The sequence below is a fragment of the Pholcus phalangioides genome, unplaced genomic scaffold (assembly GCF_987345545.1).
Source record: "Pholcus phalangioides strain wild (caught in Gottingen) unplaced genomic scaffold, Ppha-v1.0 ptg000031l_1, whole genome shotgun sequence".
In the NCBI taxonomy this organism is placed as follows: domain Eukaryota; kingdom Metazoa; phylum Arthropoda; class Arachnida; order Araneae; family Pholcidae; genus Pholcus; species Pholcus phalangioides.
The window spans coordinates 5,312,314-5,456,492 of record NW_028301621.1 but is presented as its reverse complement, the minus strand read 5'-3'; the positions used below and the strand labels follow the sequence as shown (position 1 = coordinate 5,456,492).

The 144,179-nt window shown below is 36.2% G+C and overlaps 2 protein-coding genes and 1 non-coding gene across 3 annotated transcripts in view; 2 read left to right on the top strand and 1 right to left on the bottom strand.

The window, feature by feature from the left end:
• Set1 (SET domain containing 1) overlaps positions 1 to 61,332 on the top strand; it is an 86,345-nt gene extending 25,013 nt beyond the window's left edge. Inside the window, exons 3-15 of the mRNA XM_089253032.1 lie at positions 7,740 to 7,844; positions 10,053 to 10,323; positions 14,118 to 16,087; positions 16,667 to 16,840; positions 24,214 to 24,283; positions 26,706 to 26,837; positions 31,626 to 31,842; positions 33,952 to 34,958; positions 41,375 to 41,532; positions 56,445 to 56,573; positions 57,948 to 58,205; positions 59,785 to 60,087; positions 61,079 to 61,332. Of these exons, the coding sequence (XP_089109158.1) occupies positions 7,740 to 7,844; positions 10,053 to 10,323; positions 14,118 to 16,087; positions 16,667 to 16,840; positions 24,214 to 24,283; positions 26,706 to 26,837; positions 31,626 to 31,842; positions 33,952 to 34,958; positions 41,375 to 41,532; positions 56,445 to 56,573; positions 57,948 to 58,205; positions 59,785 to 59,958 (4,665 nt within the window). The 3' untranslated portion in view covers positions 59,959 to 60,087; positions 61,079 to 61,332. The remainder of the gene's footprint in view (positions 1 to 7,739; positions 7,845 to 10,052; positions 10,324 to 14,117; positions 16,088 to 16,666; positions 16,841 to 24,213; positions 24,284 to 26,705; positions 26,838 to 31,625; positions 31,843 to 33,951; positions 34,959 to 41,374; positions 41,533 to 56,444; positions 56,574 to 57,947; positions 58,206 to 59,784; positions 60,088 to 61,078) is intronic.
• A 6,962-nt stretch (positions 61,333 to 68,294) lies between these two features.
• LOC149067029 (malonyl-CoA decarboxylase, mitochondrial-like) lies at positions 68,295 to 140,751 on the top strand. Its single transcript, XM_089252880.1, has 11 exons — positions 68,295 to 68,319; positions 77,488 to 77,600; positions 77,835 to 77,972; positions 82,709 to 82,846; positions 111,850 to 112,005; positions 119,843 to 120,007; positions 126,546 to 126,651; positions 127,972 to 128,115; positions 128,944 to 129,168; positions 129,905 to 130,010; positions 140,100 to 140,751. The coding sequence occupies exons 2-11, from the start codon at positions 77,547 to 77,549 to the stop codon at positions 140,206 to 140,208; spliced, it is 1,341 nt and encodes a 446-aa protein (XP_089109006.1). The 5' UTR covers positions 68,295 to 68,319; positions 77,488 to 77,546; the 3' UTR covers positions 140,209 to 140,751.
• TRNAT-GGU (transfer RNA threonine (anticodon GGU)) lies at positions 138,600 to 138,673 on the bottom strand. Its single transcript has one exon. It is a non-coding gene; the product is annotated as a tRNA-Thr (tRNA).
• Positions 140,752 to 144,179: the final 3,428 nt, after the last annotated feature.

Sequence of the window (144,179 nt, the reverse complement as noted above, 5' to 3'; positions counted from 1 at the left end):
AAGGCAAGTCATGGCAAGTCACCAGCAACCACCATCACCAGGCAAAAATCTCTCAAAGGTTAGAGGTGAAAATCCTCAGGAACTAGTAAAGCTGACGTCTTTGAACACAGGATAATGGGATGTCTAGATTGACGTAGATCGACACCTCCAGTATAATTCCTGCGGGGTTTCATCATCCAGAGCAGGCAGATAGTTACCAGATTGGTGCTGTAAATTCCGTGAAAGACTATTAGACTTTCGTTTACAGAATGTTTGTGATAAAATCATTTTCACAGAACCAGCCGGGAAATAGAGAACAAGAGTTATTCAAGTTATGACACGACTTTTTTTTAGTTTAGCGACCTCAACTGATCGTTTTGAGCTAACAAACAAGAAGTTATCAGAGTTAAAATGCGATTAGTGAAAATAAGAGAGGCATATTTATATAACTGAAACAGGTATTAATTTAGGTCCATTTGTCCACTGGCAACACTTTGTCTCTCGATAAAAATTCTAACATCACACAGAAAATAATTTACATACAAAAACAAGTTCAAAATTATTTCAAAATTCTAAATGGCAACACAACACGTAATCAGGTGAGCTGGCCAGGCTCTCCGATCACGCCTTTCAAATTTAACACATTAAACACAACAAAATAACTATTCTGGCGGAAGTCTGCAACCAACTGCCAAAATAGGTAATATATATTAACAATTCAATGAGATCATGTAACATCTTCCCTGGGAGAATCCCCACACAAAATAATAATTAATTGTATGTTACATGAGAAATAAATTTTGGTTGGACATCAGCCACCCAACCTTGGTTCCGTCCTCGTCAAACGGCCACAAGACCCCACCCTACGGCCGTAGGACTAAGCAGACTTCTGGCTCGTGATGGTGCGCCAGCAGAACTTCCAGATAGTTTGATAGTTAGATAGTTTTAGTCTCTGGAGCCTAAACCTCCAAAGCAGAATATGCCAAAATCTGCAATGTATATCGCAGAACAATCAGTGCTACTGCAGAAGAATTTTAGGAAAAGAGCTTTTTCTTTGTATGGAAAACGCTCTAAATGAATTTCTACCACAGAACAATTTCAGTCAGCTGAGGACTCGTTGCAGAACAATACAAAACATTCTGCTTTGGGACCTAAACATAATAATAAAATTGGTTCCATAGGTTTAAAAAATTATTTGGATTACGCAATGTAAAAATCATTGACGATCAAGCCTCTGCCAACCAAGAGGCAGTTAGAAAATTTCCAAAGACTGTAGAAAATTATTGAAGAGAAGGATTATGCACCTCAGCATGTGTTTAAACTGTACTATTTTGGAAGAAAATGCCACAAAGAACAGTTATCACCTAAGAAGAAAAACGAGCCCCTGGTTTTAAGGCAAGTAAAGATAGACTTACTATTGCTATTTGTTTTTATTGCTATTGTTGTTTTCTTCAGATGCATGTGGGTATATGATAAAGCCCATCGTCATTTTCAAATATGCGAATCTGTGAGCATTGGAGAGAAAGGATAAGTCAAAGCTCCCAGTATTTTATATGAACAATGAAAGGGCTTGAACTATGAGAAAACACTTTTCCTGAATTAGTTTAAATAGTTTTCCTTTCCGGAAGACAAGAGGTACCTTGAGAGTGAAGACATGCCATTCAAACTTCTTTTGATAGTGGATAATGCTCCTGGACACCCAGATGTCAATGAGTTCAAATCTCATAATGTGAAAGTCCTTTATATGCCCCCTAATATAACATCTGTCATTCAGTCCCTTAATCAGTCAACTGTCCAATTAATTTCTCTGAGCGTTACCCGCAGTACCCACTTTTTTTTGAAGATGCGTGTGCTTTTTTCCCTTTTTTTGGAAGTTTGAAATACACTGCTGGCCACCCAAATTGCAACACCAAGGAAGACAAGAGATATCGCAACAATATTTATTTTGTAGATAACATGTTGACCAAGCATCAAATGATTAAATTTATAGACTTCTGTGAAGTGTGGTTCCTGCCAAAATCAGTAGCCAGAGTAGCTGCCATTCTTGGAGATCACTGCTGCCACACGCCTCGGCATTGATTCAAAGAAACTTTGGATGTGTTCTTGGGGTACAGCAGACCAAGCAGCTTCCACGCGTTGCCAAAGTTGATCTGGCGTGGCAGCTGGGGATGTAATCTGGGTCAATCATTGAGCAACCATGGACCACATGTTTTCTATCGGCGAAAGATCCGGAGAGCGAGCTAGCCAGAGAAGCAATTCAATCTGGCGATTGACGAAGAACCTTTGGACAATGCGTGCCACGTGTGGTCGTGCATTATCCTGTTGAAATATGGCTGTGGGCAAGCCCTGAAGGTAAGGAAGGACAACTGGCTCCAACACCTCGGAGATGTAGCGCTGGCTTTTTAAAGTACTGGCAATGCGTACTAGAGGAGTGCGAGAGTGATATCCAATACCGCCCCATACCATAATACCCGGTGCAGGACCAGTGTGGCGGTGCATAACGCAGCTGTTCAGCATCCTCTCTCCACGGTGTCTCCAGACTCGAATCCGACCATCGTGGTGTTGCAGACAGAAGCGTGACTCGTCAGTAAAGACAATTTCATTCCATTGTGCCATCCACATCCTTCTTTCATCGCACCATTGGCGGCGGAGACGTCTGTGGTTCTGCGTCAAGGGTAGACAAAGCAATGGTCGTCTTGCGGACAGACCACTCTGCTGTAAACGGCGTCGAATGGTACGCGCAGACACTGGATGATGCGGTACAGACTGAATGTGCTGTGCTATGGTTCGTGATGTGGCTGAGCGATCCGTCACTGCCATATGCACAATACGCCTGTCATCACGTGAAGTGGTGCACTGAGGTGGATGCGATCGAACACGTCGGTCCGTCGTACCCTCCTGCATCCAACGATCACATATCCGCATTACAGTTGTTTGGTTTCGTCCAACATGACTACCGATTTCCCTGAAAGATAATCCACAATCTCGGTAGGCCACTATCCTTCCTCAGTCGAACTCGGATACTTGATCAAAAGATGATCGCTGTTTTCTGCGAGGCATAATTGATCGTTTTTTTGAAAAAAACCACAAGAAAAACATAATTGCCGTACTTCAAATCGTCGAAATGTCCAAGCCTTAAATAGCGCTTTGAAGTGGCGCCACAGGCGCGCGTGATGTGCGTCTGTGCTGAAATTCTAATCATGTGCATATCTCACCTCCGCTAATGCATGCTGTAAATTTCATATTATTTGCATGCTTCCTTCAGGGTGTTGCATTTACGGTGGCCAGCAGTGTATTAAAATATCTTTTTATAGCATGTTTTTTTAGAGCTCGAATGTGTCGAGATGTAATATGACACCCCAAAAACTGGGGGGGGGGGTGTCATAATGTCCTGTGACTAAAAGAAATGCTGTTGATGGATTTATGTAGAACCATAGTAGTTGAACCTTTGCTAAAAGATATATGAGTAATAAAACAAATGCATCTACACAAGGGCGGAAATCGAAAAAAAAAAGCAATGGGGATGCAGCTTTGCAAAACATGACAAAGATAATAGTAATAATAATCTCAGACGTTGAAATATAATTGTTCAACTCCATCTAGTGATGAGATAATGAAGTAGAAGGATGGCTGTACAGATGGCAGCACATGTATGACAAATTATTTCATCATATCTATGTGAAAAAGACCGAAATGTCTGTTCGTCTGCAAATGCCGTCGTAGGCACCACCATTACATATGGCAGCAACAGCAAATGCCGTCGTAACCACTTGACTGGTTAATCAGGGGATAATGTGAGCATTCAATGCTCGCTATACGTACCACTTAATGGAGATGATTGTGCATGCAATAGAAGATGCAAATGCATAAAATGTCTTGAAGTTATGGAAGAATTACACTAATGACATTACTGTCATCACTAGAGCTGTGGCAGCGTTTAAAAGAGAAACAGACAACTTGGGTTGGATTAACCTTTAGCCACAATGGTCCTCCGGAACACAACCATTTCTACAGAGCCAACTGAAGAGATTATAAAAGACACTGTCACGTTAACTAAACAGGTAGGTGGAGAAGAGTTCAATGATATGGATATAGAAAAAGTTGAGCAGATAGATTAATAGCAGTTCAAAGGCATTGACCGAGGAGTATTTAATGCAGCTGACTGCTCCTAAAATTGAAACGGTACCAGATGAATAAGATCAAGATAAAAAAGTGAAGAACAAGTTCACCATGAGTAACATGGCGGAAGGACGTCACAAGTTCAAATCAGCAATAGATAATTTAATGACATAGGTCCCTTTGTCAAATTAGAAAAATTGTTAGAGGAAGTGTTGATAACATACTTGATGATATGAAGAAGAAGAAACGGCAAACAGAAATTACAATGCTCTTTCAGGAAACAGTCAACAATCGTTGAATCCTCTTTTACATTCCCTTTTACCTCTGCGTCACCCTGCTCTTCTCATGGTGTTCAATAAACGAGATATAAAAAAAAAACCCCATGGTTTCTGTTATTCGTGGATTTCCCATGTTTGCTGCCACCCCAGAACGTAACCCCCACGAATACAGGGAGGAGGGTCCCCTGTATATATGTCAAATATGATGACTGCTTGTGTGTTTGATAAGTTTCATTATTCAACCATCATGTATCAAGTAGGGTCATCTTAACAGCAATACTTTTTATCCTGGGCCAAAAAAAATACATATGTAGTGACTGATCATAAACGATGCTCTGTGACATCACGATGTCACATTTTCCCGTTGTAGCGTTTTTCGCCTTGCAATGGATGGTAACCTAGCAACGGATCGCCAGAGAGTTTTCGAACAGTTTAGGAGTTGATTGTACTTCGTTGTAGAGTATGGATGTCACTTATAACTTGTCCGTGTGTGTAAATAAAATGTTCATGTTTTTAAAAATGAAATTTTTCACATCTTCTCATTGCCGTTGCCTTTACATAAATATTATGATTAATTATTAAATTATATATATATATAGTATACAGTAAACTCTTGGTAACTCGACACCCCAAAAGTATCAACAAACATGTCGACTTAAACAAATGTTGAGTTAGCAGGGTTTCGCTCTAAATTTTTGTTGGATTGTTTTTGTGTACGTAATTATATACATTCAAACAATTCCATTAAATAAAATGCTAATTCTCTCATTAATTTTTATTCAGGGTTGTTTCATAATAGAATCGAAACATGTAAAAAAATTTACTTCATGAAATATAACCAAGTATAACCAGAGAAAACAAAAATTCTTCTACACTGTTCAGTTTATCCAGCGATTGTTCAGCTTTTTCTTGAATGCATAGGAATCGACGTATCACATCTACAGCTTTTAATGCATCATAACGAGATGGTGCAGATACTTCTTCATCTGAACTTTCTGATTCTATTTCTTCGGAACATGAAACACTTCCTCTTTGATTCATTGATTCTAGAATATCGTCGTTTTCTAAAAGTTCTGAAGTTACAAGATCAAAGTCAGTGTACACAAATTCATCTTTGGTAAAAACACCTGTTCATGCTTTCTACCACACGTAATTTGTGAGGAATCTTCAGATAAATTGTTTTCCAAAGACTCGGAACAAGAACCAACATGATGAAAGCAGTTCTGAATCGTGGCACTCATAACTGACTTCCACACAGAATCAATCATTTCAACAGCATCTAAAACAGAAATTTTTACATCCATTCCAACATCTACAAATCCACAAATTTTTCTGGTCTGTAATTTTCTGTGAAACATTTTCATACTTAGGATAATTCATGAAATTGCTTTTGCATTAGGTGGTAAAATGCATAACTTTATTTCAGAAAAGTCTTATTTCATAATAGAATCAAAACGTATAAAAAAAAAATTTACCTTAATGAAAAATAACAAAGTATATTTGTTTTTCTTTCTGCAGAGAAAACAAAACTTCTTCTACACTGCTCAGTTTATCCCAAAATTGTGTCAACTTTGGTGTACTCTAGCCCAAAAAAATAGTTTCTATTTGGTTTTGCAGAAATATCAAAGGGACTTTGGTTTATCGCTCACTATTAAAACCAGTTTGTTTTAAGATCCTTTTTATAGAGTGTTTGGATATGCTTTGCAATGATCCTGAGTTGTATTGCGCTGCAGCTCTTCTGTTGCTGCACACAATGTGTGTCAGTCTGCTGGCACCTCGTTCTTTCACAACTGATTTTCGCCCACTATTCTGCTTTTTGCTTGAAGTTTTTTGGCTTAGCTGCCATTCTTTGAAGACTCGAGATACTGTTGTATTAGAAAAGCCAAGGTTAGCGGCTTTGGTGATAATGAAATTGCTTGTTTTGACACCCACAATCATGCTGTGTTCAAAGTCACTCATATCTTTTGTTTTCCCCATGAACACGCAAATTGCAACATTAACTGGTGCCTGAGCTGGAGAAAGCTTTTTATCAGCAAATCTTGTTTATTATGCTTGTGCATGTGCTGCTTAGTTGTGTCGAAGTTTGAGTGAGGGGTGTTCCTAATTTTTTGGCCACTGAGTGTGTATATATCTGTATGTTATTATATACATTATATATTAGGAACAAAAATTGTGGTTTTAAAAATCTAGGGATATGAAGATAGAGAATGAAGAAATAACTTTTAAAATAGCTTTTTAAATGACAAAAGCACTAGTACTGCTCACTTGTTCATTCAAAAAACATATATACACAAAAGGTAATTATTTGAAGAAAAAAATAAAAGATGGAATTTTTTTTTATGAGAGGGAAATTGAACCTATGCAGTGGGTCATATATATATATTATCAGGGGGAACCTCATGCATGGTTCAAAAAGAGCAATCATTTCTGAAGGGTGGCTATGCACTAAAAATGCTAACCCTTGCTCCCTGACGCCTGCCTTCTCAAAAATATGTGAGATGGAAAAAATAGAATAACAATGACAAAAATTATATTGGAGAAATACAATACTGGAAAAATATACAGAGCTTCAGATTATAAGCAAAATGAATCATTGGAAAAATATATACAAAGTTACAAGAATACAGAAATTACAGGGAATTTTTACAAAAATTACAAAAAATAAATTAAAAGTAAAAATGTAGTCAAAACAAATGAGTCAAGAATCACCCGACATACCTTAAGAAGGGGGATACAGTTGAATTGTTTTGAATTAAGAATTCAACTGTATCCCCTTCTTAAGGTATGTCCAGTGATTCTTGACTAATTTTTTGACTACATTTTTGAGAAGGCAGGTGTCGGGGGAACAAGGGTTGGCATTAATTTTTAGTGCAATCAGGCATAGCCACCCTTCAGAAACGCCTACTCTTTTTGAACCATGCATGGAGTTCCCCCGATGACAACCCACTACATAGGTTCTATTATTTCACCTTTATAAATTCAATTTTGTATTCTTTTTTCTTTAAATAATAACCTTTTGTGTATACAGTCGAATCCCGTTATAACAAATTCCAAGAGACCAGAGAAATCATTTCTTTATAAAGGATTTCCAGGTTTTTGCATTGTTCCTATGTAAACTTAACTGGAGGAATTAGAAAGCGTTCGTTAAAGCGATATTTTCGCTATAACTGTGTTCGTTAAAATGGGATTCGACTGTATATATATTATATTTTGTTTTTTTAATATTATATTTATATTATATTTATGGGTAATATATAGGGAAAGTGGTTTTGGTAAGTTTTTTTCCCCAGTAACCAGTTGCTGGAAAAAATAACTGTTTAAACTGTTTGAATTTACAAAATACTGTTTCTTTATTTGTTTAAGCATGAAACTCTGTATCCTCCTGTGCAAGTCAGAGATCCTCGCTCCAGGCTGGCAGTGCTGTGGTCAAGGAGTGAACCAGCAGACCTCGATATTCCCAGTTTTAAGGTAAGCCTTTTTTGCTCTGCGATAGCTTTTTAATTCCCACACATTTTTATTTATTATATTGATTATCTTGATTATCCCACCCTCGATTATCCAGAACTTTCTGTTAACTGACATCAATTTAATTGGTGGTAATTGTTTTCTTCATCTATCAATGAAAATGAAGGTGAAAGGAATTTGCAAGTGCAAACAAGCAGCAACAGAAAAAAGCTTTTTGAAAAGATGTGATTTTTCTAAAAGCTGTGCTTAGTTGAAGCAGCAACAACATTATGACTCATCAGAAATTATGTTGCTAAAAACCTTTGGGATACAGCTGGATACCCCTTTGGGATATAATATGTATTTTATCATGTTGAGTGAACATATATTCAATTATTATTAGTTTATTTTTTGTGATACTGAACCTTCAGATTGTTTCATATTCTCTTATCAGAAGTTTCTGTTTTCTTACTTAGGTTTGCTGCTATTACATTGGATAATTGAAAGTTTTACTGTACTTATCTTGTTTTAATCCATGTCTCATGTTATCATGGTTTTTTAAACATTTCTTAAGATGAAAGAAAATGTTAAAGTTGTTTATACAGTTCAACCCTGATTTAACAAATCGGAAGAAACTTTATTCAATTTTACAGGGGCATAGCTAGAAATTTCGTTCGGTTGGGGGACCGCTTTCATTTCTGGGGGGGGGGGGGGCAAAGTGATAGAAAAACAGATTTGGCCATTTTCTCACATTTCGGGGGGGGGGGGGGAAACCAGATGCCTAAGTTCCCCCCTCCTGCTACGCCCTTGCAATTTTCATTAATTCGAGGAAATTGTTAAATCAAGATAAAAATCGATCAGGAGCTTAAACACATTTGAAATGCCAAATTTTGCCAAAAAAAGTTGTTTACTTTGATACGATTGTTGATGTTACAATTTATTTCTGATAAAAATTGTGTGGAGAAAATAAATTCAGGATGCATGAAAAAAAATGCTTGATGTAATTTTATTTGGTACTTCTAACATTTTTAGCAAAGTCTGTCGAAATCGTCATTTTCTTTTTGCTTCTTTTCAGATCACCTCCATTCTTTTGTTTGCAAGACAGAGTAAAAACTTAGTAACTTTATTTCTTTACTGAAATCTAAACTTGCGGACAGCACAATGTTTTGTGGTATTGGTGTATAATGTACATGAATTGGCCACTGAACGCTACCCATGCAGGGTTTATACGGTGATTAAAAACTCCTTAACCCTAGAATACTAATTAAAGTAAAAACTGCATATTACCTATACTACTGACTACGTTTCCGAGAAGTTTGAAGTACACAAAATCAGAAAAGAAGAAGTAGCTTAAGCTTACAGAGGAATGTGACAGAAGAAGGCAAGTTAATAGGGAAAGGTTTAGTAAGAAAAGTAATTTTTTTTGAAGAAGAGAAAAAATGTGTTGGGAGATGGCTATAGTATGAAAACGAAAAGTATCAATTAAAGATTTATTTTATGGTTAAAATTATATTGAATTGCAAGATCATTTTGGATACATGTGTCTGGGCCTGTGAATGCGGATAGTTGCAGCTGGTTTGACGTCTAAAAATGAATCGTTCTGGTGATATTGGTTTTTATGAATAATATGCAACTGTCTCTGCACTTTTTGGTGTTGCCAAAAGTGCTTCAAAATTCACACAGCAAAGGGTGCCTAAGACATTTAATATTTTAATTATGTAAGACTTGATTATCCCTGTTTTCAGATGGTTTAAATTATGTTAGCATTTACAATGTTATTCTTTACATTGTATCTGGATGGTGTGAAACAATAAAACTTCTTAATTTTCAACTGTCTGATCATAATTAATGTGACAATATCAATATGAATTTATCAAGTAAAAACTCAAAATTCACCATACAAAGACTTTATGCATCTAAAAAATATTGCATAAATTTTTTTCTGTTATCACGATTAAAATTGAAGGAATTGCAATATTTCTAAATAAAATCTTCTAATATTTGTGTTTAAAAAATTAATTCAGATTTGATGACACACTGTATTGAGTAAAAATATTTTTTTATTCATTAATCAGTGTATTGTTTAGAGTATAGCTATTGTTATTTGTTGTTTATTGCTCAACTTCCTGAACTGAGACAAAAAAAATTAATACCGTGTAATTTACAGAGATGTTTCAATAATTTTTCTTTCGCATATTATGAAAACTGGAAACAATTTCCTTATCATTTCAGATTGACGAAAATTATGTGGGTGTTCCGCCTTCGGTGCAAGTCACTATTTGCAATCTCAATGACAATATTAACAACCAGTTCTTGGATGACATGCTCAAGAAATTCGGGTCTGTTGAGCAGTCACGAATATATTATCATCCGAAGACTAAAAAGCATCTTCGTCTAGCTCATGTTACATTTGCAAATTCACAATCAGCTAAAATGTGTGTTGATACATTGAATAGTACATCTGTGATGGGGGATGTTTTAAATGTATATTTTGATCCATTTGGTGAGTAGAGAATTTTTTTTTTTTTTTAATCATTCAAAAATTTTTCTTTTGTGTTTTTCTAGGAAGTTCTTGAGAAGGTTCTATACAACATATTCTTTGTATAGAAGACTCTATATGAAGCCTAGTTGAAAAAGATTGCAAATGAATTTATTTTCTGAAATGCAGATGATATACTGTAGCAATTGACAAAGCATATATGTTATGCGTTAATAAATGACATGTTTTGTTTTCAGAGCATGGTGGCTTGGGTGCTCTTGTCACACTGGGCTGGTTCTCCTTTTTTTGATGCCCCCAGAAGAATGAGAATCTTTCCCTTCAACATCCAGCAACAGAATGACAGCAACAACCAATCAAATAACTTTGCATAAGGCAATCAGATTCTTCCAACCTATAAAAAAATAATTTGCTGCTAGGCATAGTTTTAACCCAGTGTTTCCCAAAGTGGGTGATGTTTCCCCAGGGGGCGATGGGACTATTCATGGGGGCGATACCAGCTACAGACAAGATTGGGGTGTTATGAATAAGCATAAGGGGGCGATGGGAGGACGAGAGGAAAAAATATGTTTTAGAAAACTCTGACCTTTTTTTCTCAAGAAAGCCTCCGTAAATATCTGTGCCTATGGGTGAAAAAAAACCCAAGAATATTGCACACAGTAGTTGTACTTGTTTCATCTGTTAAGGAAACCGAGCTAAAGTGTTCCCCCCCCCCCTGAATATGCGCTGGTACATTTGAGATGTATTGTAACTGTAATTGATCGATAAAGCCTACTGTCGTAGATTTCAAATGACACGTCTAGCATCCCCCTGGGACTGGTTTTGCTAATGACTAGTCATTATTGGATCCATCGCCCCCCCCCCCACAAAAGTGTGGCTTGTATCAGTGTTTTGGTTTCAGGGCCCCTAGACAATTCTCATCATATTTTTTCACATTATAAATTCAATACAGCTGTGGCCCGCCAAAGAGCCTAGTTTCAGCACCCTGCAGCAGGATGCAGGTGGGGGCCATGATCTTAACATCACTGTTCATTAACCTATGGCTATGGTCTTTTTGTATGCTGTTTTTTATAAAAGAACCGCTTAGGAACAGATGCAAACATCAATGGTCAACAGCTTGTTGCAACACCCCTAGGAACCGCGACGCCCACTTTGAGGAACTGCCATAATGGAAAAATTTTGTAATGTATTCGCGTTCAAGTTAGTAAATTACTTAAACCCAAAGATAACATGTGTGTGAAAGTACCAAAATATGAATTACAGACGAGAGCAGTCTTGAATTTTCGTGCAAAAAAGTATTATCTAAAGGGTTTGATACATAACGGATGGACCTCCATTTCATGGCATATCAGTTTCAGCCACCTCGTTGGGCAATTTGCCTCTTGGGGCCTTTGTATTTGTAATTTCCATGTTGTCCGAAAAGAAATGAAACTGTCAAGATGTGGAAGAAAATGTTTATTAAATCTACACCATAAGTACAATAATGCATTTTTTTTCCATTAAAATTTTGATGTTTCTACATCCTCTTATATTGACCTATTTTCATGACTAAAGTATGGCACTTGGGCAGTACTATCCATCAGAGGCGCTGACATGAAAAAAATATTGGAGTCGGGGGTAAGGCTGAAAGTTGCTTGTCGTCCCGTATTCACAGGACTCAAGCGTGTACTCAGGGCAGAGAGAAGGTGCATTGCATTTTTTTTAGAAATTAATTGGGGGCTCAGTACTCCCTTAAAAATTTTTTGGGGGGAAGGGGCTCAAAGGGCCTCAGCTCCTAGGTTTTGGTGCCTATTCTATCTATTCATGCTTATCAAGAACACTATCCGTAACCACGTTGATTATGACAAAAAGGATAAAAGAGAAATGTTGGTACTTATATCTCTGAAAACAAGCATAGTTTCTCCTTCGAATATTGTGAAGAATATACGGATGGGGGAAACACTTTTTCGTAGAGCGTTTTTTTCTCCTAAGGGTTATATACTGAAAATAACGGTAAATTCGCCGCTACCAACCTGCATTCAAAGACAGCATATCTACGGCGTAAATTCGCTTCATCCCCACAAGATTGCTCACACGCCTTAGCGAAGAATCGAAAAGGGGATTGGTTTACTCGTTTAATTCACCGAAATTTTTCGGAGATCATTGGGAAAAAACGGGATCTGTAAAAAATCCAGCTAAAATACCTGTAGTTTTGCCATCTAGCCACTATGCGGTTGTGTGGTTGTCGTCAGCGGTTGCTGATTGTAATAATTTCACATCGCGAAAATCCGGATTTGGCAAAGAAAGCTGGCTCGAGGAAAAAAATCTGTACCTATGCAGAACCTATTTTTGGCGCTACTGACCACATTTTTTTTTTTTGGTAGACAAAGCTTTTTTCATCCTTTCAACTCCATTCGGCACCCCTCCTAGAGCGCCGCCCAATATTTGAATGCACGGTCCGCCCCTGTGTTGGTGGGGAAGGGGCATTCTTAACAATAGTCAAAGGAGGAACTTCTGTGAAATACCTGTTATATATAAATGTCCTACCTTTCCAAAACATGTTGGAGAGAATGAAATGTTTGCACCCTCTCTTGTTTTTGCTACATCAGGAGGAATAAGATTTTGGTGTTCAAGCAGCAGAAATTCTTGCTACCTAGGTTTTCAGCATGCATGGTGCTTAATTTGAAAAGAATCCAAAAATTTTTATTCAACATTTCAGTAATGCATGTTTTAGTAGTGACAGAGATACTTAAAATTAATCAATACTTCTAATAAGATACTTGAAAATTTGAATGGACTTTAATTTGTGAAGGAAAATTGAAATTATTTGTTCCAACCATTTTTTTTTTTAATTACACCTTATTACAGAAAAATTACACCTTATATTGCAGATACAGTTAGTTTTTAGTTATGCTCTATTTTCAAAATTTCTGCTCCAAAAATAAAAGTTTGCTGCTCCAAAATAGATGAGGGGCACTTGCACCCCTGTATGGAGTGTCTAGATTATCAGAAGAACAAAGAAATTCACCTTTTAAAATTTAATTTATTTAAATTATGCGATTGATTGATTGATTGATTTAAATTATGCGAATTAATAAACTTAATATTTCACACAACTGCATAATGATCTGTAACATCATGTTTATAAATGCCTGATAAAACATCCTTATGTTTTGGAGAATAACAAATAAATAAATGATCAATGCAACTGCATTATTTGCAGTTATTCTAGTTGGTTCACTATATAGAGAGATTGGTTATATAATCAATAATGTATTTTAGTTTATCCGATGAAATATCAATATTCAGGTCACCTGTTAGTATCAGATTATCAGCAGTAATGTGTTGGATCAAACTCATGAATTCATTATTGAAATACTCGATTGTGTAAGCATGCAAACAATAAACACTGCCAAAATAGAGATTGAACTGATTACTACGTAGCAATACGTATTCTGGAGTTTGCAATAAACGCATTTCGATCTTGTTAACATTTATCCATTTCCTAAAATAAACTAATACACCTTCTGATTCAGATTTATCTCTGCAACAATAATATTTATCAAAGTCTTCAATGTTACACATATCAATCTCATTATCAAATGTTTGTGAAGTAGTGTAAGCAAATAATCAAAATTCATTCTGATTCTTCTTTATATATCTATAATCATTAATACAAAAAATGCCAAAAGTTAAGCAAATGCATATGTCACAGGCTCTATTTAAGACAGAGTGTATGAATGATTAATTTAATAATTTTCACATCACTCTTTCTTTTTGAAAAAATGAATTCTTAAATTTACTTCTTTGTTTACATACAGGTAAAAGCTGTAACCGCATCTTTGAAGATACTATTTCGGGTAGATCACGCTCTTTTGCTCAGGATGACCAATCATCTTGTGCAGCGGAACAGAGATTCGACCCTAGACTGAGAGTCACTTCAGACAAAGAAAACTTCAGTGAGATTCATTCAAAACCATTGGAAAACTTCGGATCTCAGGGCTATGATCAAACAACTCCAAGTTCTGATTTGGGATATGGTTCTGAAGCACTTAGCAGTCGTCATTCTGATAAAAGTTTCAGTGTACAGTCTGAAGTCAGCTCATATTCAAGTTATTCTACTCCAACGGTGTATGATAGGTGCTGCTCAATCAAGCGAAATAATTCTAACAACAAGCAAAATACTCATGTAAACAAGTCCTTTTGTTGGGAGAGAAGACCATCCCATTTTGAAAATGCAACTTCACCAGGTTCAAGTTTGCACAGCTCGCCACCATCAACACCAAGTTTACCAAAGCAGAGTCCAGCAAGGGAAAGTTTGGACTCGAGAATAGCCTTACTGCTTAAACAGAGTGATGCAAAAAGTAATTTTTTGAATTTTCATTCTGTTTCAAACCAGTTAGACAGCATTACAACCAAAAAATGTTCAGATGACGAAAATGATCATCATAGTGGCAGATTACCATGGACTGGAGATGTACCACCACTTCCACCAGATTCATCCCCATTGCCACCTCTTCCAGATTCTGATGAACCTCCTCCTCCCCCTCCAGAAGATGACTGCAGTTTTTCATCTCCACCTTCTCCTTTTATTTCTTTGTCAGAATATCAGAAATGGTCTACCATCACAAAAGATATAGATAGTGGGAAATCAACATCAATTGCAAATTTTGAAGGTGAGGACGAAGAAGAAGAAGAGTCTTCTTTGACATTAAAAGGAATAAGACTTACTAATTTGTGTTTAAAGATAAGCAATGATTCTAATGAAAATCACTGTAGTTCTTCTCCGATTATAGCATCAAAAGGAGATTCAACACCTGTACGTGATGAGCCTGCTGACTGCAGTTATTATATTCCCAATAGAACTTCAAATGATGATGATGACAAAATGTCCCTTTCATCATTGAGCAGTGGTGATGATAAATTGGAAATAAACATTCCCCATGTACCTGCTCAAAATTCTTCTTTAGATTCCAAATCATTTCAATTACAGTCAGCTGGAAGGGATTTCAATAACTTGTATCCAGAATCATCTAACTTTCAAAGAAGTTCATTTCAATCATATTCTTCATCTGGCTCAGTATCATATTCTCAACAGTCATCAAATACTCATCTATTTACATCATCAAGTCAGTTTGCTTCTGAAAATTTAGCGCAAAAAACTCATCCTGTGCCTCCACAAATCAACACTATAGCTCCAATCCCATCAGTTGTATCACCAATCTCTAAACCGCCAATGATGGGATATCATCCGGATGCTTCCACTCAACCGCAAATACACCAGCACCCTAATACTGCTCATCCGATGTATCCCAGTGAACAAGTACAAATGATGGCACGGATGGGTATCTGGAGACCTGGAATGGGTTCCGCTGTTTCTTCATCAGTGCCGGCCAATGTGAATAACTTGACTAGTATGCCACCACCTCCTCATCCTGGTGGTGGTTATTACAATGGTAAAATACCTTCTGACTGTCTGAAGTCTCCTTCTTTTGCAAGTCATTCATTTCCAATGAACTCTTTCGGATCAATGTTTTCAAGACCACCTCCAGGTTATCCATATATGTGTACAGCAAAAAATGCACCCACACTCATCCCTTGCCCATTGTCTATTGATTCAAATATGTCTAGCAATGAAGCAGAATACATGAGTGTAATCAATGATGTTGTAGAGTGTGTGGTTAAGGAAATGAAGCAAGTTATGCGAAAGGATCTTTGCAAAAAAATGATTGAAGTTGTTGCCTTCAAGCATTATGAACAGTGGTGGGATGATCACCAGTATACAAAAGAGGTGAGTAATTTTCTTAATCAAAGAAGTACTGCGAATCTTGTGGTTTCAACAGGGAATTTTCATTGCATCATTGAACATTTAGATTTTAAAAAAAAAGCTAACCACCAATAACGAATAAAAAAAAGAAATGAAATAAACTGATGTAGTGAAACAAACTTATACAACGAAATAAATAAACTTATATAAATGAAATAACGCATAACATTTCCTAAAAAAATCATAGTGAAAAAATGTTGTAAGCAGGAAAGGTTAATGAGAATTAGAGTTCGGAACACAAAAATGAGTCATACTAAGTGGGAGCATTATAAGCAGGATCGACTGTTTTTGTAAAATTTGTTGATGATCATTTTAAATTGTGGATTTGTATAGAAACACACACACACAGAAAATCAATTTTACATATCTTGTCACAACAATTTTTTTATTTTTTCAAATGAAATTTGTTTTGAACATGTAAATATTTATGACCGCATGGATTATGTCCCCTTCCATTTAGTAGTGGGAAGTTGTATTTTAGCTCAGTATAAATATGTTTAACTAGACAATGTATAGCCTACTGTATTCATATTTTGTTTTCAGCAAAAACCATGCTGCAGTTCGAAGGGATCAGCTGATTTGAAAATGCCAATGTTCCAATCATTAACCTCACTGTTTGATCCAAGTGTTAAAACCTCACCTTTTGGCATGAATCCAGACACTATAGGAATAGGACTTGGTCTTAGAGCTACAATGCCGAGAATGCCCTCTTTCAGGGTAAGGTTTTCAGTGTTTTATACAGTTTTTATAGCTGGTCTTCATTAATATGCTCTGAATTAAAAACATCACTTGTATTGTATTCTTTGTTGTTGTTTTTTTCCTCCCCTTCCAAATCTAGAATTTTGGAATAGCGAGAAGGCTTAAAAGAATCTATTACTCCAGGTTTACTCTAAAACTAAAACTTATGTATACACCTGTGTAGGTCCCACTCCTACGTACAGGCTTTTGACAATAAATTTGGATTATCTGTATTTGAAGTATCAACGTTAAGTATCAAAAACTGGTTTCCTTGTTTGCATGTTAAAAATAAAAGGGGAAAAAGATGAGTGCATCAGATTTCCCTTTTGTAATTTTTTAGGAAAACAGGCCTCACACACAGAAAGAATAAATATTTACTGAGAGCTCCACAAAGAAATGATAAAAAGGGGAGGGGGGTAAGCTGAGGTGAACGTCGAAGGAAAAGGCAACTTCTGTTTAGAGGGTTACAATGAAGCTTTTTGATGATGAGAAGAGATGTAAAGAATACAGGAAGAACTGGAATGAACTTCTTCCATTTGTGTTTCACCAAGATATCTCGTCCTTGATCATCAAGAGGCTAGTAGTGTGTTATTCCACCTTTATCTTAAATAACCGCAGCTTTTTCAATGCATGTAGAGAGCCTTTTAGTTAGTTTCGAGCTGGAAATGAGCATTCTAGTTGATTACATAAGTGTTTGATTGGATTGAAATCAGGTAATCTAGGAGACCAATGAAGGGTTTCAAACTCATCAAAATATTCTCAGAGCCAATTGCTTGCTGTTTGGGAGCATTGGCTTGTTGGGAAACAGTGAAACTATTTCAAAGAAACGTCTTGATTAGGGCTGGTCTGACTAATTGAGTTGATTAATAGGTTAATTGTTAATCACAGTTGAAAATTTTAGATCAGTTAATCGACTCGATCAATTTGATTAAAATTCTATTGAACTCTGCTTAAATTCAGAAATTTAACTTTCTTTATTTAACGAAACTGATTGGATGTCTTAAATCATGTACATGCATATATTATTTTGCATAAGTAAACATATTTACAAATATTTGAACCAATATTTTGATCAAATTTTTTTGGCATGGGCAAATACAATACAATTCCATGAAAGTCGATGACTTCAGTTTCAAATTCAGTTCAAAGACTAAAATTTATATTGAAGAGAATGAACAACTGTGAACACAGTAGTAGTTTTTCCTATTTTCTTGGCACCATCAGCTCATCCCCTCACTTGTACCATTTGGGGGAGTTTCTATGCAGTAAAACGCAATAATTAAAGTAGTTTCAAAATCAGTGACTGATCTAATATAACTAATTAAAAAAAGAATGATCGAAGGGAAGAAACTCCAGAATTTGACAAAATATGTTGAGCATTTTAAATTGCTTCAAGAGGGCAGTTAATTAATTTCTTAAATTTTAAATTTCTTAATCGACATATTCCCACGTTTGTTTACATCTAGCAATGTGCATGAAATAAATAAAAACTATTTTTATACCATCAATTAATGTTATAAAGTTACAACAAAATATTTAATTAATCGATTAAAATATTTTTATTAGCCAGTTAAATATTTTAATTGATTCCCTGCCCTAGTTTTGAACCAGTAGAACCAGCAAGGATGTTGACATGGGCTTGAGCTATTCACATATTTAGGAGTATGAGGGATGCCAAGGATTCCTAAGCAGAGTTTCCCTCTTGAGACCCCAGAAGAACAAGGTTGAACCAGATCACACATTTTTGTACTGATTTAGACTTGCCTAAGAAATTTTTTATCACTAGAAGCATGAATTTTTGAAGCTGCAATCAATAATATTTTAATAAAATTTGTTGTAATGATAAATAAATTATTGAATTAATGAATTATACACACACACACACAGTATATGTAACCTTGTGGGTGACATTGACGAGATATCTCATCAATCTCTTTTGCTTGTTAGTTTAGCATTGACAAGCACAGACATTTTGTGATGTTGAAAATATTTCTAGTAATTTGTTTGGCTATTCCAAATCTAGAATAAATAAGTCACTTGAATTCAGTCTTATTCTTTTATTCCTTTGAATTAATTTATTAACTCTTTAAGTGGCATTAATGAAATTTTCCTCTTTGAAAGCCTTTTATTTCAACATTGACCCTCTCAGATATTTTGTAAAGGTGGTTTCTTAATATAATACTTTTTTCTGTACCTCTTAATTTGCAACTTCTGAAAATCAAAAAAAATGTCTACTTCATTAAAAGAGATATGGCATTTGTGGAAAGGGTTTTTTTTTATAGTGGTTTTTCTGCTGTGGTATTTAAAGGGATCTGTCCGCCACTGAAAGATTGCTACAAGTGCAAAACGTGAAACCTTTTTGCGACATGAATGAATGAATGCCAGGACTTTGCCACTGGACTTATTTCATTGCGAGATCTCTTCCAGCCCAGCTTCTTGGCAGAGTCTGGAACAACCTTTTTGCAACAGCAATGATCAGGGTGTCTACCAACTCGGGAAAGTCACGGAATGAGAAAAAGGTCACACATTTTTTGATTCTCCAGAGATCTTTTTCCCCCTTAAAATCTAGGCTTTGGAGAAGCTGTGACATTCAATATTTCTTTTCTTCTCTCTCAGGTTTTATTCATCCTTTTTTGCCCCGGAGGGATGGATGGATGAGTAGCAACAGAAAAGAACAATGCCAATATGTAGCCACCTTACATTGGGGCAGACATTATATGAGTGGGGCAAGAAAGCTATTTAGACTGGATGAACAAAAAAGAACTTTTCTTTCTACCTTTCAACATCTGTAATATTCCCCCTAAAGCAGTGTTCTCAGGATCACGTGATAATTCCGAGGGGGGGGGGGAGACTATAATAGACCATGGCAGTAGGGAGTCCTCTTGGGAACAATATTGGTTTTCCGTAGAAAGGACATGATCTTCCCCCCACATTGGGGATCAGGGCTGTTGGATCTTTGGCAGGTCCGCAAGACAGAGTTTTCACTGGGGGCCTCTACTTAATTTATAGCATGAAGAAACAATGATGGTGATTGTCCTGGGCCTTAGGCCGGTATTACACTATAAAAGTTTTCTAAAAGTCTTTTATAAAACTTGAAAAATTTATCCAATAAGATTATCGGTTGCATTCGTTCGAATGTAACATATGAGCTTTATTGGTTGGATTTTTTAAGTTTTATAAAAGGGATTTTATCAAACTTTTATAGTGTAATACCAGCCTTAGGGCTGCAACCTTGTCAGAAACAACCCAGAAAAAACCCCAATTTTTTCCCCTGCGAAATTTTTTTTTTTTGAAATTATCGTCCATTTTTTTTTTTTTAAATTTTGATCACGTCGATCTTTACCGACTAGCTATAGTGAATGCCACAATATACACATGCGACAGAACAAGAGAGTTCAAGAGAAGACCGACATCGGACTCGTTCGCCATTAATTGTATTGCGACATAACTTTTAGGCCAAATTTAAAGGAGTACCACAGTGCTTCCAAAAGTGTGCATCAGGGCTCTTAGGAGTGTTGGGGTGAGCTCAAAATATGGATTTGTGCTCGCAAAACCTATGCTTTAAAGTGATTCTTTTATATGGTGAAGAAACTGCCAAACTTCATGAGAAGCCGGCGATGAACCATGAATTATGCAAGGGAGGCAGCTGACAAAAGAGAACCATTAGCCCCCCACCTTATTAGGGAAACAACATGTATCCACTTATGCTTTTGCAGGGGGGAAGGCTTATGTGGCTTGAGCCTTTAGGGTCCAGTTTCTATGGGAAGTTGTATTTAAATAAAGTTTATATAAATTTAAAAGTTTTAAAAAATTTGAGACAAAATTCGTGTTTTTTTTGTTAATTTACTTGTGCTCCCCCTTTCAGTAAAGTAAGACTTCCCAAAGCAGAATGTTTTGCATTGTTCTGCAATGAGCCCTCAACTGACTGGAAATGTTCTGCAGTTCCCATAATAGTGTTTTCTACATTTTTCTTAAAATTCTTCCCGATTGGTCGGCATATTCGGCTTTCGGGGTAAGACCCTCTATTTTATTAACCCAAACCCCCTTAGGTGGTCGCTACTCACAGTTTGGGAACAACTGATGTAAAAAAACAGTCCAGCATGGCTCATTTTGTCGAATGCTCTCACTATTTCACTCATCTTATTTTTTCCTACTTTTTGATAAAATGTCCCACTTTGTCCTACTTCTCCTATTTTTTTTACCAAAATCCTATCAACAAAATTTGTGTAATTGATTTTAATTGAGAAGGGAGTCATGGGCATAATGCCAAATAATACAAATGTAGTAGATTGCAATTAGTCCGCCAAAACAGAAATTGTATTGTTTTAAGGTTATTTGTTGGGATAGGGTTTATGTGGACCATTTAATGGTTTAGTAATTTTTCATTTGCTTAGTTTGAGGGTTCTACAAGTAGAGTATTCATTAAAAACTTCTGCCTTGTTGAAAAAAAATAATAGTGTATTTACTATTTCCTATTCTTGGACATCATTGTCCAAGACCACGGAACATTCATCGTTCAAAATTATGGTGCACATTTTGTGTATAGGTGAAACAACCGTTTGCATAACAAATCAGTTGGGTACATAGACCTATTCTAGGTTATGATTGATTATGTTGTCTAAGGGGGGGTACCCTCTCCTGTCCTATTTTTTCTAATTTTTTGAGTGGGAGCCCTGCTAATGAGAAAAGGTCACAAAAAAGTCACAGAATTTTGCTTCTGGTATTTGGTACACACCCAGATGATCTTTGTTTCAAAACTAATTCAATGAATTTTTTTTGTTGAGAAATAAGAAGTATATAACTCAAATTATTTGTTGGATTGTTCTACAAGTGTTCAAATTATTCTGAAAGGGGAAAAAAACTTGATTTTTCTGTATTTTATTAAGTTTTTCTAAACGAATTTTTTTTATAATATTACATTATTTCCAATTATAGTGTAGAATAGTTTATGCTGCAATAATTTGCATAATTAATTAGAATACAGTGAAATCTCGATATAACAATATTCTGTGGGCCAAAAAAGATTTCATTGTAGAGGGATTATCATTATATGCTGTTGTAGGCTTCTTTTCTTAAATCTTAAGTATTCATTTGTTGCGAAAAACGAAATAATTAGTTGATTATTGAAATTCATTTAGATGCATTGCCCTGTAAAGAAGTTTACCGTTTTGCACTTTTGTGTCTTACAGAGAGAGTGGCGATACTAACAACTTTATCAATATCTTCAGTGATCATGTGGTGCAAAACATCCATGTTATTAGACCCTCTTAGAAGAATGAAAACAAGTGACAAAGTTAAAATTAAATTCAAAATTTTAGAGCAAAACAGAAAATATTGTTCTAGTAGTTTCTCTTTAAAAAATATCATTATAGAGAGATTTAATCATAGTAGAGGATATCATTGCATTGAAAGGTGTTTAACATTAGACTACAGGCGGCCTTCGACTTTCACACTTAATTGGTTCCTGAAATGTGTGTGAATGTTGAGTGTTCAAAAGTAAAGGGATGTAAAAACCATCAAAAATTGTACATTTATTTTCAAATATTTATTGCACAAATATACATAATTAAGTTCATTTCATTCATCACTTTTGGAAACAGTCTTTGAAGATATATTTCCATAATTTTGAGCATATTCCTTAATTTTCTTCTTGTTTTTCAAAATTGAACATATCATAGTCGTACGAATGGCCGATTGAAGCAAAAGATTCACTGTTTTCAGAACATCAAATTATTTCCATCTTTGTCTCGATCGTATGAAGTTTATTAGTCCTTAATTTCTTTTTGTTTGTATCTTCAGTTTTTCGTTTCTCACTCATGTTTATAAATTTATATGGGCGAAATATTTAAACATTATTGGCAAAACACACAATGCATCAACATATGCTCTAATGCAAGACTAAACATTCGGTACCGCTACTGCGGTTCTCAGAACTCTGTCACAACCATTCTGAGAAGACCACTACTGTAGGAAGCAATGTTTGAGTGAGTGTGAGCTACCGTGCTCTGTGCAAGTGACTACATGGAAGCGAACAATTTTTGCATTATCGACAAAAATCTTTAAGAGATTGAATTTTTTAAATGTGTGAAATAGCAAATTGTGCAAAAGTCGAGGCCTGCTTCTATAGGTAATTCCAAACAAAATTTGGGGAAATATCATTGTAGAGCGATTTATTTATTATATTGAGTATCATTGTAGCGAGGTTTCACTGTATTCTAGTCTCTAATAGTTTAATTTTAATAATTTATTAACCACACCTATTATGTATTAAATAGTATTTTAGACTTCAAGCACTTTTAGCAATTGCGTGATACATACACTCTCGCACTTGCTCAGGCAAATTGATCGGTTTTGGAGTCAAACCATTCAGTGAGAAGAGAACAAATTATTTTTAAAAATTAATATATTAGTTATTCAATTTTTTTTTTAATTATTAATTAAACTCAAATTCTTGATATACTAGTAAACTAAAAATATTAATCACTTTCTGATAACAATACTTTTCCTGCTGTTAAATGCCTCCAAATTTACTCAATTACTTATATGTTTACGATAACTGAATTCCTTGCTTGGGCTACTCTGATTCCTACTTTCCTGGGATTGAAAAAAAAACCCGGAAAATTTTAATCCCTATTCCTAAGGAAATACTCCCTAAATTTTCACACCTTTTCCTGCATAACTCCAGTGGGACAAGAGGAATGAATTTTTATGTGCTTTCATCACACTCTCACTCTGCCATTTGCATAACATAGTTGCTACATGATTTACAGTGCACTTGAGATGCAAAAAACCAGGCATCAGCTACTTTCAGTTCCAATTGGAACGATATAACAGATGCCTTTCATTAAATACTGAAGCAACACGTCTTAAAGATGCCGTTTTTTTTTGTTTTTTTTTAAACTAAGTGATGTAGCCTACACTCAACTGAGAATCTATAATCATATTTTTGTTTTTAACTTGCTTGAAGTGCTTGTGCTGATCTGCATATTCCTACCTGGGTGTGTACAATAACAACAAATATAGTGGATTCCGCTTTTAATGTACCCGCTTCACTAACATTCACTCGCTTAGTATGACTTACTTTTGTGGCACATCTATTATTGATACTCATCAAGATTTCTCTTTCAAAGCTTTTTCATGGTTTTTTGAAAACCACACCCACTGTTAGAAACGTTAAAATGTTATAAGCAGGATCCACTGTACCATTGTCTTCGTCTTTGTCGGTATATGTCCTTCTGTCTATCTTATTATCTTATATGTATCTTATGTAATATATCAACTGATAATCACACAGCTTAATTATATGCTACCTTGTTTCATTTACTAAATCATTCTTATTTTATTTATTGAAGAGAAAAATCAAGGTTCCTTCACCACCACCTCTTGATGATGATGAAGATAGTAAAATTGCTGCTGACTCGGGTAAATTGAAAACCATATGTATAATCAAATTGACCAAATTAATTAAATTATTGCATTAAGTTTTCTAAGAAAGGTTCATGAAAGTAGTTCATTCACTCTTTATGTATATTTTTTCCGTGGAATATTTATTTTCTTCAGATTCAGTTGTAAAATTGATTTTTGGTTCACAGCAGGTCAACACACATGTACTAAAACATTTTTGCACAGAATTTTGTGTTCTCAAAATGATTCAGACGAGTGAGGAAACAGTTGGAATTCCAAATTATCACTGCTGATTTCACTTTATGAACTTGTTAACATCTTTCCACTAATCAGAAAGTGTCATAAGAGCATGATTTGTTTAGCCATTCCTAAACGACTTACACTTTAAAGTTCCGGTCAAATAAGCCCTGGCAGTGAAAGAGAACCATGACAAATCAATCACCAAAAGTGGCAAAAGTCAGATGAAATCACATGTCCGGCATGTATATTTAGAAAAGTAAAAAACCCAAGTAAGTAGGGAGTAAAAAATATTTTTTTTATATGTCCATGTTTATGAGGAATATGTATGATGATAAATAGCAGTTAGCCGTCGTTAATTTTATTCTTAGAGAGAAAGAAAAACTGACAAAAATATTGTTGCATAATCTTCCTAATTTTGCAACTCTTTATAGATGCATATTTTTTGTATCTTCTACATTAGTCCTTTGACAACCACTACTTACAAATCACTCAGAATAATAAGATTCACTTTATAGGCTGTACTTTTAATCATATCTGCTTTTCACTGTATTCAAATAAAAAAATTTCACAGTTATAATTACCTATGAGTTTTGTTTTATTTAAACCATAATTGTGTTTAAAGAACAGTCTTTACTACCTTGAATTGCTTTGCTTTTCTATTTTTTATACCTAAAGTTAAGGTATAATCACTTGCTGGTGGGTAACTCCTCTAACTTGCTATCTAGCTTTTTTTACCTGTACAGATCTATTGTTTCTCTGGACACAGTATTTTGGGATCTTAGCAGAGTGACAAATGAACAGGCTATCATATACAACATAATTGAATTTCTTCCAAGCTGCAAAAGCTCTGTGTGAACGCATTTTCAGCCATGCACAGATTGGAAGAAATGCTGCTGGTGGGTGTTTGTGTTCTGTGTTCCCACATGTAAAACACTTTTATGATTGGATGAGGCTGAAAATTTTGAGCCTCATCCAATCATAAAAGTGTTTTACATGTGGGAACACAGAACACAAACACCCACCAGCAGCATTTCTTCCAATCTGTGCATGGCTGAAAATGCGTTCACACAGAGCTTTTGCAGCTTGGAAGAAATTCAAATATGTTGTATATGATAGCCTGTTCATTTGTCACTCTGCTATCAGAAGGTTTATAAGTCAGATTCACTGTAGCAGGGAAATACAGTGCAGAAAGAAAAGAAAATAATGGAAATTTTTTACATTTAACTCTTTTATTCTAAAATTATTGCAGTAAAATCCTTTTAGTTTCACAAAATAACATGAAAATGAACAATGAGAATTTTATTCATATGAATAGCGAAAAAAAATAAGGCATCGTTAAATGTGAACAGAATGACGGCTGACTGATTTACTGATTTTTCTTTTTCCCTGAGAGCTTGTATTTTTGTTAATGACTGCAGTGCTACAGTACTTTTTTTTCCAAAAATATATGCATATATACACATAGGGACAAAATTATATATGCATTATATAATGAGACGGTTCAGAGGACGACTTGCCCTGCCATGACTAGTCACAATAGGCTCGCTGTTTTGACTATCGCTGTTGCAATGTGTGCTGGTTTCACTCGTGCAATGTTCACACTTACGTTGCATCTGATGGTGATATCGTATTGTGTCTTGCGACCACTTCATAGGGCTATCTAATGGACTCTGCTGAGAATCCAATTGTTTGAACCATAGATGTGGTTGTTTGGCCAAAAATGGAAGGCTTTAACAGCGATCCAAAATATTTCCATTGGTTGCTCAGTTGAATCGCACATTGTTAGTTGCTGAGGTCACCAATTTTCATTTCACAAAATGACATGAAAATGAATAAGAATTTTATTCATACAACTAAAATTCTAAATTCTTAAATTATTTATTAAATAGCAAAAGAAGATAAAACATCGTTGAGTTCGGACAGAATTACAAATGACTGATTTTTCTTTTTTCTGAGAAGTGTTAGTTTTCGTTAACGACTGCAGCGCCACACATGGGCAGAGATACGCCAAAGGGGAGTCGACTGATGTAATGTATATGTGTATTGTATATATATGAATTGACATCATTATCATCATAGTGCCACCCCCAGACTTTCAAGTCTATCTCTGCCTATGGCGCCACATTCTTTTCTATCTCCTTAGCATTAGAATAACACATTTTTGTGAATCAAATGAATATATTTCTATTTTTAATTTTAGATGCAGAGAAAGAAGAGGGTTCTGATTCAAGTAGCAGTGAAAATTCATTTGCGGTAGAGCAGAAACATTTGCCTTCAACTGAAGAGGAATATGAGGAGCAAAGCACACAAAGTGAAAGTGACAATGAAACAGGTAATCATTGTCCATTTAATAATAGTGTTCATAATTTTCTTTCACAGTTATTAACATTTTTAATGAAGATGATAATTGTATTTTTTAATGACTCATGGTTTCAAAAGGTTATGATGCTTTAACAAATTTTTTTTACAAAAACAATTTCATAATTCTATACCACACCAAGTTAGAACTTCTAAGTTCGTAGATTTGTTAAAACACAAATCATATTCACGCAATGGCCAAGTGTGACAAACCCATCAGGTGCTTTATTACTTTATATTTGTCTTTAATTGTAATTTATTATCACAACATGGGAAAACATATAATTATCATTTTTTTATTTTATCAATTCGTATCAACATCTTAAGGTTTTTTTTTTGGGAGGGTGAGTGAGCATTTTGAAGCTGTTATAGGTGATAAACTAATAACTAAACTGATATGTGTTTAAATATTAAGTAAAAGTTATGTAATGATAACTGAGGGTTCATACATCCTTTCAAACTTTTTAGAAAGTCCTAACTTTTCATTTCCCTCTGGAAGGGCCCTTATAACTCCTTACTTTTTGCAGCCATTCCTGAAAAAGTCCTTATTTTTCTCTGAAGGGGTGATCTTTCTTAGACTAGGCATTCCCCATGGTGATAAGTAGCATTGCCTAGAAAAATAAGAGGAAGCTTCCCCCGAAAACAAAGAGGGAGAAAAGAGAAAAACTTTCCTTTGTAATAAGAAATATGAAAGCAGAGGATGGGATTGGAACATCCAATGATTGTGCATACCTGCCAACCATTACAATTTTGTCGTACTTAGTACGATTTTTGCAAATTAATACTATTATACGCTTTTGCTTCTAAAAATATGATTTTTTTTCCGAATCACTAATATTGATGTTTTCCTGCGCCGCAAACTGGTCAGTGTCAGAAATTGATGGTCCATTGAACGATATCACTCCATGGAACCAGTAGCTGAAAATGCCGCCATACCCAGTGGTGAGGAAAAACACCATTGGGAGTTTTTCACTGGTGCGCCGAAACAATGTCTCGAGCGACATATGTTACGCAGTATACTGAGTGGTGCCTTAATCCTTTAGCATCCGTGTGATGGATCAATATTTTTCTGAAATTTGCATGCCATCCTAACCCTTTATGCTTTCATGAATTATACTGCATTCTATTTATTTTTTAATCCGGCTGAATTTTCTAAATGAACTTGTGTCAAAAATTGAGTTCATAATTCACACATTTTTAATAGATTTACAATAATGGACAATTATTTTCCAATATTTGAGTATCATTAATTTTTTCATTCTGAAATTTATAAAATTACTTTTTGGATTACCTTGGATTTTCGTAAATTTTTGACAAAAAATTATATTGCTCTTGATGTAGTTCTATTAATATTGATCATTCAGGTGAGAATAATGTCTAATTTTGAGTTATGAATATCAGTTTATTTTCAATCCTTTAGCAACCATTTAATTTTGGAATTAGAATTTTTGTTTTCACGTAATCGGGGGCTGTGTCCCAGTGAGCAAAATCATATTTCATTTTAGGTAAAACAGTATGGTAGAACAAAAGATAGACACAAGCAAACAATTTTTTCATTTTATTTTTTAAAATTAAACTATACATTCTTTTCTCATGCAGCAATTACTTTTCTAATTGTAATTATATAACTTCCTAATCCATTTTTAGTATGGTGTTCCCCCCCCCCCCCAACCCACCTCTTTTTGTTGTTAATTTGAAAACAGACCGTGTTAAGTTTTTATGAATAGAGTAGGATTTTTTTTCTTCAGAGGTTGTCAAGTCTGGTTGTGTGTGTGGGAGGGTCATTAACAATCCAATCATTTTGGGGGGGGGGGGTGAATCTCATTGTTTTTTTTGTTATATAATATTGTAAAATTTGTAACAATGGAAGCCCAAGATAAATCCAGTCAGGTAAGCTCTGGAATTTATTTGTTGTGAAATTAATACAAGTGAAAAATTTTTGTGACCCTCACGGGGACAGGGGGGAGTTGATATGGCTCCAGGTCGGGGTCCCCAATAGGGAAGTTGATAGGTTTCATTTCGGGGCCCTGGATGAATCTCATTGTTTCCGTAGCTTTACCAGTAAAAGTTTTCTATAAATCCATGTATTGGGCCCATAAAAAAATGTGCATATTGGCTTCCCGCTCCTTGGTTGGGGCCCTTGGATTTTCGTCATTGGTAAAATGAATATGAATTAAAATTTTTTGTGGTCCTCATGGGGTGGAGGTATAACAGAGCTCCAGGCTGGGTACCCTCATGAGGGAAGTTGACTCATTTTGGAAGGGTGCTTGATGAATCTCATTGGTTTTCTTTTTGTTGCTTTAAGATTGTAAAATTCCCCAGTAAGCTGGTGCTTTCGCATGCTCCTTTTCATACGTGCACGGTATGCAAGAGGGCCTGGGTTCGAGTCCCGGCGGAGATAAGATGACTTTTCTTTCCGAGTTCACCTCAGCATAATATCCAGAAAATAAATGTTTCTTTGATATCTTGGGCTGAGAAAAAAGCCATCCATCTCTCTGAAGAATTGTTGTTCATACAAAAAGTAATGGTCAAAACAGTTTAGACTGCATCATATCATTTTTCTAAAACTAGTGTTAACAGAGATAGGAATGAAAATTTTTTTAAAGACATTGTTCGTTTTATAAGGCATATTTACAGTTTTTTAAGGGCGTAAATGCATTTTTTATAGAGCATTTTTTAGAAGTTTTTAGGGCATATAAATACTAGCCCTAGTTATCATTATCAGCCTGCAGCTTATGTAGGGGGTCACAAGGTAGTACGCAAACCTTTCCCCACTTATTTCTGCGACTTTTACCAACTTATTTGACAAACACAGATGAAGAAGAGCATACTGTATTCTGTTCATACTTTTTCATCAGGCTATAGTTACCTTTGTAATCTATTTATGTGTTGTTCTGTATTCGTAGTGGGCTTCCTGTGAAAAAACTACATTAGAATCATCCCAGATTGTCTGTATATTTGGGAAATACTTTGATATCTTCCTAAAGATGTGAGGTTGGCTGAATCTGGTCACATGTTGTAGAGAAGAAGTAGCAGCTTCACTTCTCTGCCTTAGTTTTTTCAATTGACTAGATTCATAGTTTGTTGGCAGGAAGACTTTCCAAAGGGTCTATGTTTTCACGATATCTTAAAGTGTCATAATTTACACTTTTAAACAGTTCTATCCTGGCTTCTTATCATTGCTTAATTTAAAATAAGACTTGAAAGCAAGCATTAATATTTTAGAACAGTTTAGTGAGTTATCAAAAATGAATGAGCAGAATGCAGCAGCATGTTGAAATATTTTGTAACCAGTATTGCTTAAAAAAACACATCTACCATGTGTGTGTTTAAAACAGTATGCATGTCATTTTCCTTTCATCAAGTTTTTTTTTTTTCAGATTCACTTATGAATTGTTATGTGCACAGTTAATTAGCGCTGTCTTAAATGCATCATGGGCCCATAAGGTGAAGTGATTCTTCTAAGTCCCCCATCTTGCTAAAAATGCCTTTTTATTAATTTGCATGTTTATTCTCAGAGCTTATCAGCAAATCTCATTTTCATGAGGCCCCTTACAGGCAAAAGATATAAATAGATAAAATATTAGTATAGATTCATTAGTACATGTTCATTTTGCATGGGAAAATTTGCCATATCTTAAATATTTTGGGGGCTCAATCATTTTATTATCCCCTCTCCACACAAGGGACTATATTTTCAAAGTATCATCTTCTAGCAACATAATAGCACAATACAGGGTACTCAATACAGGGGGTTCCTTACAACAAAGATGGTTTTCCAGCATGCTCTAATTTGAAAAAATTGGGACAGTGTGGTCAAGTTTTGATATGAATGTGTTCTTTGTGCCTTGAGCTGTGTGGTATATACTGACTTGATGAAATGGGTACCATTAGATTTATTTTTGAAGTGTATAACAGACAATACCATTGTCATCCATTTGCAATGTTAACTTCTTGTGATATAGCCTAAAAATTTTTGTTATGAATGCAGGACTACGGGTTTGGTGCCCAGTCCAGAAGAGGCATTAACATCTGTAGGTATCATTATGTTTGTCTTTGAAATGCCCAACAGACAACATTGTCATCTATATTCATTGTGAACCTTCTGAGATATAGCTAAAAAAAATTCATTAAGAATTCAGGCCATGCACCTAGTGTCCATACCAGGAAAGGTTCAAAACTAGGATGGTGTCATTTGATTTGTCTCAAGGAATATCTATCAGACAACACCATTGGCTTTTATGTGCATTGCAAACCTCTTGAGGTATAGCGTAAAAATATTCCATTACAAAAGTGGGCTGCAAGCCCCAGTATAATTTATATGGAATTGGTGATAAATGTAATTGGTAGATTGATATTATAATTTTTATTATGTGCTTCCAATTTCCCTGGTGTTATTTATTGAAACTAAATTTTCATTTCGTCATTTATACTTTGAGTAACAGTTGATAGAGGCAAATGCTAGGTTTTTACTGCTCATATTAACAAAGTTTGCTGCATATTATTTTTTTGTCCTCAAAAACAATAACATAAGTTGTATACCTTTGACAACAGGTGTCAAAATGTGTCGGGTGTTGTTTATTTTGTATTTGGCTTTAATAATTTTGTGTATATACAGTAAAACTTCTTTTTTGTGGACTGGTGGGACAAGAAAAAATCATTTGTAAAAGAGGGGATGACCCAATCAGGGGTGGTAATAGTTAAAGAGGGACTTTACTGTATTCAAATATTGATTGTATTTAACTATATTTTTTACACCCAGACAATGAAGAGTCATCTGATGAGAGTTCCGAAGCTAGTAGTCATATATCAGCTGAATCAGACTATGCATCTGATGAAAGTGAAGTTGAATCAGATATAGAAACAGCCGATGAAACTCCATCTGAAACGAAAGAAAAAGATTCAGTTTTACCACTGACAGATATCAATGAAGAACCAGAAAATGATTCTTGTCTAAAGGAAAAAAGTGAAAAAGACAGGTCATTACTTATTATATTTGAATTTATTTCCATGTAATCATTAGTTAATGATAATTATATTTATGATACATAATTATATTGTAATAATGATAATTATATGATCATATATTGAGAAATAATATTAGCTTTTAATTTGATCTGCCCTAATTTAACATCTTTATCCATTTTCTATGATCAAAATAGACATTTTTGATAAAAATGAAGTTTAATAAAATGAATTATCGATAGAAATTTGATTGATATGTATGAAACTAAAAAGTTAATAATGATGAACAAATACAAATTTTAATTACAGAAGAAAAAACAAATTATCCTGTGATGTTTCTCGAGGCGATTATGAATTACTTATTATCTCCTTTATTAAATAATAATAACTTTATTTGGTGAAATGACAAAATGTGTATCTGTTGTTTATTAGTTACAGTAATAAGGTTTTTAAAGAAAAATATCTATATATATATATATATAATTGATTTTCTGTCTGTCTGTGTGTATGTATGTTCTCTATACAAATCTACAATTTTAGATGGATCGTCGCCAAATTTTGCATATATACCAAATGGGACCCGACTTAAACGATAGGCTACTTTAAATTTTTGTCAGAGCAGGGTAAGTGCCCCAAATGGGCAAAAAACTGTAGGGCAACAATTGATTTCGGGCCTCAACAATCACTTTCCAAACGTTTACTTTGGTTACCGTGGTTCCCTAGCAATGCGCTTCAGACGTGTATATGCCTTTACAATGGTTTGCCAATACTTTCAATACTACACAATACTACTATTCAATACAATTACATTTCAATACTCTCAGTAATGAGGCTTTTTGAATAGACGCCATAATCATCATCCCCATCGCTTTGAGGGTCAGGAAAAGGGTGAGACTCATAGAAATCACTGTTAAAATTGCAGATTTTACTGTAGAAATGCTGAAATTTGGTGGGGTTTTCCCCCACATCAATAATTTTAAAAATTGTATAGAATTCCCGATTTCTGAAATATTGTGTTTGCTTAGAGATATACGAAGCCCAGGAGATTGAATATGAAGTAATTAGCCGGACCTAATTTTGAGTTGAATATCCAATGCAATAACATTGATTTCAACTTTTTATTTATCTCTTCTCAAGCATGAAAAATTAATGTCTCCGTATTATCTTTTGATATTCAACTGCATCAATTCATACAGTTTAGGTTGTTTTAAAATTAATTATGGGCCAATAAAAAGTACATCAAAAAAATTCCACGGCTTTAATTAAGCATTTTTGAAAGCTGAAACAGGCAGAAATAGATAACTTAAAGTTTGGGGGGGGGGGGGGAATAGAAATACATAGCACTCAGGAATACATTAAAAAAGGAAAGAAAAGTATATATTCATTTCTATGTTTCTTTAAATCTAGATTTGTTTATTTCATGAGTTGCACAGGAAGTCGCCATATTGGTTAACTTGGACACGGTTTGCATGTCCCTCAAAGAAAGAGGGAGATATCATGTGTTTGTAACAGCCTCATTGAAGAAAACCCGGGCAGCGCCGGGTATTATAGCTAGTAATTCATATTATTAAATGAAAAACAATTATGTATTTATTGGGGGTTGTTCAGTCATTATAATTATTTTTTCCATTTTAATTTCAGTAGTTTTTCCCCCTTCATCGACTTTGTTGAATGAAGCTTTTCAACTAGAATGAACTACCTTTTCCACATTTCTAGTTTAACCCTTTAACTGCTCAATCATCTATGAATGATCAGCAAAATATTGTAAGAATTGAATTTCCAATAAAATAAATGATGTGACTTCTTAAAAAATTATATACTCAATTTTCTGAGATGATGATCCCTCAATAAATATATTTTTAAATAGTTTTCCCTTAATTATATATATAAAAAAGTAATGAGACTCAAAAACAAAAAATTTTATGCTCAGTCAAAGGGTTAATTTGATTCTACAGTTCAACCTCACAAATGAAATAAAAAATTTTGATACATTTTATAGGATGTTCTCTTATTAGATAAGATACATAATATAAATTTTTGTTCTTTGAAATTGATTATATGGGTTTAAATAGTATTTTCTTTCTTTTTTATAATTTCTAAATCTATTGTATTTATTTGTGCAGGGAGCTGATAAATGATTCTATTGACACCACACCAGTTAGTAAGCCATGTTTAGATGAAGAGAGTACTGATGTCAATTTACAATCTGATAAGTCAAGTGAAAATAACAGTGATCAAAAATCATTGCCAGACATTGCTTCAGTTCATCATTTCAAGTCATTCAATGGCGACAACCTAAGTGCCTCTAAAATTGTATCCGAAAGTGTTCCTGTTAATCGATCACAGGAAGAAACATATAATGAAGATTCACGGACTATTGAAGCTTCTCATGCTTTAATGGCATTAGCATCATCCTGTTTGAGTTATAGAAGCAGCTCTGTTGATGAGAAACAATTTATGTATTCATCGTCAGAGAAAGAAATTGCTGAATATAAGCAGAATACAGATTCTATCATCGACAAACAAGTATCTTTTAATGAGCAAGTTTATAGTCCAGAAACTACATTATCTGCAGATGAAATATTGCAGTTTGAAGAAGGTTATATGAGTGATTTGTGTGATACAGAGTCAACGTTTAGTGTAAAGGATGATATGAGTATAACTGATCAGTTGATATCAGAGCATAGCTATTGTTTGCCTCGATTGAATGAGAACAAAGCTTTACTTCCTGCCAAGTTGTTTTCCCATAAAAATGAGACAGACTCTCTTAAAGATGATAGTCCTATTCAGGCAGTAATAGATCATGAATACACTAAGGGCCTCACTACTCCATCTATAAAACCAGTTTTTACAACATTTGAACCAGAGCATAAGACACGAAAACGTAAGCATAAAAAAGTGTCTCATGAGAAAGAAAAATACTTTTTCATTAAAAAAGATATCCCAAAAAGAGAGACAAAGGTATTTCCGAAACGGACATTAATAGAAGAAATGAATATATTGTATGGTTTCTTGAACAGTGGCATTGACAGTGAAGATGTGGAATATGCCCAGCGAAGTTACGATGCTCTTTTGCAAGATGATACACAGGGATACTGGCTTAATGACACACATTGGGTCGATCATCCTCATATCCTTTCTTTTTTTAGTAAAATTAGTAGAATAAAAAATCAATTCCAATCATTGTAGGTCAAAATTGTGCCAAGCAAAAATACTTCGGGGTTTTTTAAATTAAAAATAGACTTAATTCAATAAATTTTGAATTCAATATTACTTAAGCATTCATGGCATTTTTGAATTAACGTAATTTGAAATAACGTAATAATAAAAAATCATTGTTTTCAAATGATTTTTGTATATGATTTTTCTTTATTTGTTCATAATACAAGTCTTCAATATTTCTTCCCTTTTTCTTAAAATGCTGCATTTTCATGTTTTTGTTTTTATTATCTGCTGTCTTTTATTGAATTTTACTAAAAACTAGAGCTCTAAATTTTTCACATTAAATGTTTCTTTGCCCACAACTCCTACTTCTCACTCTTTCTTCTTCAGCTACTCTACCCTTTTCTAACTTGATATATTTTTCTTTCATTACTTCTTATTCAACAACTTCCACTGGACTCTTTCCGCTTCCACGATATAGATATTTTCCTCATTCAAAACATTTTTGCATTCTGAAGTTTTTGTCCAAGACAAGCAGGGACTTTCTAGATACTCTTTCTAGGCACTGTATAAAGATAATAAGATGATAATGTATAAAATGCATTTAATTCTTTTTGTAGTAGCAAAAATACCTGGCATTTGCCAGGAAAAATAGTGAATGCAGAAATCATGAACAGTGTTTTAGCATGTTTGCCATCTGGTGGCAGTGTGGTAATATAAGCTTTGGTCTGAGTTAAGTCTGGCCGTTCATCATGTGCAGTCCTGTTCAGCACACACAAGCTCTAAGGAGGGAGGATTCATTGCCTTTGTAGTCAAATGAGAGAACATGGGTTTAATTCCCCGCAAAGGCAGTTGAATTTATTTTTTGCATCAGCCAGCTGTCGAAACATTCACAGTTAAATAATAGTCACCCACTATTGGTCAGTTTAGTCTCTTTTTAGTGAGAAGAAAATGCCTTAGAAAATGTTTTTCATGTTGTTCTGGCATGAATGAGAAGCACTTTAACAATTTTTCGACTAATTTTGACATTTTCAAGGAGCCTATTTTGTTTAAGTTGTGGTCTGTTTGTAAAATTTCTGGAAGATTGGTTAAAACTATTGTAGTATGTTTGTATTGAGAACCTTTCTATTGGGAACTATTAACACTCGCAGCCTGAAAAATAGAACAGATTTTCTTGAATCATTTCTATTCATCCATAACTCCCATTTTCTGGGCATTACAGAATCATGGCTAAATAATACAATCTCTAATTCTGAAATTTTACCACCTGATTACAATTATTTTTCGAATAGACAAACTCTCCGGGGGGGGGGTTGAGCCGAATGGCTTCAACCCAACTGTTCCCCACTTGCCATCTTTTCTGTCTATTTCCCTCCCTCTCCAGACTTCCACCTTTTTGAACAACTGGAAATTATTCTTTAAAAGTTTTCCAATACTCATTGTACTATTATCTCGGGAGACTGGAATCTTCCTGGTATTGACTAGAAAAATATGGAATCCCTGTCTGGCAATCACAGAATTAATAACAAAGTTTTAGATATCTTCCTTAAATTCAACTTGATCCAATCCATTTTAGAGCCCAGAAAAACCACCTTTTACTCCAGCTCTACCTTAGATCTTATCGTTACCTCCAATCAAATTTCAATCCTTTCTACTTCCATCTTTGAGGGTTGCTCCGACCATAAAATCCCAGTCATTAACTTTTCTCTCCTCCACTCTATCCTATCCTACAAACTCGCCCCTAAACGTAATTTCAACAAGGCAAATTATCCACTTATGAAAAATATTCTTTGCTCTCACTTCAGTGATTTCCTATCCATATCCTCTTCTAACAATATCCACACCCTCTGGACCTCTTTTAAATGTATTATAGACAAATGCTTAGCTACAGTTCCAATTAAAAAAGTTTCTTCTAAGTATTTTTTTAATCCGTGGATCACCAGAGACATTATTCATCTAAAGAGGAAAATTTGCCGTATCCCTTTCAAATATAAAACCAACAAATCCAATTCACTCAAATCCTTAATTTCAGCCTCCATTCGAGACCTCAGAAACATCATTTTTGCCCAAAAGACCAGATACCTCTCTCATTCTCTACCCCATTTCTTAAAAACTAATCCAACAAAATTCTGGAGTTACCTTAGACCTGAATCTGTTGGTCCCACTTCCCTCAGAAGTTGATATAAATATATATTTGCCCCCCCCCCCCATATTCATGGTTTCCGTATTCGCAGTTTTTTTTTCCTGTATTGGAAATTTTTTTTTGACAGCACGCAGCAATCGTCATTCACGTGTTTTGTTTACAAAGTTTGAGTTATACTTGTTTAGGATGGCTCATCATTCTAGTGCTACTGATAATGCTTTAAAAAGACAAATAAAAGTGAAAACTTGACAAGAAAAATTGTGTATATTGACTGCTTGGTCAATACCTGCTGTGGTCCACCATTACGGAATCAACGAATCTATGGTGAGATATATCAAGAAAAAGGAATCTCTCTGAAATTCATTCAGCAGTGGTTGTAGCTGCACTCACGGCAGTCAAAACTTTGCAGCTCCTATGAGATCCACGTATTTCTCGTAAAGAAAATGCTTTTTTTTGTGGGTGCAAAACTGGTACAAAAAGGTATTCCAATTGATTGTAATATTATAATAGAAAAGGCATAAAATTTTACTCTTACATAAGGAAAAAGCTGGTGAAACGTCTTTCATTAGAATTTTTTTCAAGTAAAGGTTGTTTAATAGATTTAAAGGAAACTATTCAGATCACACAATGTAAAAATCACTGGCAATCAAGCCTCTGCCAACCAGGAGGCAGCTAGAAAAAATTTCCAAAGATGGTAGAAAATTATTGAAGAGAAGGGTTATGCACCTCAGCAGGTGTTTAACGCTAACGAAACTACACTATTTTGGAAGAAAATGCAGTGAAGAAGTTAAGCAAGATAAGAAAAGCGAGCTCCTGGGTTTTAAGGCAAGTAGAGATAGACTTACTATGTTGTTTTGCGTAAATGCATATGGGTACATGTTAAAGCCCACCATCATTTTCAAATCTGCAAATCCGTGAACATTAAAGGGAAGGATAAGCCAAAGCTCCCAGTATTTTGGGAAAACAATAAAAAGGCTTGGACTATGAAAACACTTTTCCTGGATTAGTTTAAACCAGTTTCCCAATCTTTTTCATCCCATCGCCCTATTCTTCACAAATTTTTTCTCCCATCACCGCCCAATGCAATCTAACCCATAGGATCCTATGCTACACCCGTAGCTTCTATTGCCCCCCTGGAACATTTTATCGCCCCGCAAGGGACATTAATGCCCACATTGGGAATCACTGGTTTAAACAGTGTTTCGTTCCAGAAGTCAGGAGGTACCTTGAGAGTGAATACATGCTATTCAAAGTTCTTTTGATAATGGACCGAGGAGGAATTAATGCAGCTGACTGGTCCTGAAACTGAATAGGTACCAGATAAAAAAAGATTAAGATAAAGAAGTAGAAGGCAAGTTCACCAAAAGTAACATAGCGGAAAGGCTTCCCAAGCTCAAATCAGCAATAGATTATTTTCATGACATAGACCCCTCCATTTTGCTTTTTTCACATGTAGAAAAATTGGTAGAGGAAGCCTTGTCAACATACTCCAACAGAAGAAACGGCAAACAGAAATCACAACATTCTGTCAGAAATATCGGCAACAGTCGCTGCACCCTCTTTTACATTCCCTTCTACCTCTGTGTCAACCTGCTCTTTCTCATGATATTCAATGAACGAGATGTACAGAAAAAACCGGTGATGGTTTCGGTTATTTGCAGATTTCAGTATTCGCTGCCACTCCCGGAACGTAAACCCCACGAATACGGTATTGTACATCTTCTCCTTCAGAGATGGCTGCCGAATTCAATTTAGCGTTCTTCTCGGTTTTCTCAATAGACCCCTCCCCAATACTCTTTTTTTGATTCTATCCACAACTCACCCCCAATATCATTCTCCAAACAGGGTATCCTAAAATTGTTGAAAAAACTGAAACCCTATTCTTTTAGCCCCGATGACATCCCAAATTTATTCTTAAATTCTGTGCTGATGAAGTCGCCGACCATCTTTTAATCCTGTTTAATGTTTGAATACTACTGTAAAATATTTGAACATATTGTAGCAAAAGAAATCTGTATCCACTTGGACTCCATAAACTTTTTTTCCCCCTAACCAATATGGTTTTAGACAATCTCTCCCTACTACCTCTCAATTGGCTCTCTCCATCCACGACCTCTCGGGAGGCATTGATAAAAACTTACCAACTGATATCGTTTTCCTAGATGTCTCTAAAGCCTTTGATAAAGTTCTCCATAATAAACTTCTACTTAAACTCTCATGCCTTGGCCTTAACGTACAATTACTTAATTGGGTGGAAGCTTTCCTAAAACATCGTAAACAGTTTGTCCATTTTAATTATCATAACTCCCCATCTGCCCCCATAAAGTCTGGGACCCCTCAAGGATCGGTCCTCTCCCCGTTACTTTTCTTAATTTACATCAATGACCTTCCAGATTCCCTCAACTGCACCACTACATTATTTGACTGTGTAATTTACCGTATCATTCACCATCAATCTGATCAAGAACTTCTGCAACATAACCTGGCTTCCATTGCGGACTGGTGTTCTTTACAACAAATGCCAATCAATATCTCAAAAAAAGTTCACATGAAAGTTACCCGTAAATTACTCCCTCTTGAATACTCTTACTCCATCAATAATTTAATGTTATCTCAAGTTTCTCAAATCAAATACCTCAGTGTCATAATCTCACCCAACCTACGTTCCAACAAACATGACTACATTTACCAGAAGTGTCTGAACTAACTTTTCTTTTTCTGCTGCAACCTTAAACACTCCACTAAGGATATCCGACTTCTCTGTCACCAAACTTATATCTACCCCGTTCTTTCCTATGCCGCTGAAATCTGGGACCCTCACCTCCAGCAATATAGATAAACTCAAATGAATCCAAAATAAATCCACCCGATTTGCTCACGACTGCTGGTCATCTTTCGTTTCCGTGTCCGAACTTAAAAACAAACTTCATCTTCTCCCTCTCTCTACTCTTCGTTTCATTTTTCGATCAACATTGTTTTATAAAATTTTTCTTGGTCAATTCAACATAGATACCTCTGGTACCTTAGCCAAACCATCCTACATCTCTAGAAGACTCTACCATTATCTTAAATTAAAACTTATTTTTGCTTCCACTGACTGCTTTAAATACAGCTTCTCTCCTCATACCATTGGTGAATGGAACAAACTCCCAAGCTCTATTGTTGAATCTCCCACTATCACTAGTTTTTTGTCTAATATCAAACAATATCTTTGTCATTTTCAATCGCATCCTCTTGTATAGGCCCCAGGGCCAACAATATTGTATAAATAAATAACACACATAGTAGCCTATTATAATCAGAATTAAGATGTATAGTACATTATTTTTTGCATTTGTCCATTGAAGTAAACAAATTATTTAATAGCAGTTTCATAAGAATAAAATTTGATAAAAGGATATATCCTTATTTTTATGCAACTTTATTGTTTTAGTATATTAAATAGATAATATTACCATATTTTGATATTCCCTATCTGTCATACTTTGTCAGGTTTTTTATCAATAATTTAGTTTAAAAAAATTATTTCATGATGCAGTTTGTGATGATACAACTAGGGATGGGACGAATATTTGGTATTCGACTGTTTTGCAGAATATTTTTTTTTACCAAATAAGGCTTAGGTATTCGGCCAAATATCAATGCAAATGTATTTACATCAAGCTAATGTTAAAAAATTATATTGATTGGAATTTTTCCCATAAATTAAAAATTTACTGATTATATTTTGTGTAATGTACATGAAAAAGTTTGTGTCAGGGTGAGAGAAAGAAAATCTAGAGAGGAAAAATAAGAAAATGTCCTAAATTTTATGATGCATTACTAGTTAAGAGTAAATGATGGTTAAAATTTTCTTAACTGTATGTAAAATTGGTAACAAGTGTTGAAAAAAAATTGATTCTGTAAGTAATATTGAAATACAATATACATATATTATCGTTAAATTTTATTGTCAGTACCATGGCAATAGAAATCCTTCAATTACCAGTTTTTTTAAATATTTATTTAAATAATTAATTGCATAATAAAATTCTATATCAATCATTTAAAATTACCCCAATATTTATTTTCAATTAAAAACATCAATTTTATTTGTGATTGTGATGAATTTTAAGAAAATTAATATTTGGTATTATTTAGGTTCTACTAATGTTTTAGCCGAATATTTGGTATTCAGCCAAATCACTATTCATCCCATCCCTAGATACAACACATCAAAGTTATTAGCTTAACTATAATACCTAGTCTACCATCACCATCAAAGAAAAAGAAAAAAGAGGAAAGTTCAAGAACACATTTATCTGGTTGTGCTAGATGTGAAGGTTATTATAAAATTGATGTAAAGGAGAAAGTTGTATATAATCATGGAGCAATGTCAAGTGTAGATTTGTATACAGAGGTAATAATTGTTTATTTTTTTTTTTTTTTATATTTAACTCCTTTCCCCCCCCCCTCCCCCTCCAAATTGGTAGAAACTTTCTCTCTAACATTGAGCCATCAGCTATGATCAATCTGATTTTTGTGTTTCTATCTGATTTTGTGTTTTTCTGGAACTGCATGCAATCTTTTATTTTATTTGCAAACCATTTTTAAAAAATTTATCATTTCACATAGTTTTCAATATTTTATTAGACCATGTAGTTTTATTTGAAACTAAGAATCAGAAACCAAAAATTGAATAATTTTTTAATGTTTTTGTTTCTTTAAACAATTATTCAACATATTTTTCATTTTTGGATATTTCCTACATTTTCATTGATTGCATTTGATGAGATATACTATCATGTCTATTTCTGTTAATTTTATGTAATGCATTTTTCGTATTGAGTACAGTGCCCTGATGTGGTGACGTGGGCTATTTGATAGTTGCTATTTGGCCTTCTTACTGTATGCACATTTGTATCTTTGTGATAATCCCGTTTTATTTCATTTTGTGTATGTTTCTATTACACTACATGTGTCTATGGATTTATTCCCTGGTGTTGATATGTTATGGGCTCCAGGCTTACGCCTTTAGTCTAAGCAAGGATTTTTTTTTGAGATAAGAAAGAATGTAGTGACAAAAGGTGATGACAGCCTTTACCCCTTACATTCGGGAAGATAGACGCATTGTGGAAAAGTAACTATGAGTCTTGGCATATACAGATGACAGCTTTACTAGTGAAAAATAATGAATGGAACATGCACTACTGGTAGGGTTGGCAGGTTTTTTGATGCATAGCAGTTTTTGACGGTTTAAACTGTCAACTCAAAAACCCTCTGCCGAAAACCTCAAATATTTCTTTTTAATATAAATATTCCCATTGGAAATGCATTAGTTGCATGTAATGCTTAAAGTGACTATGTTATACAAAAAATGAATACTTAATTATGATTGTAAAATAATTTTCTACTCTCTACAGAACTATTTTGCCAAATTATATATATATATACACACACACACAGAATTCCCAACTGCTTTGGGTTGTTTGTAGTTTCTGCAGACCACAGCAATGAATCACGGAAGTGGGATACACTCTTAATATACTACGGAAATTGATTTAAAAAGTCTGGTCTTTGATTTTCTTGTTGTTTTTTACTTGTTTTTATTATTATTTTTATAAAATTGTATCAATTTTTACCATAACAATGAATTAGCATGCTGCATTAGCATTACTATTTAATGAACTTTGAATTAAAATTTTTAAAAAATTAAATGAATTAATTAAATTAAAATTAAATTTTGAGTGGATTTTTGGCTTTCCATGGCAAAGCTGAACATCATCACTACTGACTAGCTTTAAGCCAATACTGGCATGTCTGTATATATATATATATATATATATATATATGTATTTCCCCCCCCCCTTGTAAATTATGCAATTTTAACAAAGCTAAAAAAAACTGATATTTTTCGATTCAAAATTATTCTTGACCTTCCAAAATTTCTTGAACTGCTTATATATGTGTATAGATATAAACATCTGCTGCATTCTTTTTATAACAGATAGGTGGATAGGTGTTTAAAAATTTCTTTTACACCCTATATGTAACGCTGATTTCAAACTACACTGCTGGCCATTCAAATTGCAACACCAAGAAAGACAAGAGATATCGCAACAATATTTATTTTGTAGATAACATGTTGACCAAGCATCAAATGATTAAATTTATAGACTTCTGTGAAGTGTGGTTCCTGCCAAAATCAGTAGCCAGAGTAGCCGCCATTGTTGGAGATCACCGCTGCCACACGCCTCGGCATTGATTCAAAGAGACTTTGGATGTGTTCTTGGGGTACAGCAGACCAAGCAGCTTCCACACGTTGCCAAAGTTGATCTGGTGTGGCAGCTGGGGATGTAATCTGGGTCAATCGTTGAGCAACCATGGACCACATGTTTTCTATCGGCGAAAGATCCAGAGAGCGAGCTGGCCAGGGAAGCAATTCAATCTGGCGATTGACGAAGAACCTTTGGACAATGTGTGCCACGTGTGGTCGCGCATTATCCTGTTGAAATATGGCTGTGGGCAAGCCCTGAAGGTAAGGAAGGACAACTGGCTCCAACACCTCGGAGATGTAGCGCTGACTTTTTAAAGTACCGGCAATGCGTACTAGAGGAGTGCGAGAGTGATATCCAATACCGCCCCATACCATAATACCCGGTGCAGGACCAGTGTGGCGGTGCATAATGCAGCTGTTCAGCATCCTCTCTCCACGGTGTCTCCAGACTCGAATCCGACCATCGTGGTGTTGCAGACAGAAGCGTGACTCGTCAGTAAAGACAATTTCATTCCATTGTGGCGTCCACATCCTTCTTTCATCGCACCATTCGCGGCGGAGACGTCTGTGGTTCTGCGTCAAGGGTAGACGAAGCAATGGACGTCTTGCGGACAGACCACTCTGCTGTAAACGGCGTCGAATGGTACGCGCAGACACTGGATGATGCGGTACAGACTGAATGTGCTGTGCTATGGTTCGTGATGTGGCTGAGCGATCCGTTACTGCCATACGCACAATACGCCTGTGATCATGTGAAGTGGTGCACTGAGGTGGATGCGATCGAACACGTCGGTCCGTCGTACCCTCGTGCATCCAACGATCACATATCCGCATTACAGTTGTTTGGTTTCGTCCAACATGACTACCGATTTCCCTGAAAGATAATCCACAATCTCGGTAGGCCACTATCCTTCCTCTGTCGAACTCGGATACTTGATCAAAAGATGATAGCTGTTTTCTCCGAGGCATAATTGATCGTTTTTTTTGAAAAAACCACAAGAAAAACACAATTGCCGTACTTCAAATCGTCGAAATCTCCAAGCCTTAAATAGCGCTTTGAAGTGGCGTCACAGGCGTGCGTGATGTGCGTCTGCGCTGAAATTCTAATCATTTGCATATCTCACCTCCGCTAATGCATGTTGTAAATTTCATATTATTTGCATGCTTCCTTCAGGGTGTTGCATTTACGGTGGCCAGCAGTGTATGTAGATCAGCGATTCTGAACCTTTTTTGACTGCGGAGTCCTTTACGGTAAAAAATTTCTATGGCGGAGCCCCGTAGGCCTATTTTTGATTAATTCATCAAAGTTACTGATTCATTTTTGTTATTTAAAAACATTTCTAAATATTATTTTTAAAATTTACTGGGTTCTTTTTTTTTGTTCTCCTAGAGCAGTCGTTGACTCGGTTGAAAACTGCTAATCTAGATAATCACTAATACTAAAACAATACCCTTAATGTGCATAACATTATTTATATCTAGCAATCAAAACACTAAATTGTTGGACTAAAATTTCCTTTAATTTGGCAGTTTGTAAATAATGCTTGAGAAACTCCTATAACTTATTCTTAGTACAAAAGTGAGAATAACCAAGTTTGACTATGATCTGAAATATTTACTACCATTTATAATGCAATGGTTTTTGAGTTGAAGCTGTATCTAAACATGCAAAACAATGCTTTAGGTATCAAGTCCTGCCAGCTCTGCTTTGATTGAAAACACTCTTTAAAACTTTATTTATGCAACCTGAGCTAAGAAATTTTTTTAATCAAAACAAATGAGTTTAATTAGTGTATTAAATGATGCTGCACAAGAATTCTTAATATGGAATACAATTTTTTTGCAGATCAGAAAATTTAAAAACTCAAAATAGGTATCTTATACTCAGTAGTTAAAATTCAAAATAGAAAACACTTTAACCTACATAAAAGTGTTTTGTTATTTATCGTATCTATCAGGTAACAAAAAACTACTTGACAACTGTGATAATAAGTTTTGGACTGTTTTAATACTGGGTTGGTTTCTGAGGTTGAGAACCCTAATGCTGATACCCTTATCACATATTTTGAATAAACAGTTCTATTTGCTTAGCAAATTGAACACAGATAATGAGTTCCAAGTTATTATATTAATAAATAATTAAAGTAAAATTATATCTTATATGTCCTAGTCTCTTTTTATGTTGAAAAATTCAAAATTTAAATTATAATTAATATTTTTGAAATTATTGTAATAAATTAATGTTAATAAATGAGCAAATTTTACATTGTAATATGCAAAAAATTAAGTTAAGTTTACATCATGTTATATACCTATTGTTTTCAAAAAATTATCCAAAAGCATTCATTTGGGTTTTTGATGGTTTAAACCAGTTTTTGAATCCATCTAACGGCAAGACAGCCTGCCAAAATCAGACATGCTGCGTATAAAAAAATTTCCTAAGAGTTCGTTGCTCATGATATTAGCAGTCAATGTCAAAGCGATGGTGCTTTTTTGATGCATGCACAGGAAGAAATCGTTTGTGAGCAGAAAGCAATTTCGATGTTTCTGGTGCAACAATGTAGGTCATAAAATTTCTCAGTGCTATTTATGTGCTATTAATAATTATAAAAAAGAAAGAGCTTCCAAAACTGACAGTTGGTGCAACTGAATTTGGTTTTCTGTGGTTTTCCAAATTCGAGAAGCGAAAACGAGCCAGTCTCCCATTTAAAATAGTCTCTCCGCCGAGAGTAGGCAGTCCTACAACACAATACTGACATAACATGAAAATTCAAGCTTTTACCATCTTTATTTCAAAATAGCACACAGATGGCAGCACTAACAAGTACATGAAACAAGCAAAAGTCGGACAACATGTATATACATACACTCACACAACCCGTTACGATGCACCAATTTTTTAGAAATTCCGCAGTGGAATGTCACAATGTATGTTTTTGACTGCTAATGAACACAAGAGTTACAAAACAAACTATTTATTACCGTAATTACAAACTAATAAATGCATTAATCGAGACATTAATCAAAAGAAAACCTTTCACAAACTGGAAATTTCAAACTCTACTTATCAGTCCCCATAAGACAATCAGGATTACTTCTTCCTTGATGAGACCCCAGTCGTTGTCCCGATCACCATCTTAAGTTGAAAAGGCACGGACAAATAAACTCAGCCAGGAAATGGACGTCAGAGAAAGTTCAACAATTGACTCCAGACATGAACGAGGAAATGGTAAATGCACAAATAGAAGATAGGCCGAAGGTGTTGAGAAGGAAATGGCATCCAACTGTGGCCATCAGTAGAGTCACACATACAATTCGGCGACCAGCCCAATGTACTCACGAGGAAGCAGCATCCAATTATGGCTGTTGATAAAGTCACACATTGAGTGAACACAATGTGTATGTACATACACGTTGAGTTCAGCGATCAGTTCAAGATGCTCAGGAAATAGCGTCATCCAATCATGGCTATCGGTAAAGTCACACATAGAGTTCAGCGATCATCCAAACAGGATCAAAATCGACAGGATTTGAGAAGGCAGTGAAGCGAAGAATGACAATCTAACGATTTATACTCACAAGCTTTAGGTAGCCTTGATGCATAGCAATGGAAGCTGCATAGTGAGAGTGTTGGACCAGCTGAGCTGCATGTTCAGTTTAGTAGTAGTAGTCATAGAGGCGTACACAGAATTTTCTTGAGGGGAGGGTTTCCGATTTTTTTCATTCTGTGGGGTCGGGCGTAACATTTTTTCCTGCAAAATAACACTATAATCTTGGCTCGGGGGGTTAGAACCCAAAAAACTCCCTTTGCATACACCAATGGTAGTAGTAGTAGTAGTGGACATGGTCGTATCCAGAGGGCATAGCTGCCAAGTCTCCCAAATTTTTCCGTGAATCTCCCAAATTTTAGCTTCATCCCTCAACCTCCCGAAAAGTTCTTAAATCTCCCGAATTTTTATGAAAATCACAAAAAATCCCTAATTGTCCATAAAAATTCCCTACTTCATTAAAAAAATCCCCTCTTATGAAAACCATCTCTGAAGAATTGTCCAGTCTTTTGCCTGTTTTTTTCCCTTTCGAAATGACGTCACATGTCGTAAATGGGGAAATTCCCTTTTTAAGGAAGTTTTACAAACCTTCTGATGGTAACAAGAAAGTTGTTTGTCTTATCGTGCTGGGAAATAGCTTAGCAGCCAATAGTCCTAGATAATAATTGAAGATTATAATGACGCACATGTGGTCAAAATTTCTTTTGATGAAGTTATGTACGTGCGATAACAAAACATGAATACTGATAAGCAAAAACATATTTAATCAATTTTAAAGATACTTATTCAACGATGAATTTCCTTCCATCAAACGTTCCAGAAAAGGGCAGACTTTTCCTTTTTGTACAAGTTATGTTACGGACATAAACATCGGTCATGGTGGAAAGACTGACATCACTCATGTGAAATGAAAAAAAAAAACATCAAGCACGTGTCACAAAAAGTCAGTGTTCTTTAAAAATTGACGCTTTTTTTCCCTTAATCTTCCAATGATTTTGGGTTCATTCGCACAGAATGTTTGTTCACAGCGTTTCTGATTGAACACAATATTTTTTTTTTTTTAGACCTCCAATTTCACACTTGTTTTTTGTGTAGGGATTTTATTACTAAAAGTTTAACTTCCATGTGTGTAAAATCCCTATTTTATTTGACTTCAATTTTTGAGTAGGGATTTTATTAACTATGCTTCAACTTTTATGTGTGGAAAATTCGTATTTTATTTGGAAAAATCCCTTTTGTATTGATTAGGGAGTGGTTATAGCATAAAATACAGCAAATATTTACCGATAGCATAAAACGTTCGCGTGAAAATCTGCAGAATTTTCATTTTCAAAAATGCTATGAAGCTATGGCAGCTATGAGAGGGGGCAGCTGCCGCTCCCCCCCCCCCCCCCAGAAGAGAAATGAAAGTGCAGTAATTGGCACACAGCACACACATATGAATTTAGTATCGGTGAGTTGCCCCCCCCCCCCCCTAGTTCAGATCCCGGGTACGCCCTTGGTAGTGGGTGAAACTAATACAGTGGTTGCAATTGAAACTGATCTCTGGTGTTTAGATAGTGGATGTGCAAAGATCAAAAGAAATTCAACAATTTGGAAACTTTGAGGATAAGCAATGTGAAGCTGTCATGCTCAAGTAAAAGGAAAAATCGATATCCAGACGAAAATAAACGATCAAAATGGCGAGGCTTTTATGGAAAAAGCATTTTATGTTCCCGACCTTCGTATGAATTTGCTGTCTGTGGCTAAAGTTTAGGACAAGAACCTTACTGTCACCTTCAGGAAGGAAAATGCCATCTTATGGAATGCTAGCTCAAAGACTTGTATCATCGCTGCCAGAATTGGAAACTTGTGTTTTCTGCAAAGTAGTGAAGTGGCAACTACAGCAAGTGAATCTTCTGACAGGGAAAATAGAAGGAAAGTGGATCCTGTGAGATGGCATGAAAGAATGAGCCATCTAAATGTTTGTGATATCGAGAAGGTTGTGAATCGACAGTCCATTAGTGATTTGGTCAGTGTGAGTTTTCCGGCTAATTTTGTGTGTAAAATTTGCTCTGAAAGAGAGTCCTTTCTTTTGGGAATTGTAATTGGGCAAGACCTTCATAGGTTTCTTCCTCATGGCACCTCCCGCAGACCAGGAGCTTGTCTTTCTTATTTTCATGGTCGTTCCTGGCATTTTTCAGGAGTTATTTCAGCTCTCTGATGTCCGCTGCAGCGTCCTCCGCAACAGCACTGTGGGCCACTCGTAGTTCTCTCCTAGAAGTTTGATAGGCTGCCTTGCCGCTGTGGTGGTCAAGTGGTCATAGTGACAGACTCGCATCGCAGGGATCCGGGTTCGAACCCCACCAGTGCCACAGTGGTGGTCTGCTGAATTTGGTTTTCTGTGGTTCCCAATTTCAAGGTGCGAATGCGAGCCGATCTCCCCGTTAAAAAGTCTCGCCACAGAGAGCAACAGGCCTACAACGTTACAAATATTCAATCATTACACTTCACTCACAATTTGAAGTATAGATGGCAGCACTGAAATGTCAGACACAACACTAGCTACACACTCAGACTGTTAGGTGCACTCACTTTGTTCCAGACTCTGCCACGAAGCTGGGCTGGAAGAGATCTCGGCAATGGGATAAGTCCGGTGGCAGAGACCCTGGCGTTCATTCATTCATGATAGGCTGCCTTGAACTTCATAGCGTAGACGAAAGCACTTTTCACGTCCTTGTACTCACCCAGATGCAATGCCTGCTGGATGTCAGGGTCCTTGACGGAGTTAACGAAGCTCTGTAGGGTTAGTCCATCCCTGATGTGCAGTGGGCAATCTGGATACGTCAACTGTGTGAGCCTTTCATTGTCAATGGCCAGCTCCTGCAGTGTTTCCCCGGTTATCTGCTGCCTGTTCTTCAGTTGCAGCTAGTGAAAGTCTTTCAGGTAGTTCTCTCCAAACCTCAGCTCGAGTGCATTCATCAGAGCTTCATAGCTGCATCGGTTCTCTGCAGCGAGCATCTGAAGCACTTTGGCAGCTTCCCCTCGGAGTGCTGCGGCTAGGTGGAAGGCCTTGAGAACACAGTCCCATCTATTCGTAGAGGCGATCATCTCAAACTGGGTCCTAAAAATTGACCACGATGTCCTTCCTTCATATGTCGAAGGCTTGATGTTCGGCCAACTAACATCAGCTATGGCTGGCAGGACCTGGCTAGCACCTGCGGAAAATGTAGGTTCTTGAATTTTCTTTTCTAGCTCTTATATCCTCTTCCAGAGCTTCTCGTTGACTGCATTCATTTCTTGGGAGAGTTCTTTCAACTATTCTGTCAACCCTGCTTTCAGCGACAGCGATATCTCCCTTCACTTCAACGATCTATGTGAAGATTTCCTCTTTGATGGCAGTGATAGACATATTGACAGTGGTGACATCTTTCACTGCAGGGATGAAGGTGGTGATGTCTTCTTTCACAGCAGCGATGGACATGGTGATGTCTTCTTTCATGGAAGTGATGGAGGTTATGACGTCTTCTTTCAAGACAGAGACATCTTCCTTTACTCCAGCAATAGATGTGTTCACGGAGGTGGCAGATTTGTTCATCTCTTCCATGATGCCTAATTTCATCTGGCCCATAACGGTCATCAACTGGTTTAGCTGTTCTCGCATCTCATCCATGTCCATTATTCTAATTTTCACCATTCAAATCCTTGAATTATCTGACTTACGACTTCTGATACCAAATTGTTCCAGATAACTTCTCACAAGTTCCTAAAATAAGCAGAAAATTAAACAATTTGCAGGAGGACGCAGGTTTATTCACAGGAAACAGCTATTTTACACGTATTTACAAGCAGACAGAAGGCGATCTACAAATAAGAATCTCGCACTGAGCTTAAAATCCAACAACACTGGCCGTTTTTTTAAATACAACAAAAATTCTAGAATTCTTCTATAGTTCTGGTTTAGTGGTGACACTGTCTGGATACATTCTAGACAAATCTAGTAGCTTCGAGCATATCTTGACATTTCTGGTTTGGCAACAGGCGATTATTGTCCCAAGGGGTTCTTCAGAAATTGTGCTACAATATTTTTAATGACAATATTTCCATTTGACAAGGGTTTGATATTTTCAGTTGAGAAGGGTTTGGTATTGTTATTTGAGAATGGTTTTTGATATTTTAATTTGACAAGGGTTTGAGATTTTCATTTGTCAAGAGTTTGCGATTTTCATTTGACAAAGGTTCAATATTTTCAGTTGTGAATGATTTGATATTTTCAGTTCAAATATCAAATCATTCTCAACTGTAAATATGAGACTAAATGTTCAATAAATGAACAGGAAATATTTAGAAATAATTAAATTATTTATATTTATATAATTGGCCGATATATATTGATGAACCCTGATAGAGATACAAGTGCATACATGTGTGTGTGTGGCGGTGACCAGCAGTTCAAAGAGGCATGGCGTATATAACCATGACTGATTAAAATTTTAAACCACTAAAAATTAAATGTGTCATGTATATATAAAATTAATGTGCATTAAATTGTGTTGTGGAGTAATGCTAAATATTATATATAATGCTAGCTATAATGCCTGGCACTGCCCAGGTTTTCTGGCAGTTACTGGGAGTATTGGAAAAGTGAGGAAACCATTATAAAGGCATATATAAACTATTATACGTATACTGAAAGGATTGAAGAAGTGTCAAACTATTGTAAAGGCATGTACATGTCGAAAACACACTGTTAGGGAACAACGGTAACCAAAGTAAAAATTCCAAAGGTGATTGTTGAGGCTCAGAAACCATTGTTGCCCATTTCAGACATTTGCCCAGCTCTGACGAACTTTCAAAGTAGCCCATCGTTCAAGTCAGGCCCTGTTTGGTATGTATGAAAAATTTGGCAAAGATCGATCTAAAATTGAAGATTTTTATAGAGAGCATATGCACGCGCACACACAGCAAATCAATTTTGTATATATGGATTTGTCCTGATTAGTAAAGGGCCATTCAAGTATTACGTCAGCAAATTTTTAGCTATTTTTGACCCCTTCCCCCCATCAGCAAAAGTAGTAAAACTCTGCCCCCCCCCCCCCGCCTTGTCAGCAAAATTTCATCAGCACTACCTCCTAACACATATTGGTGGAATCAGAAACGTGCACGGGAGGGGGCATAGGGGGATGGTGCATCCCCAGACGAAAACTTTCTTTAAATGTGAAAACATTTTTAAAAAATGAAATTTAAAAAAAAAAAAAACCTTTATATGTTATTATAATCAATTTCTGTTAAATTTAATGCTATTTGAAGGGTAAGAACTCAAAATTTCTCTTTAAGAAAATCATTGCGACCCACACTTCTATATGGTAAATGCTTGACCTCCGGACCAAATGTGGCCCTGAAGGTTATCTGATGTGGCTTGCCCCTTCAAACCTATGAAAAATGAACTAAGCAGCACATTTACAGATCGCTTAAATGATCTGTGGCACAATTCCAGAGCATTTAAGTCGCCTGTGGCGCATTTTCAGATCACTGAAGTAGGCCCGTGGTACATTCAAAGATCACTTAAGTAACTCACGACACAGTTCCAGAACACTCAAACGATCTGTGGCAAATTTAGAGATCCCTTGAGTGACATGTGGCACAATTTTAGAGTACTTAAGCGGGGGCCCCAGTGCGGTTCTACATCATTCAAGTTGCCTGAGTACTGCTCTGGGAACATTCCCAGATTACTTAAGTGATCTGTGGCATGATTACGGATCATTTGAGTTATACGTGGCACAGTTCCAGAGCACTTAAGCGGCCCGGACGCACTTCCAGAGCACTTGAAGGATTCGTGAAACATTTAGAGATCACTAAAGTGACTCTGTAGGGGACTTATCAATAGGGAGAATATTAGTTCAGGTGCCCAATAACTATCGAAAGGTTATTTCTGTTTTTGGTGCACCGAATAAGATGCCATTAAGAATATTTAATATTTTCTTAAAGGGGGTGGTTGATGACGTAAGCATCATCCAAACCCCCTCCCCCCTTGTCATCAACAGTCAGCAAATCGAAACCCCCCCCCGGCCCCATTGATGCTGATGTAATACTTGAATGACCCCTGAATAAAAAAATACTGGTATAAATCGTAAGTTTAATATGTATTTAGCCTTAATACTGTATGGCAACAAGATTTCACAATTTTTAATTTCCTATATGTGTTTTTTCCTATTGTTTTTCATTTTCAAATGAGAAAATCACCTGTCTTAGAGTAAGCCTACGGGAACTGATATGCAGTCTTTTAATTTTAAGAGCTAAAGAAATGATGAACCAATTATCAAATGGTAGCAAAGTAAATTGGTCGAAACGTTATATGGTTTCAACAGTCTGGGCGACGTTGATTCTTGAAACTTGATCATATTTTGAAACGTTTTTCGTTTTGATAATACTGTTACACACAGATCCTTGTGTATATTTTATGTCATGTCAAGGTAAATTAACTATTTTAACTGTATATGTATATGACATTATTTTCTCAAGATTGTGATACAATTTTTGAATTGAACGAGCATTTGAAAAAGGAATTATCTCTGAAATATATTGGATTAGTCAAACATTGTTTTTGTATGGAGTTCAACTGGGAGAATGGCGAAATTTTGATGAATTTATCTGATTATGTTGGAGTTCTTGTAGATTATTTTAACCAGAGTTGGCAGGTTTTTGACAGTTTATACCGCAGTTTAAACTGTCTTATCAACACCCCCCCCCCCCCATCAAAAACCTTTGTCAAAAACCTCAAATATTTCTTTCAATATAAAAATTCCCATTAGAAATACACACATTAATTGCATGTAACACTTAAAGTGACTATGTTTCTTTATGCAAAGAAATAAATCTAAAAAAGTATAAAGAATAATCTAAAATTATTCTTTATACAAATAAGAATAATTTTCCACAAGACTTCGAGGTTGCAAAATAAGCAGTTTGACAGACAAACACAGATTTATTTACAGAACAGCAATTTACACGTATTTACATGCTAATCAGAGAGCTAACAACTTTCTCGCAAAGTTTAAACACATCTGACTTTTCATCCAGTTGCCATCTTGTGAGCGCCACACTATTTATAACCCTGGTAGAAACTTCGAGAAAAAGAGCATTCCACAAATTTCTATTTCCTAGTACCAGGTTTGTGGTGCCACTGTCTGGGGGTACAGATCTCTCTGGAATTTCCTCTACACGCCCTCCACCAGTTCTCCACCAATCGCACATCCTTGCGCTTAACCGAAACCGGTATCAACTCTCGTTGCCAATGGAAGATTGTGATAAAGAATTGTGCCATATATCGTCTGTAGTTCGTAACATTGCCCCTCTCTTATCGTCCCGACAATTCAGTTCTCAATTCATTTCAGCGGGTTGCATTCACTGTGGTAAAAAGCCAGTCTGATGAAGCGGACCACCTTGTACTTCGAGGATGGCATTTTCTGGATCCAAGCTACAGTGTCGTTCAGTCTCTTCACGACTCTCTAGGGTCCTTCCCATGATGTCTGAAGTTTCGGGCACAGTCCTTTCCGGCGCTTCGGGTTCCAGAGCCAAATGAGGTCTCCTTTGAAGTCATGAGACGTGGCCTTTGCTTGAGTGATTCTTAATTTCTTTGGAGCCGATTTTGATTCTGTCTCTGGCGATTCGATGCATGTCCTCGAGGCGTTCCTGGAGTCCTTGGACGTATTCTTCCGGTGGAAGAGAAGCATCTAGCTGTCGCCAAAATAGCAGGTCAGCAGGCAGCCGAAGATCTCGTCCCATCAGCATCTGTGCTGGTGAAAATCTGGTGGTTCCGTGGACGGCAGTTTGGTAGGCCAGTAGGAAAAGCTGTAACTTTGCGTCCCAATCCTGTTGGTTCTTCGACACGAAGAGCAAGAGATCATTCAGGATGGTTCTGTTGAATCTCTCGACCATCCCATCAGATTCTGGGGGAAGCAGAGTTGTTTGCGTCTTCTCCATTACTAGAAGCTTGCACGTGCCACCAAAAACCCCTGAAGTGAAGTTCCTTTCCTGGTTTGGAATGGATCAGCATGGGGACTCCGAATCGAGACACCCAATTTTGCACCAGAACTTCAGCGTCACTGCTTCTTCATCAGGAATGGGATATGCTTCCAGCCACTTGGTAAAATAGTCCATGGTCACCAGTATGTACTTGTGACCATTGTGGGTTCTGGGTAACGGTCCGAGGATGTCCAGGGCGATTCTCTCGAACGGCGCTGTAATGTTGGAGGCGGGCTCGGGTGCGCTTCGGAGGTCCTTTGCGCATGGCACAGTCATTGCAGTTCTTGCACCATTTATCCATGTCGGTCCGGGACTTGTCCAAATAGAACCGTTCGCAGACCTTCTGGAGCGTCTTCATGATGCCGAAATGTCCTCCTGTCAGGCTTCTGTACAACTCATTCAAAACTTGTTTCACACGAGCTCTTGGTAGGATGAGTTGCCATCTGAACATTTTTGTGTCCTCCGACTCCCATTTGTGGTACAGCACGCCATCTCTCATCTCCAGAGAGTCCCATAGCACCCAGTATCTTTCAGCATCATGTTCTAGCACTATTTTTTGTGCATATTTGAATTTTGCATGCATAATCAAAGAATATAAACTTCCTTTTATTTTCTTTTTGCAATTCTGTAGTGGCGTCTCGGTTTGCAATCATAATTTGCTTTTGAAAGCAAAATCTTGAAATTTAATACATTTTTGAAGTAAAGCACTCATGTAACAAATCACATATCCATATAAGAAATAATGGAAACTCAAATTTATACTTCCATAATCATTCCCTCACAAAAGCCGCAATTTATTTTTTAAAGGTTAAGTACAGATTAATTTGTTTTATATTAAATGTAAACATGCATATTTTGTATATTATATTTTTACTTCATATTTCACTTTAATTATTTTCATATAAGTGAATGGTTCCAAAGAGTTAGATAGAAGGTGTTTTGCTACAATATTTGCTCTGTTTTCAACATTTGCACAATTTCTTTGTCATTTTGAAGGGAGGAAGGCATTTTCCTTCCCCTTTCTATTTTCTATTCTAATTTGGCGAGGCACTTTCCATAATCTGTTGCTTGCGATGCAGATTCGTCAATTTCTCAGTGATTCAGTTTTCCGTAGATCATGGATATATTTCTCTATCAGCTCTTGAATAGTATCCTCACTCATCTCTACTATGGTTTTTTCCAAAGACACAGTTTCTTTGACAACTGGTAGTTCCTATTTGTTAAAAACACTTCAAAGTCATATTCAAAAACTCAATCAGACCACAGTTTTCTCCAAGCTGAATTAAGGATTGACTGCTGTCCCCCTCCATTTCAGTTACTTGTAATTTCAAGATCCTACTGGAGCAAATCTTCCTACCCTATGGCCTTTATTTTAATAAATGGTTTTATAGTATTTAAAATAATGCCCATGCTTTTTTAGAAATAATTACTGCACTGCGTGTGTAAATAAATGACATGGTTCTTGTTATTAAACTAGTCTTTGATATCACTGAAATTTTCTAGGAACCCTCTAGTAAAGCCAAAGGGACATCACAAGCAAATAGGGAAGCTCGGTCCAATCAACGACGGTTGTTGACATCATTTGCTGAAGCAGACTTTTTGAGTGATCTATTAAAGTTCAATCAACTGAAGGTATGTTTTTTTTCTTCATATTCTTTGGCATTATATGTTTGTTGTCTTTCTATGTATAGTTTTTTTAAACTGTATTTTTAAAACTATAGTAAAATCTTGTTAAGTCATCACCCTGATAAGTCGTCACTCCGGTTAAGTCTGCATTTTTCTTCAGACCCTTCCAGCTCTCATAGACCACAATGTTATTAAACCCTCGTTCACTCGTCACTAATTTCGGTTAACTCGTCACTATGAAAAAGTTTGAGAAAGAGGAACAGACTATTTTTATGGCTCCCATTAGAAAAAGAGCTCGTTAACAACATTGACATATGCTTAAAAGTCACCATAAAATCCTATATACCCAAACGAAACAGTTTAAGTAACGAAAGTTACGCTGGGGAAGTTCATTTGCCGACTAAGGTTTTCAGAACGTCTGGGACTGTTCAAGCTAGATCTCATTTCTGCATGGGCCCCATTAGAGAAACTGGACAAACTGCGAGACACCGAAGCTCTATCGCAAGAAGCAACGTAAGCACTTCGCCCCCAGAGGGGCAGGGCATCTCCGTCAAAACGCAAATTTATTGATGTGTCAAAGATTACATATAGTGCAAGGAAATCAAAATTTATGTAAATTGAAGAATCAAATGAAACAAGTCAAAGTGCAACGCGGGCACGGATAATAAATAATCATAGAAAGCATAGACTCTACTAATTTAGGACTTGAAATTGAAGCAAAATATCTTTGTTGAAAAAAAATGAGACATTCTTTCCCAAGTTGAGGTATTCTGTTTACTTTTCCCTGCCCAGTGCCCCTCCACCAAGTCAAAAGTGTTCAAGATTACTTTGTAGTTGCATCATGAACTACTGATGAGGAATTCAAACACTGAAATTAAATTTGATATATATGTAAAATTAATGTGCAATAGAGAGTTCTGTTATGAAGAAAAGCTACTTATTCAAACAGTTGCTCTGTTAGTCTAAATATAAATCAAAGTGTACAGTACATTTTACCACAATAATTTAAGTAATAAGAGATAAAAAAGGTAAAAAAATTGCTATTATTTTTTCTTTCTCAATCTATAAATTTTATTAATATTGTTGTTTTGATTCATACTTCTATAAATGTCATATTACTTTAAATTTATACGATTTTCATAACATTTCACATTAAATCTGACGCAACTCTGCCTAAGTCGTCACTAACTTGAGGTGACGACTTATCGAAGTTTACTGTATATTTTTTTACTAAAAAATACTTGGAAAAGCAATTAAAAAGCCATGAGATTTTTTTTATTCTTTGGCTTTTTTTAATTCAACATTATATAGAAAAAGTACAATTTTCAATGTATTTGTATATTCTTCTAAAATTAATTTTGATTTCTTTTTCCCTCATAGTTCAGAAAGAAGCAACTCAAATTTGCAAGAAGTAGGATTCATGATTGGGGATTATTTGCATTAGAACCAATAGCTGCGGATGAAATGGTTATTGAATATGTAGGACAAATGGTCAGACCAATTGTTGCTGATATGAGAGAAACCAAATATACTTCTCTTGGTGTTGGAAGCTCATATTTATTTAAAGTAGATGTTGATGCGATAATTGATGCCACACGCTGTGGGAATTTGGCAAGGTTCATCAATCATAGTTGCAATGTAAGTGCTTTTAAATCTATTAAAATAAGATTTATGAATTTGTGCAATAAGAGACATATTCATGATATATTCAGGAAATATCCATTATAGTAAGAGTGTTTTAGTTGATTCAGTTCTCAAGCAGTTTAAGTGAAATTTCAGTTTTCAAAGAAGAAAACTTTTTCAAACACATTGAAACACTACTAATCCAAACAATTCAAGAAGTGTATATGAAAAAAACAGGGGAATCACCCAAAGTGCATCAATAAGGGTGTGAATCACAGGTGCCTCGTGACAACTCATTGACAAAACTAAGGGTGTGTTGTGGATACATTCATGTGGGAATTTATTTTAAAATAACACAAATTCTTTACAATTACTAAGCAATTATTAATTTGTTATTAAACAGTTGTTTAATTTAAAAAATTCAGTGTTCATTCACTCTGAGAGTCAAGTATAATCACACCCAAAACTAGTCAGTCTTGCATAAATGCCCCCCCCCCCCTTCCTTTTGCTGAAAATGAATCAACAAATTTATTCCATGGTTTGACCTTTCTCCCAATATTGGTTTAAAAAAAATTCTGATTCATTTTAATAAATTGAGTTCTTTTAGATCTAAATTGCAAACTGGATTAGTAAGAATTTTTGTCACAATTTTATTTCCCTGTTAACCTTACAAAAACCAAAACGCCTGAAGATGGTCAAGATAGGGAGTATGTTTTGTATTTGTGAAGGGGTGAGGAAAAAAATTAAACATCTTGTCAGAAGCGAAACCTGAATAACAATAAGTCTTGTAGAAGGGTGAAAAAAAAGAGTAAAAAAAGATAACAAAGATTAGTAAAAACTTGGGTGTGTCTATTTTGAGGGGAAAAAAACCCAACTGTAAAAGAATTAATGTTTGGAATTGCTAATCGTTTGCATGAATGGATGGAATACTTGAAATGAACAAGTTCCAATTGTAATCAAATAGTTTTGGATAAGGGAACGGTGATTGCAGGTGTTTCATTAACTCAGTAGTAAGACTGAAACATAAGGCATAAAACACAAAAATCGCAATGCATGCAAGAAGTCAGATCACTGATGCAAATTTTTGAATAACGTTAAATCGGTATGAAATATTCACAACTTTCAGCCAAGAAATTAGAGATATGTTAGATTTGAAGTCTCCCCCCCCCCTAAATTAATGAAGCTTATTGGCTCATTTGTATGTTTTAAGGTAAACCACATTATGATAAAAATTGTTTTTTCGGGTTCGAAGACCGTCGTCCGTTTGAGTTGGTTCTCAACGTTTCCCCAACACTAGTGGTTGGCATCATCAGAAGAATTGATAAACTGGATCAAAGTTTCATAAACTTGATCCAGTTTATCAATTCTCCTGATGATGCCAACCACTAGTGTTGGGGAAACGTTGAGAACCAACTCAAACGCACGACAGTCTTCGAACCCGAAAAAACAATTTTTATCAAATGATGGCCGCGAAAACCTTATCAACTATTTAAACCACATTATGTTGTGTGTATTCTGTGCTATACTATGAATGTGCTGGTCTATCAAGTTTATTGTATTTTTTAATGGTTTTTTCCCCCCTCTCTTTCCTCAGCCAAACTGTTATGCAAAAATTATTACAGTAGAAGGATTGAAAAAGATTGTTATATACTCGAAACAACCAATAAATGTGAATGAAGAAATCACGTATGACTATAAGTTCCCCATTGAAGAGGAGAAGATTTCATGTCTGTGTGGTGCACCTCAATGCAGAGGAACGTTGAATTAAAAGAGATTTTATGTATTTTACTTTCGAAGGAAAATGTATACAAATGTATATACTGTTATGTGTTTATATGGGAAGAGCAATGGAAGTTAAAATATTAGTTCAAAAATGTTGAATTTCTATCACTTAATGGTAAGTAACTTTGTTTCTCATTTTTATCATTGCAGGACAAACATGAAATCAACCAACTAAATAATAAGTTATATCAGTCAATATAATTAAATATCACATCCAATAATTTCAATTAGTCAAATTTTGTAGATCAGTTTTTGTTGCCAACATCAGATGAAAAGTCGTTTTTCTGGCTTGAAGACCATTGTTTGTTTTGGTTAGTTCTTAAACCATTTCCTGAATGGTTGTATTGGTTGGTAAGATGAATTTAGAAAATATCAGGAAATATTCCTGAATTGTAAAGAAATCGTAAAAAGCTCAGAGCTTTCTCCAACACTTGTTCCCCCCCCCTCTTTTTAACCTCCTTTTTTGTCACAGACATAATCCCATCTTTATTTATTTTAAAACTTATGATGCTTTTACAATTAAGAAAATATTAAAAGAACAGTTGGTTTTTTGTGGTAACTAAAACGTCAAGCGGAATTCGTTATTGGGTACCACTGATTTTTGGTAGATGTGGTTCATTTTGTTCAAAGTTGGGGTTTCTTGTTGATTGCCTTTTGTTTGCCAGTCATCGGTTGCCAGAACATCGGTCTTTGGCAGTTAGTTCCTAAACTGCCAGAGCATTAAAAACAGAAAATTGCTAACTTGCTTATTTATCTGTTAATTTTTGCTTTTTGTAAATTAAGTATGTTAATGAGTTATTGATATTTAATATAGTTGAAAAAAATTTCAATTTTTTGTGATTTTAAAAAATATTGTTTGTTAATTAAAAAAATGAATGCAATTTTTTAAATTTCAAATTAGTTTACAACCAACTGTGAGTTGATAATATAATATATTGATAAGGGGGCGCATGCATTTTTCTTTGCCTGGAACAAGGGTGAGGTGAGTTGAGTTGATGTGTGGTCAGGCAAAAAAAATTACTGTAAAAGAAGAATGTGTATTGGTTTACGAATGGATCAAATTTGTATTCATTATTATAAATATTTGTATGTATTTCTTTTTTCAGGGACTTCTACACAAATTTCATCTTGAAGTTGTGCAAATTTAAAGAAACTGTTACAAGTTCCATGTATATAAGTAAATATCTGTAAAATTTTCGAATTTGTTATGACAAAATTTTCACAAGTAATTTTTGTGCCTTTTATTTTTGCTTGTTATTGTAAATTTTGGGAAATATTCATCATTGTAAATATTCAGCATGTACAGATATCATAAAGTGGTGCCATTATTAAAAACTTCTGGTATTTTTGGTTTTTCTTTAAAAAAATAATTGTTTTTTACTTTAATACACAAAAATCATTCAGATAAGGAAAAATAGAATTGGAGATAGTGTTCTTGAAAAATGCCTAGTCACAAAGCAATAGAATGTTTTTTAATTAGCATGAGAATTCAAATGGATTGTATGGAATAAGTATACTGTCTGCGAAAACTTTACTGGATGCAACACTTAATTCTTAAGACTCTTCTAACGACTATCAAAGTGCGAGACATATTTATAAGAGACACTTAAATTTTAGTGAAATCACAAGGAGCAAAGTACAAAATAATGAAAATTCCAACCTTTTTTATGACGGTGCAAAATAACTTTATATCAATTATTGGGAATTTCAAAAAGTTTTTCCCGCATTATTTCATGGAAAAACATAAAATATAGTATAGACCAGTTGTTCTCAACCAGTGTTCCACAGAACCCAGGGGGCTCAGCGGCTGCTTGAGGAAAGTAAAATGAATCAGTAAATATATTGTAAATAAACAAAAAACATGATGTGCGGGGCTCTGCCGCAGAAATTATATATTAAAAATTGCTCCCAGAGTAAGTTCTCTGTAAAGCATGCCCCACAAGTTTTCCATGAGAGTGAGGTCACGGAAATGAGCTGGCTATGAAGGACATAGATGTTTTTTTTTTCTGCTTGAACCACTGTTTTGTGTACCCAACATATGAATTGATGCATTATCTTGTTCAAATATATAATCTTCGCCACAAAGAACTTCTTAAAAAAAAACAATTTGCTCCAGCAAAAGTTCTACATAGTTTTTTTGAATTCATCCTTGAGAGCCAAAAAACTATGTCTTTTCTTGGGCAGAAAATGCTCCCCAAACCATCTTTGAACCGCCACCCATTTGATGGATAATTAATTGCTACGTTGCAGACATCAAATCATGTCAATATGCATGGAAACCATTTAAACCATCAAGATTGAATTTCTTTTCATTGGAGAATGTAACAGAATACCACTGGTGAGTTTAAAGCATAATATGTTTTGCAAAAGTCAAGCGATCCCCTGTTTGCGTTTCAAAGTTAATGGTGGCATTTCTTTATTTTCATGAATTTTATATTACTCATAGAACTTAAAACTCTTTAAATTGCTCATTGTAAGCACTGCAGTTGTAAGGCAGATTTTATATTTCTGGGTGGCATTTTGCTCCTTACTCCTAGAGCATAAACATTGGGTGTGTCCAGATTGTTTTTTTACAAAGCCACATATTCCAGGGTTAAAAAATTTGTGATGGCACATTGAAAACGTCTAATTCTATAATTTTATCTAGACATAAAATAACGTGTCCTCACTGATTCATCATCGCCGAGCCAAAGCCGCTGAATCTATAGATATGAGACTTGGTCAGTAGTTTATTTTATAATGTTGATGCTCACTAAGATGGAATTTTTCAAAATTAAACACCTAAAGGGGTCTTAAGGAAGAATTTTCAGGTTATCAAATCTTAGCGATCAAAGCTGTGGGTAACAGTTAGTTTGCTATATACACTGAAGAGCCAAAAAAACTGGTACACCTACCTAATATCGTGTAGGGCCCCGCGAGCCCGCAGAAGTGCCGCAACATGACGTGGCATGGACTCGACTAATGTCTGAAGCAGTGCTGGAGGTAATTGACACCATGAATCCGTAGGAGTAAGAGGGGGGTGGAGATATCTTCTGAACAGCACGGTGCAAGGCATCCCAGATATGTTCAATAATGTTCATGTCTGGGGATTTAGGTGGCCAGCGGAAGTGTCTAAAGTCGGAAGAGTGTTCCTGGAGCCACTTTGTAGCTATTCTGGACGTGTGGGGTGTCGCATTGGCCTGCTGAAATTGTCCAAGTCCGTCGGAATGCACAATGGACATGAATGGGTGCAGGTGATCAGACGGGATGCTTACGTACCTGTCAGAGTCGTATCAGGGGTCCCATATCACGCCAACTGCACACGCCCCATACCATCACAGAGCCTCCACCAGCTTGAACAGTCCCCTGTTGACATGTAGGGTCCATGGATTCATGAGGTGGTCTGTCTCCATACACGTACACGTCCAAGTTCATGACGTCAAAAACCAGAAAAAGGAGATAAGGGCAGAAATCGGGATGTTGCAGAAACGTCTGTTTTACTGCCGTAACTGTGAAATTCGATTGCGCAGTATTTTTTTTTTTTTTTTTGAGACAATTTGACTTGAGGATGTCTCAACAACGTGATTTACCGGAATCCATGGCATGGCGTTTTATAGGCAGACTGGAATCCGGGCAAACACAACGCAGTGTCGCGGACGCTGTTGGAGTCGCCAGAAGTGTTGTTCCAAGGCTGTGGAATCGATTCCAAGAAACAGGAAATGTTAGACGTCGACCAGGGCAAGGTCGGCCACGCGCCACTACAGCAACTGATGACCGGTATATACGGTTAACAGCCCGTCGAAACAGAACAGAGAATGCTACGCAGCTGCAAAGACGGTTGCTCTTGGCAACAGGACGAAGGGTGTCCAACCAAACAGTACGTAATCGGCTTCATGAGGGAGGGCTCTATGCACGTAGGCCAATGGTCTGCATTCCGTTGACCCCACGCCACCGTGCGGCCCGAAGAAGATGGGCTGCTGAACATCGAGATTGGGAGCAACATGATTGGAGCCAAGTGCTGTTTACAGACGAGTCCCGATTCAGTCTGGAGTGTGACACCCGACGTGTTCTGGTATGGAGGGACAGGGGCACTCGAAATAACCCCGCATTCGTTCGTGAAAGGTCACAATACAGACGAGCTGGTTGGATGGTATGGGGTGGAATCAGCATAGGCGGACGTACGGATCTGCATATCATTCGGAATGGCACTTTGACGGCCCGAAGGTATGCAGACGAGATACTGCGACCTCATGTCATCCCTTACGATGGAGCTATTGGAGATTCCTTTGTTTTCCAGGATGATAATGCCCGACCGCATAGAGTTCGTCTGGTGGAGAACATGCTTGAAGCTGAAACAATACAGCGTATGGAATGGCCAGCGTGCTCTCCTGACCTGAATCCAATCTGGACGACGCATTGCTGTGCGACCAAGGCCGCCTGTTACTGTCCGAGACTTGCAGATCGCACTTCTTGAGGAGTGGAACAGTATTCCCAAAGTCTGATCGATAACCTCATCGCATCCATGGCAAACAGGTGTGCAGCAGTCTCGCACGTGGCTGTCTCGCACGGTTTTCTTCACTTTTTTGCTTGCTCCCCTAATTGTTTTGAGCAGTGTATATGTATAGCTGACCGACGGACGAATCCTGCGAACTACACGGCCGTAGAAGGCGTCAAATGAAAGGTACCGATTTTTTTCATCACCAAAACATCATACTTCGCTTACACTTGAAAAATGTCCAGAACCAGCTCTGCGGAACGATAACTGTCCCAAAAAATCATCAGTTGATTTTACACTCATTTTACTTTTTGGTATTCAATTAAATTGACCAGAGTCATCCTCAGGGGTGTACGACATATGCGGCCACACTGAGCACCGCGTTTGAAGGAGTCCCGCACATGTGGGAATATAAAAAAAAGTAATTTTGTTTTACAATAGGACAAGGTAGCTATGCTTCAACTATGGAAATGATAGTGATTATTCCAAATAATACATCAAATAAACGAGAATTATTCGCAACTCGAAGGAGCCCCACCGATAATTTTCTCTTCAGCCTACGCGTCTGGTAATGGTGGCCCTATAATTGACCCGAGGAAGCTCCATTGTAAATATGAACTGCGCAATGCAGGTATATGACAAAATGTTTCCAGAAGCTGACTGTTCGCTCTACACCAGATATTATTGTAAAACACCTTTAAACAAGTTGTTTATTTCTTTCGAGTTTCATTTTGTTTGAAATGACCTGCTGATTCATAGACTGGATGAGAGGAGAGAGAGAGAGCACTGCAAATTAAGAAATATAATTCTTAAACCAAATTCTCTCTGATCTTCAAAAAGATATGTAATCTTACACACACACACACAGATTTCTGAACAGGCCCATCGTTTGTCCATTATCAGATACGAATGACAAATATCGGAAAATAGTCTCTCTGACAACAAGAAGCACATCGAGTAACAAAGAAGAAACGAAGAGATGACCAATTATCTTTGCTTCCGCAGCTCGGTCAAAAAAAATTAATTTTCATCTCTTTTAATCATGCGATGGCATCTAGAAAATCGTCATCGCTCTACACAATATATATATGTATTGAGTACCTTGTTCCTCCCCCCAAAGCACGACCTCCTACATAACCAGTTGTGGATAGGAGGTCGTGCCCGGTCCAAATGATTTTTCTGTGGCTCTACGTGGCAAATTCTTGAAAATTTCAACTTGTGCTCATTTTTGTGAGACCCCCTTCACTTGAGTCCACGGGCTGTGCCCGGGTGGGCCCATGCGTTAAGACGGCACTTTTGTCCCCCCCCCCCTGAAAAAAGTTGAAATGACGGGCCTGTGCACTACCTCCTATATACATATGTATATAGGAGGTAGTGGCCTGTGTTCTCAGGGCCGTCTTAAGAGCATCATGGGCCCCCGGGCCAAGTGGTTTTTTGAGGCCCTACAAGGTGAATTCTAAAAAATTTCAACCAAATCTCATTTTTGTGAGGCCTCTCTTCTCATGCGTTAAGACGGCACTGCCTGTTCCGAAATATGCTGGTTTCGGAATTGCGAACTCAAGACGGGAAGACCGCCTTGTGTTCGTAAATCAAGACTAGTTCGTAAACCAAATCACTTTTTCGTTAATGATCACTTTTTCTTTCTAGTTCGTAAACCGAATTGTCGCAAACGACGTTCGCTAAACGGGCTCGACTGTACTTTTATATAAAAAAATCAGGACAATCGAAATTCACTGCCAAACAAATGCGGTCATGTCCCGTAAAACACGGGTCGGATGGTCAAGGAATTATAGCATACGTGCCCAAAATGTGGGAACGGTCGTTGACGTCAGTCACGCACGTGTAGAGCGATGATATTTTCTAGATGCCCATCACATGATTAAAAGAAGGATGAGAATTAATATTTTTTGACCGAGATACGGAAGCGAAGATAATTGGTCGTCTCTTCTTTCCTACTCGATGTACTTGTTGTCAGAGAGACTTTTTTTGACATTTGTCATCCGTATCTGACAATATAATGCTGTTTAACGTGTGCTGCTTGTCAAGAAAGCTGACTTTGAGGAGAGGTGGAAATTCATGCATCATTTTTAAAACCCTTCGGCCGGGTTATTCTAGGAGCAGGTTTTCTGTGCCGCGTGCAACGTGAATTGCTCAGTTCGACACGCCGTCGACTCACCAAGTAAGCGGTACGACTGTTTTCAAACAACGCAGCAAGCCTCACGCCAGCGTTTTACGTCGGGCGTGATTGGCAGACTGCTTCTGGAGGAGTCAAATTTCGCCTGTCTCTTCGTTTTGGTTGTTTTCTTTACTTTCACACTGGAGCATGCAGACGACAGAATAGTTGATGCCAAGGCCATATACTACATAGCCGCCCTGAGCTGATGCGTCACGCTAGGAAAACACAAACACATAGCGTGTTAAATGTTTCTGCCAACGTGAAATGGTTCTATTCAGTTCATGCGGCGCAGAAGAACTTGCTCCAGAAGAAAACCCGGCTTTGGCATTGTGAAAATTCTGTGCGTAAGGCCAAATTTTCCTAGGAGTACTAGTTCCCTGTTCTTTTGTTTACAGCCAATAGGCCTATCTCACTACGAAAATTCTGAAAAAATATAAAATGTCACTGCTTTCCCTCCATTTTTGACGTGGCCTATTCACTCCACAACTCGCTACTGAAAAAAAGAGAAATTAAGTTCTACTGGAGTAGGGGATGACAACAAGCAAGGGCGTAGCCAGGGGGGGGGGGACTTGGGGGTCTGGTCCCCCCCCGAAATGTGAGAAAATGAACGAAAAAAGGGAAAAAGATGGCCAAATCTATTGTTCTGTCACTTTGGTCCCCCCCCCGAAATGAAAGTGGTCCCCCCCCCGAACGAAATTTCTGGCTACGCCCCTGACAACAAGTATATCTTTTTGCCGCCGCTCCTTAGTCAAAGTGCTAAAAACTTAAGTCCTGTGGGGCAAACGAATGTTTCACAGATCGAATGTCATAAATAAGAAGGCATAAAAAAAGGGAGGGGGAGGGACAGACTGTCCTGACACAAGAGATTTCATGAGAGACTGGGTTTCTCTCCTGGAATCCCATAACGAGTGTTCATCCCCTAAAGTCAGGTTTTCATAGGAGTAGGCATTTTGCACAGCATGAACACTGCCATCTTAATGCATGAAGCCCACCCGGGCACCTCAAGAAAAAAAAGGGATCTCACAAATATGAGAGGTGGTTGAAATTTTTGAGTATTTTCCAGGTAGGGCCTCAAAAACATTACTTGGCCCTAGGGCCCCTGATGCAAGACGGCCCTGCACATAAACCAAATTGTGGATCATTTTGCATCGGCAGAAATGTTTTACATAATTACGTTACGTATTTGTGTTTTCCTAGCGTGTCGTATCAGGTCAGGATGGTTATATAGTGTATGACCCTGAGATCAGCTAGTCTCTCGTTTGCATACCCCGGTTTGAAGGGAAATAGAGCACAACAAAAACTAAGAGAAGATTGGTGAAATGTGTGGCACACAACGCATTTGACTCCTCCAGAAGCAGTCCATCAATCACGCCCAGTGTAAAGTGTTGTTGTGAGCTGTATTATGCTCTGTAGGAAAACAGTCGTACTGTTTTTCTTATTGGTGAGTGGACGCTGTGATTCACATTGGGGGCAGCACAGAAAACCTGCTCCTAGGAAAACCCCGCTTAACTGCCGTCGTGGGGTTATTTTTATCCCAACAAGTATTAATGCATTTTAAAAATCAACAAAAAGTGTCTTTTTAAAAGCAATGGGTTTTTTACATGCCATCATTCATATCAATTAATTTGCTAAATGTTTTTTCAAATTTCTCCAGTTATTTTGACAAAAATTTTCTTTTATTAAGACGTTCAAGAAAAGTAAATACACGACTTTTGAAAAAAAATTTGAATTATTAAATTTTTTAAATGCAACTTTTATGATTACAAAATGAACAGGTATGATTGTTTAAAATCTGTTCGTTTACTCAGAAAATAAAATTAATAAATTAAAATAATATTTATTATATTTTCAAAAGCACGAAAATTAGTCTTATCCTAAGTCTGAAATATATTCCTTGTATTTCTTTCTCTAGGGGTGGCAAGATGAAAAGTTTGTGAGTTGAGGGTTAATAGTATCCAAAGCGAGTTCACAACTAATTGACTCGTATTGACCCTTTTCTGATCATGTACAAAATATTTTGTCCAAGCGCCTGTTCCATCCAGTTCCTTCCTCCCACCATCGCGAAGCTTAATTGCAATCCTATGAACTGAAGTTTTTTCCTCATTTCTTCCATACTTTTAGTGATTTCCCCCCACATGCAATGTATCTTTCTGCTATATACATGTAAGAGCAAGAGAGAACACTTGGGGTGAGGAAAGAAAATTATACTAAAGATAAGAGTATATATATATACTGTTTTTTAAATTTCTATTTTTTCTTCCTTTTTTTACAGTGTAGTTAGGTGTGGACAAGGTTACCATCTTTATCACTGTTTGTGTCTAATAGAGATCATACAAATTTGTTGCCGAAAGCCTGTATGTGAAGGGGGTTAGAAACATAAGAAAACCCATTGTAAAGTCAGGGTCACACTCGTGTCCAGCTTGTCCCAATACGTTCTAAGATTGGTCAGGCGAGTAGTGTAGCTGCTTCACTATTAGCAATGATGATCAGATGGCACAGAGTAGCATGGTTGTATGATGCTCGTCTACCACCGTGAAGGTTGCTGTCACTGTCCTAGGTTCAAGCTGGGAGAGGAATATAGATAAGATATTTTCTCTAACAAGCTTTAGGCAAACATCATTTCCAAGCCTTTGATGGCACCTCCATTTCCAACCCAATTGGAATATAACTATATGGCTAGAGACAGTGTTTGGTTAAGGAGATCATCAAATGCTGGAGGCTAGTCAAAGAGAAAGACCAGGACCTTCCAGAATTTAACTTGAGTCAAAGAGGCCTCCTTCCTTCCTGATCTCCCAATCAGTGGCCACATTGGTCGTAAAATGCTAGCAGTCACAACAAGCATTGACATATATTGTTTCTGTAAGCAAATATTTGTCAAGAAACATTGATCCAGCTTATGCTGCTGCTTGGGAGGCCACCACCTTTTAGGGTTACCATATTATTTGAAAATAAAGAAGAGAGGATGCCTGAGTGTGTATATCTTTAATAACATCACTTCTCACAATTTGTACAACAGATGGTGCCATTATACTGACCAATAAAACCGCTAAAAAAATTCTGTCTATTTTGTTAGCTATTGGTCAATGAGTGTGGACAAAACCCTATAAGAAACACTCGTATCATTTAAGAGATATATGTTTCTCCAAGTGGAGAATTTTTTTCCTTTGGAAAAAAAAGAAAATAATTTTGAAAACCAGAAAAGGAGGACAAAAAGGTGAATTTTCCAAAACGCAGGAAAATGCTTGAAATGATGTCATAAAGAAGGACGTCTTTCTTCTTTTTTTCAACCTGAGCACAACTCAGGTCTATCGCCATGTATGAGTAATTTACTACCTAGTGAGTTGTGCCGCAAGTGTAAGTGCGTGTACCTAGCAGTCTGATTGTGTATTTAGTGTTGATCTGATTTTTTCAGTGTTGCCATCTATATTTCAGAAGTGAAGTGTAATGATTGAATAACATTTGTATCGTTTGTAAGTCTGTTTCTCTCTGCGGTGAGACTTTTTGAAGGAGGGATCGACTTGCATTTGCTCCTTGAAGTTGGGAACCACAGAAAATTAACTTCAGCCAACCACTACCCCAATTTCTTTGCATCAAAAGAAAGCAAATATCAGAAGGAAATGTTTGAGAATGATGATTGGGCCAGACGCACACAAGTGTGGCCCTGGCTTGATACAGTGATGTTGAATTTTCCTGTCAATCATTGATGCTGTCAGCTGAGCCAGATGAATTTATGACAGTTTTAGAATCATCTTCCAGATATACATAGGGAGGGGAGGGATATCAAAAACTGTCCAGATAGTTAAGCTCATTGGGGATAGCGAATCTTCGTAATTTGTGATCAAGAACATCAGATAAAGGAAGATGTTAGACGATAAAGGAAGATCAGATCAGAAAGAAGGGCGATGAAGTTTGAATAGGCCAAGGGGGCAAATCCACCTCTGGACATGCAGAAGAACCTCAATTATCTGGGGTAATGGGGGATGGGGGAGGGAGGCGAGTAGAGGATCACATGGCGTGCAAAAAAACCATTTAAACATCCAGGAAAAAGAAAATAGTCTTAGTTTTAACAGCAATTACAAAACAGTTGGAAAATATATATATTTTGTTCGTTTAAAATGAATTTGTGCTTTGACAAGTTGGATGTTTGAGAAGGGGCTGGATGATCTTATCTTGTAAACTTGAACAGTGTACTGTATATACACTGCTGGCCACCCAAATTGCAACACCAAGAAAGACAAGAGATATCGCAACAATATTTATTTTGTAGATAACATGTTGACCAAGCATCAAATGATTAAATTTATAGACTTCTGTGAAGTGTGGTTCCTGTCAAAATCAGTAGCCAGAGTAGCCGCCATTGTTGGAGATCACCGCTGCCACACGCCTCGGCATTGATTCAAAGAGACTTTGGATGTGTTCTTGGGGTACAGCAGACCGAGCAGCTTCCACGCTTTGCCAAAGTTGATCTGGTGTGGCAGCTGGGGATGTAATCTGGGTCAATCGTTGAGCAACCATGGACCACATGTTTTCTATCGGCGAAAGATCCGGAGAGCGAGCTGGCCAGGGAAGCAATTCAATCTGGCGATTGACGAAGAACCTTTGGACAATGCGTGCCACGTGTGGTCGCGCATTACCCTGTTGAAATATGGCTGTGGGCAAGCCCTGAAGGTAAGGAAGGACAACTGGCTCCAACACCTCGGAGATGTAGCGCTGACTTTTTAAAGTACCGGCAATGCGTACTAGAGGAGTGCGAGAGTGATATCCAATACCGCCCCATACCATAATACCCGGTGCAGGACCAGTGTGGCGGTGCATAATGCAGCTGTTCAGCATCCTCTCTCCACGGTGTCTCCAGACTCGAATCCGACCATCGTGGTGTTGCAGACAGAAGCGTGACTCGTCAGTAAAGACAATTTCATTCCATTGTGCCGTCCACATCCTTCTTTCATCGCACCATTGGCGGCGGAGACGTCTGTGGTTCTGCGTCAAGTGTAGACGAAGCAATGGACGTCTTGCGGACAGACCACTCTGCTGTAAACGGCGTCGAATGGTACGCGCAGACACTGGATGATGCGGTACAGACTGAATGTGCTGTGCTATGGTTCGTGATGTGGCTGAGCGATCCGTTACTGCCATACGCACAATACGCCTGTCATCACGTGAAGTGGTGCACTGAGGTGGATGCGATCGAACACGTCGGTCTGTCGTACCCTCCTGCATGCAGCGATCACATATCCGCATTACAGTTGTTTGGTTTCGTTCAACACGACTACCGATTTCCCTGAAAGATAATCCCCAATCTCGGTAGGCCACTATCCTTCCTCTGTCGAACTCGGATACTTGATCAAAAGATGATAGCTGTTTTCTCCGAGGCATAATTGATCGTTTTTTTTGAAAAAACCACAAGAAAAACACAATTGCCGTACTTCAAATCGTCGAAATCTCCAAACCTTAAATAGCGCTTTGAAGTGGCGCCACAGGCGCGCGTGATGTGCGTCTGCGCTGAAATTCTAATCATTTGCATATCTCACCTCCGCTAATGCATGTTGTAAATTTCATATTATTTGCATGCTTCCTTCAGGGTGTTGCATTTACGGTGGCCAGCAGTGTATATAGGGGAGTTAAATTCAAAGTATTGTAAGTCACATTTCAAACGATTCTGACTCAAAGGTCTGTTTACACATGGCAAGTAATTTAGTAGTCAAGTGATTTAGTCGTCAAGTATTAAAATCTGTTCTAACATAAGTAATCAAGTAGTGATAATATGAGGATTATTATCCACTCATTGGATAATACGAGGCCACACCCACTGGCATATACACATAAGACCTATCAGAGGTGCCACTGTACTTTAATTTACCTGGGTCCCGGGACCCAGGGTATTCAAAAAATATGGGTCTGTTTTAAGTGAAAGTTGGTCCCTCTCAAAAAAAATTGTCTTGAAAAAGTGTGCCCCCCATAATTCACTGGTATATCTATGAATTTTTTTTCCAGCATGCCCCAGGTCTTTCATCACCTGCTTATATCTCTTCGTTGAGACAGTGCAGCGGGCCATATTGTGTGAATCAAATGATTCATTCCTAAAAACATGTTCTATCCAAAGGTTCATTTACTTTCATTGTCTACTTGAAGGAAAGCTTGTAAAGAAGCCCATTAATATATGAGAATTTAACATATGGAGTGTAGCACATATAACAAATCTAAACCAAATATACAGTTGATTCCACTTATAACGTTCCCATTTAGAACCATTTTTTTACTTGGTACAACTGATTTTAATAGTCCTAACTTTAAGTAATTCAGTAAAGTAATTCTCTTCAAGTAATTTTTCTTATTAAGATTTCCCGTTTGAAGTGTTTTCTTGCTTACAATGTTTTTATGACAGTTTTTTGAAAAGCATATAAGCAGGATTCACTGCAATTAAAAGTTAGAGGCACACATTTATATATTTACTAATAAATCAATCTATAAATTCCCTTTGATTGATTTTTTATTTTTAAAAAAAAAATCTTAGCTCTTTCATAATATCTTCTGATTTAAATTTAAAAAGCAAATGAGATTCTCTCTCTCTCTCAGTACACACTCTCTCACACACACTTATCTTCCAACTCTCTCTGTTCATACAAGCAAGGATTTCATACGAATCCTTGCGAAGCGATTTCCTGGTAGAATGATTTTATTTTCCTACCCTGATGGGTCCACCACTCTGATCTGTCGCTATTTAACTGCCACATATTTTCACACCTGAATATTGGAGCTATGTCAGATTTGTGTTGGTGAAACTCAAATGTGTTTATGTGTGTGTGTGTGCCTAGCATTCAGCGTGTTTTGTGTTCAGTAGATGGTGCCATGTATCTAGGGCTGCAACTAGATACTTTCTGAAATGGGGCAAGCACACATTTTGGCACCCAGTGTAATGTAGAAGAAGCAGTTATAAAGGGTGAATTTGGTCCCCCTTCTAGTCTAGATCCCGGGGGGAGGAGGGGGCTAGTCCCACCTGCTCTCCCCCCCCCCCTAGTTGCAGCCCTGAATCTATCCCCCAAATTGGTTTTTCATGGATTTGAAATTTAATGTATCCATATAATGTGTTGTAGGTCTGTGTGATTTTTGTGGTAACCAGTTTTTTTTCCAATGGAATAGCCAACTCAAAATTGGAAACCTTAGAAAATCGTATTTTTAGGAGATTACCACTACGCAATCGTGGTGTCCAAACCTGGATTTTCACCAAATTCAAAATCGGGTGTTATGGAGGCCCCCCATCCGCCCCAAGAAAATGAAAAATGAAAAATATTTTTTGTAGAAAATTGAAATATTGGAAAAAATTGTCTTTTATAACATGTTAGTTTAAAATGGTTTTAGAGCGTTAATGATCTACAATTTCAGTGGAAGAAATTCTGCCCCTTTCTAAAGCCAATTCTGCGTTCACTAAATTTTCGTGATGCGAAATGGTGATTACCACATAGCAGCTAGATGACAAAACTGGGAATATTCAAGGTAGAGTTTTTACAGATTCGTTTTTTTTTGAATGATCTCGGAAAATGACACTTTGAACAGGAGTTCCAAATAATTTACAATTTTTCAAAAATGCGCATTCGAAATCTTGTAAGAACAAGGTGAATTTATGCCGCATAGACCGCTGTCTTTGAATGCCGGCAGATATCTGCCAAAGTACCGTCATTCCTGATGTGTAACTGGAGGGAAGAAAATCCATTTGGAAGTAGAAACCCCGAAATTCTGTACACAGCCCCTCATTAAGGGAAACTAAATTATCTTCAACAACCCCCGTGTATATCAATACAATACAGTACAGTATACGAAGTAGTAAAACCACTTTTTCAAGGTCGTGCGTGATCGCGATAAGACTGTGAAAAGAAAAAAATTTGGGTTTTTTTTCCCTCTCTCTCTCTCTCTCTCTCTCTCTCTCTCTCTCTCTATATATATATATATATATATATATATATATATACACTTTTTCATCTTAGAACTAAAAAAACGAGTCTTTCCCTAAATTTTGGGTATTTGCATTATAGCATGTCAATGGCATCTCTGGGCCTATTGAACCGAAAATTGAATCAAATTCTATCTTACTCGACAACTTAACAACTGAACACGTGCAAATGGCCCTTAACATCTACATCTGCATACATTTTAAAGTAGTTGCCAACTTAAAATTTAGTTTACACGTTGTCAAGTAAACTGGTAATTAACTGGCCTCAAGTACAAAGATACAATCTGGAAATGCCAAACTGTTCCAAGAGTTTGAAACTGAACTAGCCTAGGTCCCAGCTTTAATAGTTTGTTACTATAGATTGTGAAATTGTTAAATTTTTAACGTAGGACTTTATTTATAACAATGAAACCTTTTTGGATGAAAACCAGAGGGGGGTTCAAATTTAACTTTTTTTAATCCTTCATCAACATTACGAGCAGTTGCCAAAATGTGTGCTTGTCCTGTCTGACAGAGATGTATCGGTAAACATCTCTGACTGGAGTCGCTCTTATTCAATGCATTCTTTCTATGTGAATATAGTCTTGTTTTAATTTTATTGATGTCATCAAGTGTCCAGTATGCAATAAAGGTTGTTCCGGTCTTTATTTCGTCTAAATCGGTCAATTAGAACCAAAGGTAAGAAGACTCGCCCAGCAAATGAATCATTTGTGTGCGCGGCAAGATGTTGGCGACCACCTTGTATGTTGATAATCACGATTCTTGCATCAAGCAACTCCAGTATTGCTATCTGGTCAATTGATTATAATTTTCGGGAGAAAAACAATTTTGTGATTACGATTCAATATCTTAAATTACACGACATTCATTTACAGTGATGGCCAGAAAATAATTGTCCACAGATTGTAATATATGCTATATAGATTCCAGATTCTTATATTATGTCGCAGATTTAAGATTTTCTTTTGTACGAAGAGACAATTGTTTTAGAACTAGAGCAATCCTTGGTTAAGCTGGGGTGGACAAAACGACTACTGCAATGAAATTCAACCAGTTGAGTCGTGTGCTGAGTGATAGTCAAATAAACAGGAGTGTTGACTCAACGAACAGAAAGAGATGATAGGTTCAGGGCTAGAGTGATCTTGATGGATTCTCTGGACCTATCACTGCAAACTCAATTAAATTTTCCCCCCAACGGACATCTTTTTTAAAGAAGGACATCAAAAATTCAACGTCACTGTATAAGACCATACTGAAGAGCAACTTTCTCCGAACCATGGATTTAGCCCAACCCAGTGTGGAAAAAGAGGAATTCCTTTCCGTATTAAGATCTACAGATTCAAGATCAAAAAAATCTCTGATTTTAGATGGTACTGAAGCAGAGAATGAAGTAATGAAGCAACCATCTCCTGTGTCAGGCGATGTCAGATGACGGCATTCAAAAGAAGAATATTAAAAAGTCTGAACTTCTCGTGCATTCAAAATTTGATTCAATTTTTATACCGTAACCTATATTTGCTGCACGACAAGAAGGGTGGGCTACGGAAGAAGGATGAACATCAGCCTTCCAGAGCAGTAAAGCTGATACCAGGGAGAGTCTACAACTTGCGGCCACGTAGGGGTACTGGAAATTCACTAAACTGATATGGCGTTGAATGGCAAACTTTATTGGCGAAACAGTAAACACTTAACATGTTAACGTGATGAATCAATGCCACCCATAATCCAGCTAGGCGATGTAGCTTCGGGAATGATGAAATTCTCCTAATTGCCCAGGAGAATTGAGATTTAGGATACTTATGGAACATGAATGAATGAACGCCAGAACTTTGCCACTGGACTTATCCCGTTGCGAGATCTCTTCCAGCCCAGCTTCGTGACAGAGTCTGAACACTTTATTTTATGTAAAAAAAGAAAAAAAACATACTAAATTTTTACAACATATTTTCCGCAGACAATTGGGTACTGTCATGATTAACAAATTTTGTGGTGATTACAGACGAGATCGGGTTGGAGAAAAGTTTCGGGATTTCGTTAAGACGGATGAATGTACACATATTAGGATGAAGGCATGTTTTAAAAGGAATTGAGGGGGCCCCCATGACATCTCATCTGTTATCTTACACTTGTTATATTATATACACAGGATACAAAAAAAAAAAAGAAAAAAAAGTTTTTTTATTGTGAAATATAAAATATCCATCGGAGCGAGTCATCTCGCTTAAAGGATACTTATGGAACAGGAATGTGCGCCTAGAATGAGCTAAAACACCTGGGTGTCCGAACATTGGCTGACTTGGACACTTGGACCAGGACTCCATGTGACGCCAACATGACATCAATTTGTCGCTGTATGGCCTACACAACTATAACTTGTGACATCCAACGAAGGGACGGACCGCCACCAACGGAACTTTGGTTATTGAGTCCAGACATACCAAGGACGCTATAATATCAATTTAGATTTCGATTCTTAGACCACTATTCATCAAAACTATTCCGTTGAGTTATACTCCTGTAATTGGACTTGTTATTCTGTTATACAAATTTATATATATATACTTATTTAATAAAATTGCGGATACACCAATCTTCCGAGAATGCTTCGATATCTCCTTGAGATGGGAAGTGCAGTGTGTCCGGTCCTCCTATGTTCAATGTCTGACAGAGAATCCAGTTGCGGCCCTGCTAACAATTGTTTCTCAGAAAACCTTCAGTAGTTTCACAGTTGTCTGTTTCCCCCTCTAGTTCTGGCCTTGCATATTCAATAAGTTATTGTTATTTGGTTATATTATAGTTTTTATTTTCCCAGTATTATAATTCAAAAAGATTTACTTATATGTTCCCAAATGATTGCCTGTATGTTTTCCCAAATATTTATGAAATCTTCATTTATAATTGGCATTTATGGTATTAGGTGCTGAAATTGTTTTGAAGCGATACAGGTCAGAACAATGTGATAAAGTGAATTTGAAAATGCGAAATATTTTGGATGCCATGCTTGGAAGTTCTGGATTTCCTTCCATTCAGGTATGCCGTGCATGCTCAAATAATTTAGAAATACCCGATTACTGCATCTTTCTGATTATGCTGACATTTCTTATATAAAGCAAAATCAACCGCGCGCGTGTATTTATGTGATTGATTTCTGAATAGGCCTTTTAAATTCTAGGTGTTAATGAATATGATACGGCTGTATAGATGTTAAAATAAATTGAATTTGAGTTTTGTTAAAATCTTAATCTTTCCTGGTATATATTCCAGGCGCAGGCGATTTCATTTTGCCAGAGCTACAAAGGATGTGAGTTGCAAGAGAAACGAAGAATTTTGGAGTACATAGCAATGAATTATGATATTGATTATGAAAGAGTAAAGCAAGTTGCTTGCTCTTTCATTTCTGAGGTACTCCGATATTATTTCAAATCATTTTTTTCATTGGTCTGAGTATAATAACTTACTGCATATTTTGTTATTGTCACATTTGTATGGTTTGTAGAATAAGTGTTACTGACGATTGCATGTTTCTCTACATACAGTGATACCCAGACTTTGTGTCATCTCTTATTTATGTCGTTTCATCCTCAAAATGATTTGTATCAATTAGATACATTTTGTGTAAAGCCTGAATTCTTTTTACGACCAATTCTTGGAGAGAAATGTTTCCCATTTGTTTCCCGTGGCATTAAAAAAAGATAGAGATGAGAAAGAAAGAAAATCTGAAAGTTTACCTCAGCCTCTCCCAGGAAGGAGGATCTCTACCATTGAAAAAGTTTATTTCCACTAATGCCTTCTTAAACTTAGTCATTGGTCTTGGAATGATTTACTGACACAAATTAGATATCACCATAATGGATATATTAGTTTTTTTCTATATTATAAAAGGTTTGACGTATTTGACTGCATATTTCTTATTAAGTTGAGCATGTAGATCCGTCGCCACAGTGGTGGTAGGCTGAAGTTGGTTTTTTGTGGTGTCCAAACTTTGAGGTGTAATTTGGGCCAATCTCCCTGTTAGAAAGTCTTGCCACATAGCAACAGGCCTACAATGATAGTTATTCAATCATTACACTTTACTCATAATTAGAAAAACTTTTGGTAGATAGTAGCACTATGCATAAGAAGCATTACACAGAAACAAACTTCACTTCAGGTTCACTACATGCACACGCACATTCCAACATGTACCAATTCATTAGAAGTTCTGCGGAGGAATATTAACGAAGTGCATGTATGGTTTAGTAGTATATATCATGTGGCTGAATATATTTTACTATTCCAAAAGGTAATAGGGATGAAAATCAATGCTGAATTGAGTAAATGTTTTTCTTTTGTCTCTAATCAAAGATAATGTGCAGGTTGATTTATGTTTATTGCATTTGTATTGATTTCATTTTGAAGGCTAGAGTATTTTCAGAATGATGGGTGAGGGCAGCTAGAGCATATTCCAGAATGAAAAAGAGCAGGAGCTGTACTTTGTAATTGTTGCTTGCATTAAAGGCCCGTTTGCACACAAGTGATTAAGTAGTTAACTAAATTTTGAGTTGGCAAGTACTTTTTGTACTATTTTTACTATTTTTGTACTTTTGTAGTATTTAATGAATAAACCTGATTTTATTTTTTGGTTAAGTAGACCTATACATATATGCCTCTTATGAAATTCATCCAATCAGCATTTACTAAATCCACTTGATGTGTGTATTTCTTTTTGAGAACTTGTCAACTTAAAATTTAGTTTACTACCAAATCACTTAATGCTGTAAACAGGCCTTAATACACAACAAAGGGACAAGATGGCCTGTCATGAGCATTTGTGCCATGAATGTCACTCCAGTATTCAGAGGCATCTCGATGAATAATGAACCCTCTGGTTCATAGGAAACATTTTCACTTGAAATTTATTTTTGAGGGGCATGATAATGGTATATAGGCTTAGGAGGGGAGACACAATTATGCAATTATGATGTCAATTCATATGTATGCTAGTACATTAGATCAGTCAGCTCCATCATTAATGTTGCCCCTTAGCCGAGGCATGAAAAACGCTCCGTACTGAACCCATTATAAGTCAGCTTTCCCTGCAATGAGAGAAAGAAGGTGTTTACTTAATGAAAAAGATACATGAAACCTTGCTACAACGATATTTGATATAACAATAAATCCCTGTATAATGATATTTTTAAAAAGATTTAAAAAAAGTTTTTTTTTTAGTTTTGCTCAAAATCACCCTCAATTTATTTTCAAATACTTCTCCAGTTTTTGCTCTTTCGAGTATTGATAATATCTGTGTTTTGCACTCTTTATTCTCCCAAAGTGTTAATGAAGTTGTCACATGAAGCTATTTTCTGTGTGGTACACAAAAGTGTTGTGCTGTAAACCACTTTACAGTGTGAAACAACCAACTGAATTTTGTTCATCAATTGATTAATTAGATTTTTTTGTTGCAAATAAATATGTACTTATAAATGCACTTTATCATTGTACTAACAGTACCAATTCAGAAGAGATGCCAACAACAGCATAAATTTGGTGACAACTGATCACCTCTCAATATAATACATATAAACTGAAGAGCCAAAAAACCTGGTACAGGCATGCGTATGCAAATAAAGAGATATGGAACCAATCAGAGTACGGCGCTGCGGTCGGCAACGCTCATATAACACAACAAGTGTCTGGCATAGTTGTTAGATCGGTTACTGCTGCTACAATGGCAGGTTATCGAGATTTAAGTGAGTTTGAACGTGGTGTTATAGTCGGCGCACGAGAGATGGGACATAGCATCTCCGAGGTAGCGATGAAATTTGGATTTTCACGTACGACCATTTCACGAGTGTACCGTGAATATCAGGAATCCTGTAAAAAATTAAATCTACGACATCGCTGCGGCCGGAAAAAGATCATGCAAGAACGGGACCAACGACGACTGACGAGAATCATTAAACGTGTCAGACGTGCAACCCTTCCACAGATTGCTGCAGATTTCAATGCTGGGCCATCAGCAAGTGTCTGCGTGCGAACCATTCAACGAAACATCATCGATATGGGCTTTCGGAGCCGAAGGCCCACTCATGTACCCTTGATAACTGCACGACACAAAGCTTTATGCCTCGCCTGGGCCCGACAACACCGACATTGGACTGCTGAGGACTGGAAACACGTTGCCTGGTCTGACAAGTCTCGGTACCAATTGCTTCGAGCTGATGGACGGGTATGGAGACAACCTCATGAATCCATGGACCCTACATGTCAACAGGGGACTGTTCAAGCTGGTGGAGGCTCTGTGATGGTATGGGGCGTGTGCAGTTGGCATGATATGGGACCCCTGATACGACTCTGACAGGTACGTAAGCATCCTGTCTGATCACCTGCACCCATTCATGTCCATTGTGCATTCCGACGGACTTGGACAATTTCAGCAGGACAATGCGACACCCCACACTTCCAGAATAGCTACAAAGTGGCTCCAGGAACACTCTTCTGACTTTAGACACTTCCGCTGGCCACCAAAATCCCCAGACATGAACATTATTGAACATATCTGGGATGCCTTGCAACATGCTGTTCAGAAGAGATCTCCACCCCCTCTTACTCCTATGGATTTATGGACAGCCCTGCAGGATTCATGGTGGCAATTACCTCCAGCACTAATTCAGACATTAGTCGAGTCCATGCCACGTTGTGTTGCGTCACTTCTGGGGGCTCGCGGGGCCCCTACACGATATTAGGCAGGTGCACCAGTTTTTTTGGCTCTCCAGTGTATAATAGAATATATACCTCTCGCATACATACAAATGTATATTTGTAGATGACTACAGCCCGGATTATATGCACTTAAAAAGTGGTGAAATATGTTGTAAAAATATGCAAACATGCACTTAAAAATGCCAAAAATATGCACTTGAAATGCCAAAATATGCACCTAAAAATTCTAAATATACATTAAAATACCCCAAAATATGCATACAAAACTGAAAATACATATTATATATTCCTCTGAAAAGTTGAAAATTTCAAAATATGTACCAAAAAGGAGAAAATATACATTAACAAAATCACCAGTGGAAAAAAAGCAGATGGGTTATTAAAATGCATATTTTCCTTTTCTTAGACTGGCATTACACAATTTTAGAAAATTTCTTTTATAAAACTTGAAAAATGCAACCAATAAGCAACATCAAGGTTACATTCAAGGGAATGTAACTGATACGCTTATTAGTTGCATTTTTCAAGTTTTATAAAAGAAATTTTATAAAATGGTGCATTAGTTACGTCAAGGAAATGTAACTAATTATCTGATTGGTTGTTTATTTTGTTTTTAATTTTTATAAATTGATTAAATGATTTTTTTATCAAATTTTTATAGTATAATCCCGCCCTTAGTGTATATTCATTTACAATAAATATCCCCACGTATGTATATACTGCCATATGCAAATAACTTCTATATATTTTTTTATTTAGGCATTTTGGCACTATTTCTAAAAAATTTAACACTTTTCATATATTTCTAGAAATAGCCCACATAATAAATCGATTGATATTTTAAAAATACAGTATTACAAACGTCTCTATTAATTTGCTATATCCATCCTGCGGGGTAAAAAACAGATTTTATGAAAATATTGTGAGTAATATTTATTTGAAATATTACAAAAAAGGTAATTGAGCTTAAATAACCTTAAAAAATATGCACTCATTTTGGAAATTCTTTGATTTTATGCATTTATATGCATTAATGCCAAAAACGCCAAAATATGCAAATGCATATGTGCATATGCATTTGCATATAATCTGGGCTCTATTCATGGAGTATCATTAAATCGAGGTTTCACTGTTTTCCTAATTTTACTGAAGTGCTATGCGCAAGACTTTTTCCATAAGGGCTGCAGTTTAGGTGTAGCAAATTTAGTAGTGTAACATATTTTTTTTGTAAAATAGTTTATAGCAATTTTCCATGTAACTTAAGTAACAGTGGTGAGTTGGGGTAAAACATTTATGGGTATATTTACTTATTTAAAAAAATATTTGAAATAAGATAAATTTACAGTGTGATACTTTAATAGTGTTCAATTTCTCTTTTTTTTACAGTATCAGTTAGCTTTATTTAAAAGTATGTTACTGGTTTGTAATAAATTTAGCCCTCCATACATGAACGATTGAAGCTATCAGAACGACTTAGAATGGTTGCTGTGCCAAAGTATACTGAAATATTCAACTATGTTGCTAGGTTAGAGAGTGGTATGAAGTATTTAGTCAATTTCAGATCTGATTTGCTGGTGAGTTCAAACTTCTTTTAACATTTATTCATATTTCCCTGATATATACAGTATATATACAGTCGGTGCTCTTTTTAACGACCATCTGTTATAACGACTCTTCCAGTGACAAGTCCCAATATTTTGCCAATTTCTGTATTGTTATTTTTTACCCAATATAACAACTGGTAAATATCATTCAATCCATTACAATGACCGATCTTCGCTAAGCCTTCTATGACAAAAAAAGAAATGACAAAATCCGTCAGTGTGTGTTTGTCTTTGACCTTTGATGCTTGGAGAAGGACAGAAATAAAGTGTCACTTCTACGGAAAACCCTGCAGTTAAGTAGCGCCATCCATTACTGGAAATGGTGAGTCATAGCAAGGTGTGAGTTGACTGGATGATGATGATGATGTCTCCCCCCCCCCCCACTTACCATTCTGTTTTATTTCCTCACATTGATGATTTTTTCATAATTTTTCGTAATTTCTCAATTTAACCCTTTCAGCAATGACGAGGTATCTCATCTCAATAAAAGTCTGACATTGATAAGCTCAGATATTTTGTAAAAATAACTTATCAATGGAAAACTTTTTCCTATACCCCTTAGTTTGCACCTGTTAAAAATTAGAAGAAAACCTACTTAATTAACAAAGGTATGACATTTTGAAGGTAGATTTAGTGATTTCTAATTGCCGCTTAAAGTGTTAAGAATATACAGATATTTGAAATTATTTTTTCACTCTGAAAGTTATTCATTTGACATGGCTGTCAAATGAATAACTTTCAGAGGGAGAAAATAATTTCAAATATCTGTATATTCTTAACACTTTAAGCGGCAATTAGAAATCACTAAATCTACCTTCAAAATGTCATACCTATGCAAGATATCAAAGGATATTCCCAGTAATGAGTGTCATTCTTAGGTGGAGAATCTTTAAACTGAGCACAGCTAGGACAATTTCATCAGTCTTTCAACATCTGTGTAAATTTTTGGCCCAGTACACATATATGATTTTGCTAACACTTTCATTTTTACAATTCCCAGGTGACTCGCATGTAGCTCTTCCAAGATAAAATTTTGAAATTTCTTGGATATGTAGATTCGTACCAAGTCCATTCATGATGCACCCATTTTGTAAGGAAAAGTTTCCGTCTCTTGCACCCAAAGTGGTACCTGGCAGGGGTGCAAGAGCTGCGCCAATTGCGCCAAACTGCGCCGAAACGGTTCTCTTGCTACATGGTGCGCCAAGGCGCCGAATCCCTGCGCATTTGCGCCAATTCTTGTTTTTGGTTCGCGGAGGTACCGCTAATGCACTGTAGTGCGTCAAATACCGGGAATTTAGGAAAAAGAAGCATGAAAATTTTGTTCACGGGACGCGTTCTTTCCGAGACACGGAAAAAAATACGGAGGGAGAAACTTTAATTTTTTTTTCACTTCCCACCATCTACCACAATCGCGTTATGTCGTGAATTTGGAAAGTAGTTCTACTACCTTGAAGTATAAAGTCCTATACTGTTATTGGTTAACCGGCGGGCTATCAAAGTCCCTGAATGAATATGCCGAATTTTCTGATTTCGGTGACCGTTTTTTCTCCTGCGGGTTATATACTGAAAATTACGGTAATTTCGCGGCTGCCAACCTGCGTTCAAAGACCGCATACATCGAAAAGAGGATTGGTTTACTCGTTTAAATTACCGACATTTTTCGAAGATCATTGGAAAAAAATGAGATCTGTTAAAACTCCAGCTAAAATATTCATAGTTTTGTCATCTAGTCACTATGCGGTCGTGTGATTATCGTCGGCAGTTGCCGATCGTGGCAATTTCACATTGCAAAAATCCGCATTTGGTGAACATAGCGGCAGCTCGAGGAAAACAATTTCTACCCATGCGGAATCTGTTTTTGGCGCTACTGACGGCGTTTTTTTTTGGTAAACAAAGCTTTTTTCACCCTTGCAATTCCATTTGGCACCCCTCCTAGAGCGGCGCCCAATATGGCCGCACGGTCCGCCACTGCATTGGTGGGGGAGGGGCATGCTCTTAACAATAGTCAAAGGAAGGAGTTTGTACTAGGAGCATGTGCTCATTTTACATAACTTCTGTGAGATACCTTTTTTATATTAATGTCCTACCTTTCCAAAACATGTTGGAGAGAATGAAACGTTTGCACTCCCTCTCGTGCATTGCTGGGATGGTACATTACTCCCTCTCGTATTGCGGGGATGTTGCTCAACATTGTATCACCAACAGAACTATTAATTATGTGTGATGAATGGGTTGCACTACAATGCAAATAATTACGAGAAGTGAAATCAGTTCAGAGAATAGATAGATATTGGGCAGACATATTCAAACTTTATAACCTTGAAAGCAGCCCGAAGTTCAAAATTTTGCCAGTTTTGGTGAAGGCTTTTTTATCTTTAGCACATGGTAACGCAGACAGTGAAAGAGAGTTCATTGTTAACAAATAAATAAAAGTCTGTTCGAGCATTGAAAAATCTGTCCATCCAATGCTTTAATGGAATAAGACATATAAAATCTTATGTTCGAGGGCATCAAATATTTTAAAAAAATTGTCATCGAGATGTTGAACTTCTGAAAGCGACTCTGATTCATAATCTATTAACATGCTATTAGGTTGAGAAATTGTTTAAGTAAATAAGGTATTTATATTTTTCTCGTTTTTTGCATTTTGCTTTTAAATTTAATAATTCCTTTAAATTTTGTGAGAAGCTAATTTTTTTCACGGAAACCCTTATTATATTCTGCACGTACTTTTTTTGCTGTATCAGGATGAATAAGATTTTGGTGTTCAAGCAGCAGAAATTCTTGTTGCCTAGGTTTTCAGTATACATGCTGTTTAATTTGAAAAGAGTCTAATAATTTTTATTCGTCATTTCAGTAATGTAATGCATGTTTTAGTAGTGACAGAGATAAGATAATTAAGAAAAAATTTAAATGGATTTTAATTTGTGAAGGAAATTTATTTAGAATTATTTGTTTCAACCATTTTTGGCAAAACTTTTGGCATTTCACAGAAAAATTACTCCTTATATTGCAGATATAGTTTGTTTTTAGTTCTGCTCCATTTTCAAAATTTCTGCTCCAAAAATGAAATTTGCTGCTCCGAAATAGATGAGGGGCACTTGCACCCCTGACCTGGGCATAATTTTTCCAATATCGGTTTCAATTTGGGGTCTTGAGAAGAAGCAATAGCTATTTCTTTGTAGCTCATAGGAAGTTTTGACATGTGTTTCAGATGATACAATTCAACATTGTCCATTGAAAACAGTTCTTCGCAAGCATGTGGAAATCGTGACAGACAATCTGTGTTTCCATTATTTTAAGATTTCGTGTAGCAAATGTCAAATTGAAAATTTTGTAGGAATAGAATGCTGAGAAGTTATCGTATAGCACAGTCCTGGTAACTTTGACTTCTTTCCTAATACACTATCTACCAATAAGTATTTGGACACCTATGCAAATGATGATATCGGCGGTCCTGAGATACGTCACGCCCTCCGCCGGTATATATCGTGTAGGAAACAACATCGGCATCAGTCGCATGCAAGATGCCGCGCAGTTCGGAGCTCTCTGATTTCGAGAAAGGTATAATTATCGGGTATCACAAAAATGACCGATCCTTAAGGGACATATCTAGCGAGCTGAAGTACCCAAAATCGACAGTGGCCTATGTGATTAAGAAGTGGAAGGTGAGCTGTGATTGTCGGAATTTGCCCCGAGTCGGCAGACCAACGAAACTGGGAGATAGAGACCGACGGGTGCCGTCCAGAGAAATTCGGAAGAACCGCACCCAACCGATGGCCCTCATCCGCGAACAGTTTCAACAGGCATCCGGGAGTATTGTTTCAATGAATACCATCCGTAAGGAAGCACATCTGATTGGTTTTCATGGTTGTGCTGCTGTCCATAAGCCTTTGATCACAAAGTCCAACCGCGTTGCTCGGTTAATGTGGTGCAAAGCACATCGAAATTGGACCGTAGATCAGGGGAAACGGGTTCTTTGGAGCGACGAATCAAGGTTCACCCTCTACCGTTCGGATGGCAGGGTCTGGGTCTGGCATCTGCCTGGAGAACGTCTCCTGCCAGAATGCATTGTGCCAACAGTCAAGTTCGGCAGAGGTGGAATTATGGTCTGGGGGTGTTTCTACTGGTATGGACTGGGACCCTTGGTCCCCATTCATGGTAAGCTCAACGCCGATGCCTACTGCCCTATTTTGGATGACAATGTGCTTCCTACGTTGTGGCAGTTTTACTGGGTGGACCCCTGTTACTTCCAGGACGACAATGCCAGCTGTCATACTCCGAGGTTAACCAAGGCTTGGTATGGTGCCAATGGGGTTCATCGAATGCACTGGCCTGCCCAGAGCCCAGACCTGAACCCTATCGAGAACCTCTGGGACGAGTTGGATCGCCGAATTAAGGGGTGCCCTACCCGTCCAAAATCGGTGAAGGAACTGACATGTCTTCTGCAAGCCGAGTGGAAGAAAATACCGCTAGCCGTCACACAAGGACTTGTGGAAAATATGCCCCGGAGGGTTCACGCTGTAATTGCCTCTCGTGGAGGCTCTACCAACTATTGATTTTGAATAAAGTTAGTTTTTCTTTTCTATCACAGGTGTCCAAATACTTATTGGTAGATAGTGTATGTGTATCAGGGGTTGGTGATTTGTTATGAATGTGAATCTACATCACATTAAGTAATAATGAAACTTTTTAATCCACTAGGATTGCTTCTTATCAGAGCTTCTTTATCTATTTGACTATAGTTCCTTTTGTATCATCCTAGGGGTTCACATGATCCATTAACACTAAGTGACCCCCAGGGAGAAGACCCGGTCAAGTCATGTGATTTGTTTTATATTTCTTATTTATCCATAATGTTATGCATAGCAACAGACCTACAGAATGCCTTTATCTGGCTGTATGATTTTAACAGTTCAATTTTCAGGGTCAGGCTTATGAGCATCTAGAAAAATCAAGCTAAAGCTTATTTTCTGGTTAGGTCTTATTTTCAGAGAAAAACTATACTTTTTGTTGTGATTCATTGAAGAAAGGTGTTCGTTACAAATGTTCAATTCAAGAATCCCACAAAGTTATATATATATAGAGATTTATTTATTTGTTTTGTAACATATTTTAGTATGTGAATCTGGTATCTAAATGCTTACATAAAAAAAAGGTGGAAGAATTATAAAAAGGGTGTTTTTTTTGTGATTCCAAGAAATTATTTTTTATCACATTTTTGCTTCTTAAAAAATCATTTAAAAGTACTTCAAAATATACATATTTTAAACACTGCACTATGCGGCAGTTTTTGAAATACATTTAAATATACACATAAACCAACCTCAAAATAAAATTTTTACCTGAAAGCAGCACAAACATGTTTAGCTTCGAAAACAATTTACCCCCAAAAATCCCCAGTTTTTTAGGCTAAAACAACCCAGCCCGGGGGTGGGGGATAGGTATCTAACTGGGGAGCAAATTTGACAACCCTGGTGTGTACGTGGGAAATTTATCATTGGTCTTGCTGAGAGGCTTGTCTGAAATTTGTGGAAATGTAGAATAGCTCACCAGAGCCTTTACACTAACAGTGCCAATTTCCGTCGTAATTGGATGACATTCAATTGATACTGTAGTAAGCAGCGGATGATCACTTTTGATTTTATTTAACGGAAAAGTCTTGTAGACATTTTCAAATTTGTGCAACTTCGATTTATTTTGGCGCACTTTTTGAACATGACCTTTTTTCCTACACAATTTACAATGAAGATTGTTTTTCCTGTAAAAAGGAGTCTTGCAATTTTTATCACCACAATGATTGCATTGCATTTACCTTGTAGGAGCTTTAGTTTTTGGAAACTTGGCCTTAGCTTTCTTGTTTATCTCTTTAAGAGGTAAACAAGAAAGCTAAGGCTAAGTTTCCAAAACCTTGGGGGGGGGTTTCTAATTCTTCCCCCCCCCCCACCCCCCGAGCCAAGATATGGTCTTGAGTACTTGACTGTGATTGCTCGATTGCCAGAGTGAGTTTGAGAACCTTATCCAGATCAGGATCATCTTCTTCAAACATTTGGTCTAGCATGATTTTCTGATAATCCACTAACGAAAATATCTCTGAGCATCACTTTTATCTGAGCTTCTGAGTAATTACCATAGAATGGCAAAACACTGTAATGCTGAAATGTAACTGGAGATGCTTTTTCTTTCCTTCTGTTTGCTATTTAAAAACGTATGAAGATTTGGAATCATGAGAACTTTTGGCTTTAAGATGGGCTTCAGATAAGACAATCTTTGATCATATCGAAGCATGAAGTTTGATATGTTTCTAGATGAAGCAAATTCTTGAGATGTTAAAATGTATCTGTCTGCAACAACGTAACAAAAACTGACTACCCTTTTTTCTTCTGAGTAGTTGTACAGCATGGTCAAAGTTTCAAATCAGTCCATGGAATCTTCTGTTTTTCTCCTCCATGTATTTTTCTAAATACCATGAAGAGCTTGAAGTGGTGGAATTGCCCAGTAGTTGTACAGTCCTTGTCTGGACCTTCAAATTCTGACGGAGAAGCTTCTGAAAGTCAGCCATAACGATAGGAAAGAAAGTAAACAGATGATCATTGTACCACTACGTCCCCTAGACTGTAAACCAATCTTCATTACACAATGCCACATGGAGTGAGAACCATCTGCGTCATTTTGTGGTGTATTTGGATTAGGGAAGATAAATCATATGGACAACGTGAGGAAGACTAAGATATGGCTTCCGTTCCCTGCCAAACATTTTACTAGAGTAAATGTAAACAAACATTATCCATTGCCAGGGGGCAAACAATCCTGTTGTCCTTAGAACAAGTTTTTCCCTTACTCCCACTGTTTGTGGTTATTTAACGAAAAAGAGAAAATTTCTGCACACTGCGCTCTCCTTTCCTTAAATAAGGAAATTTTTTATTTTATATATTCAGCTTGTAATGACAACTTTTCCCCCTGTAATGGCGGGGTCGATGTGTGTTCAGATGGAAGATATTTTCAGTTCAAAAAATTCTCATGTTTTTCCATGTTATTAATGCTTGATACTTGCATTTAATATGTCACAGAATTTATGACTCAAAGCATTTAGAAAAATTGTTTATGAATGTTACACATTATTTTTCTACTGCAATAGATCTAGAATTAGTTGCATAGAAAACTGTTTTCAACAGTTCAGTGGAATGAAATGTGGATTTTAATCTATCAGAGCTATGATTTATTTTTTTGATTAGATGTAGTTGAAATCGTAAAATGAACAGTTAAATTATTAGAATAAGGATTTTTTTTTATGTGCAAATGTTACGTTATATCATGTGTATGTACAAGAAATTGTATCCCCCACTTAGACAAAGTGCAAATTGAGCCGCATGCAGCGTTCATGAAGCAGGGCAGCACTCTGCTTTGCGGCCAATGAAAATCAGAAGGACAGCACAAATTGAGACACGAGGTGACACTACGCTAAGCGCGTGTACATGTGCACTCGTTGGCACTGATGTTGAGCCGCAGATTTTCGTGTCCCGTGCACATGATTCTTCGTATTCGGTAGGGGTTTTTAAAAAATTAAACTGTCATTTTGATAGAGTTCTCATTCTCTTATGAAAAATGTTGTTTAATATCAACGTTATTTACATAACCACGGTATTATCAATTATTTCTTTAATTCCTGAATTATGTTATTTTTTTCTGAGTTTTTATTAAATATTATTGTTCTTTCTATGGTTTTGACTTTTCATTAGCTCTAAGTTTTCATTCATTATGGAGTTACTTTTCGGAATTCATTTTGGGATTTATTAATTTTGGGATTTTCAGTGATATACAGAATTTTCACTAATTTTGTGATTCCAAATTTTATAAATTGTCATTAATTCTGAATTTTCATTAATTTTTATGCATCCATAATTTTTATTAATTTTTAGGGGGAAAAAATTCACTTTTGCTCAATAGCCTACGAAATATTTTCCATTAAATTTCTGAATTCGGCTTTAATTCCAAATATTCATTAATTATGATATTTTATCGATTGATAGAGGAATAATTTTTCATTAAATCTGAAATTTAAGTATTAATTTCACTAATTCCGGTGTTTCATTGATCTAGTTTTCCATTAAATATGAATTTCCAGCAGTTATAAAATTATTTATTAATTTTAAATTGTGAATAATCGTTTCATTTGTTTTAACTTTTCACAAGTTACAAATTTTCATTCATTTCCGAAAAATTCCATTAATTTCAGAATATTCATTCATTGCAATTTCTGTTAGTTATATAATAATCCTTAATTAAGTTCATTTTTGTGTGATTCATTTTAAATTTTGAATTTTTTTAAATTCTATATTTTCATTAATTTTCAACCCTGAATTTTCATTAAAATTTTTATCCATGCTAAATTACCTTAATATTTATCTTTTCAACTTTGATTAATTTATGTACCTTTAGTTTTTTTAAGGAATGATTCGTCAGAAACATCTGAATTTGCAATAGTTTTTTAATTCTCAAATTTTGAATTGTCATCAATCCTAATTTTTTATTATTTCTTTGTGTTCACGTTTTTATATATGGTATTTTAATGTATATTTTTCAGTGCATTCTCATACTTTATATTTTAATTAATGTTATGTCTTCATTAATGTCAACTTTAATGACCAATATATAATATCCAGCCTCCGGGAGCCTTCCCAAATGACAATGTTCCAGGCCCCCGAAACAGTTTCTTTTCCAAAACGCTCGTGCACTGGGAACGCGTTCCAATATGCGCATCCCCTCGCTACGTGTGGGGCATGCTGACGTCATCGCACTCAGGACCCGTGAACGCTGCACGCGACTCAGTTTGCGCTTAGCCTTACAGGGCCGGACTTAGGGGGGTGCGAAATGTGTGGTTGCACCGGGCCGCAATTCTTCCAAAAGAATAACGAAGAAAAAAAAACATGCTTGAGGCATCAAATGAAAAGGGACACCGCAAACAAAATCTAGTAACATTTTCCTCTTGAAAACCTCCCCTCTTGTATGAGTTACCATCTGGTGTGGAGGTACCAATAGTGAGCACAAGGTGATCCGATGGTGCTTCCACTATTGATAGTAGCATGGACAACTCTAGATGATGACTGCACCGGAGCGAGGTAACTTCCACTGCACTTCAGAGTGTTAATTGCATTCCTTTCTGGGAATCTTTGAGCTGTCATGTTTCCCTAAGGAAGCCCCATTAGAAGATAGTTATTCAAAAATTGTCTGAAGTATAAATATTTGTGAATTTAATTTGATTAATTTTTAATTTATGAAAATAACGAAAAAGCAAAATAAACATAATAGAATACAGTAAAAATAGAATAAATCCCTTGGGGTCACACAAAGGGTCTGTATCATCGTAATGTTACTTTTTGTGAAGTTCATTGTTTTGTGTTTTTCTCAGTTTGATTTGTATGTTTTATGTGTTGTGTCAGTAAAAAAAAATATTTTTAATCAATGTAATCTCTGCGATTGAAGACGGCACAATGTCATCAAGTTACTGTACTGGATGAAATTTTTATTATTTCCAAATTAGTTTTTTTTTGTGTAAAAGATTATGGTTTCATTGAAAAATGTCAGTTGTAGCTTCCAAAATATGCATTCTTATAATGATAAAAATCGCAAAAAGTGGTAGCGCAAGCAGTTTTATTAATTTTATTCTCTTCATGTGCGGATAAAAGTAGTAATGAGGGAGTAGCCACACAAATGAATCACAACTGAAAAGTTCAACCTTTCACATCGTTTTCAACAATAATACATGTATCAAGGATATAGGTTCATGTTGTAGCCCTACTATGAATTTAAAGAAAAACTAAAATGCGTGTGAAAATTTTTTTAAATATTTATTTGAACCATTCATTCCAGAGAAATCATGTACGCAGTGACAAAACTGTTCGTGTGAACATAATAATGATTCATTATCAGGATTTCAAGCTTATCAGAAAATATAACTAATCAGATTTTCAAATACGAAAATTATCAGTTTGTTGACTTCAATTTCGATACTGTGAAAATCTGATATTTCATTGGATGACAAGCTACCTTGAAGTGGCTTTTTGGTTCATAATGTGACCGCTCTCTCGCAGGCGAATGAAGCAATGTGCGTGTTGGCTTAAACACAACACAATATTTCACATAACAGTCCGTACTATATTTCATATACAGGGCACATATGTAACGGGGCATATGGCATTTTACTGGCGAACCATTGGTCCTAGAGGCATACTTCCAGTTGGAAAAAGTACCCGAATAATGTGTAGTACTCAGATATTTGATTCATGTTGCCAGGGGTTACAGAGTTATTAAAATAAAAATGTTAACTTTTTATGCGGATACCCTGTGCCCCAAAACCCAATTGGAAAGTTTTGTTTCCTGGTCTCCGACAAAAAAATTCAACGTGTCTAAGTTCAAATTTTCACTGAGATATTCCAAGAAAGTTGGAAAAAAACCAGCATTAAATAAGGGGAAACCATTTCCCCGCATTGAATGCTGTTTTTTTCCAAATTTCTTCAAGTTTTTGAATTCGCATATCTTGATGAATATTGCACTTGAAAGACAGAGCAACAACTTCTTAATTGGGTTCTTTGGCACACGGGGACGGTATAAAGAGTTTTTATTTTATTTTATAGCTATACAACCGCTTACAACATGAATGACATATCTGAGTTGGACACGTGATTTGGATACTTTTTCTAGTTGGGTATGTCTCTGAGATTAATTATTTACAGGCTCACCAGTAAAGTGCCATACGCCATTACCCATGCAGCCTCCAATACACGGAAAAAAATAGCTTGAGAAGAAATACACTCAACTCTCATTGTAACAAATACCATTACAATGGGAAAAATATCGTTTTAACGAAAACTTTTCTAATCACTCAGAACAATATTCACATAGGAACAATATAAAAATCTGGAATTCCTTTGTAATGAAATTTCGTAATTACGAAGCGATTTCATGGGTCTCTTGGAGTTCCAGTCTAATGGGGTTTGACCGAAGCGTATTAATAAAGGGTCTTTAATACGCTTTGGGTTTGACTGTATTTCCCCCCAAAAAAATCTGACAGTGAAAATCTTTGCAGTAAAGTAATTGAACTTCGGCAATTTGATCTAAAAACAATCCTTTTTATAATGATTATGTCCTTTTTACTTTTATAAATTTAGGAAGGGAAAAAAAGGAAGAAAGGGTGGGGAGAAAAAGAAAAATGTCCAAGATGGGCTCAGTTGTGCGTAATTGTCTCGAAATTCCACTTGTGCGTAAGGGGATTCTTGACAAAATTTCACATTTATGAGACTTTTGACTACGGGCACGAGATTAATCTCTCTATATATATATATAGCTTTCAATATTAAAATATTTCATTTATACGAAGCACAATTTCACTTATTTGACATTTTCATTTTGATTCGAACTCCAAATCTTTGGCATTTAGACATCATTTCCAACTATCAAATCCAAGCAGTTTTTGCAGATTGTGAAAACGCGTCGCTGAATTGGTTTTGCATGCGTATTATCAACACTAAAAACCATAAATTTTAGGTTGACAGATACAAAGAGACGCATTAAGCGGATTATGGACATTTCAAAGTGAAGACTTACGTGAGAATTTATTGCACTTTTTTTAGAAATCAGCAGATGCAGTGAGTCTCTAATAAACGGATTTAAATTGCTTTAAATGTAGTCATACGCCTTTTTAGAATTGTTTTTCTAATGTCCACAACATTGTTCTTGCAGGATAGGAAAATTGCATTGGAATTATTTAGGATGCTGCAGGCCAGTAGTAGGGCAGTTAAAAGGAAGCATTACAGTATCGATTAAAAAAACGTTAAAGGAGTGGTGTCAATCTTGGAGGAAGTCCCAATACAGGGGCGGCTCGAGCTTACTTGCCGCCGGGTGCGAAGCCTCATATGCCGCCCCTACTGGCGACCCTGCCAGGAGGCTGATAGGGATTCGGTAAAGGGCACCTGAAGATAAACCTGATTTTTTTTCAGAAGAAAGCCGCACATAATTGTTTACCATGCAAAACGTGTGTGACCATACGTCCTGCTTTCGAAGTAGAAAATTTTTTGTTCTAGAATTATTTTACCATTCTTAATAAATGCCAGATAACTTAATACTTGAAAGAGCACTTATTTGTGTGAGCCATCATCACTTATCCTGTGAAGATGATATTTAACGGGGTAATTTTTATTAAGAAAATTTTTTCAAAGGTGTTTCTGGTATGCCAGGGGCCGGACAAGTGAAAAACCAAAATTTTCCTTTGCCTTCATTTGACTATTGTGGATCAAATTCTGAGTGAGGGTATGGGCCCCTAGGCTGGGATCTTTCGCTGGCCCCTCCCAGTCAGATTTCTCACGGCCCCTTCTATAGTTAATTTATAGCCTGAAAAAGTCAAAAAATTATGAGAACTATCCCAGGCTCTTGTGGGGGGCCATGGGTGAGGGAACCAAAATGGCCCTTGTAATAGAGTACAGGGGTGGCGCTTGGCCACGCGACCCATTGCGACCACACGGGGCACCAGTTGCTAAATCCGGAGTGAATGAGTAAAAAAAAAATTTGCCAAAAAAACGAAACTGTCGGCTCTGGAGGGGCGCAAAATCGGAAATGAAGGGCCGAAAAAATGTTTTGTTAGGAATTGTTTGGATAAATTGTTAGGGAGGGGCATGACCATCTAAGGGTAGGGCTGACAGGGCTCCAGCTTGAGGCCCGGGACTAAATCCTTATAATTTTTCTTTTTTCACTCTATAAATTAACTGTAGAAGGGGCCCCGTAGAAAATCGGGCATGGGCCCTACGAAAGATTCCCTGACGCAGGAGGTAGGGGCTATAGAGAAAATAAGTCCCACACGGGTACATATTTTGTCTCGAGCCGCCCAGATAGCTTTCTGGTATTACGATCAGAGGCCTTGTCTATTTTCTCAACGTTTCCGTTGTCGAGGTATAGTAGGACTCCAAAGCGTGATGTCGTGATTTTTACTGTGTTAAATTTTGTTGTCTTAAGTAAAGTCTACGCTGCCGCCCCTTACACAGTGCCGTCTTAAGTCATGCGCCCACCCGGGCACGACCCAGGGGCCTCAAGCGAAAAGGGGCCTCACAAAAATGAGATCTGGTTGAAATTTTCGAGAATTTATTTGGTAGGGCCTCTGAAAAATCAATTGGCCCGGGGGCCCATGATACTCTTAAGATGGCCCTGCCCTTACAACTTGCCGCCCGGGTGCACTGCACCCCTTGCACCCTCGCTTAAGCCGTCCCTGTTCCAATACGTTATCACAGCAATGTAGTTTTAAAAATTTTTAAATTTCGCGGGTATTTTTCCCCATGTATGATTTGATCTGTTGGAGTTCGTTATAATTCGATTTTATTTCTTTTCAGCAGAGGCAATGGATTGGCACCCCCTTTCAAAATTCATAAAAAAATACCCCAGAGCAATCATTCACTATTCGATTTTTATAAATATATTCCCCATCAGACCACTCAGTGCTGGCTGAAGATAGCTTTGTGATAAACTAGATGGCTATCCGTCTGTAATTGCATGAAAACGATGGGTTTTTTACAAGCTTTAATTTTTCACCCATCTACTTCTTGGATTACATTTACTACCAGCACTCAAAAGTATGTCAATGAATGGTCAACAAAGCTTTGTTCTCTGCTATGGCAGCCCTCTTTGAATGAAAAGTCTTTGAACACACACAATTTCCTGTCTTTATAGTTATTCCATTTCGCTTAAACCTCTTCTATAGTTTGTGTCAAGGCCTACTATCACCCCCAAGTCGTAAAACCACCGAGATTACAAGAACCACATTTTTTATTTCCTTCTTCCTGATGTTAATGTTACTTGAATGGGGAAAAATTACGAAAAAGATATTCTATGCACTTTGTTTGAAATTAAATTTTTTAGTCACTCTGACTAAAAAATTTAATGTCACAAATTTCTTCGTGGCCCCTGTATCATTAGCCGTGGCTCCCCTTTTGCAATATTTTCATCCGTGGCCCCCCTGGAATATCCTAGGGCCCCCGGTTGAGAACCACTGATCTAAATCATTCTCATATATTTCAGAAGATGTATGTACAATGTAAAAATTCTAAATTTTCACAATTTTTACTACTGAACTTCCGAAAAAAAAGGTAGGACGTCTCTCTCTGATTTTCTTCCCTCAATATAATTACTCATTTAGTACAGTACCAACATTACAGATATTTTGTTTCATGAATAGAGAGGTCATGCATAAAAACATTTAAGAGCACAAAGGTGCGAAATTTGGGATGTAAGCTACGGTGCTTGGTAGTTCATTCTCTGACAAGACAATGTGTTTGCCTTCTATTAAATAAATCATATCTGTGGTTTAGGCTTATTGCAGCTAGTGTTGTTAATATTCGACAACCTATACCAGGGTGTGTTTTTGAATTTTGAATTTGAATCTTCAAATATTAAGATTGTAATCTTGAATTTTGTTTGTGGCAAGAAACTCATGGTTTTAAACAAGTAATAATATTAAGAGCTCACATACAAAGAGTTCTACTTGTAGCATTTTCCAAAAACTATTCATGAAAAACATAGGTGGGAAAACGCTTTAAACAGGAAATTTTGATAAGTGTTAGTAAAAGTTAGAATTACGAGAATAAGTCGTACGAAACGTGAAAACTTTCTAAATGGAAACGTTGAGCGTAATATACTGTAGTAATTTTAAATTAATCTACATTTTCAAATACAGTTCTGACGTGTTTCAGAATGTTTTTCTTAATTTTTGAGAATCCCAGTATTTGATTAGGGAGCGACTGCATAAAATATTTTTGGAGGGGCCACAATAATTTTTTTCACTGGGCCATGAAATTCCTAAGCCTGGCCCTGCTCACTTATAACGTTTGCATTTAGAATGACTCATTTTCGTGGCCGTAACTTTTATTTTTTTCATCAAGATGTCTTGTTCGAAGTGTTTTTTTGCTTACGAAGTTTTTCATGCCAGTTTTGTGAAAAACATAGGCTAAGCGGAATCCACTGCAGTAGATAATTTGCTATGTTGCTATTTATGTTGTCAATAAATTTGATTAAAAGATTAGAGTATTGGAGAGAAATTAAAATTTGATTGCAAAATATATGGTGCAGAATAACATAGTAATATCAAAATTTATAGTATCAAATAATTGCCAAAATGTGCATAAAAGGGGGAATAGCTACAGTTCCAACATGTCAAGACTTGATGGACAGATAAGAAATCTCTGAATATATTTCGCTGAGTGAGAAAATCCAAGTATCATTGACATTAAAACATTAGCATAGACTTGGAAAATAACTGAAAATTTTCTCACCATGATTGAGCATGGCAGATGCTGTATTAACCTCTGACTGGTAATATGGGGTTATTCAAGTATTACGTCAGACTTGATGGGGGGGGGGGGTGTTCAGATTTGCTGACAAGGAGGGAGGGGGATGCTTATGTCATCAACAACCCTTTATAAAAATATTGAATATTCTTAATGGCATCTTTACTGAGCATGCCAAAAATGAGAAAACCTTGTGCTAGATTGTGGGCACCTGATTTAACTAAAAAGGATGTATCATTATGTATATTGCAAAAATAAAAGTTTTTATTTAAAATAATTTATATGTATAACAAAAGAAGGGGAAGAAAAGTAGTTCCCAAGAGATTGGAAACTGGCTATAGTTGTTCCGATATTTAAGAAGTGTGGTAGAGAAGCGGTGTCAAATTATCGTCCAGTGAGTTTGACGAGCTCCCTCTCGAAAATTTTGGAAATTATCATCAAAAGGCAGTTTGTGAAGTGGATAGACGAGAATAATGTATTGTCGGATAATCAGCATGGGTTCAGGAAGGGGAAGTCATGTGTAACTAACCTCCTTTGCTTCTATGATTACGTGACTAAGGCTTTGGGTAAGAGCAAAAATGTCGACGTTGTTTACCTTGATTTCCTTGGATAGAATCGTGGTTAAGAGATAGGTCGCAACGAGTTATGGTGAACGGGAAATTCTCTGGTTGGACAGACGTCACAAGTGGAGTTCCTCAGGGAAGTGTCCTTGGCCCCATACCTTTTTCACTTTTTATCGACAAACTCGATCAGGGTATCGATGGGATTACTAGCAAATTCGCCGATGATGTGAAGCTAATGGGGGTAATCGGGAATGAAAGCGATAGGGAGTTGCTCCAGACCAACTTAAACAGGATTGCAGCATGGGCAAATGAATGGAGCATGACGTTTAGCGTAGATAAGTGCATGGTCGCTCATTTTGGTTCGAACAACCCATGGTTCTCTTACGAGTTGAATGGTGTCACTATCCCGGATGCAACTAGAGTCACCGATTTGGGAATTCTCATTGACGAGCGACTTAAGTTTTCTGAACATTGTTCAGCGGTTGTCAAAAAAGCGAATAGAATGCTTGGTCTCATTTTCAAAAAGGTCTCTTCGCGTTCTCCTAAAGTCATTCTTCCGCTTTTTCGAGGCTTAGTTCGTCCTGGACTGGAGTATGCTGTAAGGTTTTGGAGACCATACCTACAGAGGGACATAGACTTGATTGAAGGGGTGCAGAGAAGAGCTACGCGTGTCCTTATTGGCACACAGGGCTTGAGTTATGAAGAGAGACTTCATTTTTTGAATATGTTTACATTGGATGAACGCAGGTGTCGAGGAGATATGATCGAAGTGTTTAAAATTTTCAATGCAGGGCTCAGCACGGATCATGGCCTCAAAACTAGTGAAAATAGTGACCAAAATATTTAAAAAAGTGACCAAATAGTGACCAAAATGTTTAAAAAGTGACCCAATAGTGACCAAAATAATTTTAGAAAGAGACCAAATGGACAATGAATTTTGATTATTACCAAATTGAATGAATTGAAACTGAATTTAGTTTTCACTAAACTTTGTATTTCAATGGAGCTCATCGAAATTGCTTTTTTTACATATAGTAGTGTGAAATAAATCAAACTCGAATGCATTCTGCTAACCAGAAAAGTTTTGAATAACTTATCAAATTTATCAACAACTATGTGTGAGAGAGTAACATTACATCCTTTCTAAGTAACAGTAGTAATGCCTTCCCCCCCCCCATAGGGGCCGTTCAAGTATTACGTCATCATAGATGGGGGGGGGAGGGGGGTTTCCGATTTGCTGACTTTTGATGACAAGGGGGGAGGTTGAATAACGCTTACGTCATCAACCACCCTTTATGAAAATATGAGTTAAGATTCGGGGGGGGGGCAGAGCTGATGACGAAATTTTGCTGACTGGGGGGGTGGTCAAAAATGGCAAAAAATTTGCTTATATAATACTTGAATGGCCCATATTGCTATCCACAACCCATCTTAAAATCAATTTAAGCAGGAAAAACTTCAAAACGGGAAAAAATTTTCACATTCAAAGAAGGAAAAAAAAATGAAATAACACAAAATTTGAGAGAATTTGTCCCATCTACATTCTAGTGAATTTTTCATTATGTTATGCTATGAATGACAGTATACAAAATGTACTCAAACTTTTTTTAACTAGTACAAATTGATTTACATAATTAGGTTTGTATAATATCTTCCAACAAATTTTAAGAAATTTACTATAATGATTGATTTAAAAAAAAAACTAAAATTACATTTTTAACAATATTATTTTTAATTATTAAATTAAAATATTACTTAAACTACTGAATTAAATAAATTATTTAAATTATTAAATTAACTAAATTATTTTAATTGTTAGGGGCCGTTCAAGTATTACGTCATCATCGATGGAGGGGGGGGGTGGTTTCTGACTTGCTGACTTTTGATGACAAGGGGGGAGGGGGGTTTCGATAATGCTTACATCATCAACCACCCTTTATGAAAATATGAGTTAGGATTCAGAGGGGCAGAGCTGATGACGAAATTTTGCTGACAAGGGGGGGAGGGAGGGGGTCAAAAATGGCTAAAAATTTGCTTACGTAATACTTGAACGGCCCCTTATACGTTGAGGGAGGGCAATCCATCCTCCCCCCAACGTCAATGGCAGAGCCTACTGATGTATACATGATGTATATCAATTGTCATCTGCCGCACCTCTAAGACCTTCAAGTCTATCTGCACCTATGGCTGGACTGGGAAGGGTGCGTGGGTCTACTCTTTTACAGGCGGAGGAGGTTCCAAAATAATACTGCCCTTGGGTGAGGGAGAAAACAAATCAGTTTTGAAATTGTTTGGTTTTTGAGAGAAAAATTTGTAAATACATATTTTCCTTTTTTTTTACACACAACATACACTCCTGCAAAAACAACATTTACTACTTTACCCAGAAACAATATAATTTTGCCTCCCCCCCCGTAATTTTTAACAGAAAAAGACTCCGCAACATAAAATTACAAAAAAATATATAATTTATAACATGAATCAACCAAATATGCGGCAATATGTGAAAATCGATAGAAATCTATCGAGAAATACGGAAAATTAGGATAAAATGAACACAAAAATCGAATCAACGACATACGGGGTTTATAAATGCGGTTGATAGAGTTTATGGATGCTGCTGTCAGGGCTACCTATTTTAGCGCGAATATAGTCGCCACGTTAGCTCGGACTCTTCCCGTAATTTTCAAAGAACAAAAACAGTGAATTCGCCCCCACCCGGGGCACTCGATTTACCATGGCCGTAATATGATATTTTTTCTGGAGGGGAAATGTAATTTTACTGCCCCTTGACTGTGAAATTCGATAATTTTGCAAAGGAATTTATTTCCTTTTCTTATATATACCATTCCATCAAAAATTCCATTCGAGGCATTGCCCCCCCCCCCCCCCCAGTTTTGGATTTGATCACGGTATGTAGCAACCCGGGCCGCAAGTACGTACGAAAATTTACTATCGCCCGGGGCGGTATCCATTTTTAATAACGGAAAAAAGAGTAAACTCGGCACCCTTCCTCGTTCAACACCCGTGGAACCAGACCCCGCCCTCTCCTATTGCGGTCATAACAGCGACTCGACACAAAAACGTTGTAATAACTTCCGAGGTCTGAAAAGGGGATTTTTTTACACAACACCGAGAATGGAGCGCAACTGGGGCTACGGTTTCTTGCTGAGATTTAAATCCAGTTAGAAAAATAGTACGAATTTTATTTCTAGATAGATCGCGATTTTCAGTCGGATGATATTTTATTTTATTGTAAGTAAATTCAAAATACTTGCGAGCTTCTTTGACGTTGGCCAGCTACAAGAGTATTCTCCAAAGCGTACTAATAATACGTATTAATAGTACGCATCTTTAATATGCGCGCTTTGGTATTCTCCCGCTGCGCGTAAGTTAGTTTCTGCACGGGCTCTCTTTATAAACTCGCTCAATGTAAATGAGCCTTTAAATCGTCATTTCAAATATTTAAAAAAATTAATGAAAGTAACGATAGAACAAACAACAAATGTAACTTGCCCGATGCTCCAAGAAAGGAATTCGGCCCTTAGGACTAAAACTTTTTAAAACAAATAAAATAAAGGATCAATTTTAAAATAAGATGAAAATGAAAGAACGAGTGGGGAAATAAGAAAGAATGGTAGTAGAGGAGGGGAAAAAATTCTTTGTTGTAAATACGCCTTTTACGCTATTTTTTCCGACCGGCTTTTCCATAAAATGACGACTCTTATAACGATAAGGAGCTTTCTTTCCAACCGCCTTGAAATCAAGTTATGCTGACGTCACACGGTATGCTCCCGGGAAGATAAAGACGCCTTCATATATATATGTTACCGGCAAAGTATGAAATCCAGGCATTCTATAGAATGCCTAGGCATTGTATAGAATGCCTGGTCGTTTCAGGCAAAGTATGAAATACCGGTTTTATTCTATACTTTGCCTAGGCATTCTATAGAATGACTAGTCATTCTATAGAATGCCTAAACACAACCCAGGCAAAGTATGAAATATCTTCTTCCAACAAATTTCTTTAGGGGCGGTATAAAATATTACATAAAATTAAAATTTCACAGAATTTTCTTTTTTTCCCGGAAACGTTTCGCTCTCGCGAAAAATGATCTGTTGAGGGGCGGTATAAAATATTACAATTCCTTCAAATTAAAATTTCGCAGAATTTTCGTCACTTTTTCCCGGAAAAGTTTCCCTTTCGCTCTCGTGTAAAAGGATCTGTTGAGGGGCGGTATAAAATATTACAATTTCTTCCAATTAAAATTTCTTAGAATTTTCGTCATTTTTTCCCGGAAAAGTTTCCCTTTCGCTCTCGTGAAAAAGGATCTGTTGAGGGGCGATATAAAATATTACAATTCCTTCCAATTAAAATTTCGCAGAATTTTCGTCATTTTTTCCCGGAAACGTTTCCCTTTCGCTCTCATGAAAAAGGATTTGTTGAAAGACGGTATAAAATATTACAATTCCTTCGAATTAAAATTTCGCAGAATTTTCGTCACTTTTTCCCGGAAAAGTTTCCCTTTCGCTCTCGTGAAAAAGGATCTGTTGAGGGGCGGTATAAAATATTACAATTTCTTCCAATTAAAATTTCGCAGAATTTTCGTCATTTTTTCCCGGAAAAGTTTCCCTTTCGCTCTCGTGAAAAAGGATCTGTGGAGGGGCGATATATAATATTACAATTCCTTCGAATTAAAATTTCGCAGAATTTTCTTTTTTTCCCGGAAAAGTTTCCCTTTCGCTCTCGTGAAAAAGGATCTGTTGAGGGGCGGTATAAAATATTACAATTTCTTCCAATTAAAATTTCGCAGAATTTTCGTCATTTTTTCCCGGAAACGTTTCCCTTTCGCTCTCGTGAAAAAGGATCTGTTGAAGGGCGGTATAAAATATTACAATTCCTTCAAATTAAAATTTCGCAGAATTTTCGTCACTTTTTCCCGGAAAAGTTTCCCTTTCGCTCTCGTGTAAAAGGATCTGTTGAGGGGCGGTATAAAATATTACAATTTCTTCCAATTAAAATTTCGCAGAATTTTCGTCATTTTTTCCCGGAAAAGTTTCCCTTTCGCTCTCGTGAAAAAGGATCTGTTGAGGGGCGATATAAAATATTACAATTTCTTCCAATTAAAATTTCGCAGAATTTTCGTCATTTTTTCCCGGAAAAGTTTCCCTTTCGCTCTCGTGAAAAAGGATCTGTTGAGGGGCGATATAAAATATTACAATTCCTTCGAATTAAAATTTCGCAGAATTGTCGTCATTTTTTCCCGGAAACGTTTCCCTTTCTCTCTCGTGAAAAAGGATCTGTGGAGGGGCGGTATAAAATATTACAATTCCTTCGAATTAAAATTTCGCAGAATTTTCGTCACTTTTTCCCGGAAAAGTTTCCCTTTCGCTCTCGTGTAAAAGGATCTGTTGAGGGGCGATATAAAATATTACAATTTCTTCCAATTAAAATTTCGCAGAATTTTTCTTAGGTCACGATAATGAGGCTTTTGGAATAGACATCATAATCATCATGAGCATTCTCAAAGGGAATCCCCCCCCCCGAGCCAAGATTATAGTGTTATCTTACATGAAAAAAGGTAAAACCCCCTCAGAAGGTAAAAAATTCTCAATTCCCCCTCGAGAAAATTCTGCGTACGCCTATGATCATCAGTATCACTTGGAGGGATAAGCACAGCATGCTTTTCCCATGGAAATCAATGTTAAAATTGCCGAATTTACCGTAGAAATGTGGAAATTTAGTAGGGGTTTCCGCCTCATCAATAATTTTAAAAGTTGAACTGAATTCTCGATTTTCGAAAAATTGAGTTCACTTAGAAATATGAAGCACAGAAAATTAAATATAAAATAATTAGCCGGACCTACTTTTGAGTTAGATATTCATGCAATAACATTGATTTATATCTTCTCAAGCACAAAAATGAGAATTAATACTTCTGTATTGTTTTATAATATCCAATATCATCAATCTATATAGTTTAGGATGTTTTGAAGTTAATTATGGGCCCATAAATTACCCTGAAGAAATTCCGCAGCTTTAATCAAGCATTTTTTGAAGCGAAAGCAAGCAAATCGATAACTTGAGCTTCAAGAAAATTTTCGAAATATCTAGCACCCATCAAAAAGAAAAAAAAACCAATTCATTTCTGTTTCTTTAATTTTGATTTATGTCTTTCATGAGTTGCGCAGGAAGTCGCCATATTGGTTACCATGTATGTCTCTCCAGAAAAAGGGAAATATCACGTGATTCAAAAAGCCTCATTAAGAGACTAAAAACAAGAATATTCATCTCACACATTTGTCATGTTTTTTTTAATTCATTGCAATTTGAAGTGGCGCTTTATTTCTCGCGGTTGGCGAATTTTCAGTGATTTTAGCACGAGTTAACGACTTCGCTTACTTTTGGCATCATTTAGCGATAATTGACATTGTCCCGCAATTTCCCGTATTTCGAATCCCAATTTCACGTATTTTTCTCGAGCAAATATGATCGGCCTAACAATAAGCAATTCTTTACTTAGAATCTCTATCTCTCGTATTTCGAACGATAAAATATGGTAAACCTACGTATACCAATTTGTTTTCCGTGACCGACATACCACGGTCACTTTCCCTCGAATAGATGAGTTAACGGGCGCTTTATACATTATATTTTTTGTTCATAAATCCGTAGATAAAAATTTCGGTTACTTCAAGACAAAATGATATCGCATAGTCCGCATTTGCAAGTTCCATTTATCAATGATGAAATATTAACAGTAGAAAGACGGAACGGGGGTCTTTTTGACCCTGTACGCTGTTTAAGCTTACATATCTCTGCTAAGAATAAACCGAACCACCTGGAATTTCTGGACTTTTCCTGAATTAGCATGTTCTTATTGTATACCAAAGCTTCCTTTCGTTACCTTTTTAACAACGAAGCTACGAGCGGATATACCTAGAAAGACCGAAGGGGGTCATAGTGACCCTTAATTATATTCTAGCACATTATGCGGTAAATACTACTATCGTCGTCACAATTGATTTCTAAGTAGGTTATAATCCTTCTGAAAGTCTTTTTTGCATTTGACCTTGTGTGTGACCTTTCTTTTCCTCTCATTCTTATCTGCAAGTGTCGTCAGCAGGTGTGTCATTTTTGGTTTTTGTCAAGAATTCTTGCCATATTATCCGTTAAATTGTTTATTCTGGGACGTAGAAAATTTGAGTGCATGTGATCTTTTCAAACAGTTTAGAACATAGTTTCAAAAACTTTTTGTTCCATCGCCCCCTTCTTCAGATAAATTTTTCCCTCATCACCCCCCAACTCAAGCGAACCCATAGGATCCTATGTTATACCCGTGGCTTCTATCGCCTCCTTGGCCCTTTCTATCGCCCACCAGAAGGCGATATTGCCCACTTTGGGAAACATTGGTTTAGAATGACAAGAAAACGTATATTTATTGAAGAAATACTCCAGGAGATGCAAAGATTAGATGAGAGAAACTCTGGAAGCAGTTATGATGAAAGTGCAGAAGAGCATAGACCTACCCTATGTCGAACTGTAGTGAAGAAAGTAGCGGTTCTGATGACGAAGATTTAAATCAATATAAAATTATTTCTCGGGAGCGGTAGCCCAGGTCGATAAGATACTCGCCTAAAGTACCAAAGGATGTTTAGAGGTGTCGCGAGTTTGATACCCGGTTCGTCTTTGTCAGAAAACTTTCCTGGCACAGGGGTACAACAGACACGGCGACTTGACCGCATGAAGTCCCTCATTGAGGAGTTAGTGCACCAACCTCTCGATGAGCTTAGAAACAAGCTTGCCGTTCGGAATCGGCAATAAATTGTAGGTCCCGGTCTAATTAGCTCTCGTGTGCAGAAAATGACCGTGGTGTGACTCATTATAACTCGTTGAAGCCACAGAAACGATCTAAGAAACTGTAGCAGATGGGAGCGTATGGAAAATCATAGAACCTTCCTCAACTTTAGGATGTCGAGGATCGCAAAATATATTGAGAGAAAATCAAGGCCCCACATTTTATGCGCTCAAAAAACATAAATGAAAGTGTTCTGGGTTCGTGACGCCTTATTTTCTGCGACAAAATGATTCGACATATACAGAAGCTGAAGCCCATCGTCGTCTAAATAAAACTTCTTGGTCAGTTTCTTTGCTTGAACTGGATGCAACGATATCCATTATGTATGCAAGAGGTGCAAAAAACTTCCTACTGAATTCATTGTGGTCGTCGAGATTTGGGGTCCTCTATTTTTTCCCCAAACAATGACAATATATCGTTTCAAAGAAATTTTGAAATTCATGCAATTCGATCTGACCAATTTTCTCTTGCATGTTCACTATGGATTTCATTCATAGAATACAGTGCGACTTGCTACAAAACAGGGCCCAATCTAACTGTGGACGAACAACTTCTACCCTCAAAAGCAAGATGTCCATTTACACAGTATATCCCAAGTAAGCCAGACAAATTTGGGATAAAATTCTGGCTTCTTGCCTGCGTTGATTCCAAATATATTCTGAATGGACAGAAAATCAGTTTCGATTACACTGGGACAGATAACACCAGACCAGCAAATCAACTTGTCTATGAACATGTAATTCGATTAGCCAAACCTTATCTAGGAGAACGTTGAAACAAAACAACAGATGATTATTTTACATCACTGAGATTATGTGCAGTTTTGAAAAGGACAGGCTTGGTTGGGACCCTTCAAAAAGACCGTCGTGAGGTACCTCCAACTGCAAAAACAGGAACACAGGATCTATACTCGTCGATAGTATTCAAAACTGGAACTGATATCACGCTGACATCTTATCAGAGAAAAAAAAATTAAAAATGTCTAGTTCTGAGTTCAATCCATACTGATGTAACTATCAACGAAAACGTGAAAAAGACCCCAGAAACAGTTGCCTACAATAACGAAATTAAATATGGAGTCGACATCGTGGATCAAATGGTGCGATTATACACCAATAAGGATGGAAGTCGTCGCTTACTAATGCATGTTTTCGGAAAAAATTACGAACCTCAACAGATCCTTTTTCGCGAGAGCGAAAGGGAAACTTTTCCGGGAAAAAGTGACGAAAATTCTGCGAAATTTTAATTCGAAGAAATTGTAATATTTTATATCGCCCCTCCACAGATCCTTTTTCACGAGAGCGAAAGGGAAACTTTTCCGGGAGAAAATGACGAAAATTCTGCGAAATTTTAATTCGAAGAAATTGTAATATTTCATATCGCCCCTCCACAGATCCTTTTTCACGAGAGCGAAAGGGAAACTTTTCCGGGAAAAAATGACGAAAATTCTGCGAAATTTTAATTGGAAGAAATTGTAATATTTTATACCGCCCCTCAACAGATCCTTTTACACGAGAGCGAAAGGGAAACTTTTCCGGGAAAAAGTGACGAAAATTCTGCGAAATTTTAATTTGAAGGAATTGTAATATTTTATATCGCCCCTCAACAGATCCTTTTTCACGAGAGCGAAAGGGAAACTTTTCCGGGAAAAAATGACGAAAATTCTGCGAAATTTTAATTGGAAGAAATTGTAATATTTTATATCGCCCCTCAACAGATCCTTTTTCACGAGAGCGAAAGGGAAACTTTTCCGGGAAAAAATGACGAAAATTCTGCGAAATTTTAATTGGAAGAAATTGTAATATTTTATACCGCCCCTCAACAGATCCTTTTACACGAGAGCGAAAGGGAAACTTTTCCGGGAAAAAGTGACGAAAATTCTGCGAAATTTTAATTTGAAGGAATTGTAATATTTTATACCGCCCTTCAACAGATCCTTTTTCACGAGAGCGAAAGGGAAACGTTTCCGGGAAAAAAAGAAAATTCTGTGAAATTTTAATTTTATGTAATATTTTATACCGCCCCTTAAGAGATTTGTTGGAAGAAGATATTTCATACTTTGCCTGGGTTGTGTTTAGGCATTCTATAGAATGACTAGTCATTCTATAGAATGCCTAGGCAAAGTATAGAATAAAACCGGTATTTCATACTTTGCCGGTAACATATATATATAGGGGTTCCTTGTACGATCGTAGTTCACTGAAGGGAGGGAGAAAATTAGCGACCTTGAACCGGTAAAGTTCCTCCTTGAAGAAAAGAAAAACACTGACAGCCGAAAAGCGCGCGAGACCGAGGTTTTTTTGCTAAAAAAAGTGGAAAAAGTGACCTGGGCCCGAAAATAGGTAATAAAAGTGACCAGCTTCTAAAAAAGTGACTTTTAGGGGAAAAAGTGACCCGTGCCGAGCCCTGTCAATGGGATGGATAGGATGGACCATGAACTTTTAGTACACCGCCAATCGACTGCATTTACAAGGGGACACCGTGAGGGACAATGCAAGGTTATGGTGTCGCAGGGAATTTTTCTCTAATAGGGTTGTTAATAAATGGAATAGCTTACCCCCGGAGGTAGTAAATTGTAACACAATTGACACGTTTGAAAAGAAATACGATAAACATGTTGGGGTCGAGAAGCTACCCATTCTTAGAATAAGACAACCATAAGTATTCATTATGGGCATTGTATAATATTTTATCATGTGTATTGTTGTTATAATATTATATAAATATTGTTTATAATTTGTGTCAATTGCATTTTTAATTGGGTTGCTGTATTTTTTAAATATGACATCCATATTTTTATGGGCATCTTTTTATCAGCCACCTCGTTGGGCATTTTGTCTGTTGTGGCATTGTATTTGTGTAAAACTAAAAATAGGTTTTTACACATTGCTCGAATTCAAGGGTCTAAATATCCTTTGGTGCTTTAGGTGAGTGTCTTATGTACCTGGGCTACCGTGCCCAAATTGCATTTGGCCCTTAAAATATTTGGTTGGCATATAGATTTTTTCCTTGATGCAAGCACTGCCCCAATGTCAATCATTCAGGTAGTATTTACCAGGTTATTACCAATTATAAAAAAGGGAGTACTACTATACAATTTTGTACAAACAGGTTAGCACAAAAAAAAAAAAAAAAAAAAACCACACACACACACTTCGGAAGCATTAATTAAATTCTAATTGAAAATTTCTGACTAACAATGATATTTCTAGTAGTTTTATCAATCTTTTCTTCTACTGATGTATGAAAATGGTGCAGAAATATTTTTAAAAAAGTTACGAGCATTACATTTTATTTGTTCACTGTTCATCTCTGGTTGCCAACTTTCTAGATCCAACTATATGCATACATTAAAAAATACTATATAATACTAAATAATTATTAATTACTAGCTATAATACCCGGCGCTGCCCGGGTTTTCTTCAATAAGGCTTTTTTGGATCACGTGATATCTCCCTCTCTTTTTCTTGAGGGACATACAAACTGTGTCCAAGTTAACCAATATGGCGACCTGCGCGATTCATGAAATAAACAAATCTAGATTTACACAGAAACATAGAAATGAATGTATATTTATCTTTTTTTTAAGGGGCGCTAGGTATTTCGATCCCCCCCCCCCCCGAACTTCAAGTTATCCATCTGTCTGTTCCAGCTTCCAAAAATCCTTAGTTAAAGCTGTGGAATTTTTTCGATGCACTTTTCACGGGCTCATAACTAATTTTAAAATATCCTAACCCACATGAATTTATGCAAATAAATATCAAAAGAGACAATATGGAGACATTAATTTTCATACTTGAGAAGATATAAATGAAATCAATGATATTGCTCGAATATCCAACTCAAAAGTATAGGTTTGGCTAATTACTTCATATTTAATCTCCTGGGCTTCGTATATCTCTAAGCGAACTGAATACTTCAAAAATCGAGAATTCAATACAATTTTTAAAATTATTGATGGGGCGGAAAATCCCACTAATTTCCGCATTTCTACAGTAAAATCGACAATTTTAGCACTGATTTCTATGAGGATCACCCTTTTCCTGACTCTCAAAGCGATGCTGATGATGATTATGACGTCTATTCAAAAAGCCTCATTACTGAGAGTATATTGAAAATGTGGCAAACCATTATAAAGGCATAAACTATTATACATATACTAACAGGATTAAAGAAGTGACAAACCGTTGTAAAGGCATATACACGTCTGAAACGCATTGCTAGGGAACCACGGTAACCAAAGTAAACGTTCGGAAAGTGATTGTTGAGGCCCAAAAACCATTGTTGCCGGACAGTTTTTTGCCCATTTGGGGCATTTGCCCTGGGCTGACGAAATTTTAAAGTAGCCTATCATTCAAGTCGGGTCCCATTTGGTATATATGCAAAATTTGGCGACGATCGATCTAAAATTGTAGATTTGTATAGAGAACACACACAGACAGACAGAAAGAAAATCAATTTTATATATATAGATTGGTTAAATATTAATCATTATTAGTAAATTAAAAACGTTTTATGTTATCATTAATACATAAAGGTTAATTGCATTTACCAGGTTTTTATAATTTTTACCATGGTATTTACCAGTGTGAATACCTAGTTTTTACCAGTAAAAACCCAACACTGTCTGTTGCCACCCACTGGCAACTAACTCATGGAAAAATAATAGCAAACTCAATATCGAACTTTTATCAATATATAATTGATATATCATAATTCCAAAGAGTACTTTTTTAACCATAATTAAAAATCGTGATTCAATTATGAAAGCTGAAGAGTTGGAGTTTCTGTCTTTGCATAGTCAATCATGGGAAGAAAAATTCCAACAATTTGAAAAAGCAGAAATGCTAAATTTTATGATTTTTGAAAACGTTCAATATAATGACCTCCCATTATAACATCTGTTTTGAGTGGAAAGAAGGTGGTCGTTATAATAAGCATCGACATATGTGCATAGTATGTATGTTTTTTTTTATATAGAACTACAGTAAAACGTGGGTGCATTTAAGAAATCTCTGCTTAAGATTTTTTCTCATTTAAGATCCCAGAGTTCTGATTCTTTTTTCAGTTTCACGATGCTTTTAAATGTTTCAAAGGTCTGCATCTGTTTTAATGCACTAATTAGCTTTTATATTATTGTCTCATAGAAGTTTACTGATAGTTTACCTATGAGGAAATCAATTTTATATCGAGGAATGGCTTCCCTTCTATCTTGTTTTTCCCAGGATCTTCTGAAAGAGCAAAATTCTCAAGAATATGGATATTACTTAATGAAGGCTATGAGCGAGCATTTGAAAAAACTGCTGTCTTTTGCATTCAGCGTTGGCTTTCTTCATTTGGAAAGAATCACTTGGGATTCTTCTTGTGACGTGCTGCAAAAGGTATAATAGTTAATCAAAAAAATAATTTCTGAATATATACCTTGTTCACATCAGCATAATGACCAAAAAGCCTCTTGTGCTGAAAAAAATCCTCTCTGGTATTATGGTTATTCTTAATCATGATAATACATACTGGCTTTGATCAGCACTATTATTATTTTGCTTTTTAACAGGCTAAAATAACCTCTGGTTTTAAATCCTGGAAAAGACCTGTAAGCATATGTATACTACTGAATCAGTTCTAAACAATGGGACCTATTCGAATTAATCATCATTTGCATAAAATGACTAATAATTTGATTTAATTTTTTCAGCACCAATCTCAATCATTGAAAATGTAGCTTGCATATTGAGGGTGAAGAGTGAGTAGAAGCACCTACTGAGTAATAAAAACATTCTTAATTAACTTTTCTTTGCATGCACAGAAAATTCTCTTTATAAAAGCAACTTGTTGTTCCTAACAGCACATCTTAATATTCAGATGGTTCAGGTTTGCATGCATGTAAATTATTTTTTTAAACACTTTCGGGTCTAAGCCCAAGCCTGACTCGGGATGTCATTTTTGTTCAAGGGAACTAAGCCTGAGTCCGACTCGGGCTTAACTTTTAACTTTTGTAGCTATAAAATGGCTGAAATATATATATTCCCAGTGTTTTTAAACATAAACTATAAATCTTCTAGTTCCAAAAAAATATATACATTTAGATGGCAGCAGCCAACAGATGTAGCTTATGAAATGATGTAAAAGTAAATATAGTTGAAAAACATTTGTCTTCCTAGGTAAGGTAGCCATGTTTTTTATGTTTCGCGATGTTTCATAAACGATTTGTAGACTTATCAGATGCAGATGATTTGGCTGAAATTCAGCACATGATTCTTTGTCAGAGTTACCAGATTCAAATGATCCAGAATACCAGCCCACTTGTATCAGGGATTTAAAATCGCAGTTCTCATATGACGACAATAGCACCGGTAAATATATTTGATTTTTTGCTTTTGAACAAAATTTCGTGTACATTACTTATTTTTTTTCAAATGTTTTAGGACGTATATTTTGCAAGATTATTATTCATTTTAGATGATAAAAGGAGCAATGGAGCAAATCAAAGGCAGAAATTGAAAATGATTGAGGAAAGAAATTTGAATTTATTTCGAACCCTGAGGTGTTGCTCTGTATGCAAATGTGTGTTTTGAATTGTACCATACTAAAGCAAATTTTGCAAGATATATTTTTAAATAAAAACTATTTTTAGGTATTTGTGTACAACATTTGAGTACAAATTTACAATATTTGGGTAAGTTTTTATTTGAAATTGTTGGTAATTTTATGTTAAAATATGTTTTTTCTCATGCTGAACTTTTTTAAAACTCTAAACATGCTTTTTTAATTATTTCTCATTAAATATATTAATTATTAGTACTTGTAAATAATTGCTATATCACAAAAGAAAAGAGTTTGAAATTTCTAAAACAAACTTAAGATATATATATTCTAAGTATTTTTAAAAAAATCATGAAAAAAGTGCCAAAAATTCTCAGTTTACAGGGACAAACAGTCGAAATAGCTCTGACCTGACGAAAATGTTAATGAAATTGAAATGATAGAGTAACCATATCAATTAATTGTTATTTGAATCAAAATCAATCATTAGACATAAATTTTATCTAGCATATGGGTGAAATGGTTTTGTTGTGTGAATATACATTTCAGTGGCAGCTTGTGGTCGGATATTATGGGGGGTGTGCAGATTTCCAAAAATATACTGTTGTCGGTGAAGATACACTGTATCGGTGGAGATATGTAATCAAGTACATGTGCTATTTACAATTAGTAAAAACTTGCATTGCAGAGAAAACTTTTGTTCTTGTTCAAATTATTTTTCACATTATCGGCATATCTTAATGCAATACAAAAAATGATAATGCTCTATCAATGCAACATTTATGTAAATAGTTTGTGCAGTGAGCTTAATCGATATCTTAACAATGTTGAAAATCATAGTTTAAGTGTAGCAGTTGCCACCGGCAATGGTTTTTGCAAATTCTAAAAACTCATATTCTTCCAATATCAGGGGGTCTGCCCAGCCAAAATTTGGGCCTTTTTCCCAGACCCTTCGCAAAATTCCAGATCTAAAAAAACTGACCCTTTATAAAATTCTAGACTTAATAACAGACCTTCACAAAATAAATTTTAATGAAACCATAAATTTGGAATTTCATTTCTTTTGTGTGTAGTTCAACTAGATTACTTTGCTTTCCACAAAATTATTCATTTTTCTCAAAATTAGTGATTATTTTCACAAAAATAAGGAAAATTTTTACAAAAAAGAACCCTATAAAAAAGGTCTGGAGACAGACCCCAGTCTTTAATTTAAAAGGTGTATAAAATTCTATGATAAAGTTAGAAAATATGTATATTTTTTGTTCAAATACAGTGAAACCTGTATAAAACGGAAAGTCAAGAAACAAATTATTTTCCGTTTTAGACAGGTTTCCGTTTTATAGAGGTGCACATAAAAATATATGCAGTGATATTTCTATCATTTACAAAACTTGAGTTTTGAGAACATAACCCTAACTTCTGTAAACCAACGAGTGTTACAGGTATATTATTATTTTGAATTTTTTCATGTTTGCAGTTTCAAATAAGTACACATTTGAAATTTCATATTTAATCCGCTAAGAGTTAAACTTCGATATAAAATGTTCTTTTGTATAGTAATAGAATGAGCAATTACTTTTGTCAAAAATGAATTTTTTTTATTACAACCTTGGTAGTGAAACCTTGGTATAACAATATTCTATGGACCAAGAAAAAATATCTTTGTATAGGTTATAGTTATATTGAGAGGCAAAATTATCCTTACGTGTGATCAAATTTATGCTGCCATTTTCATCTTTTCTACATCGACATCCACAAAAAATTGTATTTCATTAATTTATTATAGAAATTCACTAAGATTCATTCCTTTGTAAAGAAGTTTACAGCATTTCACTTTTGTGTCACACAGAAAATAGTGATACTAATAACTTTCTTTAGCCTTCTGTGATCTTTTTAATGCAAAATATTGATGTTATCAGATGCCTTCAGAAGGAGGAAAACAAGTGATGAAGTTAAAATTAAATTTGAAATGATTTTGAGCAAAATATTAAAAATATCATTTTATAGCTATTTCAAAAATCTCATCAAAACATCTTTATAGAGATATTTATCGTAGTAAAGGATATCGTTATATCAAGTATCGTTGTAACAAGGGTTTACTATTCTCTAATGAGGCAAATACACGAAAATTCAAAAATCGTAATGCATTTTGACATCAGTGGGTGTCGTCTTCAGAGGAAAAATATTTAACCACTAGTCACACTGACTGAGTTTCCCACTTGGGTTGAATACCAAATCTTAATGCTTGGTTGCTCAGCGGAAAAAGTATGTCTGTTCACTTCAAACGTCATGGTTCTGACCATGATGTTCGACATACGTATGTTCTGACCACAACGTTTGAAGTGAAAAGAAATACTTTTTCCGCTGAGCAACCAAGCATTAAGATTTGGTATTCAACCCAAGTGGGAAACTCGGTCAGTGTGACTAGTGGTTAAATATTTTTCCTCTGAAGACGACACCCATTGATGTCGAAATACATTAGTATTTTTGTTTTTCCATGTATTTTCCTTATTCGTTGGTGTCTTCTTAATAAAGTGTATCTCAGGGTATCTCATGGTGCATGATAGAAAGCGCCACCGAACCTTGACCATATGATCTGTATTTTATGGGGGACACTTTCTTTTTAGGAATCAACACTTCTGGAAATATTTCTTTTTTCAAATTCATTTCCAAAGAAAAAGAAAAAATGAATTCAATGGTATTAAGTTGGTATAAAATAAATTTGAAGAATTAAATTAATGACTTCAATTAATTGCTTTTCAGGGAGCCACCCCTGAGAAATTTCCAAATGAGTCTGACTGCTCCTATCATGATATCAGTCATAATAGTTATCCTATAATGACTTACAGGGTTCTAAGGTGACATCTTTAAAATGTTTTGAAAAAATTACCACTGATTCTGCTCATTTAAATATGCACAAAAATATTTAAAAAAAAATCCAGCAAAATATTATAGGTCACTCAAAAAAATTGAAGTACTAATATTTAAACCAGGCATTTTCAACACTGTGTTCCCTGAAGCATCCAGAGTGCTTGATGCTTGTGTCAGATTTCGTGCTCGCAAGCATTTAATCAACAATTCCAATTAAACACCTTGTACACATTGCATTCAAGGATTGAAATCATCCTTATTTCATGAATTTGTATGTCAAACTTGCTGTAAGGGTGCTCTTCTTTTGATGATGAGTACAGGCAGTGCTCTCGTCTAGAAAAAGGTTGAAGACCTCTGATTTAAACGTTAATAGAGACCAAGAATGAATTTAAAAATCCTGCAACCCTAGAGTGTTAGTCATTCAAACAACACAAGATCAAGCACAGCACAGACAAAGAAAGAGAAATAGAGAAATTAGCTTCTAGTACAGAGAATCTGAAGGAAAAGTAGGAAAATAAAGTGAAAAGTTTTTTTTTATAGATGTTATAGATATTGCCATGAAGTGCAAGAGGCAATGTGTGGCCAACTCTTATCATTTTTAATAATTTTTGCATTCTGCTGCTAATCTTTTTGTTTTTATGTGATTCTAAGTGAGATGAATATTCTTAAATTTTTTCATAATTAAGACAACAGTTTGGGACCATTTCCTTGTTAATGACTATTAACAAGTCTGCTGAATTACTTTTGATATGTGCAATACAGAGCAAACAGGACTTTATTTTCACGCGGGTACATAAAGAAAGGTTTATTTTTTGATTGTTTGTCCAGTTTAAGGGTAAATGCAGAATTACCAGGTGTACAAGTATGAAATGCGGATTTAAAAAAAAAAAAAACACTTTAAATTCGGAAGAATGATAAAAAGTGCTTTAGTCAAAGTATGCTCCATTGCTTGTTATACATTTCCCCCATCTTTCCTGAAATTTGTGAATACCACGCCACTAAAAATCTTCCCCTTTTGCTGCGAACTATTCATCGAGCTATTTTTTCACATCTTCGTACGAACCAAAGTGCTGCTCAGAAAGTGCGTGACCCATCAATGCAAACAAGTGGTAATTGGAAGGAGCCAAGTCTTGTGAGTAAGCCGCATAGGGTAGAACTTCCAGCTGAGTGTTTCCAATGTGCCGCGAACCGCTTTTGCCGTATGTGATGGAGCATTGCACATTGACCATTGAACATTGTCAAGGAGCATTTCACATTGTCATGGGGCATTGCGATTGGAAACAGCTTGTTGACTAACGCCCAATTGCTCTGCGAGTTGTTTTTGTGTCTGTGTAGTATCATCTTTGTCCAACAATGCTTCCAATTCCACATCTTTTTTTTTTAGCAACATCGAAGTCGCCACTTTTCAAACACCGAAACCATCATTCACACATATCTTGCGATGGAGCATGTTCACCATAAGCTTCTCAAAGTAATCGGTATGATTCAGCAGCAGTTTTCTTCAAATGAAAACAAAAAAATTAATGCTGTCCGCGAATGCTCTTTGTTCAGTATAACTTTCGACATATTGAACACAACAATACAACACTATGCACACACTTTTCCAGACCAATTTATCACTCTTGCGCATCTGACACTTGTTGATGACACAACAAAATGGCGCAGTGTTAAATCTTTATAGCACAAACTGCATTGGTCCATCATCTGTTTTCTGAAATCCGCATTTCATACTTGTACACCTGGTAGTTTTGTTTACTTTCAGCATTTATTTGAAAACTTGAAAATATATAAGTAATTTGTTATTTATGTTAACTCTTTCTGATGCTGTATCCTCATAGTTAAAATCACCTTTTCAAAATTCTGTCAAAAAATAACTAATTTTATCATGGAAATAATTTAAATGTTAACTGGCTTAAGGTTTAGAACAGTGATTCCCAACATGGGCGATGGAAAGTTCCAGGGGGCGGTAGAAGGCTATAACATAGGATCCTATGGGTTAGATTGCGTTGGGAGGAGGATTGAGAAGGGAGCATCACACTAGTTTTGTTTTTCAAGCAGTAAAAACTTCTGCCATTTTCTATATTTCTATGGTACTTGTTTCAAAATTTTCCTATTTGTTGAAATCAAGCCATTCTATATTTAACCCCCTTTGTGTACAAGGTATTAGCGGGAAATCCGGATGATTTCTATTTGACAAATGGGGAATAAGTATGGTATCCTTGTTCTAACATAACAGCATGTTAGAGAAAGGGAAAGAAGTTGAATTAAAAAGAAAAGGAGGGGGGAAAACAAATGAAAGGAAAACAGTATAATAGATATGTAAAGATAAGAGAGGAAGGATAGAGATAAGAGAGTAGGTATATAGAGTAAGTAGATTTTTCTTTTCACCCTCACCCAGCCTGCTTTTTTTGCTTTTATATGGGAGATTTAATCATAAACTATAATATTATTCACATAGAGTTAGACATTATCCTTATGCCGTCTTTTTTGTCCACCATGTTGTCACTCATTCTACTGTCGTCCACGCACAGTCACCAACTCAATTCCGGAAGGTGGCGCCACATTTCTCACAATCGGCCCTCTTGCAAATCTTCTGTCCTGGAAGATCAGTTTTTCCAAAACATCCACTTCATATGATCCTTGATGGTACATCATAATCACTGATCTCATCGTATGCGTCTTTCGCCTTGACTTTCCTCGGTCTGTTGAAGTTTCCAAACTCTGACTGCTTCTTCACTTCTTAAACTGAGATCGTTGATCGCGATCAAAACAGCAGCATGACATTTATCTGCAGTCTTCTGTCTTGAGTTTAACGTCTTCCCGTTTTCATCATTCACTTCATTAATCTGTTTCTTACATGCCCTTTATTAGTTTTATTGCTAATGAAAATGAATAATTATGTATCACATTTTATTAAATGAGCAATTTTGCTTACATGAGCAAAGTAGGCAGAAAGCCCACGCCAAGAGGACACTTGATTTTGACCATGGTTTCTGACTTGAAGTGACATATTTTGTCTGATGTGCATAAAATTTGGTAGTCAACCCTGGTCAGCATTGATAGTGGTTGCATAGGCATATGCAGAATTTTCTCGAGGTGTCGGTTTTAGATTTTTGTCCTTTTGAGGGGAGGGGGGGGGGTTTAAGTTTTTCCCTGCAAAATAACACTATAATTTTGGCTCGGGGGGGGGGGGGTTCAGAACCCCCCTTTGCATATGCCAATGAGTGGCTGTATATATCGCCATTGAAGATGGCACCTATAGTATATCAAAATGCTTTGAGAATTCATAGCATTTTCCTTCTTATTTGCCTTTATCGTTGGTTCTTTCTTTGATTTACGAGGGAAAGGATTCACAATTCCAAATTGTAAACATATTTGATTGCAAATGTACAAGATTGGTAAAAATCCAATCAACAATGGAATCAACTATTCAAAAACAAAACTAGAATAATTTTTTGGCAGTATTCTAGCATTTAAAATAAAAACAACGAGAAATAGTTGAGATTTGTGTCTCATCTCTGATCACATTTATACGAGTCCTATATACAGCGTATATGAAGTTAGTGTTTGGCCAATTTTTTTTTACATAGGGTTTAGTATCAAAGGGTTTAGTAAATACTATGGGGGGGGGGAGACAAATTTTGGATTTGAAGCATAAAAGCAAAACCAATCAATCGAGTTAAAACAACAAATAAATTGAGATACTTTATATAATCATAATACTGAATAAAGTAATTTTCTAATATTGAAACGAAATAGTCAAATATGAAATATAGTTTGAGTAGATAGGAAAACTATTTGCAGGTGTCAAATTATGAAGCTGTTCATCCTGTTCGTAATTGGCTGGATTTGAAGAAACGAGTTGGTCCTTACAGGCGATGCTATGTTTATACCCACAATTGTATGCCAAAAGAACCTATTGTGATCTTGCATACTGCTCTGACTGAGGAAATATCCACATCTATTAATGTAAGAAAAGGTTTGACATTTGTTTTTTGTTTGAATATGTCTTACATAGTTCTTAAAATTTTTAAAGCCCTCTATGCATTTTTATTCAGTTACAATCATCTACAGTATATTTCTGGTAATTTATGAAAATTATAACTGGTGATTCTCTGAAAAATAATTCTTCATTTTATCTGGGAAGATAAAATTACATTTTGTCATAAACTGTGATCGCTCATTTGAATTAATAAAAAAAACCACTATTTATAGATTTTTTCAAAGACTAGTTTTTTTTGTTAGCTACTTTTTCAGTGTAAAAATAAAGTATTTATTACATTCTTTTCTCTTTTACAAAAAAAGCCAATATCATGCTTCATTTTCTTATAAAAATTGCAGAATTGATAAAATTTTCCAGAAAATTTCGTAGGCACAACTCCATATTTTTTTCATCAATTTGAATCTTGAATCTTAATGCTTTTTTATGTTTCTGGAAATTGCTGAGATTTTGGGAAATATGTGTGTTTTTTAACACACATATTTCCCAAATTAAACATATTTTTTTTACTTGCATTTTTTAATGCAAGTAAAAAAAATTGCGCTGAGTTACAGAGCTCTTTTAATTAGTAATGAAAGAAACCTAATTTATCCATTTCTTTGAATTTGTTTGAAGTTATGGAGCTAAACGTTTTTTTGGAGAAAAAAATAAATTTTCATTTGTTGCTGTATGCTTTCATTGTGAATTTCATAAACTGTAAAAAATATTTTGTCAGGAGAATGCCTGACTAGTTTGCAGATCGAAGACAAAAATGACTTTTGATTCATTGTTTTGGATATTTTTATTAGTTTATTTTGTTTATTTTTAAATTTTTATTTGCTGTCAAATATTGCCATCAAATATTTTTGTACCCATTTTAAAATTTTTGTTTAGCTTTGAGTAAGTACAATTTTTTCAATATATGTTTACATTTGACATCCATATTTTTTGTGGGCATCTTTTTTCAGCCACCTACCTTATTGGGCAGTTTGCCTGTTGTGGCCTTTGTGTTGGTATTTAATTTTCATCTGGAAAGAGAGTAGCGAATGTTACGCTGCTTGAAAAAAACCAGTTTAAGGATTAGAATGGTTCTATAACATAGCTGCCAACTTTTAAAAATGAAAATTAGGGAGATTTCGCACGGACCCGTATTTTATGCTAAAACCACTCCCTAATAAATACAAAACGGATTTTTCCAATTAAAATAGGGATTTTCCACACATGAAAGTTAAAGCATAGGGAATAAAATCCCTACACAAAAAACAATTGAAATTGGAGGCCAAAACTTCAAAATGGTGATCTAAAAAAAATAAATATTGTATTCAATCAGAAATGCTGTGAACAAACATTCTGCGCGAATGACCTTAAAATCATCGGAAGATGAAGGAAAAAAAAGCTTTAATTTTTGAAGAACACTGACTTTTTGTGACACGTGCTTGATGTTTTTTTTTTTCATTTCACATGAGTGATGTCAGTCTTTCCACCATGACCGATGTTTATGTCCGTAACAACACTTGTACAAAAAAAAAAAAGTCAGCCCTTTTCTGGAACGTTTGATGAAAGGAAATTCATCGGAATAAGTGTCTTTAAAATTGATTAAATATTTTTTTGCTTATCAGTATTCATGTTTTGTTATCGCATGTATGTAACTTCATCAAAAGAAATTTTGACCACATACGCATCACTATAATCCAGGACTATTGGCTGCTAAGCTATTTGCTTGCAAGATAAGACAAACAACTTTTCTTGTTACTATCAGAGGGTTTGTAAAATTTCCTTATAAAAAAGGAATTTCCCCATTCACGGCGTGTGACGCCATTTTGAAAGGGAAAAAACAGGCAAAAGACTTCATGCCCCACAAGAAATTCCTTAAGGATTGTTTTCAGAAGCGGGGATTTTTTAAAATTAAGTAGGGAATTTTGTAAAAATTCGGGAGATTTAATAACTTTTCGGGAGGTCGAGGGATGAAGCTAAAATTCGTGAGACTTGACAGCTGTGCTATAAGTTGATGTTATAAATGATTTTGAATTGAAACATTATTTCATTGAAAATTTCTAATTTATGAAAATTTTTCTATTACGATAACCTTTGGTAAGTGGAACATCTTTTTTCATTAGTTTAAGTTCAACTTAGCACCTACACTGGAGAAGTGAATGAAACTATTGGTAAATTAAGCTCGTTCAGAAATGATATGTTTCAAAAAAGAAGTTGAAGAGGTCCTGGCTAAGTAATAACAAATACCAAAAAAACAAAACACATATGCTTAAAAACAAACTATGAACCATGAAACTGATATATACATAAAAATACATAACCACTGCTTGTGTCAATTGAGCTTACAATGTAATTGCCAAGCAATTGGAAGAGTTTTACTGTAACTGGCTATGTTTAGGATGGTCTTAAATGGAATCTGAAATGTGAGCAGTTTTTCCAAATGTTGCTTCCTGATGAGTTTCAACTTCTGTTAGTTGCTCAATGAACATGTTTACTGACATTTTATCTGTTAATTTGACAAGAACCCAGTCATTAACCTTTGTTTCTGAAATGTTTTTCAACATTATGTCTAACTTTCATTCTCCCTCTATTTCAAGACACTCATCTTTTCAGTATACAGGGCGTTTCAGAAAAGATGGGAAAAACTTTAAGAGGTGATAGTACACACCAATACAAACCAGGGTTGGTAAAAAAACCGGTTTTTTCAGGTTAGTATTAATAGTATTAACATAATAGTTTATAATAATAGTTAAATTATAATTAATTAATTAATTAATAATAATTAATTTAAATAGTTTATTATAATAGTTTTAATAGTATTAACATTAAAAACAATAAAATTTCTGAAAAATCATTCAAACTTCTAATAATTAATTAAAATAAAATGTTTATTAATATAATTAACACTATTCCCATATTTAATTAATCAATAAATATTTCTTATATTTTAACAAAAACCTACTTTTGCAATTTAATTATTTTCTGCTTAACTCAATGGATTACTTTGTGTGTGTTTGAAAATTCTTTTAATGTTATTATTAATCATATAATATAAAGATGTTTTCTCCAGTTACTTTCAGTATGCTTAATTAGGAAGCTATTTTGCAAAAACTATAAGAAAAATTAGGTGAATATAATGTATTTAATGAAGCATAAATAATGCAGATTAATTAACGATGATTTACGATATACAAGGTGATTAAGGTTCTGATTTCAAAACACTAAAAAAAGAACGATTGTCAGAATGACTTGAAAATTGACATGAATATGCCTGAAGAAATGGAATTTTATTAAGTAAAGGGGGGGGGGGGAAATACTTGAAAATGTAAAATTAACGACATCATCCAACACGTGGGAAATTTTCTCTCAGAATGGAAACAATACCCAGTCACGGCAAAATGATAACTTAATTATAGATAGCATTGCACAATTTCATAATTCATGGAAACATCACAAAAAGTGATGTAATTGAACAAATAACTATAACTTACTCAAGAAATGTTAAATATGTTGTCCACTGTGTTCTGGCTATGAGGTGAAAGCACAAAAATTCTTGTTTAACAACAGATCAGAATATGCCATGGTCATGATGTGGATGCACTTGCAATTCACCTTTATTAAACCAAACGCGCCCCCACGTTAATATTCCAGAGGAACTTCTAACATATAGGGGATGCGCTGAAGCTTGCAATTCACCAAAGTTTGCAATCCGACCACTGTTCATAACATTTTGAGGTACCCCCACAGCCAGAAGTTACTAGGGTTAAGGTAAAATAAACTGATGGCCGGCCAGGTGTCGTGCAATCCTGTTATTGTCAAAATGGGTCTTCAGCAGCTGCTTTGCTGGTATTGCAATGTGCATCTTGATAGAAGTTCTATCCACACACTGATGCTGTGGAAGTGCCGAAATGATGTGGTTGCACAAAATAGATTATACTGCTGGCCAAGTACAGCATCATCTACTTGCACATTTTTCTTTCGCCAAAGAAAATTCCATTGCTTCAGGAGTATCCATGCAAATTTCCAAGTCATTCTGACCAGTACTTATTGTATAGTTTTTGAATCAAAACTTTAATTATAATCACCCTATATATAACTGATTATTTTTCATAAATCTGTTACTACTATACAGTAGAACCTTGATTAACTGGGCTTAAATGAAAGTATAAAAAAAAACCTGTTGAATATTAAGGATGGGTGATATACAGTGTGAGATGTGCTACTTCTTATGGGAAAGAAAATGAAAATGTCTGTGAGGTAATGTAACTACTAGTGTGTACACTAGTCTTTGTCCTTTAGGGACAGCTGGTGTCTTTATTGGATTATAGGACCACCTGCCCCTAGCATGATGGTATCACTACCAGGGGCGGTCTTAGGGCAGTGCGACCGGTGCTGTTGCACTGGGCACTAAATGAGAAGGGGTGCCAAAACATGAGAAGGGCGAAAAATGGGAAAATGATTTCTACCCGCTCTAGGAGGAGCACCAAATCCAAGGTAAAAGGGCAGAAAATTGGACTTGAAAATTGTAACAAACCGTACACACACAACTGAACATCTTTTCGGAGTTTCATGGATCTTGTTCCAGATACCCGGTTAGTAACTGTAAAGCTTCCTATGAGGCTCCTAGACAGTATCTCTGGTAAGGTGTGACCACAATGGAACTTTAAAAGGACATCGTTTTGCTTTTAAGAAACTAATGAAGAACGTATTTTGGAAGTTCAATTGAGTTTTTTAAACAGCTTTGTAAACCAGATTCTACGATCATGAAACCCCCCCCCCCCCCATTATGTTTTTTAAACTATAAAAAAGTGAGGTGCAAAATATATATTGCTTTATTCCATTGGGATCGTTGTCCCAAAAATATGCTTCACAGCATTATTTTACACCTTGATAAGGTACTAGGTGGAAGAGAATTGTGCGTTATCGTTGAGATTAAAGCCGAAGTCCCGGAGGTTAAAAAAAAAAATCTAGAGGGAAAAATAACCCATTCTCACTGCCATTTTAACGCATGGATTCACCCGGGCGCTGCCCGGGATCCTCAAAAGTAGAGGGGCCCTCACGAAAATGAGATCTAGTTAAAATTATCTAGAATTTACTAGGCAGGGCCTCAGAAAAACCACTTGGCTAGGGGGCCCACGATGTTCTTAAGATGGCCCTGCCTCTTCCCCAGGTCCGTAGCATGCTTTCTCGGGGACAGACTTTTCTTGAAATGGTTATGCTCAGAAAAAGGAGTTACAAGTGCTCCCCTCCCATTCTGCTCGGGTCACCATCCAAGTGGCTTCGGAATAGTTACGGGCCTGCCCAAGTTGCAGAGCACGGTGCTTTAACTGGTGTTTGCCTGCCCCTTCCGTTTCTTAGTACTGGGTCTGAAAGGGATAATTTTAAATGAAGTTCACATGAGTTTTATAAATATGAAAGTAATCATACGAAAATATCACTTTCATTTAACCACTTTTATTATCAGTTTAACCCTTACGCGTGAAACTATGCTTATTTTACCATAAAATTCAATTAAAATAAGTATGAAGAAGATAGATCCTTTGTGATGAGTACCCTGCACAAATGTGTGGCGTTTTTTAATGTTTTTAAATCAAACAAGTTGGGTTTTTATGCTTGATTACAAGTTGAATGGTGGTAATCCCATTTTAGGAAGAAAGCTTTTCCGACTTCTTCGTCCCTTAATATCCAACCAAGAGGGGGGGGGGCGATGGGGACGATCACCACACACACAGAGTCTGATAATATGGTAGAATGAATATGTCCCGTATTTTACGGGACAGTAATGACTAGCAAACAATTGCCTCTTCCGACACATCACCCTGGATCCGCACCTGGGGGGGGGGGGCTGACTACTGTTTTTGCACCGGGCGCAACTAGGTCTAAGACTGGCCCTGATCACTACTGTTGCTGCTGCTTGGTGAAAGGAAAAAGAAACCCTGTGAGATAATACACCACTACATTTAGATGTATGATACAATCCTTATTCATGAATTTGGTAAAGATATATATATATATAGAGTATCAGAATGTAGCCAAAGGTTGGAAAATGTGGTAAGACTTTAAATAACTTCATATGAAAAATATATATATATTCAGGCCACTTTTATGAGATTTTTTGAAAAAAACCACTTACACCATCTTATAGCGTTTAAAGATATACCATCAAAATATACCCCAAGAATATAAAATGTGATAAAAATGAAAAATTTTGGCTAATAATGAACCAATATGATATTTTTCAAGGAAAAAATTATATTTAGGCCACTTTTATTGGACTTTTTGAAAAAAACCGAACTGGTTTTTTTAAAAAAACCACTTGGTTAAATCCAAGGTTTAAACCAAACAACCCTGATACAAACAATTGTCATCAAAGAATGCATGGTCTAACATGAAATGAAAATGTGCTAGTGTGTTTCAAAATTGCCGCTCCGCAAACATTGAAACAGCTACTTCCCAATTGATGAATTTTCAAATCTAGTTGCAAAAAATGTTATTGTGGCTGGTTTACTGACACTGGCAATAATTTTTTTTCAGACTATCGTCTCACCTCAGAATGAGTGGACTGAATTTTCTGACATTAGTGAAGATCCCAGAAAAATTGGAGCTGCAGTTTTTTACTCAATCACATCAACTCAAAGAGGTGTGTGATGTTTTTTAAATCTGAATGTGCAATGTGATGCCAAACTGTAGATATGTCTATTTTCCTCTCACTTGGGGGTTACTTTAATCCTAGAGGGATAACTTTGCACCAATCCAAGATTCATCTCTCAATGCCTAGCTCCAATTTCAATAAAAATGTCCAAATTGTTTTGATTATTCCTGATGTGAAATATTATCAGTTAACTCACACATTTGAGTTAGTGATGCATCTGTTATTTTTGATATCGTTTGCCAAATTTTGCTGTGATAGTTGGGGGGTTTCACCTGGAATTTTTGTTAAGAAAAAGTTTAATTTCCTGTCATAAAAACGCTTAATTAGAAAGTAAGTGTTTATTTGTACAAATGCGGAAACTAATTGTCTTCTAAATCTTACCTACAAAGTTGAAATTCACTGATTGTTTTTCATTATATGCTTGATAGTAATTTGATATTAAAATTCTAAGCAAAATTGGAGCTACTTTCCTCCACCCAAAAAGTTTTGTAAATCCACCCCTAAGTTGTTTTTTACTCCGTTTTACGCTTAATTCAACTCAGTATCAATCCTATCATGTTCAAAATGGATATTGCTTTCTTTGTTTGATAAAATAATACCATATTTCATTCATATTAGTTGCTTTATTTACATGTTGAATGAGATGAATTGCACTTTGATTAATTTTGATAATTTTTCCCATTCAAGATGATAAAAAAAATCCATATCCTGTCAATTTCCCATTTGAAAGAATTTCAAGTGGGTTGACAGTGTTTCAAACGAAGCTTTTTCATGCTAAGAAGTAATCAATATATAAGGTAGTGCATAGAAACCCCTCCTATGGCTTACTTTGCACCAATTTTGAAAAGCTAATGAAAATTTGAAAAAAAAAACTTGTTATATGTTTTTTTATGGCAACAGACCTGTTCTCACATCATCTCAGAATATATTAACGTTTTAGAAAAAGAATACAATTTGAAGGGGGAAGTGCAGGATTTCTTTTCAACTAGTGAGTGAACTGTTAGTACCAGTACTTTTCTTCTGCTAAATTTTTAAAGCTTGCCTGAAATTTGTTGGGAACTTCAGTTGAATTTTGTTTTTGGCTTATTGAGCAAAATCTAATCTCCCCTTTTTCCCCCCCAGATATTTACTTGGAGAGGATAAAAATTAATCATTGTTATATATTATACAATAAGAATGTTAAAAATGAATAAATGCTTTTAAAGAGTGGCATTTTCATTTCTTACTAATCATTCATGGATTTTTATTTTGAAATCCAAAACTTATTTCAACGATAAAAGTATATTCATGTGGAAAACTTATTTTCAGGCTTGCGTGGCATTGAGTTGGGTAACTATTTGATAAAGAAAGTTGTTGGAGAAGTTCTCAAAGAATTTCCGCACATCAAGAAATTATCATCTCTATCTCCGATTCCTGGATTTCGGGAGTGGTTGCTTCTTGAAATAAAGAATGGTAAAGAAGGTTTGTTTTATGCATTTGTCAAAAGGGTGGGAAAAATCAATTGAAACAATATTTGTTAGGGTAGAAAACATTCGAAACAATAGCAAGTTAGTAGTCTCCACTGGGAATCAAATTGTGGTTCTTTTATAATTTTGTTAAACATGCTAACCAATACATAATAGAGTCATGGGCTTTCTTTTTCGTAAAACATGCGTTTTGTGCTGAGTAAAGCACATCCTCTCTCAGCCATGGCCCCTATAAGGGCAGGGCTGACAGGGCCCGGAACAATTCTTATCACTTTTTTATTTTTCACACTAAATTAACCATAGAGGGGCCCATGGAAACCTGGTTTGGGACCCCCCACCAATGATCCTTTTCAAGAGGGTCTGCTGTAGGATATGGGGGGCCATGCTCTTAGCTTCATCAATAGACTCCCATGTGGAGGCAGTAATGAGATGGTCTTTTCTCAGCCTATAATGTATCAAGGAAAGAGATTTTCTTGATACTAATGCCAAGACAAAACTTTGAAACGGTCTCCAGGCTTCAAACACCTGTGGCGACCACGAAATATATAAAATGAAATTAAAAACATGCGAGAGCATTGGCATGGTTACTATTTATACTCTATGCTGTATTGGTAAGTAATAATTGCCACATGCTCAACTTACCAGTCTTGAATTTATCAACTGTAAAATTTTTATGAAATAGTTCTATGGTACCAAAAAATATGACATTTCATTTGTCTCTCTACTTGCAAACTTTCAATTTATTAAATAATAAAAGTACAAGTCTGTTAGAGTTTGTATAGCATATATTGTATTCAGTTTTTTCATTTTCTAGTTTCATCCATATCGATCTTTAATGAAGATGAAAAGAAATCAATCCTTACAGCTTTAAATTGTCGCTCTGAAGAGAATTTTCATGAATCATTATACAATACCTTGTCTTCAAATCGATGGATAAATAATGATGAAGTGACATCTTGTTTGAAAAACCCACTTTTAAGACTTTGTACTCATTATTTGGTGAATGTTAAGAGGAGATCTTATGCTTTGAATAGTGTGGGTATGTTATAAGGATTGCACATTCAGATTTCACCTCCTTTTTTTTAATGTTTTTTAATTTATTTTTTTTATTATTTTATTTAATGTTTGCCAGTATTTTTTCCAGGACTGGTTCTGGACATTTTTCAAGTGTAAGAGTGAATGATTTTTTGGTGATATAAGAAATTGCCCCTCCCCTTCAGTTGGCACCTTAAAAAATTTCAGTTTGCACCTTGTGCGGCAGTATAATTTGCAGGATTTAAGATCCAGCCCTGCTTCAAAGAAATACAGTAGCTCGACTTGCAAGATCAAATCATTAGAATAAACAAGAAAATATAATTTTTAAATGCAATTCACAAAATAGAGTTAAAGTGTCAGACTCTATTTGAGGTTTTAATGTATTTATTATTCACCTTATCCAAGTTTATTATCATTATTATTTCTTATCCAAGAATTTTTTTGCTTTTTTTTGCTTTAACATCATCTATTGGGTGTAGCTCTTTGATCCCAAATATACTGGTCACCTGACATCATTTTGGTATCCCTCATCAGTATTAGTGCAATGACCTATGCTCTAACAGGACCAGGTTGAAATCCTGGCTTTGGGCAGAAATTTATTTTTAAGGGCTTTTCAGCATCTGGTGCATCTCTATCTTAATAAATGAGTCAGACTGATACTTGCTTTACCACAGTGTGTTTTATGTGTATGTTATACATGTAAAGTGAAGTAATTTGTAAAATATAATTACTTTTTGAAGCTCATTTCCATTTGCGCAATGGAGCAGTGTTATGGCGATTAAATTGGAAAGCTGATTTATCACCTCGTGGCCTGAGCAATTCCTGTGGTATCATGGTGAATTACAGGTATTTAGCTATCGAACTTATACAATCATGTTTGAAAAAATATGTGTATACAGTCAATTTGCGAACAGTTGCATTCCAATAACTTGAATATCTGTTCAAGTCAAAGTTTTCGGTAATGAGAGAATTAAAAAATAAATAGAATTTGGCGTTCAGCATTAGAATTTGGCATTCAGCAATAGAATTCAGCATTCAGCAATAGAATTCAGCATTTAGCATTAATATTTGGTGTTCAGCAAGAATTCAGCATTTTGCAACAGAATTAAGATTCATTTGTCTGCTTGTAAAACCTGAATGACTTTCTCATGAAAGTAGGATACAAAATAGAGACAGTCAAAAATCATTGTATTTTTTGAAAGATATGTATAGTCACTCCCTCTGTTATAGTGCTCCGTGCCACGCCGAACCTGCTTAGTGCCAGAAATTTTCTGTGAACAAATCTTTCATTTCTAGGCTTTACTCATACTAAACCATGATTCGATATAATGACAAACTCATTATAATGTCACAATTCTGCGTAATGAATGGCGGCATTTAATCGTGTTTCACTGAATACACTTTATTTATAGTCTGTTTCTGGTGTCTACACTTTATTTCTACTCATTCATGTATGTGTTCATTTCCGTAATACAGTATGTATGTCTAGTTTTATTTTTAAATATTCTCATTCAATATCATTAAATTAGAATAACTTATCTTGTCAAACTACTGGAGATGCAGAAATTTGAAATGTTTTATGATACAATATTTGTATATTGTGAGGTGATTTTAATAAATATTTTTTTCCCACTCTGTAATCAGGATTTCCAATAAGTTGAACTAATGGTAACTTAAAGTTTGTTGCTGGCAATTGCACAGGGAGGAGCTTGGGCTGGAGCCCTGTCAACCCTTGTGGGGGCTGTGCCCCTTTCACAATTTATCCCAACAATTCCTTAACATTTTTTTAAATAACTTTTTTTTTTTTTTGCCCTTTTGTCTCTGATTTGGCACCCTCCAAAGCGGACAGGAAATAATTTTTTTTAAGTCAATAAAACTTTTTTGCCTATCGACAGCCAATGGAGCACCCTCTTGAGCAGCGCCCTGTGTGGCCATAATGGGTCATATGGTCTAAGAGCTGCTTCTCTGCTCTATTACAAGGGGAAAGTGTGGAGTTTGGTTCCCTCACCTAGTACTTTTTCCAGAACTCTCAAATGAAGGCAAAGGAAATATTTTTCTGCTCACTTGTGCGGTCCCTAGAGCACCAGAAACACCTTCAAAATAAATTTCTTAACAAAAATCAACCCCATTATAACTCCATCATCTTAAGGGATGTATAACATAAGTGATGATGGCTCCCTAATAAGTACTGTTTTGAGGATATAGTTGTGTGGTATTGTTAAGAATAATAAAATAATTCTGGACCAAAAAGCAGAAAATCCTGCTTTAAAGGTAGGACGTATGGTCACGTACATCTTTCATGTTAAACAATGGTGTGCAGCTTCTGAAAAAAATCAACAAAAAACTGACCATAACTCCCGCTCTGATCCCACAAGAGATATAAGCTGGTTATTCAATTGAATAACCAGCGGGACTAGGTCATGAGAATAATTATGGCCAGAAAAACCTGAGGATGTCCACAGACCCCTGCCTCTTAAGCGAATGTGATATTATTGATGACTTTTGAATGTAATGAACGAGTGTGTGTATGGAACTGATTTGGGCCCTCCAAATCAGTTTATCTCTTAAGTCAAAATATCAGGTTTATCTCGAGGTCCCCCAGGCTAGAGCCTTGTCAACCTCCCGCCAGGGTCGCCTTTAAGGATGGCAAATAAGGCTTCGCACCTGGGCAGCAGGTATGCTCAAGCCTCCCCAGCTGCTGCACATTTAATCTATCGAGATTTTTTTTCTGTATATAATGGATATTCTTAGAAAAATTTAATTCTTTAAGGTTGACTCCTCAAAAATTTATTTTTGTGTAAAATGCCTTTATAATTTCAAAGTAAAACGATTAACAAAATAGGAAATACAGTCAGACTCAGTTGTAACAACACTTCTGCTATAACGCCTATAATTGTATGGTGGTCTTGGCTGATTCCCATAGAGAATAATGTTAATGTGAACCTTGTTAAAAATGAGAATGAAAGGGAACTACCTCAGATGTAACAAAATTTTCTTCACTTTTGTTTTCGTTTATGTTTTCTGAAGAAATTCCTAAGCTTAGAGCTGATCGCATTCATGGAAATGTTCATCTGTTATAAGTTTATATCTAACTTTAAAAAAAAAAAAAAAAATATATATATATATATATATATATGATTGGCTGCCCCGACCTGCTCATTGACATAATCAGAATACAAAACATTCCAGTATTTCACGAATGAAGAAAAAGGGAAAATATATCATGCACCCGGGGGGGAGGGGGGAGCATTGGTAGGGATGACAGGAGCAATTGCCAGAGTGACAATCTTGAGAGGGCAGCAGAATTTTAGGAGAAACAAAAAAATACTATAACAATCATAGACTTTTACAGTGAAGGGTTGGAGACCATACCTACAGAGGAGCATAGACTTGGTTGTAGAGAAGAGCTGCACATGCTTTTGTTGGCAAGACAAGGCTTGAGCTATGAAGAAAGACTTGAGTTCTTTGAGCCGCTGTGGTGGTCGAGTGGTTATAGTGACGGACTCGCGATGCGAGGATCTGGGTTCGAACCCCACAGTGGTGGTCGGCTGAAGTTGGTTTTCTGTGGTTCCCAACTTCAAGGCGCAAATGTGAGTCGATCTCCCCGTTAAAAAGTCTCGCCACAGTGAGCAACAGTCCTACAACAATAAATCATTCAATCATAACACTTCACTCATAGTTAGAAAAACTAGTGGCAGATGGCAGCACTACACATAACAAGCATTACAGAGAAACAACAAAACTTCACGTCAGGTTTCACTACATGTACATGCACATTCCCGCATGTACCGATTCGTTTGGGGGGTTCCGGGGGGGGGCGGGGCGCATGTGTGGTGTAGTAGTAGTAGGTAGGGCCTCCAAAAAATGGCTCGGGGATCCATGATGTTCTTAAGTCAGCTACCTCGTTGGGCAATTTGCCTGTTGCGGCGTTGTATTCGTATTTGAATGTGTTCACATTGGAAGAATGCAGGTGTTGTAGGATGTGATCAGCGTGTTTAAATTTTCAACGGGATGGATAGGATGGACCATGAGTTATTAATGTACCATCAATCAACTGCTTCGACAAGTTACCATTTAGTAAGTGACACTTCCAAGCATAGGTGCCAGAACTTGGGGGGCTGAGGTCATTTGACCCCCACCCCCAATAAAGGCCGCAGTAGCTGAGGTCAATAAGATTGACCTTGGCATCTTATTTTGGCCTAAAGGATGTCTAGAGGTGTAGAGGTGTTGTGAGTTCAATACCTGGTTCTTCCTTGTCAGAAACTTTCCCGACATGGGTGCAACAGAAATGGCAACATGACTATAGAAAAGATTGCTACCTCAGGGAGTCCCACACTGAGGGATTAGCATATCAAACACTCTGTGAGTATAAAAAAGGCTGCCATTCAGAATTGGCAATAAATTGTACGTCCCGATCTAATTGTTGGCCCTTGTGTACACAAAATGGCCATGGTGCAAATGATCAAATGACCCCCCAATAAACTTAATAAGGGGTCTGAGTTTCCCCCCAGCAATTCATGAATATACAATAGAACACACAATTTTGCCTGCTGCGTACGGGCAATTCTTGCCCAGAAACCCTATGAGTGGTATAAATCTAAGCTATCCCATGGGTGGAGATACGGGGGGGGGGGGGGCGTGGAGGGCACCGGCGTCAAAGGTGGAGTCGACTGATCAAATGTATATATGAATTGACATCATCATCATCGTGCCCCCCCCCAGCAATAATGACTTTGCCCCCCCATACTTCCAAGTCTATCTCCTACCCATACTTAGATAAGTATGAAAAAATAGTATTGAAATAAGAATAGTATACAATGTACATATACAGTAAAACCTCGATAAGTCGTCACCTCAATTTATCGAAAAATTGTGACGGCTTAAGCAGAGTGATGACTTAAGCGGAGTGCCGTCAGTTTAAATGTGCCTTATTATAAAACTTTATAAAATTCAAATATACAGTTAAACCTCCGTTTTAGGGAATAAAATAAAGCACAAAACTATTTTAAGTCCTCTATTCCATGATCTGTCACCTTCAAATATGAATTAATTTACCTTTGAATAAGGGGACACTTCTATGGGTGGCCCTTATTGAGAGGTTACACTGCATAGCATTGTATTAAAAAATAACTTTTACAACAGTAATAAATTTTTTTTCAGATCACAAAAAAAAAAAAACTTTTACCTTTTCGAATTTTACTTTTCTTGTATGGTTTTGTTCTTGTATTTCTTGTATGTATACAGGTGCATTTATAGTTTTTTCCAGTAATTTTCTAATTTAGACTGAACAGAGCAGCTATTAAAACAAATGACATTTTTCTCTAACACATTTAGTGCTTTGAATTCTTCATTGGTTGTTCCTTGAACAGATGTAAGGTAATCTCGAACAGTCTCTAAAGCTTCAAGAACTTTTGTTGTTTTAGGTGGCAAACAAATTTCCTCTATGTCACTTTCGTCACTTGAACTGTTATGTTTTTCCTCTGACAGTTCCGCACATAACGCTTTCACGGTCGCTTCTGAACATATCGCAAGGTTGTTATCAATGTCCATATAATCAATGATATCGGGAATATTTGAGTTTTCAAGATTTATGTCATCTAATAAATTGTGAAAAGTATCAGAATCAGGGTCTTCATTTTCAACCACACTTTGCTGATAATTACTCACAAACCCTGCGTGTTTAAACACATTTTTCACTGTTTTTTGTGATATTAAATTCCAACTTTTGTGGGTATACTTAATTGCATCTAAAACAGACACTTCAAACTTTTCATTTTCTTCAACAGCTTTAAGTAAATCTTTAATAAGCAATTTTTTACAACCTCGTTTAAATTCTCAAATTACTCCTTGATCGAGGGGCTGAAGAAGTGCGGTAACATTTGGCGGAAAAATATCATTTAAATGGCTTTCAAATTTTCAAGTCGAGTGTGAGCCGGGCAGTTATCTACTATGATAGTGACTTTCCTTCTTTGGTTTAAAAATTGCTTATCCAATTTACGAATTTGCTGTTCCCAAATTATTGATGATATCCAAGCATTTGAATTGTTATCATAATCCACTGGGAGGGATTTAATGTTCTTGAAGCACCAAGGTTTCCTGCTTTTTGCTTTTCAGTTCCATCCATATTTGCACCAAGCAAAATTGTCAAACGTTTACTTAGTTTACTTTTCTCCCTTAAATGCTAAAGTCTTATCGGGCAAAAGACGATAAAATAGTCCAGTTTCATCCATGTTGAACACATCCGATTCAGAATAACGTGCTAAAATATCCTTGAGGATGTGATTTTTCCAGTGTTCTACCACACTGACATTAACACATGCTGCTTCCCCGTTCACTTTCTTAAAGGAAAGACTATGTCTCTTCTTGAAGCGTTCAATCCAGCCATTAATACAAATACAACGGCAAAACAGACAAATTGTCCAACGAGGTGGCTGACTTAAGAACATTGGAAACCATAAATCTCTTCCCATTTGGAAGCTCTATTTTTTATTGGAACCATCTTTTTCTCTTTCTCAATCTTTCCCACAGTGACGAGTTAACTGAAATTAGCGACGAGTAAACGAGGGTTTTATAACATTGTTATCTATGAAAACTAAACTTGGACGAAGAAAACTGACGACTTAACCGGAGTGATGATTTATTAGGGTGACGAGTTAACAAGGTTTTACTGTATAATACTGTAATAGTTTTTTTCTTTCATGACATTATTGCTTTTATATAGGGTTGCTGTATTTGAGTTATGTTTGGCATCCACAGGGCTCTCACTCTTCATCCTACTTTTCTTACGTTTTAATAAAATGTCCTACATTTTTATTTTTTGATAAAATGCCTTTACTTTTGTCCTCCTTTATCTGTTTCATCCTACTTTCTAGTTTTTGTTCTACTTTTCACCAAATCCTATCAACAAAATTTGTGTAATTGATTTTAATTCAGGAGAGAATCATCGATATATTGTTAAATATTACTAATGTTGTAGATTGGAATTAATAATTCCGCTAAAGCAGAAATTGTAACGTTTTTAAGGGTATGTGGACCATTTGGTTTATTAGTTTTTATTTTGCTTAGTTTCAGGGTTCAACAAGTAGAGCAGTCATTAAAAACTTCTGTCTGGATGGAAAAATAATTTTGTATTTACTACTTCATGGTTTTGGGCAGTGACTAGCATTCATCATTCAAAATTATGGTGCACATTTCGTGTATAGGTGAAACGACAATTTGCATAACAAAGCACTTGGATACATAGTCCTGGTGCTTAAAAAGTCATTAATTTTCATTTCCTTTTTAAGGACCCTTAAAAACTCCGTAAAATCCTTCCAGCTGTTTCTAAAAAAAAAGTTGGCTTTTCCCCTACCCTGTAATATTTCCTGCTAAGGTTGATGAATGGTTGAGGATGAGTAGTACTTGATGCTGAAAGTCCCTGAAAAAAAGGAAAAAGAAAACAAGGCGTGAGAGATCATGGCACCTGATTAGTCTGACTACAGTGGCCACAACCGCTTCTGATATGTTGAGAAAAACGGGAAAAGAAGATTGGTGTGCTGTCGAAAAAATTGACAACGAAATTGAAATAAAGAAGTTAGCTAAGTTCTAACTATCATTCCTGCCAGAAAATGATGCTATTACCAGTGGTGGGAACTCTGCGCCAAAATTAACATCTTGCTCCTATAATGTATTTTTGTATTTTTCTGCATCAAATATCGCGTTTCTTTTTTTTTTGTGTACTTGGAACCTCCTCAAAATACTTTTATACCTGCCTTGTATGTGCATTAGGCCAATATTACACTATAAAAGTTTTGTGAAAACCTCTGATAAAATTGAAAAATTCCACCAATAAGATCACTGGTTGCATTTGCTTGAATGTAACCGATGGGTCTATTGGTTAAATTTTTAAAGTTTTATAAAAGTTTGAAAAAGTCCCTTTTATAAAACTTGAAAATAATGCAATCGATAATCTTATCGGTTGAATTTTTTAAATTTAAAAAAAAAAGCTCTTAAAAACTTTTATAGTGTAATCCTGGCTTTAGAGGAGGAAGAGAGAAATACTTATATTTCTCCTCTAAATGGTATGTACAATTACGTGCTCAGCGCATTAAATTCCTAGACTTTCGGAAAAGGACAGAAAAAAAAGTTTTGTTTTCGTGTGCTACGAAAAGATTCTTCCCCAGAGAGAGTGTTTTATTCCTTCGTACTTCAGTACCACCCCTTCCTCCCATCTTTCATAGTCGCACTTATAATTATCCAAGAAAATAATTTTGAAGAGTAATTTCACTCCTCTCTAAAATTTTAAGGGGAGGTATTTGAAAAAAAAAAAATTAATATTAAAATTTTTATGAAAAACAAAACAAACAAAAAAAATTACGCAAAATTTGAGAAACTATTTTCAGTCCTCTAGAAAATTTAGAGGATTGAAATTGAATTTAGATGCATGTTGGATTTTCCCAGCAAGATCCCGCTCCCGATTTTGTCCCCGAAAATCGGATTGTGGTAACCGCAGCTCCTTATTCAAATTATTGGTCCCTCACCAGGCTTTTCATTGTGAATCCTTGATCATATCGTTGATTCGTCAGCTGAAGATGGTTTATTCTAGTCCAATGTTTCTCAACAACCGCGCGACCGCGGTTTCCGTTTTCAATAAAAGAAAAAAAGTCGGCACTGCAAGCAGCAGAAATTACTATGGTCGATCGCCATTGCGTCAAATCCGATGTATCGTAAAAAAAATTCATTTCATGAATAAAAGAAAGAGCTAGTCTACCGAATTTGGAGTGTTAATTTGTAAATTTCGCCAGTTGAGTGTCCTGAAATTTGCTCCCATTTTGCAACAATTTCTTTCTGAGTATAACTGAAAAACAAGAAGGAAAATTGAAAACTTAATTTTAAAGAATTTGTGTATGTGTTGATCCACTTTGAGCGAGAGGTGAATAAAGAGTTTTATTAGAGAAAAATCTTTGTTAGCCGTGGTTTTTTATTTTGAATAATTGGGAGGGGGAATGAATATCACTTATATAATTTTATTTGTATGAGTCATATTTTTGACCGAAACTTGAAGGTTTTAGAACACTTTGGGGAAACAGAAAAGTATGGAAAAGTGTGTGCATTGATTATTTTATGAATTCTTATAATGCTTGGCAACGAATCAAAAGGTGTGATTTCTGAACCAATTCTACGTCTATATTTTTGAGAAGATAAAAAATTTGTTTGGCAAATTAAAAATTAATTTTTTGTGTGTATTATGCCCTTTTTTTTCTTGCGGTAAAACATAAGTTATGAAGTTTGCCATGACTCCTTAAAAACTCCTTAATTTTTATTTAGGAAATTTTGTATGAACCCTGAATTGTCTTTTGTATTCTTAAGGCATGAAGAAGCATAAACAATATTTATAATGGAAACAGTTATTTTCCGGATATTATGCTGAGGTGAGCTCGGAAAGAAAAGTCATCACGTCTCCGCCGGGACTCGAACCCAGGCCCTCTTGCATACCGGGCAAGCATGCTACCATCTACACCACTGGAGACACATGAATCTGCCTTCCTAATTTCACGCACTGTGTCGTGCGGCGCTGAAGTAGAGGCATTAGTAGCCTCTCGGAGAGGCATTAGTAGCTACTCTTAGAGGCTACTAATGCCTCTACTTCAGCGCCTCACGACACAGTGCGTGAAATTAGGAAGGCAGATTCATGTGTCTCCAGTGGTGTAGATGGTAGCATGCTTGCCCGGTATGCAAGAGGGCCTGGGTTCGAGTCCCAGATGACTTTTGACGACGTGATGACTTTTCTTTCCGAGCTCACCTCAGCATAATATCCGGAAAATAACTGTTTCCTTGATACCTCTGTCTGAGAAAAAAGCCATCTAAATCTCTCTAATATTTATAATGCTCAGCAAAGAGCTAGAAATAAAAGTGTTTCATTTGTCAAAAACGATGACACTGACATTGAACAGTAAAATGTAAAATAATCCATTTAAAAAAAGGATGGACAACATAGTAAAACCATCCAGTTCACCTTAACTTATTTACATTGAACCGTGCATTTTACACGTTTTTCACTATTGCTTTTTTTTAAGTGGTCTTGAAAGAACTTCATTCTTAAAAAACTTACATGCCTTCATAATTTGCTGTGCATTGTCGAAGAGAGTTGACGGAGTGGACTATAGAAGACTTCAAAAAAAGAATGTAATATATATTGTGCAGAGACAGAAAATAATTATCTGTGGTTGTGCTAGTACATTATGTTGGCCAAAAATCGTTTTTGTTACCAAGTAATTTCTGTCATTTTGCTTTGGCTCGAGCCAATCTTATAAGAAACTGAAATAGCACTATGAAAAAAAAATTTAATTACATTTTTTAAAGCAAAAAAATTTTTTTTCAAATTTTTTATTATGCTATGACTATGGTGTCTAAGGGAGGTACCCCCTTTCCTAATTTTTTGAGTAGGAGCCCTACATTCACATTTTTATGGGCATCTTTTTTCAGCCACCTTGTTTGGCGATTTGCCTGTTGTGACCTTTGTGTATGTATTTTTAAAAATTATTTTTATCTCCCCCCCCCCCCCCCTCATTGAAGAAATTTCTTATTATGATCTGATATACACAAGTGTATTTATATCCACTAGTCCAATGTTTTTCCATGGCAAGTAATATTTGTCCTGAGAAAAGTTAGGTTTGGAGGCAGGAAGATGTAATCTGTATATTAGAATTGGATCTGAGGCTTAAGAAGGGGGCACTGAGATTTTCCCCCTCAAAAAAGGTGTCGGTTGAACCAATAGTTTTTTTTTATGTAATTCTGGACGTTTCCAAAAATTTCAGGACAATAATAATTCATTCTGTGTGTGTACCATAACTTATACTGAATTATTTTTCAATGGTATAACTAGAGTTACAAAAACTTGCAATATGGATGTATAATGGATCATTTATACTTGATTACATACATTTCTTTCTGCAGATACTACATGGATGAAACTGAAGAAAACAGTCGTCAGTATTTGGAGAAATTTGACATTAAAATTTCTGAGTGTATTGCCAAATTTTTGAAGCCTGCTCATACTGGTTGAATTTTTTTTCACCAGCTTCTCCTTTTGTGAAAATGGAAAAGCCGTAACAATGTTCCTTTTTTCCCATTCTTGATGGTAATTTTTTTTATTTTGCTTTTATGAACAAAACCTTTGGTGGTCAACTTTTTCCTACCTACCTTAGGCCACAATTCGACATTTTCAAGGACTTTCAACACTGTCACTGCTTCATTCTATGGGCCTGAAACTTATCAATGTATTGGTGAATATGAAGAAACTACTCACACTGAGACATCAAAAGAAACTGCTCACACTGAGACATCAAAAGAAACTGCTCACACTGACACATCAAAAGAAACTGCTCACACTGAGACATCAAAAGAAATAGTCTTCACTTACAACCAAAATTATTTTCTTATAGGTAATACAGCAGTGTGGCAAATTTTTCTATCTTCAGTTATTTTTCGAAATTTGGAATATTTTTGTAAAAAGCTTTTGAATACCAGGAGACGGTGCCTCAGGCCAAATTTATACTTAATTTACCAAAATGTAATTTTAAATTGATATTAAATAATTTTAATTAAATTTTTCGGTTCTGTTTTCATTATTTACATAAAATTATCTGTGTATTTATAATACAGTAGATAATCTGGCCTTGCACTAGTCCAGCCTGTCCAGTAATCTGGCATTTTTTCTTTGAGCGTGGAGGAGGAAATCACATCACTGCATGCCTATGCCCAGAATTTTATATTTAAATGGGCTTTTTCAGCTAACTTCCAGCAATTTCTGTAATCTGGCATACCCTGGTCTAATATATGCTTGTCTTTTTGGACCATTTTTTTTTCATGGCCCTTATCTTATTATCCAGGGCCCCTGCTACCCTTGTCCAGGAGCGATACCAGGGCTGGACAAATCTATTTTTCAACATGTTCAACGCATTTAAAAATTTTGACCCGGCATGTGTTTTTTCAACAGCAAGCCTGACATTTAGCATATAAAATGATTCAGGCACATATTATTTTGAGTCAGGCATGCAAATTTTCGGAGATTTGTCAACCTTTCAGCGAGATCCTTCCTACAAATAAGTAGACTTTTCCAGTAAATTTGAAATGGACAAAAATTTTATAAACGGCCAGACGGTCTCTGCCACGCTTCAATGAGCTCTTGGAGATATTCAGGGCTGTCTCAATATTATAGCCTCCCCCCCCCCCGACTTGTGAAGTGGTGTGGGGCCTCATAATCAGTAGAAGTTAGAGCTTTCACTTACTTGCTCTTGAAAATTATAGTACAAAATTTCATGACCTGATCCTTCATGAACACTTTTTCCCACCATATTTCAGTTAACAGCTGTATTTCTGCACATCATGATATTTTTTCCACAGATCTCAGTGGCCCCCATAACTGCCTGTCATTGCTCCCCTTTTACTTGATTTTCACCCATAGTTGAAAAACACTGGTCTCTCTACTGTATATAGGGTGCATAGCTAACACCTCAGCATCACAAATTAATTTTGAACCGTTGATCCTAGCGGCATACTTCTAATTAAAAAGTATCCACATAACCTGTGCATCTCAGATATGACATCCATATTGCAAAAAAGAAAAAAAAGCCACGTTTCTATGTGCATTATTCCCATAGTTTTCTCTTTCCCCTCATTTTCAGCGAATTTTTAATTCAAATATCGCAGTGAATATTGCACTTAAAAAAGTGGATTTGTTTTGTTGGCCTTTCGATCACAGTTTTGCATATTATTTGGTTTATGATTGATGATGAAGGAGGCTCATACAGGTAAAAAAAACAAACTGAAGCCTGTTATAACAAGTAAAGTGCTATAAAGAATATGCCTTTAAAGGGTATTCCTAGGATAGCAAGGATGGATCGGTGTGATCTTAGAGGAGGTATAAGCTCTCTCCTATGCCTTCAATAAAAGGGTGATATGTCGATCAATATTCTTAATGCAGTGAAATCTCGATATAACGATACTGCGCTGACCACGAAAAGATATCGTTGTAGATTGATTATCGTTATATCGAGAGGCAGCAGTTTAATATTAGATTATAGGCAATTTCCAAACAAGACTTGAGAAATTATCGTTGTAGAGAGTTGTAATGGTGCATTGAGTAGTGCCGTAAATAGGACTTCTGTGTGTGTGTGTGTGTGTGTGTTGGGGGGGGGGGGGGGGTGCGCGAACGTAACTTTTCCGCCCTCTCCAGTGTGAAATGTTTTGTTCTCTGTGAAATTTTCCGCTCCCTAAAGCTTGCTGCCCGGGCCAGTTGCCCCCTTTCCCCTATAGTTCCAGCCGAGTATCGTTGTACTGAGGTTTCACTGTATAGCAGTGGTTCTCAACCTGGGGCCATATGGCCCCCTTGCGGTCCTGGGATATTCTAGGGGGGCCACGGGAGAAAATCAGTAGAAAGGTGATCCACGACAGGTGGTGAAGGGAGTCCATAGAACCAGGGGCATCTTAACCCTTGGGTCTATTTGGGCATGACCAGGGTCTTCATGTCTATAATGGAGGGAGAGGGACTATATGATTTTCATATGCAAGAACAGTTTACATGGGAAAATCATAGTACCAAATCTAGTACCAGCATAGCATGGAGGGCCGCTAGAGCAACGGTTGATGTGTTGGGAGGGTCTATTTATTGTGCATGTTTGTTGGATCGTCCCGTATTTTACACAGGCTCATTTTTACCATATAATTTGACTGATGGGAGAGATGATAATCCATCATTTGAATCCGTGCCTAGCCAGGATTCCAGAGATTGGCCTGATTTATTAAAATTTCATTCATAATAAAAAAATAGAAAGTATCTCACTCTTGGATGAGGACAAGGGGGCCACGAGAAAAAAATGTGATCCGTCGGGGGCCATGAGCTGAGAAAGGTTAAGAAACACTGCTGTATAGGGTCATTCAAGTACACAGGGCATCTGTTCCAGAGACATTTTAAATTAACAGAAATTGGAAAATATAGCACACATAAAGGTATTTTCTTCCAATATTTTAATTTATTGAAAAAATTTTAATTTTAGGTTGTCCTGGGCAGGGCCGTCTTTAGAGCATCATGAGCCCTCGGGTCATGTGATTTTTCCGAGATCCCACCTGGCAAATTCTCGGAATTTTTGACTGGTTCTCATTTTTGTGAGGCTCGCATTCCCTTGAGGCCCCGGGCATAGGCGGAGATTGACTTGGAAGTCTGGGAAGCAATGCCCCCACCACGCCCCCCCTGTATCTCCGCCCATGCCCCCGTTCCATTCCCGGGTGGGCCCGTGCGTTAAGACGGCACTGGTCTTGGGACAGACACGGGACACCTATTGCTGTGATCTATTTCGTTAATATAGATGGCAGCATCTAATAGACCTTATTCTGTGCTTTGTTTATAATGTTCAAGTGATTTAAGATTGCTGTCTGTTCTGCTTCTGTGTGTCTCGCTCTCTCGAGCATTCGCAATCATGCAGCCGACGCGTTAACATCTATTTCTTTCGTGCTTCTTCCTTTATCATGTGTGTTGTGTATTAAATGTAATAACTCAAAGAGTTCACTTCGTCTTCTATCCGGACGAATGTTTCAGCGAGTAATGAAACATAAAACTGCCCACGAACTATGGGATGTTTACCAAACTGATACCTGATGAGAGCTGGTACGTTTATTTCGACATTGCTTTTCCTTATCACGCTGGAGTTTCGTGGCATTGGTATCTATTTATATTGATGTTTATAAAATTCTAACATGGCAACAATTGGGTCTATGCCTGAGTTCGATACCTCAAATTCGGGGTCCTGGGATTTATATATACAACAGCTGACTGTTTTCTTGGAAGGAAATGCGATAAAACGCTTCCTGAAAAGAAAAGGGCTGTTCTTTTGGCTGTGTGCGGAATAAAAACGCTAGGGATTTTGCGTTCCCATCAGCAGATTTCTGATGTGAGTTTCGATAGTATAATCGAACTACTGAAGAATCATTTCTGCCCAAAACCCTCTGAAATTTATTGCAGATTTCAATATCATAAGA

Excerpts from the sequence above, each read along its gene's own strand:
- LOC149067029 (XM_089252880.1), top strand. The coding sequence starts at position 77,547 with ATGCGAAATATTTTGGATGCCATGCTTGGAAGTTCTGGATTTCCTTCC. Across the intron at positions 77,601-77,834 it reads CTGGATTTCCTTCCATTCAG|GCGCAGGCGATTTCATTTTG; the intron begins GTATGCCGTGCA and ends TATATATTCCAG. Across the intron at positions 126,652-127,971 it reads AATCACATCAACTCAAAGAG|GCTTGCGTGGCATTGAGTTG; the intron begins GTGTGTGATGTT and ends ACTTATTTTCAG.